Below are 144,179 nucleotides of genomic sequence, written 5' to 3'. Positions count from 1 at the left end.
TCAAACCCGATTAAAATCCCCGTTCCAGCCGGGAATCGAATCCGGGACCCTCTGAACCGAAGAACTCAACGTTGACCATTCAGACAATTGTTGTGATTATTGGGATTTGATTATTTGGACTCGGAAGACGGCGATGAATTATGTATGTAAAGTATTTATTCAATTGTTTGTTTTGGTTTTCCTCAGTATGTGAATTTTGGAATTGTTTGATTGGTTTGAAGTTAATATGATTTTAAGATTATTTGTCATGGTAATTCTGGTGCATCCTGTACCACACGCGCCACATCGGCGTGGGAGATTTCCGGTTTCGTAAAGTTGCACCAATTTCGTAATTTTTGTAGAGGCTTCCTAAATGTTCCTTGTCAGCACTATTTTTTCTGCGCTCCTATTGGAGAAAATAAAAGGAAATGTGATTGGTAGGTGAAGGAAATCATCGTACGCTCATTGGCCGTGGTAATATTTCATAATTTCCGGGGAGAAGCGTTGTCGCTGGAGCCTTGCTCTGCGAGGGCGTCTTTTCTGTTTGACCACTGAAGGGAACGGTCACCTTCCAAGGTACGGGTCTTCTTGGCCCCGCCATCCGGTAAACACTGATTATTATTTTTTAACTTTTCTGGTATTCAGTTTCAGATGTAGTGTTTCATTTAATTTATCTTGCCGGAGCGTACCCGTGTTTCCTTCTGCTTCCAAATGTTATAATTATGACTTAGCCGTTTCGGTAAGTCGCCTCACTTTGTCAAGAGATAGTTCCCGTTTGTTGTTTTGTAAATTAATTGTTATACGCCTTTCGAAGTAATCCTTATCAGTAATATTTTTCTCGGGACTATCTCATTCATTCCGCTTCATCATGGAATATTCATCTTTAGGTCGGGTACCCTTTCTCAGAAGTGTTTTTGAGGGGGCTACCCACTGAAGATGCTCTGCTCCATGATTATACGTAAATTATTTTTCCTCCTTAGATGTATCTCTTCACTTTAGTATTACGTTACCTTCCTTTATTTATTTCGAACTGTTTTGGGTTTTTAAAGGTAACGCCACGACAGTGGAACGTCATGTGTGATGTTCCGGTGTAAAATAAATTTAATTACTAAATGCTACCCTCATGTAAATTGTAATGGTTGTTGAAATTATGCCGTCATTATTTTAATTGTATCTTGGTTATTGCTTTATATATGAAATCGAATCTAACTTGTTAAGTAAAGTTTAGGATTACATTGACTTCGCTTCTTCAGTGTTACCAATACCTTCCACCGCCTGGATATGGTTCCCAGCCGCTTCCCGGTTATCCTTCTTAATAGTCATGTTGGTTGAACTGTTTGTTTATTTCCTGTGATTAATGTGCTTGCAAGTTTAGTTTCGTACATGTTGACATGCCTAGTGTACAGTACTTTTGGTGAAAGCATTATGGTAGCAAACATTTTCTCTTCTTTAAACCTATTAATTGTAACCTTACCCTTTGGAGGGGTTGCAGTATGGTAGCACCCTTAAAAAAAAATTTAACACAAAATAAGAGACATCTTTTGGATTGAGTTCTTGGTTTTTCTGTTTTATTTACACTGTAGCACCACGAGTTCTTGCTGTTGATGTGACTGACGACGCGGCCACTGTCTTCAGCCTCTACATTACAGTTCAAACTGGGCGACTGCGCACAGCCTAGCACGACTGGCGTCATTGGTATATCCGGTTACAGCGCTGTAAATTGACATGTCCAAGTATAGGTGATATCACGTGCCACTAATGGCCACGTCAGAGTATGTCTGGTAATTATTCAGAATCTTGGCATGGGATGATGGTCACCACCATGCAGACGGTTCCCTCTTGGATTAGGGACGTCAAGTTGTCAGGCAAGAACAGTAATAGTCATCTGTACCTCAGATCACTGGAATGCAGTGCAGAACGGCAGGGCCCAAGACATAACGTACCTCTCCACTAGGCACGACAGCAGAAATGGGGATGGTATCCCCCTCCGGCCACTGCAACAGAAATTTACCCGCAGCAGACAGGGGATATAAAGTTAAAGCCACCCTGGTGGACCAAAGCTTGGAGGCACCTAACCGGTGTCTCCTCGACCTTCATTTGGGAGGTTCCCCCACAGGTTTGGGACTATCTTAGCCCCCCCATTCAGGCAAGCACTATGGATACTTTAAGATGAAATTTAGGAAATAGATTGAAGAAACTCAAACTCTACCGGAGTTTACCCTGATTTCACAATTTGACAACAATCCCTAGTTACGAAGATCTTAATTCTACCCCACAATACATACTAAATCATATCTAATATGATCATAAATGACCTTTCCATTACAACTAAAGAGACTTAACTAAATAATAAACAATAATACCCAAAAAATTGCCCGCACTAATTAATTAAAAATTTGCTTACAACTAATTCCTTATCACTACCTCAAAACAAAATAGTTTCTAAAGTATTATCTCATAACTAGGGAATTTTTATCTGAGATAAATGCACACGGCTGATCCTCTTTCTTTCAGGATCACTGACTAACAATGACACAGGGGTTAAAAATTTCAAAATTGTGCAGGGGCCTCGAAATCTGGGGGATAACTTGCTAATTACATGGTCCGCAGCACTACTAATGGGATGAGTCTTTACATAGACCTGGTCACCCACAGACAGATTGTGCGGTCTTCGCCCGTGATTATAGTTACGTTGAACTTTAGCGTAATAAACCTTCAAATTTTTACGCGCACGATGCCAAGCAGCACGGATCGTTTCTGGATTAGCGACATCAGGCAGGAGATCGTTAATGGACCACAGATTAGAAAGTGGAGAATTAGGGGTGAACGCTAGCATCAATGAAGCAGGAGTTTGCTTGTGACTTTCATGAACAGCAGTATTGAAAGCAAATGATAGCCAATTAAGTGAAGAATCCCACTTTGAGTGGTCAGAAGAATGGTATGCAATAAGAGCAGATCTTAGGTTCCGATTAACTCTTTCAGCATAATTAGGCCTGGGATAATAAGGTGTGGTAGTCACATGAGAGATAGATAGATCAAAACAGAAATTACGGAATTGCACAGATGTAAAAGCTCTAGCATTATCACTCACCAAAAATTGACAGGGTCCAAATGAAGCAAAGATCTGTTTTAAGCAAGAAATAGTAGTACTAGCATTAGCCATGCGAGTAGGGAACAGCCATGTAAAACGCGAGAACGCATCAACACACACAAGTATGAAACGATGGCCGGTCCGCGAACGCGGGAATGGTCCAATGTAGTCGATGAATAGTCTCTCCATTGGGCGAGAAGCTTGCTCAGATGACAACAGACCAAGGCGGGTATTAGGAGCGGGTTTACTGATGTTACAGGTTTTGCAAGATTTGACCATTGTGCGAATTTCACCATCCATAGATTTCCAAATAAAATGCTTTCGAATTTTCTCTCTGGTTTTAAGTACACCAAGGTGTCCGCCAACAGGGGATTCATGGAAATATTTGAAAAGAGCAGGGACTAAATTAGAAGGTACAACAATTTTGGGGTCTCTGCGCCCACGAGCAGGACAACATAAAACACCATTTTTGAGGACATACGGTTTGACATGTTCACCAGATTTAATCCTGTCAATAATACCCTTCAATTCAGGATCGTCTTCCTGATGTTTAGAAATATCTTTGAAAAGGACAGGGGAATTGGTCAGAACCACATTAACAAAGGCCGAAATTTGTTCAGGAGAGGGATCAGCGGATTCTAATTGAGGATCAGAACTGCCAGGGTAGAACATTCTACTTAGAGTGTCGGCAATAACATTTTGAGTTCCACGAATGTGACGAGCTTCAAATTGAAAAGCTGAGATGCGTACTGCCCAACGCGCAAGACGACCAGTTCTTCTTGGCTTGGCCAGTACCCAACTCAATGCCTGATTGTCTGTTTCAAGATCAAAAGGTAGATGTTCAAGATGCATTCTAAATTTCTCCAAGGAGAAAACAACAGCTAAGGCTTCCAACTCATATATAGAATAGTTGCGTTCAGCAGGATTTAGACTACGGGAAGCATAAGAGATAGGACGACGTCCATCTTCAAATTCCTGAAGGAGAACACCAGATATACCTGTAGATGAGGCATCGGTTTGAAGAATGAAACGTTTAGAAAAATCTGGCATCGCCAGTACAGGAGCATTACATAAAGCAGATTTCAGATCATAGAAAGCTTCAAGTTGGGCATCACCCCACTCAAATTTAGCATCTTTTCTCCTCAAGGCATTTAATGGGGCTGCTCTTTCAGCGAAATTAGGGATAAATTTACGGAAGAAATTGACCATACCAACGAACCTAGCGACAGCTTTGACATCTTTAGGAGTAGGAAAATTTTGGATAGCTGCAGTACGAGATTGGTCAACCGAAACGCCTTTCTCGGACACGATATGGCCTAGGAAGGACATCTGAGGCTGTGCGAAAGTCACTTTGCTAGCCTTAAGGGTTAGTCCTGCTTTACGGAGCCTTTCAAGGACTTCATTAATATGAGCAAGGTGTTCTTCAAAAGTTTCGCTAAAAATTACCAAATCATCAAGATAATTATAAACGAATTTGAATTTAATGTCTGACAACACGTTATCCAGCAGCCGAGTCAAAACAGCAGCTCCCGTTGCCAGTCCGAACGGCACGCGCTCAAATTCATAGAGGTTCCAGTCAGTAGCAAAAGCTGTAAGATGCTTGGATTCCTCAGCAAGAGGTATCTGATAGTACGCCTGATTCAGATCAAAAGTTGTGATTGGTAGGTGAAGGAAAACATCGTACGCTCATTGGCCGTGGTAAGATTTCATTATTTCCGGGGAGAAGCGTTGTCGCTGGAGCCTTGCTCTGCGAGGGCGTCTTTTCTGTTTGACCACTGAAGGGAGCGGTCACCTTCCAAGGTACGGGTCTTCTTGGCCCCACCATCCGGTAAGCACCGATTATTTTCTTTTTAACTTTTCAGGTATTCAGTTTCAGATGTAGTGTTTCATTTAATTTATCTTGCCGGAGCGTACCCGTGTTTCCTTCTGCTTCCAAATGTTATCATTATGACTTAGCCGTTTCGGTAAGTCACCTCACTTTGTTAAGAGATAGTTCCCGTTTGTTCTTTTGTAAATTAAATGTTATACGCCTTTCGAAGTAATCTTTATAAGTAATTTTTTTTCTCGGGACTATCTCATTTATTCCGCTTCATCGTGGATTATTCATCTTTAGGTCGGGTACCCTTTCTCAGAAGTGTTTTTGAGGGGGCTACCCACCGAAGATGCTCTGCTCGATGATTATACATAAATGTTTTTCTCCTTAGATGTATCTTTTCACTTTAGTATAACGTTACCTTCCTTTTATTTATTTCAAACTGTTTTGGGTTTTTAAAGGTAACGCCACGACAGTGGAACGTCATGTGTGATGTTCCGGCGTAAAATAAATTTAATTACTAAATGCTACCCTCATGTAAATTGTAATGGTTGTTGAAATTATGCCGTCATTATTTTAATTGTATCTTGGTTATTGCTTTATATATGAAATCGAATCTAACTTGTTAAGTATAGTTTAGGATTACATTGACTTCGCTTCTTCAGTGTTACCAATACCTTCCACCGCCTGGATATGGTTCCCAGCCGCTTCCCGGTTATCCTTCTTAAAAGTCATGTTGGTTAAACTGTTTGTTTATTTTCTGTGATTTATGTGCTTGCAAATCTAGTTTCGTACATGTTGACATGCCTAGTGTAGAGTACTTTTGGTGAATGTATTACGATAGCAAACATTTTCTCTTCATTAAACCTATTAATTGTAACCTTACCCTTTGGAGAGGTTGCAGTATGGTAGCAGAATGAATCGAACGCAGGGTGTTTCAACATTATTTCAGTTAAAATAATTTAAATACAAAATGTCTACTAGTTAAACACTAGATTGCGCAGTTCTCTTCAAAGGTCTTCCATATATTTTAAATACTGAGAACATGCAGATTGAGAACATAGTCTTATTTTCCTCATGATAAGTGGCATGAACTATTAAAAAGTAACAAACACAAATTCTGTTTTCTATAATTTTAAAAAATATTCTCATCGTGGTTTTGATAATTGTTTCTACATTCATTTTATTGCACGTTATAAATGTCATATTAGAGCCCGTATTGTCAAAGTATCAACTTGTTAAGATTTAGATTTTATAATTCCACCTTTACAATACTGCAATTGTCTTTATTAAAAAGACTACATTAAATTACACTCGTGAAACATGTTTCGTCCTCTTATAGGACATCTTCAGTCACAAATACAAATACATAGCATTAAAAATAAGGCGAGGACACATTAAAATAAGTAAATGTAAAGTCTTTGTTTCCTGTGACGCAGACTTTACATTTACTTATTTTAATGTGTCCTCGCCTTATTTTTAATGTTATGTATTTGTATTTGTGACTGAAGATGTCCTATAAGAGGACGAAACATGTTTTACGAGTGTAATTTAATGTAGTCTTTTTAATAAAGACAATTGCAGCATTGTAAAGGTGGAATTATAAAATCTAAATTTTCACAAGTTGACATTCATTCTATACAACTATAGCCTATGTACGCAAGACCAAACTAAAAATGAGACCTCCAGTTTCTGAAAAAATTGTATCCAAACTCTAAAATTTTAATATTGTGGAAATATCCCAGGCCCATCATATTTCTGTTCTACTAATTCCTGGGTCTCTTTCATCCTCTTTTAAGTTCATTTTCTTGCTCTTACTTCTCTGGACAGTTGTTGAATAACTTTTTCTTCTTAAATAGGTCGTCTGCATTGAATGGTGTTACAGGTCAGACCTGGTATTCTAGCCAACCTCTATGCACATATTTTCCAGAACTTTGTACAGTTTGCATATTTGCCGGGAGATCTTTAGAAGATAGGTCCAGCAGCCAATGTTGTTGTTTTCTTAGCACCACCCAGGGGTCACGTGTAGGGCTTTTTAAGGTTTAACCTACGGACGTGAAGCAAAAACAGGTGAACATCTCTGGCCTTTCTGCCCACCTAATTCGAGGTCTGATCTCCCAAGAAGAACTTGGACCATCCTTAATAGGATTCGATGTGGTCATGGTGTCTGTGCTGCGTCCCTGTATAAATAGGGAAAGATACAATCCCCCGAGTGTAACTGTGGTGCTCCTTTTCAAACCATCGAACACATTGTAAAGGAGTGTAGCAGAAGAGCCTACCCTGGAGATTGGTTTGATTTTCTAGAGACCAATACAGAGGCTCTAGAATAGATAACATCTTTGGTCATTAAAATATAATGTACTTGCTTTCTTGTTTCTGTATATATTTATATGCCATACGATAAATAAATAAATAAATAAATAAATAAATTCCAGAACTTTGATCTTACTTACAAACTCCTTGTTGAAACACACCAAAGCATCCAGTTCATCTACAATTAGGGTATTTAGTCCTACAAACACATTCTTTGGAATTCAGTCTCATACACAATTTTTCTCTCATTCGGGTTTAGCCAGATTGAGTCGCTTAGACAGTAGACCGCTGGCCTTCTGAGCCAAACTTGGCAGGTTCGATCTTGGCTTAATCCGGTGGTACTTGAACGTGCTCAAATACGCCAGTCCCGTGTCAGTACATTTTTATTTATTTGTCAAGTCGCATTAAGCGAAATTTTTCTTTTATTTAATACTGGGGATTGTGATTTTGTGATTGCAGCAGTAATGCCATCTTTCGGAGATGAGTGATAGCAGAAGAGATACAGCATACCTCAAATAGCACTAATAATCAGTGTAATGTTAAGAACGCAAAGCTATCTAGGTACAGATCATGAAGATCCTCGGAGTGATGGAAACTGAAGGCTTCCACTATCCGCAACCTCGGCACTTGATGGGATAGAGTAGTTACCTCTATGCCCAGCCGCCTTTTCCCGCAGGAATTAACCTGGTGCTCAATTTTGGTGTAGGGAGTGAACCTCAGGGCGATGTGCTCCTCCGAAGTAGAAATCTTGTTTCTTAAATTTTCGACTTACTGACGAGGAATCTAATCCACGTCCTTCAGAGTGAAACGAGCACGCCTTTACCGGCTCGGCCATGCAGCCCGTCTGTTTCATGTCATTGTTGATAAATTTTAGGACAGCCGGGGTGAGTGGCTCAGACTGTTGAAGCGCTGACTTCTGACTCCAACTTGGCAGGCACTTCGTCCGGTAGTATTTGAAGGTGCTCACATACGGTAGATTTACTAGCACGTAAATGAACTCCTAACTAATCCAATGGCACTACAGCCTTGAAGAGCCTTGGCCTACCAAGCGACCGCTGCTCAGCACGAAGGCCTGCAGATTACCAGGTGTCATGTGGTCAGTATGACGAATCCTCTCGGAAGGCTTTCTGAGTACCAGCCCTCAGATTCAGGTAAAATTCCCTGACATAGCCGGGAAACGAACCCGGGGCCTCGGGGTAAGAGGCAGGTACACTACCCCTACACAATGGGTCCGGCTAAAATAACTCTTGCGGGACTGAATTCCGACAGCTCGGCGTCTTCGAAAACCGTAGAAGTAGTTAGAGGGACGTAAAGCAATTATTATTATTATTATTATTATTATTATTATTATTATTATTATTATTATACATTCTGGGACCTTGGAACATTGTAGGTGATTGTATTTTATTTTCTACCGCCTCAGTGATGTTAGGGCAATCGATGCTTAGTCTTTCAACCCCCCTTTTTGTGATCAGACTAACTCTTGTTCTTCGAGTGATCATTCTTTCGTGTTTTATATGCAAATAATTTTTCTGGAGATATTCTGGAGTAAACAATAAATTAAATAATCGTGAATGTCTTCGTTATTACTCCTCGTCCGATAAACATTAATGAAATATAAAAGATCGAAAGTTATATTTTTCACAACTTTTTAACATGTTAAGTTTCAAATAATATTAACGAAGAACTATTTCGGATCATTAATCGAACGGTCAGCGTAGTGCTCTTCGGTTTAGAAGGCTCCAGGTTCGAATCCAGGCCGGGTCGGAGATTTAACCTTAAATGGTTAATACCCTTGCTTCGGGGACTGGGTGTTTTACCTGACCCCAACATCCCTTCAACTCACACACCCCATACAACATTATCTCTACTACAGTAACACGCAGTTCCCTATTCACGCCAGATGCCGCTCACTCCAGTCGGAAGGTCTGTTTTACAAGAGCTGCACCAGGCTAGAAATAGCCACACGAAATTTTTATAACGGAGAAATTTCACATTTCCTGTTTCCATTCCCTTCTGCTACACAATCAAATAATTTATAGCCTAGTGCACAACTAGTCTATTTGTGAAAAAAGAGGTAGTTTAGAAAATTTTCCTTAAGCTATTTTCCCATAATTTGGTAACAAACTAAATCTTCGAACTAGGCCCGGGGTCGAAATCTCATCTCTCCTACTGGAATAACACGCTAGCTGCATCGGTAGAGCAAACGGGTCAGTGAAACGTCCTGAAGGGCAGTAAACTTATACATCATGAGAGGTTTAGATTGTAAATATTTAGATATTTAGAAAATTTTGCATAATTTTAATCTTTTCAACTGACGTGGTCACAAAATTATGGGAGATATAGTGACTGATAGAGATCTACAAGACAAATACAGTGGTACCACTTGCAATGCTCTAGCATCACGGAGTCGTGAGCTATAATAACTTTACTGCGTCGTGACAATCTTGATTTCAACACGAAATGGGGGACGCACCCACCACTCGCCATGTCGTCACCGATTGCTGAAACTTCTTTCAAAGGATCATTTTTCTCTCTTATAACCGTATATTAAACACATATGTCATTTATAATTGCTAAGTGGTAAAGCCAAACTTATTATACATTCACGTGTCACATTCGAAATTCTAGGAGGGGCAGAGTACACGAACGAACCGAAATACATACTTTATGTCAATGAATTGCACTAAAACTGCAGGATATGCTAGTGGTTTTACGTCGCACCGACAAAGATTGGTCTTATAGCGACGATGGGATAGGAAAGGCCTAGGAGTTGGAAGGAAGCGGCCGTGGCCTTAATTAAGCACTTGCCTGGTGTGAAAATGGGAAACCACGGGAAACCATCTTCAGGGCTGCCGACAGTGGGTTTCGAACCCATTATCTCCCGGATGCAAGCTCGCAGCTGCAGGATATGTAAAATTAACGAACTAATATTCTAATCTGCAGAGATTTCATCAATTGAGGACCGAATGCGGAAAAGGGTGCCAAAATTTTTTTTGCTGTAAAAGCCAATAATAGAGTTCCCTTTGCAAATTGGCACTTTCTCCTTTCTCTACCATAGGAGACCTGGAACAATAATTACGTACTGTCTTCGAAGTGCAATTACACTACATCAAATTAATTTTATATCACTAAGTTACATAACAATATTTAGCTTTAAAAAAAGTTCATTTCTTTAATTAAGTTGCTCAGAAATTGGACTGTGGCTCTACCTCTTGAAGTTTCTACCAACTAAAATAGTAAACTTGGGCACACGTACCGTTTACCATTATACACGGCGTGGCTAATACATCCATATATTTAAAAAAAAACACTTTCTCCTTGGTACTTTCACCCTTTTCCATCGTTGGTCCTCAATTTTAGTGTCAGAGTTACATACCTTTCTTGTTTCTACCATTTCGTTCCAACTGAAATGCTCAATCATATATACAAAGTACTTCAGGATACTCGGCAGGTTTCTAGTATCGATGCTTTCTAGACGTTTGGCGTTATACTTGGTTTTCTGCAGATAGCTTTCTTACTGTCACGAGTCCCTTCAGATTAGCTCTTATAAATTCTCCTTTTATTAGTTTAGCTGTCCTTGACTTCTAGTTCATTTCTACTTGTAGTGCAGTTTTAAATCTACAATTTTCACGAGTATTTAAAATGAATCTATTCATCTATCGGAACTCCTTCTCGGCGAGCGTTACAAATTTTAAACAAGTTCGAAGAGAGTGTTCAGTATTCAACCTAACCACAGGTGTCTGACCTCGTCATCGGGTGATAGAATGGCACCACCACATTGAGGTACTAAAATCGCCGTGCTACAAAGGTGACAATTAGTGTATCTCTGGACTCCGGCGTGATAACACGTCGTGGGAAGTGTCGTTTGATTTATCTCAATATAAAGTGAAAATATATCAAGTAGTGGACAATACAGAAAGTTTTAGTTCGAATAATTGTTGATTTTTCCGTAAAATGTCTCGACATATGGGCAATAAATGGCTTCAAAATGACCGAAATATATGAGAGGATAGAGTGGCTTTTCAGAATCCCAAAGGTGAAAAGACTTATAGAAAGTGTCTTTTCTAATATGTTGGCTTTTCGTCGCATCGACTGTCTTGAGGCGAGTTCTGCGCTACTGGACCTCCAGCCGAACACACAAAGGCCTCAGTGGTGAAAAATATTTGGAACTCACGGATGTGGATACTAATCACCGAGATCTGATCAAGTTTGTCAAGAAGTTGTGTAAATTTAAGTAATATTCCGGGCTGAGTAGCAGCTTGGCAGGTTCGATCTTGGCTCAGTCCAGTGGTATTTGACGGTGCTCAAATACGTCAACCTCGTGTCGGTAGATTTACTGGCACGTAAAAGAACTCCTGCCGTACCTCGACGTCTCCGAAAACCGTAAAAGTAGTTAGTGGGACGGAAAGCTATTATTATTATTATTATTATTATTATTATTATTATTATTATTATTATTATTATTATTATTATTATTATTATTATTATTATTGCAAATAAATCACTTTGCCACACGGAACAAACACATCTACAAGTGAATAGGCAGGGAATAACTTTGATAAAGAAAGGAGAATATTTCATAAGCATTACAAAGAACCGGAAAACTGTGTCTGTGGCTGTCAAGAATTTGCTTTTTTTTCCTTTACGTCTCACCGACACACACCGACACATACCGGCACACACCGACGTTGGGGTGGGAAAGTGATAGGAGTGGGAACGAAGCACCCGTGTCCTTAATTAAGGTACAGCCGCAGTTCTTGCCTGGTGTGAAAATGGGAAACCAACGGAAAACCATCTTCAGGGCTGCCGACAGTGGGGTTCAAACACACTTTCTCCCGAATGCAAGCTGATAGCTACGGGACGCAAACCACGCAAAAAACACTTCCTCGGTGAAATTTCCTTTCTTAGGAAATGTGCACTTGACTACATGATCTCGAATAGGAGTAACGATGTGGGTCCATCGAGCGAGTTGGTTACGTGGTTCGAGACGTAGCTATGAACATATTCGGGAGATGGCGGGTTCGAACCGCACCATCGGCAGCTTTGAAGGTGGTTTCTTGTGGCTTACGTTTTCACCCGAGTTAAATGCTGCTGCTGTACCTTAATCAAGGCCATGGCCTCTATTTTTCAAATCATAGCCCTTTTCCATTCTTCTGCCCCAGAAAACCTTCGATGTGATTGTGCAAAGTTAATACCACTAACTGATAGTATGTGTTCACTAAGGGTGTTACCGAACATTTGTCCCTTCATTTAAAGATAGTATTCGTCATCCTTTCTTCTTTTACAGCTATATTTTCTCTCTCTCCCCCTCCCTCTCTCACTCTCACACATACAGACACACAGACACATCAAGCAGACCTACTTCCAGTAATTTCGGGTTTCCAAAAAACGTGGATTTTCGCCCAGTTTTTCGGGATCGGATACACTTCCCGACACCAAGCTTTGTGAAAATGAAGAGGTATGCATTAAGACACACAAACTTCGAGTCAAAGGAACTAATCAGGCCTGGTCAGGAATCGAACTCAGAGCCCACCGACTCTGCCAACACAGAAAGGCCTCAGTGATGAAAATGATTTGGAACTCAATGATGTGGATAATAATCGCCGAGGTCTCATCCAATTTGTCTAGAGGTTATGTAAATTTAAGTAATATGCCGGGCTGAGTAGTTCAAACGGTTGAGTCGCTGGCCTTCTGACCCAACTTGGCAGGTTCGATCCTGGCTCAGTCCAGTGGTATTTGAAGATGCTGAAATACGTCAACCTCGTGTCGGTATGTATAAAACGAGTCGTTATTTATATTAAACTAAACCGGACCAATAATTTACATGAACAACCACGTTCCCTCTCGCGTAAATTGTCGTAAATTTTACTAGCAAAAGACTTTCTGAACAATATAGAAGAGGTTAGTTTTATAAACCATAACTGTGTTTCTCAACCACTGCGTTGATGGAGAAAGAGACACCTGTACTTATATTATCGTACTTCTCATTGTTCAGTTTAATAATTTTATCTTCTCTGGCATAAAACAGCAGAAAGCAGCAGAAGAAGAAGGTGATGATGAAGAAGAATACGTTATGTGAGATTCGTTCACTCTTTACGGGTATCTATTATGCTTAATAAAGCTACATAATAATCATTATTAATGGCAAGGCTTTTGACGTTAATTTAACAGTTCCAGCAGCTTTTTAAAGCTTATACAACGATATTTTTCACCGTGAAACTATTCAGCAATGGAGTCCACAATTACTGATCACTGGTGAGTTCATCTGATCCAGTCGGAGAAATGACAAACTTTTACTACATTTTCGAGAAGGTAACCTGTCTAGCACTATAAAATAGCAGTGTCACCCGCATACAAGCTGGGACTTTCGTTTCCGCGATCTGTTGAGCTGCAGTTGAACTTGGCTGGTCCAAAAGTCCCTGGGGAAATCATCTGCAATTTATTCACATCAAGAGTCCTCTCCATCTAAAGCAGTGGTACGAAAACGTTTTACGCAAGCCCCATACTCAACCCCCACCCTCCTGAAACATAACATTTCACTTTACTACCACAACTAAATACATTTTGAACAAAGAACCGAATCACGAGATCATCTCTACACCTTATCGATCACATCTTGCAATAAATAATAACATACATACATACATTAATCATTATATACCGTTATGCCTTTCAGCGTTCAGTCTGCAAGCCTCTGTGAATTTACTAAACGTCGTCACAATCCTCTATTTGCAACTAGTAATGTAGCCTCATTTAGTTCTATACCTCTTATCTTTATATTGTTAGAAACTGAGTCTAACCATCGCCGTCTTGGTCTCCCTCTACTTCTCTTAACCTCCATAACAGAGTCCATTATTCTCCTAGGTAACCTATCCTCCTCCATCCGCCTCACATGACCCCACCACCGAAGCCGGTTTATGCGTTCAGCTTCAAACATTGAGTTCATTCCTAAATTAGCCTTTATCTCCTAATTCCGAGTACCCTCCTGCCATTGATCCATACTGTTTGTACCAGCAATCATTTTCGCTACTTTTGTGTGTGTTACTTCTAACTTACGAATAAGATATCCTGAGTCGATCCAGCTTTCACTCCCGTAAAGCAAATTTGGTCTGAAAACAGACCGATGTAAAGATAGTTTCGTCTGGGAGCTGACTTCTTCTTATAGAACACTGTTGATCGCAACTGCGAGCTCACTGCATTAGATTTACTACAACTTGATTCAATCTCACTTACTGTATTACCGTCCTTGGAGAACACACAACCTAAATACTTAAAATTATGTACCTGTTCCGACTTTGTATCACCAATTTGACATTACATTCTGTTGACTTTCTTACTGGCATCAATTTAATCTTCTAGGGGCTAAATTTCATACCATACTCATTGCACCTATTTTCAAGTTCCAAGGTGTTAGACTGCAGGCTTTCTACACAAGCTGCCATTAACACCAAGTCGTCAGCATAGGCCAGACTGCTTACTACTGCATATTTTCACCTAACTGAATCCCTCCCTGCCACTTTATACCTTTCAGCAGATGATCAATGTAAACTACGAACACCAAAGGTGAAAGATTAAAGCCTTATCTAACCCTTGATCCAAGAACTCATTCTACCATCAATTCTCGCTGAAGCCCAATTGTCAACATAAATGCCTTTGATTGATTTTCATAATCTACCCTTAATTCCATAGTCCCCGAGTATGGCAAACATCTTTTCCCTCGGTACCCTGTCATATGCTTTCTCTTGATCTACGAAACATAAACACAACTGCCTATTCCTCTAGTAACATTGTTCAATTACCTGACGCATACTGAAAATCTGATCCTGACAGCCCCTCTGTTGTCTGAAACCACACTAGTTTTCATCTAACTTCCTCTCAACCACTGATCGCACCTTCCCTTCCAAGATGCCAGTGAATACTTTGCCTGGTATACTAATCAATGAGATACCTGGATAGTTGTTGCAATCCTTCCTGTTCCCTTGCTTATAGATAGGTGCAATTACTGCTTTTGTCCAATCTGAAGGTACCTTACAACATTCCATGCTATATTTACTACTCTATGAATCCATTTCATCCCTGTTTCCCAATATACTTCACCATTTCAGGTCTAATTTCATCGATTCCTGCTGCTTTATGAGAATGGAGTTTATTTACTATCCTTTCCACTTCCTCAAGCGTAATTTCACCAACATCAATTTCCTCCTCCACATGAGCTTGGTTGTTCGTGACACCTCCAGGAATACTTTCATCATAGTAATGTGCAAGTACTGTACGTTAAAAGAGCGAAAGTGTTTCAGATATTCGTTTTGAAATATGTTAAGTCATACGTAAAACCTTACTTTCAGACTTCGCAAGGTAATAGTTATTTAACGCACAGTATCATACAACAATAAAAGATGGACATGTTGTGGAAGGTGGCCGAAGGCGTAAGCAAAGTGACTAAGTACGGTTTGGCCATGAATTCATCCAGAATTTCCGGGCGTCGGCAGATGGTGTTAGCGGAGCCAACATTTACCGTACCGAGCTCGATAGCTGCAGTCGCTTAAGTGCGGCCAGTATCCAGTATTCGGGAGATAGTAGGTTCGAACCCCGCTGTCGGCAGCCCTGAAAATGGTTTTCCCATTTTCACACCAGGCAAATGCTGGTGCTGTACCTTAATTAAGGGCACGGCCGCTTCCTTCCCATTCCTAGCCCTTTCCTGTCCCATCGTCGCTGTAAGACCTATTTGTGTCGGTGCTACGTAAAGCAACTAGCAAAAAAAAAAAAATATTAAAAAAATACCGTCGTATTAAGGATGTGTCACGCTGTACACTGTTCAGGTGGGATTGGGAATTCCACCATGGACGAGTAGGGGTGTGCGGAGAGAACTGGTCACGTGGTTAGGGTCACGCAACTCTCAGCTTGTATTCGGGAGATGTTCGATTCCAATCCCACCGTTGGTAGGCCCGAAAATGGTTTCCCGTGGTTTCCCACTTTCACTATAGGAAAATGCTGGGGATTTACCTTAATTAAGGCCGCAGCCGCTACTGTACCAATCCTAGCCCTTTCCTATCCTTCCGTCACCGGAAAAATTCGATGTGTTGTTAGTGCGACATTAAGGAAGTAGGAAAAAGCAAGGACGTGCGAAAGCCATGTCACGCACGGGGGGGGGGGGGGGTGGCACCATGGTGAGCACCAAGAGATACCGGTTCGCAAGGAACGGTGACCCCGAGAAGCCGTTTAAGAGTAGTTCTTCCGCCAACCACGACGCTGTTCGTTCGGGGTATCCGTCACCCCATGGACCGCAGGGACACTTGCTTGAACCAAAAAGGCGACAATTTCGTCGGACGTATCACACATACAACAATATCTACTTCCTGAATGTTCACGTATTTCTAAAAATAAATCATCACAGAAACCAACATAATTCTCAATTTCATTTGGAGAACCCTCATAAAATGATGTTACAATAAATTATTTATTTATTTATTTATTTATTTATTTATTTATTTATGTATTTATTTATTTATTTATTTATTTATTTATTTATTTATTTGTGTCTTTATTAAGTGGCGAAGTTAGGGCTCATGGCCCTCTCTTACACTTAACCATATCGCATAACGTTATATCTCTTCAGAAGGAAAATTTTATTTAAACCAAAATCTTCATTTCATATTAGATTTCAGTGTCAGCGATACTATTCGCTACCTATTGGTTGCTTTACATTCATTCATGTTTTTCTTACCCGATAGTTGTTTACATATCTACGGTTTCTTGGTTACGTAAATTAACAGTCCTGTAAACAACATTTTTTGAGTAGTATAGACATTACGACACTAAGAAGTAAACTATAATGGTTTTCAGAGACACCATCTGTAAGGGATACAGCAACTCTGAATCGAATAATAGATACGCAGTGACGATGAGTTTGCATACGTCCTTAAAAAAAAATGTTCGCATGTCAGGAAGTTCTTCCCAACATGATCTGCTGGTTATACGTCAGTAAATATCAAAAGTTTGGCAGGTCCTAGCAACCCGGACGTACGCTCTAAAGACTGTTTAGCTTTCTCTGGATATATATCGGGACGTAAAATGCTGTAGTTTTTAATCCACAACTACGGCAATATTCAATTCCTTCACCCTCGATTTACTCTTTCGTGTGACATTAACTGTTTACATGAAATTGTACGGGACGATCTCACGGATACTTGATGTTGTTTCTCTACTTTCATTGAATTAAAGTAGAATATATCGTATGCTTAACACTGATTTCCAGTAAAAAAAATTGCACATTCTTGGAATGGGAGGATCTCTATAAATGAAACGCAGCTGTACTGTCTTCTATTGAGACAGGTTGCAAGTTGCTGCATGAATGAAGTGAAATGTTTGCCAGAAACTACACATGCAAGATATAAACTGTAATTTCGTTTACTGAAGTGTATACTTATACCTTTTCTAAACTGTAATTTCGTTTACTGAAGTGTATACTTATACCTTTTCTAAACTGTAATTTCGTTTACTGAAGTGTACACTTATCCCTTTTGTGAACTGTAATTTCGTTTACTGAAGTGTACACTTATCCCTTTTGTAAACTGTAATTTCGTTTACTGAAGTGTACACTTATACCTTTTCTAAATTGTAATTTCGTTTACTGAAGTGTACACTTATCCCTTTTGTAAACTGTAATTTCGTTTACTGAAGTGTACACTTATACCTTTTCTAAACTGTAATTTCGTTTACTGAAGTGTACACTTATCCCTTTTCTAAAATGAGCCCATTTATCTATATTCCACTATGCAGAAGAGGTTAGGCACTAGACTGATGAAGCTGCAAATGACCTAAAAGGGCAGAAGCTCTGTAGTAGGAAGTACCTGAGTGCGAAGGGTCGCCTCACTGATGGACGAATAGACCTATCACAGAAATATTATGGACTGGCCATTAGAAGGAAGGAGGGAAACCTAGTTACTATGAGAAAATCCTTATGGGCTAGTCTTATACACCAATCATCAACTGATGAACATCCCTGCATGCCATATTATGTTAAGACATTAAAGCCTGTTTTCAGGGATCAAAGCAATACAAAATTACTGGAGAATTGCCTTCATGGAAGGACTCAAAATCCAAACGAATACCGGCACTTCAATCGTTTCATCTCGGCCAGGGTTCCTAAAACAGTTTTGTGCGTGTATAGACACTAAATATAGGAGATCTGGATGCAGCGATATGTTTTAATGAAGGGATATCGTACATATGTATGGTTCTGGAGGTGCTAGGCACGAATCAGGGTACGCATGAAGCATGCACTCACTGCTACTGACAGAAACAGTGTCTCCGAGGCAGACAGAATGTACAAGGACAGTTACAAGGAGGCAATGACCAGAAAAGGAAAGAAGGAGGATGGAGAACTTCTGAACAAAGATGATAATGGGGATGGAATGCATTAAAACACATCAGGTTGTGGCATAACCTTAGATAAAAGCAATGTCGAACTTCAAGTCCATTTACCCTTAAGTTTATTTTTCAGATAAATTTAATTTAATAGATAAATACCTACTTGAGCTAAATATCTGAAACTTTGCACATACACTCAGTAGGACAATTTAAGGAAAGTAACTACAATCACAGACATGTCCCTAAAACTTAAAAAAAAATATTAATTTGGAGTGGCTATTTCTAGCCGAGTGCAGCCCTTGTAAGGCAGACCCTCCGATGAGGGTGGGCGGCATCTGCCATGTGTACGTAACTGCGTGTTATTTTGGTGGAGGATAGAGTTATGTGTGGTGTGTGAGTTGCAGGGATGTTGGGAACAGCACAAACGCCCAGCCCCCGGGCCACTGGAATTAACCAATGAAAGTTAAAATCCCCGAATTGGCCGCGAATCGAACCCGGGATCCTCTTAACCGAAGGACAGTACGCTGACCATTCAGCCAACGAGTCGGACTCCCTAAAAATAAGGACGTAACTTCAGTTACACCCATCAAAACTTTCGTATACTTTAAATCAAAATGTTTAATTAATGTTGTTAATACATTTATTTCTAGATGTTCTTCACAATAGTCTACTTTATGAACACACAATTCTCTGTACACAAATAAAATTTTGGTGGATTTTATTGATAATTTTCCAAGATATGTGTACCTTCTCAAAAGTAAATTCCTAATGAATGAAAAGTAGGTTAAATATTGAAATACTTGACATACTAAATCCTTTTGTTATTTTATTGTTCTAAAAGGTCCTGTCCAGTGGTAAAGTGAATTTAAAGTGTACATTAAGCGTACCTGTTGAGATATTTAGTGAGGGGTTTTTAGTAAAAATTATGGTCGTTCAGAGGCATTTACCCAATGCACACTGTATCTGAGGCTATACAATTATTTTAATTCCTGGGGTCAAAGACGGCCAGACTTAGACCTAGGACGTAAGATATTGTAACTATTGCTTGATCGATTTATTATATATAAATTAACATATTTATTTCGTCGCTGCACCTGATAAAACCGCTATGTGAAGTATTTCATCTTAAAACATTGCCCGATAAGGTTCTGTTATCTAAGATTCAATATTGTGCGAGTAATTTCAAGGAATTATGACATATCGTTATATTATGATATATCGTCGCTACTGTCTTAAAACCTCGAATCCATATTCTCAAGAATTCTGTCTCACAGCTACATGACACAAACTGCGTAGCTAACTCACTCAGTAATACTAGTTTTAAGGCCAATGATTTCCAATTTATAGAATGCATATTCGGCATCCAAATCCAACTGACTTCGAAGAAAATTATTCATTAAATGATATGCATTATTTCCCTTAAGACTGGTCACGCCTCCCAGCCGCATATTGATAAACACCCTATTAGAACAATGTTCATATTTTCCTATGCGCGTTTGTAAAGGAAAATGAACCTTAAATACATCATCCTCTAGGAGTGGGTAAATAAGTCATACAAACATACATTACTCAGTATGGTACAGTAACATTCCTTTTCCTTTACACACCCGCATAGGAAGGAAAAGTCAACGAAGATTGTTCTGATGGACTGCATATTCATATATGGCTGGGAGGCATGGCCAGCCTTGCGGGAAATAATACATAGGAAGAGCATTGTCAAATTCGGGGTTTGTCATAGGATGACGATATAGCATAGTCTCTTTGGCAAAGTGTTTGATATCGACCACGCTCCGTTCTTTTTTTTACTAGAGTTTCGTTTGTGAAATGTTACTGACATTGTGACAATTTTTACAAAGCTTTTTTCAGTGACAATTATTCATGGCGTTATCTCATGGATTCTTTTTAGTATGTATGCATTTTGCTGACAGCATGTCTCTTGACTGAGGGCGAGAAAAGGAAAAAGTTGAAGTTGAAATCAATTATAAACAATCTCTAACAACGTGAACCAGGATTTGGCTCACTTTCGGAATATTAAATTCTTTTCTTCAGAATGGCCTCATTATTTTTAACATTTTCTCCTAGTCTACAGTATTGAGTTTAATATCTGATATCTATTATGTAAATTATACCGCGGTAGATCTGAGATATTTTAGGGTACTGCGTAGATTGGCTTCGATAGAAATTATAATGGACGTCACATAACCATTCGATAAAGGAAATGTATTATGTCACATTATTGCGTCACTGGCTCTCTCTGCGGATCAGTAGCAGAGTGTAAGCCTACGTATACCATGATCGTAGGTTAAAATCCGGCAGACGTAGTCGGATTTTTGAAGTGCGGAAGGTCCATTCGACACTCTATGTCGTACGATGTCGGCATGTAAAAGAGCTCTTGTGATACAGTGTTTTACCGGCAAAATTAATTAAAACTCAGCCACAGATAGCCCAAGAGAGATCTGGTTTTTCTTCAATCTGGCAGAGTAAGACGAAACGTTAAAACTGACTTGCAGGCATCCTAGACGGCATCACAATAAAATGCCTGCACACGGTAACAGTTAGAAACATTTTCCCCTCTTACCTGCTCTGATGTGGAGAAGATCTGATTCCTCTTGTGCCGAGTAAAAGAATGAGGTGACTTAAAACGGGGTAATTTTGTTGAAATGTAATAGGCCTAATATTGATAAACTAATCATTTTAAAATAATAGACATCTGAATTGAAATAATCTTGAATTTGACATGAAAACTATATTGGTGTATAATATTCATACTCTGAAAATATATGGCAATTCCTGATCTCTAGCAAATGCAAATAATGAATTTTCGACTAGGACTGTTGTAGAACTGAAAAAATATTCATTTTAACAGTAATTCTGAATGCTACATCAAAAAAATGTGAATAATGGACTTGGTCTACTTGTGCTCTGAGCCATCCATATAACATGCGTTCTCCACCCGGTGCTCTTTAAATGACGTTTGGCACTCACGTTACGCAAGGAAAAAAGTGCTAGCGAGCACGAAAGTAGTATAATGGGATGGTTCTGCGGCCTCCTCCTCCTCCCGCGGCGCGGAAAATTTGAATTCTGGGGGGAAATTTGAATTTTTGGCGGGAAATTTGAATTTTGGCGGGAGATTTGAATTTGTAAACAAAGCCACGTGCTTTTTGACAGCTGTCATCGACAACAACGCATCGCTAACCTCACTGCTGCCATCTTGACGGGCCTAAACCTCAGTGGTACCAACTTAACCTAACTAGCGCGAGGTAAACAAAGCCACGTGTTTTTTGACAGCCACGTGCTTTTTGACAGACAACAACGCATCGCTAACCTCAGTACTGCCATCTTGACGGGCCTAAACCTCAGTAGTGCCAACTTAACCTAACTAGCGCGAGATAAACAAATCAACGTGCTTTTTGACAGCCACGTGCTTTTTGACAGCTGTCACTTAACCTAACTAGTGCGAGGTAAACAAAGCCACGTGCTTTTTGACAGACAACAACGCATCGCTAACCTCAGTACTGCTATCTTGACAGGCCTAAACCGTAGTAGTACCAACTTAACCTAACTAGCGCGTGGTAAAAAAAGCCACGTGCTTTTTTTTGACAGCTGTAATCCGCCATCTTTAAACACTGTGCTGCCCTCTTAAATTCGTCACCTGTCATCGGCAGTGCTGCCATCTTGGCGGGCCTAAACCTTAGTGCTACCAACTTAACCTCACTAGCGTGAGATAAACAAATCTACGTGCAGCTGTCATCCGCAATCTTTAATCACAGTGCTGCTCTCTTTAGCTACTTACCTTTGAAATGTGGTGGCGGATAATTTGAAAAATGCTTTTTGACAGCAGCCATATTTGAGCACCGTGCTGCCCTCTTTAGCTACTTACCTTTGAAATGTGGTGGCGGTAAATTCCACGTGCTTTACAAACCCATGCGAGTTTCTGACAATTGTCATCCGCCATCTTTAATCACAGTGCTGCCGGTGGCGGCAAATTCCACGTGCTCTTGTTTGGAAACAAATCAACATGCTTTTTTGACAGCTGTCATCCGCCATCTTTAATCACCGTGCTGCCCTCTTTAGCTACTTACCTTTGAAATGTGGTGGCGGTAAATTCCACGTGCTTTACAATCCCATGCGATTTTCTGACAGCTGTCATCCGCCATCTTTAATCACAGTGCTGCCCGGTGGCGGCAAATTCCACGTGCTCTTGTTTGGAAACAAACTCACGTGCTTTTTTCTGACAGCTGTCATCCGCCATCTTGCATCACAAACCTCAGTGCTGCACTCTTTAGCTAGATGCCTTTGAAATGTGGTGGTGGCAATTTGAAAAATTCTATGTGCTCTTGTTTGGAAACAAAGCCACGTGCTTTTTTGACAGCTGGCATCTGCAATCTTTAATCAATAGAGCACTGTGCTGCTATCATGCGGGCAATTTCGTCAGCTGTCATCCGCCATCTTTAATCCACAGAGCACAGTGCTGCCCTCTTTATGACATGTAGTAGCGGGTAATTTGAAAAGTTCTGTTAGCTATCATCCGCCATCTTTAATCAAGAGAGCACCGTGCTGCCATCTTTAGCTAGATACCTTTGAAATGTGGTGGCGGCAATTTGAAAAATTCTATGTGCTCTTGTTTAGTAAACAAAGCCACGTGCTTTTTTGACAGCTGTCATCCACCATCTTTAATCAATAGAGCACTGTGCTGCTATCATGCGGACAATTTCGTCAGCTGTCATCCGCCATCTTTAATCCACAGTGCACCGTGCTGCCCTCTATGTAGTAGCGGGCAATTTGAAAAGTTCTGTTAGCTGTCATCCGCCATCTTTAATCAAGAGAGCACCGTGCTGCCATCTTTAGCTAGATACCTTTGAAATGTGGTGGCGGCAAATTGAAAAATTCCACGTGCTCTTGTTTAGTAAACAAACTCACGCGCTTTTTTGTCAGCTGTCATCCGCCATCTTACATCGCAAAGCTCAGTGCTACACTCTTTAGGTACATACCTTTGAAATATGGTGGCGGATAATTTAAAAAGAAAAATTCTACAGCAGCCATCTGTCGGCGCTAATTGCACAAGATGGTGGCTATACATGACTCTTTAAAGGTGCTTATGCAAGATGGCCGCTATACATAGACGCCCTTGGGATGCTTACGCAAGATGGCGGTTATACATGGCTCCTTATGAGATGCCCTAGGGATGCTTGCGCAAGATGGCGGTTGCTCTTATGAGGCGGCTTAAGGATCCTTGGCTAGAGACGCCCTAAGGATGCTTGCGCAAGATGGCACACGCAAGATGGCGGCTATACATAGCTCCTTATGAGACAGCCAGTACTCGATACAACATGTGATCAGAACATTGATTGATGTGTTCAGAACACAAAATAAGTAGAATCGAACACTGTACTCGATACAACATGTGATTAAAACATTGTCTGGTGTGTTCAGAACACTACATAAGTAGAATCGAACGCTGTACAACATGTTAGGGGATACCTTTGTTCTAAGAAAATCAGATTGAAACATAACAAGACTAGAATTTGAACACTGCACTCGATGTCGTTACATGTGATCAGAACAATGATTGATGTGTTCAGATCACTAAACAAGTAGAACCGAACACTGTACAACATGTTAGGGGATACCTTTGTTCTAAGAAGATCAGATTGAAACATAACAAGACTAGAATTGAACACAGCACTCGATACAACACGTAATCAGAACATTGATTGATGTGTTCAGATCACTAAACAAGTAGAACCGAACACTGTACAACATGTTAGGGGATACCTTTGTTTAGATTGAAACTAACAAGACTAGAATCGAACACTGCACTCGATGTCGTTACATGTGATCCGATACAACATGTTAGGGGATACCTTTGTCCTAAGAACCGAACACTGTACAACATGTTAGGGGATACCTTTGTTCTAAGAAGATCAGATTGAAACATAACAAGACTAGAATTGAACACTGCACTCGATACAACATGTAATCAGAACATTGATTGATGTGTTCAGATCGCGAAACAAGTAGAACCGAACACTGTACAACATGTTAGGGGATACCTTTGTTTAGATTGAAACTAACAAGACTAGAATCGAACACTGCACTCGATGTCGTTAACCTTAACATGTGATCCGATACAACATGTTAGGGGATACCTTTGTTCTAAGAAAATTAGATTGAAACATAGCAAGCCTAGAATCGAACATTGTTTGATGTGTTCAGTACAACTTCAATGATTAACACACACTGTGCACATATCGCATAGCTATCTCAAATCAAAAAAAACACACTGTGCACATATCGCATAGCTAACACTTCAAATGATTTGCTTAGTACGAAAAAAAATCTATACCGCGTAGCTAACTCGTTCATCGCACTGCTCAGACGCTTAGTAATTGCGAATACACTCATACGAAAATCAAGAAAGCACACTGCGTAGCCAACTCGCTCGGCTCACTCGCTTAGTAATTGCAACACTGATACACACACGGATAAGAATGTTCCGAGATACTACATACTTACATGTTTTTTAAGGGGGGTGAAAGATCATAAATTATATTTACACATGTTGTCTCCAAATTGTAAGATGAAATAGACGCAGTACTGCGAGTTTCCGCTCTAGCTGGCGAACGGAAGTAGCATGATATCTCAGCAAAAAAAAATACGCGTGAGCTTGCAAGTCAGACACAATGATGGATACCGCGATTCAAATCCTGGCAACTTATGCCGTCGGGAAGGGCATCCGGCGAGCATCTAGCTGTAAATCCCCGATTCTCGACAGATTCTTAATCCCAGTTCTTTGACGTCAGGAAGGGTAACCGGTCGAAAACAATGTGTATGATGTAAGAGGCTAGATACTACTAGTTTTGCGTCAGGAAGGGCAACTCAACAAATTCTTGCGATTTAAAATCTTAGTCAGGAAGGGCATCCGGCTGTAGTGATACAGCGATTTAAAATCTAAGAAGAGCATCTAGCTGTACAACCCCCGATTCTCGACAGATTCTTAATCCGAGTTCTTTGACGTCAGAAAGGGCAACCGGTTGAAAACAATAGAATATGATGTAAGAGGCTAGATACTGCTAGTTTTGCGTCAGAAACGGCAACTCAACAAATTCTTGCGATTTAAAAATCTTAGTTTTGCGTCAGGAAGAACATCCGTTGTAAAACAATAGTTCGTGATACAGCGATTTAAAATCTAAGAAGAGCATCTAGCTGTAAAACCCCCGATTCTCGACAGATTCTTAATCCGAGTTCTTTGACGTCAGGAAGGGCAACCGGTTGAAAACAATTATCGAACACGCATCGCGAAGGCAAGAGTGTGCAGCGATATGCATGTTTAGACTTGCAGATTACGAAAGAAACATAACAAGACTTGAGTCTTAAAACAAATTCTTGCGATTTAAAATCTTAGTCAGGAAGGGCATCCGGCAGTAAAACAATAGTTCGTGATACAGCGATTTAAAATCTAAGAAGAGCATCTAGCTGTAAAACCCCCGATTCTCGACAGATTCTTAATCCGAGTTCTTTGACGTCAGGAAGGGCAACCGGTTGAAAACAATAGTGTATGATGTAAGAGGCTAGATACTACTAGTTTTGCGTCAGGAACGGCAACTCAACAAATTCTTGAGATTTAAAAATCGTAGTTTTGCGTCAGGAAGGGCATCCGGCTGTAAAACAATAGTTCATGATACAGCGATTTAAAATCTAAGAAGAGCATCTAGCTGTAAAACCCCGATTCTCGACAGATTCTTAATCCGAGTTCTTTGACGTCAGGAAGGGCAACCGGTTGAAAACAATAGTGTATGATGTAAGAGGCTAGATACTGCTAGTTTTGCGTCAGGAAGGGCGACTCAACAAATTCTTGCGATTTAAAATCTTGATTTTGTGTCAGGAAGGGCATCCGGCAGTAAAACAATAGTTCGTGATACAGCGATTTAAAATCTAAGAAGAGCATCTAGCTCTAAATCCCCGATTCTCAAGTTGTAAAACAGATTCTTAATCCGAGTTCTTTGACGTCAGGAAGGGCAACCGGTTGAAAACAATGGTGTATGATGTAAGAGGCTAGATACTGCTAGTTTTGCGTCAGGAAGGGCAACTCAACAAATTCTTGCGATTTAAAAATCTTATTTTTGCGTCAGGAAGGGCATCCGGCTGTAAAACGATAGTTCGTGATACAGTGATTTAAAATCTAAGAAGGGCATCTAGCTGTAAATCCCCGATTCTCGAGTTGTAAAACAGATTCTTAATCCGAGTTCTTTGACGTCAGGAAGGGTAACCGGTCGAAAACAATTATCGAACACGCATCGCGAAGGCAAGAGTGTGCAGCGATATGCATGTTTAGACTTGCAGATTACGAAAGAAACATAACAAGACTTGAGTCTTAAAACAAATTCTTGCGATTTAAAATCTTAGTCAGGAAGGGCATCCGGCAGTAAAACAATAGTTCGTGATACAGCGATTTAAAATCTAAGAAGAGCATCTAGCTGTAAAACCCCCGATTCTCGACAGATTCTTAATCCGAGTTCTTTGACGTCAGGAAGGGCAACCGGTTGAAAACAATTATCGAACACGCATCGCGAAGGCAAGAGTGTGCAGCGATATGCATGTTTAGACTTGCAGATTACGAAAGAAACATAACAAGACTTGAGTCTTAAAACAAATTCTTGCGATTTAAAATCTTAGTCAGGAAGGGCATCCGGCAGTAAAACAATAGTTCGTGATACAGCGATTTAAAATCTAAGAAGAGCATCTAGCTGTAAAACCCCCGATTCTCGACAGATTCTTAATCCGAGTTCTTTGACGTCAGGAAGGGCAACCGGTTGAAAACAATAGTGTATGATGTAAGAGGCTAGATACTACTAGTTTTGCGTCAGGAACGGCAACTCAACAAATTCTTGAGATTTAAAAATCGTAGTTTTGCGTCAGGAAGGGCATCCGGCTGTAAAACAATAGTTCATGATACAGCGATTTAAAATCTAAGAAGAGCATCTAGCTGTAAAACCCCGATTCTCGACAGATTCTTAATCCGAGTTCTTTGACGTCAGGAAGGGCAACCGGTTGAAAACAATAGTGTATGATGTAAGAGGCTAGATACTGCTAGTTTTGCGTCAGGAAGGGCGACTCAACAAATTCTTGCGATTTAAAATCTTGATTTTGTGTCAGGAAGGGCATCCGGCAGTAAAACAATAGTTCGTGATACAGCGATTTAAAATCTAAGAAGAGCATCTAGCTCTAAATCCCCGATTCTCAAGTTGTAAAACAGATTCTTAATCCGAGTTCTTTGACGTCAGGAAGGGCAACCGGTTGAAAACAATGGTGTATGATGTAAGAGGCTAGATACTGCTAGTTTTGCGTCAGGAAGGGCAACTCAACAAATTCTTGCGATTTAAAAATCTTATTTTTGCGTCAGGAAGGGCATCCGGCTGTAAAACGATAGTTCGTGATACAGTGATTTAAAATCTAAGAAGGGCATCTAGCTGTAAATCCCCGATTCTCGAGTTGTAAAACAGATTCTTAATCCGAGTTCTTTGACGTCAGGAAGGGTAACCGGTCGAAAACAATTATCGAACACGCATCGCGAAGGCAAGAGTGTGCAGCGATATGCATGTTTAGACTTGCAGATTACGAAAGAAACATAACAAGACTTGAGTCTTAAAACAAATTCTTGCGATTTAAAATCTTAGTCAGGAAGGGCATCCGGCAGTAAAACAATAGTTCGTGATACAGCGATTTAAAATCTAAGAAGAGCATCTAGCTGTAAAACCCCCGATTCTCGACAGATTCTTAATCCGAGTTCTTTGACGTCAGGAAGGGCAACCGGTTGAAAACAATTATCGAACACGCATCGCGTAGACAAGAGTGTGCAGCGATATGCATGTTTAGACTTGCAGATTACGAAAGAAACATAACAAGACTTGAGTCTTAAAACAAATTCTTGCGATTTAAAATCTTAGTCAGGAAGGGCATCCGGCAGTAAAACAATAGTTCGTGATACAGCGATTTAAAATCTAAGAAGAGCATCTAGCTGTAAATCCCCCGATTCTCGACATATCCTTAATCCGAGTTCTTTGACGTCAGGAAGGGCAACCGGTTGAAAACAATAGCGTATGATGTAAGAGCTTAGATACTACTAGTTTTGCGTCAGGAAGGACAACTAGTCTTAAAACAAAACAGATTCTTAATCCGAGTTCTTTGACGTCAGGAAGGGCAACCGGTTGAAAACTATAGTGTATGATGTAAGAGGTTAGATACTGCTAGTTTTGCGTCAGGAAGGACAACTCAACAAATTCTTGCGATTTAAAATCTGTAAAACACATTTTTATTCCCAAGAGAATCGAACCCGAGACTACCGGGTGAGAGGCATGCACACTGTAGGCTATGGATTTGTTCTACAGTCTTTGAAGTTGTATCGACGTAGTCATTCTGAGCGAGTTGTGGAATGCATGTGTTAGCTGAAATTGTACACGTATCTCTCGGCTGTAGTAGTAACCTTGAACGAAGACACGGTGTGCTGATAAGCGACTTGTAACTCACGAACGTCTTCTTAGCTGAGTAGCATTCAGCTCTTAACATATTATGATTGTACGGAGAGGTTAAAACACAGTACCAATTAAGGTTGTAAATTATTCTGAAATAGTCCTCCTCTGTGGTGTAGTAGTTAGTGTGATTAGCTGCTACCCCCGGAGGTCCGAGTTCGATTCTAGCCTACTCCTACCGAAGAAGCCTACACAAGGCTTATTACCTCCATCCGACAGATGAATCACCATCAACGTCTTGTACTCAAAAATCATTTTCGAAGGAGCCTGCACAAGGTTTAACGCCCCCTATCAACAGCCCTTACTTAATGCTGGCCTTTTGCACACCCCGCCTCTTAGATCATACACCATAGTTTTACGACCGGTTGCCCTTCCTGACTAGGATTTTAAATCGATAACTAGATATCCCGACATAGCCTACTCCTACCGAAGAAGCCTGCACACAGCTTATTGCCTCCATCCGACAGATGAATCACCCTCAACGTCTTGTATTCAAAATCATTTTCGCTACTTCGGAAGATAGCGGGTTCGAACTGGAAGCTGTAAAAAATAGCAAATGCTAGGCGAGGGACCTGCGCGATCGTGATTACATGATCTAGCCGGATGCCCTTCCCGACGGTATAAGTTGCCAGGATTTGAATCGCGGTATCCATCATTGTGTCTGACTTGCAAGCTCACGCGTATTTTTTTTGCTGAGATATCATGCTACTTCCGTTCGCCAGCTAGAGCGGAAACTCGCAGTACTGCGTCTATTTCATCTTACAACTTGGAGGAGACAACATGTGTACATATAATTTATGATCTTTCACCCCCCTTAAAAAACATGTAAGTATGTAGTATCTCGGAACATTCTTATCCGTGTGTGTATCAGTGTTGCAATTACTAAGCGAGTGAGCCGAGCGAGTTGGCTACGCAGTGTGCTTTCTTGATTTTCGTATGAGTGTATTCGCAATTACTAAGCGTCTGAGCAGTGCGATGAACGAGTTAGCTACGCGGTATAGATTTTTTTCGTACTAAGCAAATCATTTGAAGTGTTAGCTATGCGTTATGTGCACAGTGTGTTTTTTTTGATTTGAGATAGCTATGCGATATGTGCACAGTGTGTGTTAATCATTGAAGTTGTACTGAACACATCAAACAATGTTCGATTCTAGGCTTGCTATGTTTCAATCTAATTTTCTTAGAACAAAGGTATCCCCTAACATGTTGTATCGGATCACATGTTAAGGTTAACGACATCGAGTGCAGTGTTCAATTCTAGTCTTGTTAGTTTCAATCTAAACAAAGGTATCCCCTAACATGTTGTACAGTGTTCGGTTCTACTTGTTTCGTGATCTGAACACATCAATCAATGTTCTGATTACATGGTGTATCGAGTGCAGTGTTCAATTCTAGTCTTGTTATGTTTCAATCTGATCTTCTTAGAACAAAGGTATCCCCTAACATGTTGTACAGTGTTCGGTTCTTAGGACAAAGGTATCCCCTAACATGTTGTATCGGATCACATGTAACGACATCAAGTGCAGTGTTCGATTCTAGTCTTGTTAGTTTCAATCTAAACAAAGGTATCCCCTAACATGTTGTACAGTGTTCGGTTCTACTTGTTTAGTGATCTGAACACATCAATCAATGCTCTGATTACATGTTGTATCGAGTGCTGTGTTCAATTCTAGTCTTGTTATGTTTCAATCTGATCTTCTTAGAACAAAGGTATCCCCTAACATGTTGTACAGTGTTCGGTTCTACTTGTTTAGTGATCTGAACACATCAATCATTGTTCTGATCACATGTAACGACATCGAGTGCAGTGTTCAAATTCTAGTCTTGTTATGTTTCAATCTGATCTTCTTAGAACAAAGGTATCCCCTAACATGTTGTACAGCGTTCGATTCTACTTATGTAGTGTTCTGAACACACCAGACAATGTTTTAATCGCATGTTGTATCGAGTACAGTGTTCGATTCTACTTATTTTGTGTTCTGAACACATCAATCAATGTTCTGATCACATGTAGTATCGAGTACTGGCTGTCTCATAAGGAGCTATGTATAGCCGCCATCTTGCGTGTGCCATCTTGCGCAAGCATCCTTAGGGCGTCTCTAGCCAAGGATCCTTAAGCCGCCTCATAAGAGCAACCGCCATCTTGCGCAAGCATCCCTAGGGCATCTCATAAGGAGCCATGTATAACCGCCATCTTGCGTAAGCATCCCAAGGGCATCTATGTATAGCGGCCATCTTGCATAAGCACCTTTAAAGAGTCATGTATAGCCACCATCTTGTGCAATTAGTGCCGAGAGATGGCTGCTGTAGAATTTTTCATTTAAAATTATCCGCCACCATATTTCAAAGGTATGTACCTAAAGAGTGTAGCACTGAGCTTCGCGATGTAAGATAGCGGATGACAGCTGACAAAAAAGCGCGTGAGTTTGTTTACTAAACAAGAGCACGTGGAATTTTTCAATTTGCCGCCACTACATTTCAAAGGTATCTAGCTAAAGATGGCAGCACGGTGCTCTCTTGATTATAGATGGCGGATGACAGCTAACAGAACTCTTCAAATTGCCCGCTACTACATGTCATAAAGAGGGCAGCACGGTGCACTGTAGATTAAAGATGGCGGATGACAGCTGACGAAATTGTCCGCATGATAGCAGCACAGTGCTCTATTGATTAACGATGGTGGATGACAGCTGTCAAAAAAGCACGTGGCTTTGTTTACTAAACAAGAGCACATAGAATTTTTCAAATTGCCGCCACCACATTTCAAAGGTATCTAGCTAAAGATGGCAGCACGGTGCTCTCTTGATTAAAGATGGCGGATGATACCTAACAGAACTTTTCAAATTACCCGCTACTACATGTCATAAAGAGGGCAGCACGGTGCTCTGTGGATTAAAGATGGCGGATGACAGCTGACGAAATTGCCCGCATGATAGCAGCACAGTGCCCTATTGATTAAAGATGGCAGATGTCAGCTGTCAAAAAAGCACGTGGCTTTGTTTCCAAACAAGAGCACATAGAATTTTTCAAATTGCCACCACCACATTTCTAAGGCATCTAGCTAAAGAGTGCAGCACTGAGGTTTGTGATGCAAGATGGCGGATGACAGCTGTCAGAAAAAAGCACGTGAGTTTGTTTCCAAACAAGAGCACGTGGAATTTGCCGCCACCGGGCAGCACTGTGATTAAAGATGGCGGATGACAGCTGTCAGAAAAGCATATAGGTTTGTAAAGCACGTGGAATTTACCGCCACCACATTTCAAAGGTAAGTAGCTAAAGAGGGCAGCACGGTGATTAAAGATGGCGGTTGACAGCTGTCAAGAAAGCATGTTGATTTGTTTCCAAACAAGAGCACGTGGTATTTGCCTCCACCGGGCAGTACTGTGATTAAAGATGGCGGATGGCAGCTGTCAGAAAGTCGCATGGGTTTGTAAAGCACGTGGAATTTACCGCCACCACATTTCAAAGGTAAGTAGCTAAAGAGGGCAGCACGGTGCTCAAAGATGGCTGCTGTCAAAAAGCATTTTTCAAATTATCCGCCACCACATTTCAAAGGTAAGTAGTTAAGAGAGCAGCACTGTGATTAAATATGGCGGATGACAGCTGCACGTAGATTTGTTTATCTCACGCTAGTGAGGTTAAGTTGGTAGCACTAAGGTTTAGACCCATCAAGATGGTAGCACTGCCGATGACAGGTGACGCAAGAGGGCAGCACAGTGTTTAAAGATGGCGGATGACAGCTGTCAAAAAGCACGTGGCTTTGTTTATCTCGCGCTAGTTATGTTAAGTTGGTACCACTAAAGTTTAGGCCTGTCAAGATGGCAGTACTGAGGTTAGCGATGCGTTGTTGTCTTTCAAAAAGCACGTGGCTGTCAAAAAGCACGTGGCTTTGTTTACCTCATGCTAGTTAGGTTAAGTTGGCACTAGTGATGTTTAGGCCCGTCAAGATGGCAGTACTGAGGTTAGCGATGCGTTGTTGTCCGTCAAAAAGCACGTGGCTGTCAAAAAACACGTGGCTTTGTTTACCTCATGCTAGTTAGGTTAAGTTGGCACTAGTGAGGTTTAGGCCCGTCAAGATGGCAGCAGTGAGGTTAGCGATGCGTTGATGTCGATGACAGCTGTCAAAAAGCACGTGGCTTTGTTTACAAATTCAAATCTCCCGCCAAAATTCAAATTTCCCGCCAAAATTCAAATTTCCCGCGCCGCGGGAGGAGGAGGAGGCCGCAGAACCATTCCATTATACTACTCACGAACCTCTCTGAGGTCCTTTTATAAAAAATTCATTGTAACTGTGAGACCCGGAATAATAGTAATGTTATGAATCCATTATAATATTTTTTTGCATTTAGTGAGTTGATGAGTTGATAGTCTAAACTTATTGGAAAGATTAGGAAAGAAAGAAAGAAAGATACTTTTCTAAAGAAAATTACAATTATATGCAACATTTCCTACGACTCTTGGACAAGCCCAGAGTGACTGTACTAAAATTGTCCAGTTGGCAATTGAAGATCTTTTGAACAAAGTTGATTGGCGTCTACTGTTGATAGCTTTACACAATAACTGTTCCTATTTTTTAAATACTTCCTAAACAGCAGATTTCGCTTAAATATAGCATTTTTCTTGCAAATTTAAACTGAGGGGGTTACAGCTGAGTGAGATCTTACTGGCTTCTCACCAAAGGATCCACGGTACGAACCCTGGTCAATGCACGTGGGATTTTGAGATACGTCATGTCGCTATTTGGTGGTCCATGGCCATATCACTATATCAGGTTGTAAATGTTTGCTTTGAAATTTCAAGGCAGTAACTTACGTGCTTTGCAGATGATGCAGTCACTGTAGTACTTTTTCTGTGATAATGAAGAGAAGTGTTTCATTCTTTCTTTAGTATTTTTGCCTCTCCAGTACCTTAAAACAACTGATACTAACGGTATTATTGCCATTTTCTTGATACTTGTTTAAAATTTAAATACACACTTTTAAGGTTTTAGGCAAAGCAAGCATGCAAAACTGCTAGGATTAGGTAGGTAGTGGTTTGGCCTTCATTTATGTACAGCCACAGAGTTTGCCTAGTGTGAAAGAGGGGAAACCTCAAAAGCCATATTCAGGGTTGCGGATGATGGGGGTTGAATCCATATTCTCAAGAATTCTGTCTCACAGCTACATGACACAAACTGCGTAGCTAACTCACTCAGTAATACTAGTTTTAATGACAATGATTTCCAATTTATAGAATGCATGTTCGGCATCCAAATTCAACCAACTTCGAAGAAAATTATTGGTTAAATTATATGCATTATTTATTAAAATTCATATATTTGACAAATGTTGTGTACATATTGTTATAATTATTATGTTGCATTTATTTTGAATGTATATTGTAAATTAGTTTCTTATAAAATATTTTTTATTTGTCGCAATTTTTCTGTGGCGTCTCTGAAAGCCATAAAAGTAGTTAGTTGGACGTAAAGCCATTATTATTATTATTATGATTATTATTATTATTATTATTATTATTATTTTATTATTATTATTATTATTATTATTATTATTATTATTATTATTATTATTATTATTATTACTATACAGTGATGTGGTTAAGTGTAAGAGAGGACCATTAATCCTAACTCTACTACTAAAGACAAATAAATAAATAAATAAATAAATAAATAAATAAATAAATAAATAAATAAATAAATAAATAAGTAAATATTTTTGAATTCTGTGGTCTACTTTTCGTTTATTACAATTGTCACCTAAATGTGAGGTGGTTTGGTTATAACATAATTGGTACCAGGTCGCCTACAAAGTTGGATCGCTTATTAATTTTGAATATATCGTCGTTGCCGGGACAAAACCTCCTATGTGATAATATTTTTGGAGATATACTGACCCGCAGCACATATATTATGAAGACCGAGAACGCCTTGACAATATTCATACAATATTGCACCTTAGATGACAACCTCACGGGCCAAAGTTCTAAGCTAAAATATTATCACATAGGAGGTTTTGTCCCGGCAACGACGATATATAAACTTGAGTCGTAATATTTGAACTTACTCACTTACAAGATATGCCCAAAAATAAACGTGATTTAATTAATAATGTACTGCCGTTTTACGATGAGTTTCATCCAGTAAAAGGAACATTGTACTAATTAAATACCTTAAGTGAGGAAGTTACAGATACTTGCTATTTTATTAGGTTTCACAGCAGTGATAGAGAACAGCAACTCATCGAACGAGTTTCTGACTGCGGAGAAAGAAGTCTTTAGAGGCCATTAAGAACCCATTAACTCTGCTAAAGTTGTCTTTCACTTGAACCAAAGTTCACATAAAGAACAATGAACTGTTGCGACCAAGAAGGTCGTATTCACTTAATGCATTTTACTTTGTACACTTTGTGCTTCCTTGATCATGGAAACCTCGCGAGCGAGATATAAGAATGTGGCAGAGGGTGTTATATAATTAAAATAAAGATCAGAAGAGATATTATTAGGTCCTTCTCACGAATTTCATCGCGCATCACGTTAGATGCTTGCAAGTGTGGACGCCACACCGGTAACCTTTATAGTCTAAAGCAGGAGCAGTAATTGTGTTTTATTAAATGTAGCGTTTATACACACAAAATAATATATACGGGCATCGGCTGAAAATTAGTCACGAATATATTTGTACTTTCGTTCAGAAAAGTGAATCGCATTTTGATATCGGTTCCTTGTGTGAGAGTGGTGTGTAAACGATTCAATAGTCCGTATTTCTGAAGATCCTGTGAGTGAGCATGTGACAGTAATAAGCCGTAGTTTACGTTGGTAAAATAGTCGGTCCATTCCACTCCTCTATTTACCACATCTGATACATTATTTCTCTTCAGAATCTCATTCAATTTGTCTTTAGTTTTAGTCTCTAAATATCCTATACCATTAGGTGAATAAAGATGATTTTTATTGAATTCCGATATTAGTGCTTTTCTGATGATATTATTGCTAATAACTTACTTATCAATCAATCAATCAATCAATCAATCAATCAATCAATCAATCAATCAATCAATCAATCAATCAATCAATCAATCAATCAATCAATCAATCAATCAATCAATCAATCAATCAATCAATCAATCAATCAATCAATCAATCAATCAATCAATCAATCCTGATCTGCATTTAGAGCTGCCGCAGATTCCCTATCAGTTGTTTACCTAGTCTTTCCTTAAATGACCGAGCGAGTGCCTGCGTGGATTTGGCCACGTAGCTGTCAGCTTGCATTCGGGTTCGAGCCTCATAGTCGGCAGCTCTGAGGATGGTTCACCGTGGATTCCCATTTTCGCACTAGGGAAATTCTGGGGCTGTACCTTAATCAAGGCCACGGTTGTTTCCTTCCCACTTCCACCCTTTTCCTGTCTCATCGTCACCATAAGACATATCTGTGTTGATGCGACGTAATGCAAATAGTAGAAAAAAAACGTTCTTAAAGTAATTTCAAAGAAGTTGCAAATTTATGGAACATTTCCCTTGATGAATTACTGCATCCCCTAATTCTTCTTCCTATGAATTAATATTTGACGTAATTTTTGCTCTGACTGCCAGGTTTATCTTCATACTTGAATCTTTCCTATCTTGAAATGCTTCGCTCAAGCTTATTTTGTCCACTAATGTCATTCCATGCCATTTCTCCACTGACAGCTCGGGACGTCCCGCTTAGTCGACATGCTATTCTCCTTACTCCAAAATCTTCCCAGCACAAAGTCCGGAACATTTTCTAAACACTACTCCTCTTTCTGAAATCACCCCAAAACAAATCGTGCTGCTTTTCTTTGGATCTTTTCCAGTTCTGATATGAAGTAATTCTGGTGAGTGATCCATATACTGGAACCATACTCTAGTTGGAGTCTTATCAGAGGCTTACATATTTCCTTTACGTCCTTACTACAACCCCTAAATACCCTCATAAGCATATGAAGATGTATGTAGCCTTTACTTAAAAAGTAGTCAAATATAAAATGTAAATAGATGATGACTTGAGTTTTTGGCCACCATACTTCAAACCTGTAAAGTTAAGAGTATGCGTAGTGACCACGAGGCCCCTAGATGAATCTGACCGGGCGAGTTGGCCGTGCGCGTAGAGGTGCGCGGCTGTGAGCTTGCATCCGGGAGATAGTAGGTTCGAATCCCACTATCGGCAGCCCTGAAGATGGTTTTCCGTGGTTTCCCATTTTCACACCAGGCAAATGCTGGGGCTGCACCTTAATTAAGGCCACGGCCGCTTCCTTCCTACTCCTAGGCCTTTCCTATCCCATCGTCGCCATAAGACCTATCTGTGTCGGTGCGACGTAAAGCCCCTAACAAAAAAAAGAGATGAATCTGACATTGCTTGCACTTAATCGCGTCAAAAAAGATTCCATGCGGTGACATCTTTCTTGATCAGTTCTTGCTCTCTCCTTACAACGATGTCATTCATCTTGTGAGGCCTACCAATGGTCCTTCCCTTTCTTTTGCCGATACTTTATTCCGAATGGTTAAGAGACTGTTTATCGTTTTCTTATTTATTTATTTATTTATTTATTTATTTATTTATTTATTTATTTATTTATTTATTTATTTATTTTACATGACGTGGCTCAGGCTAAGAAGCCTGCTGTTATGCCAAACCATCTTATATATGGTACATTGTACAAACTGCAGAGTATTAAAATTTCGAATTACATATAATCTATATAAATAAAATTGTTTCTGTTTGTCTGTTTGTCTGTCTGTTTGTCTGTTCCACCATCACGTCGAAACGGCTGGATAGATCTCAACCAAACTTCATATTTAGAGTATACTGACCCCGGGGAAGGTTTCGATATGCATATCATTTTAAAATCTTTGAAAAGACGGGGGTTTTATAGGAAAAACGGTTTTCCTCCATTTTCTCTTATACTATTATAGGCAAAATATCGAATTTGTCGTATAAGGACGAGACAAAGCTCAATTTAATCCTCTTGACGCAAAGAACAAAACTCGGTAAGCCCTACGGGCCCGAAAACCATGTTTTAAGGCCCTAAAACCAACCGTTACGGAGATATTGGCACCACACTACCCCTGCTCTAGGAATCGGATAAAGAAATGAACTGCCGTAACCATGGCAACGTCAGCTCCAGGATTCTAGAGCAGTGAGATTATGCATGTACGTTTGGGCATAGCTGTCAACCAAAATAGGTACAAATAAGACTTAATATCTGGGAAAAAATATACTGTTGTGTAAGGCACTCGTAGGACTCCTTTGGGCGGGGATGGAAAGGGGGTGAAGAACGAGTGTAAAAATCTATATAAATAAAATTGTTTCTGTTTGTCTGTCTGTTTGTCTGTTCCACCATCACGTCGAAACGGCTGGATAGATCTCAACCAAACTTCATATTTAGGGTATACTCATCCCGGAGAAGGTTTTGATATGCATATCATTTTAAAATCCTTGAATAGACAGGGGGTTTATAGGAAAACCAGAATGGTTTTTCCACCATCACGTCGAAACGGCTGGATAGGTCTCAACCAAACTTCATATTTAGAGGATACTCATCGCGGGGAAGTTTTCCATATGCATATCATTTTAAAATATTTGAATATATGGGGGGTTTATAGGAAAATCAGAATGGTTTTTCCACCATCACGTCGAAACGGCTGGATGGATCTCAACCAAACATTGTATTTAGAGTATACTAATCCCGGGGAAGGTTTAGATATGCATATCATTTTAAAATCCTTGAATAGACGGGGGGTTTATAGGAAAACCAGAGTGGTTTTCCCACCATCACGTCGAAACGGCTGGATAGATCTCAGCCAAACTTCATATTTAGAGTATACTCATCCCAGGAAAGGTTCCGATATGCATATAATTTTAAAATCTTTGAATAGACGGGGTGTTTATAGGAAAACCACAGTGGTTTTCCTCTATTTTCTCTTATACTATTGATTTTCTGTAAACTTCGTTTACCGTACGTGAAACGTCTCTTCATTATAAACAACTTTCGTTATGTTCATAATTTACCTTACTCTTCACATGACGGAGAAATTTACAATTTTCTGCTGGTATCATGCTCTGCATTTAGTGACCGACAGACCGAGAACGAACCTACAGGTTACCATGGCAACGTCTCTGACTGCATGCCAGTAGGGAAGTAACGTATTGCCATTTTCCTCATCATGCTTTTAAATTCGTGGTTGTTCCTTGGGTAGATGGCAAGAGAGGCATCAATCGGCTCATCTGCGGGATATTGGCGGAATATCGTTGGAGGTTATAACCGCCCTCGAATAGATTAAGTAATAACACCATTAGTCATCTTCATATTTGTTTACCTAAGAATCACTGAACCTAAATTTCTCCTCTGTTAGCGCTTTATTATATCCATAACTCACGGCATTTATTTATTTGTCGTTATCCGGCTGTCCTCAGTTATAATCCATTTTCTATTAGTTTCAACATTCTTAACTGTATTATTTTCTTCCTTAATTACGCCGTATGTACGTGAATGCTAGAAACTACTGGATGCATTTCCACCAAGATTCGTATTTAGAATACACCTGTCCTTGATAGGTTTCAGGGCAAATATTGTTTCTAAATCCCTGAACTAACTGGGGGTTTATACGAAACCGAAACAGTGATTTTGCACTTCCAAAAAATATACACAACAAAAGTTTATGGAAGTCTACCTACCTTGGTAGAAATTAATGTCTAAACCTTTTTTTCTCATGTGCATCATTTCGATACGAGGATCAATAAGGGAGATATCATTAAAGGACCGTTTTTCTGTACAAGTCCCATCGGACTTAACTCACGAGCGGGTGCGTGTAAAGCGTATTCCTTACAACTTGAAAACTACTGAAGACATTCGAAACAAAATTTATATTTAGCATCCACCTGTCCAAAGGTAGGTTTTAAACGTAAATAACATTTCATGTTCCGGAATGGACTGGCGGTTTATAAGGAACCGAAATGGTGATTTTACTCTTCCACAATATATACAGAACAAGACCAACCTGACTGGAAATCGACCAAACCTGATGGAATTCCACCTCTAAACCTTTTTTTCATGTGCATTTTTTCGTCAGGAGGATTAATAAGGGAGATATCATGAATGGTCACTTTTGCAGGTTAAGTCCAGCGGACATAGCCCAAAAGGTGTTTTACATGGAGCAGATTCCTTATCTATATAAATCAAATCGTAACGACTGTGTACCTCTACACTGACTATTTTGGCGAAATTTTCGTACAGCTTTCCGTTTAAGGGGTAATAATAACAATCTCCATAATTTTTGATTTCCTGAAAGTCCTAATTTTTACCCGCCTCGCCCAAAATCCACATTGTGGCATAATCTGCCAGAAGAATAAGAAGATAATTGAAATTTGACAAAATTATACGGTTTAGCCTGTAACGAATGAAAAATCCTATATCATTAAATTTTTCATTTTTTATCCCCGAAGAATATCGAAATATGCAGGCAATTTTAATGATGGTGCAGACCTTCGGAAATTCCTATCACGTAACGGATTGCACAATCTCCGTTCAATTTGGAATGATCTACAACCTTGGTCTTATGACTTTATGCCGTATCTGTATCCCTTTTACGTTTGATTTTTCTCTATTAATCGATGTTAAGTCAATTTGGAATTTTCACATGCATTATTCATACTTTCAATTACTTATATGAAATACAGAATCATCAAACTCTTCACGAAAATTGGCCCACTCAGTAGCCATATGTGAGCCAAATGCTACGTATGTAGCTGTCACATTATTATCCGAAAAGTAATGTAATGTGAGATGATCTTACAAAACCTTTACCCTGTTCCACGTTTCTAAATCTGACCCAAGAATAGATGACATATCATTGGACCAGCCATTTAGGCCACTAAATCCGGCGTGTCTTATGGTATAATCCTTTGTCGATATGACGTACGTTTAGTAGCAGTTAATCTGTAAATGAAGGTCTTCAATATTGTAAACACGCATATACTTTCGTATGTCGATCTATATATATTCACTGATGTCGATTTAGCGATCGAGATAGGGTCGGTCTGCTATTGTAATCAGTACTCCCCACACCGACTTTGACTGGCAGTAGGAAAGGGTTCCTTCTCCATCTCCTGTGTAACTGTCATTAGTAAGGAAGGCCTACAATTGTAATGAATAGTTCCCTTCTCGATTTGACTTGCAGAAGGTAAGTGAGCCTGCAGTTTTGTTTAAAACTCCCCTACCCGATTGTGTTTGGCAGTAGGCAAGGGTGCCCGCCATTATAAAGAAATGTACTCATCTAAAATGTGACTGGCATTGGGCATAGTGGCCTGCTATTTTGATGGAAACTCACCAACTTGGTGTGACTGGCAGTACGCTGGCTGGCAGTAGGAAAAGGGGCCTGTCATTATAATGATAACTGCACAACTCAATTTCGAGTGATAGTAGGGTAATTGCCTGCCATTATAATAAAAACTGTAATCTGTCTGGAGGTAGGAAAGGGGGGCTGCCATTTTAACGAAAACTCCCCAAATCGATTCTGTCCGCATAGTAGGCAATGGGGCCTGCAATTATAATGTAAACTTCCCAACCTGATTGTGAATGCCAGTAGGCAAGTGAGCCTGCCGTTATATCACAAATCCGTAACAAACACTTTACATTGGAAACGTACGGGGACCTCCCCATGCTCTTTCTCGGATAACGCTAAGAGACATGCAATTTTAAAACTATCTTATTTACTGCATGTACACTATTTACTTCGATATTCGAATACAATGTAGAATACCGTAGCGAAGCACGGGTACATTCGCTAGTTAATTATAAAATTCGACATTTCTACTATGTATGTCTCTAACTATAGCCGGAGGGGAATTCCAAGAGCGTATAGTTACAGGTAGAATGAGCTGCCGTAACCGGTCGTGCGGTAAATTGGGAACCTCAGCAGGGAAGAGATTTCTGACTTTGTAGGTATACTGTTTGGAGATGACAAGTATTTAAGATCCATTCTCAGATAACTTGGTGTGTCTGTACGGAGAATGTTGTGAACAAGCGAAACAGAATGAAGGTTTCTTCTCTCCGCCAAATATAACCACGACAGCTGTTCAAGACAAGGTGATATATGACAATACCTAGGCATATTTAATACAAAATGGATGCATGTATTATAAGCCCGTTGAAGTTTAGCGTTAAGTGTGGTGTTTAGGTTTTTGTATATTAAGTCACCATAATCGAACATGGGTAGAATTAAGCTTTGAACACGTAACTTTCTCGTATTTAGTGGAGGGAGATCCCGTAAACGTTTAAGAGAGTGCAAAGAAAATAATACTCGTTGACATATTTTCGTCGTGTGCTCCGTCCAGTTATATAGTTATCAAAAATGAGGCCGAAGTTTTTTACAGTTTCGTTTATTTGCATTTGTGTTGCGTGGAATAGGATTGGGTGAATTTTAACACTTTTCAGTCTGGTATGATTAGTTTTGGATCCTATTATGATTGCTTGCGATCTGAGTGGATTTACTTTAAGAGAATTATTTTTAGTCCAGTCTTTTACACAGAGTTAAGAGAGGATGATTTTCTAGTTGTAATTCCTCATGAAACAATAATAACAACAACCTTTTCAATTGATATAATACTGTGTATAATATAATGTTGTGCAAGGGCTCTTTATTCGTCAATGTGATAGACTGAAATACGTGTGGTAATAATCGTCTTCTCAACCCCCTCCCTGACGCGCTTTCCCACTGTAAACACAGGAATAAGGCTTTTCATATACACTGAGCAGATTCGAGGAGGATCCACGAACAACTGTTTGTTCGACTCCGTCCATTGCCCACCGTCTCTCACAATGCTACAAATGTTTACGAGAAGACTGAGGGTTTTGTTGTTGCAATACACTTGGAGACAATTGTATGTAACGAACAGAAGCGACAAAACAAAGGAATGTTTTCAATCTGCAAACTGAGCTTAGGGATGTTACAGACAACATTTAGCCTTTTTACGGAATTAATGAGGCAATTATTTAAGGTTCTTCAGCTAAAATAAATATATAAATAAATAAATAAATAAATAAATAAATAAATAAATAAATAAATAAATAAATAAATAAATAAATAAATCAATCAATCAATCAATCAATCAATCAATCAATCAATCAATCAATCAATCAATCAATCAATCAATCAATCAATCAATCAATCAATCAATCAATCAATCAATCAATCAATCAATCAATCAATCAATCAATCAATCAATCAATCAATCAATCAATCAATCAATCAATCAATCAATCAATCAATCAATCAATCAATCAATCAATCAATCAATCAATCAATTATATATTTTTGTATGTTTGTATATAGTATTTATTTATAATATACGAGTGTATTATATCTTCAGTCTGTATTGATATTAGTGGCTCAGCGTCTTGGCCTGCAGGTTTCAGCGTCCTGGGTTTTATTCCCGGCCGGGTCATCAGATGTTTAATTTAATCGTGAGTGCTTAATTCCATTGGCTCGGGAGCTGGGTGTTTACGCTGTCTTCAACATTGCTGCAACTCACATACCACACAAAACAGTTCTCCCCACCACACGAACACTTAGCTTATATGACATGGTTAACTCAATTCACTCCTCATCGGAAGGTATAAACGTATTAGTGGAGGAACAGTATCATTATCAAAGTATACATTCTACATTGATGTACTAAGCTGTATGTCGTCATTGCCGGGACGAAACCTCCTATGCGAAATATTTTAGCTTAGAACTTTGGCCGGTAAGGTTCTGTCATCTAAGGTGCAATATTGTGTGAATATAGTCAAGGCATTCTCGCTCTTCATACCGTATGTGCTGTGGGTCAGTATATCTCCAAAAATATCAACACATAGGAGGTTTTGTCCCGCCAACGGCGATGTGTTCTCTATACGGTTTGCAAACGTTTCGAATATACTGCAGTACTTAATATCAGGACGAAAGCATACCTCTATCAGTCCGAGACAATCACCATTAGAGGTCTGATCTCCTCCTCTCTTATTATTATTATTATTATTATTATTATTATTATTATTATTATTACTAAAATACTAATAGGCCGTCTACTAGGAAAAGACCTGCACCAGGCCTGTCCGGAGGCCATACGCCATTATTATTATTATTATTATTACTAAAATAACAAGAACAAGGGCTTGACCCAAAGACATTAAGACTCGTCAAGGAAACACTCACGGACACAAAGTCAAAAGTTAAATTCATGGGTGAAGTATCGGAGCCCTTTGCCATTAAGACCGGCGTGCGACAGGGTGACGGACTGTCACCACTGCTTTTCAATCTTGTTCTAGACAAAGTCATTCGGGAATGGGAGAAGGAATTAAAAGTTCAGAAGCACTGGAAACCCATTCAACTTGGCCGAAAGAACGATGACATTAAGGTCAGTTGTTTAGCTTTCGCAGACGACCTAGCGATACTAACAGACAGTGAAATTTCAGCGATCAAACAGATTGAAATCCTCAAGGAATGCGCTGAGAAAACTGGACTTAAAATCTCATTCGAAAAGACCAAGTTTATTTGCACTAAATTCGACATTCAGGAATTACAAACAAAATATGGACACATCAAACGAGTTCCATACTTTAAATATCTCGGTGAGATCCTAGAACCAACAGGGTTGGAAAAGGAAGCACAGAAAGTTCGGTTACAAAAACTCAAAAGAGCATATTGGAGAACCCGTGACATCTACAACAAGAAGTGCATGTCCATACATACAAAAATCAAACATTATAATACGGTGATTAAACCTGAAGTGCTGTATGCAAGTGAAATCTTGGTTCTTAATAATAAAGGTGATCTGGAAAACATCTTGAAGGAGGAAAGGAAGATCTTGAGGAAAATTCTGGGTCCAGATAAAAAGGAAGAAGGGTATAGGCTCAAATCACGCAAAGCTACGGAAAGACTGTCTAACCTTGCCGCAGACGTCAGGAAACGAAGACTGAAATTCTATGGACACGTTCACAGACTATCGTCTTCAAGGCTAACCCACAAGATTTTGACATACACCGAAAAACTGAAGAACGTACCATGGATACAAGATGTCAAAAATGATCTGGAAAAGGCCCAGATAGAACCATCAGAAATAGTGGACAGAAACATTTACCGTCACAAGATACATAGATGGGTAGTAAAGCCAGAGAATGAAGTCCCTAAAAGATCGGGGACTAAGTGGTCAGAAGAAAGAAAACAGGCACTCAGCGAAAGAATGAAAGCAATATGGTCTGTTAGAAAGGCGAATCATAAATGTAATGCGTGATCCAACAGGGTCCATACGCAAATAATTAATTAATTAATTAAAATAACAGTCAAGCGCCACATTTAAACTGCGTAGCCCTTAATCAGCCAGAATACATGAAAATGAAAATGAACTGTCAAGCTTATAACTCTGGACATGTCTCCGAAATTACTGAAATATGTACTTGAACTCCTATGTTACTGCTCTATTGCTTCAGAGGGAATGCTCTAAATGTCGTCCATAATTGCCACTAAAAAGAAAATCTTGGTCGCTAAATTCTGGAAGCATTTAATCTGACCTGGATACGAAATGTAAGTAGGTAAGTAAGGAAGTAAGTAAGGAAGTAAGTAAGTAAGTAAGTACACCCCACGATGACGCCTTTCAAGCAGTTTAGAAAAGAGTCCGTAAGATTTTTTTATAAACACAATGTCCTGAAGGATAGTTTACTCATTGGCCTGATTCAAGGGACAGAGGCTAACTCTTATGATTGTAAGACGGCTTTCATAATAGAATCAACTTCCCTAGCTCGCTATACTTCGTCTAACGCTACTAATTCACCAATGTGACATGCATGGAGTTACTTTTCCGGTACTGAGTGAGTTATTATTCCTTAAAGCACTAAATGATTTAAGTGCATCGACGGCCAATAAATGAAGGAAAATGAACCTTGTTGTACCGTACTCTAGGAATGTACATTTTCACGAGTTATTTCCAGTATAATGCATTTAAGGTTCATTTCCTTTTGCAGACTTGCACAGAAAAATGAACATAGCGAACGTTGTTATGATGGACTGCATATACATGCGTGGCTGGGAGACGTCACCAGTCTTAAAGAAAATAATGGATAGGAAGGGCGTTGTGGGATACGAAGTATTTCCCGCACACCGTCCCACCTGATAAAATTCAACAAATATTCCCGTTTACTGTTCTTCAATAAGAGGTACACATTTACAATAATCTGTTTTATAGAATCGTTCACTATATTCTTAACACTTTCCCCGGCACAATATCATTATTTCTACTGATGTATTGTTTTCCAACGGTTTTGAAACTCTTGATTCCACTTACTTCTTGCCTGAAATCAAAATGACCAGTTAGAGGAGGACTGACTGTAAGAACTAGAGACCTCAGTGGTATGGGTCTCCTTTCCATTGAGCTTATGACAGTATTGTCAACGAGAGATGTTATTATGTTCTGTTTCAAAGATTGGGTGCATGCTAGTCAGGAACATTTCTTAAGAATAATACTGGATGGCAGTGATTACTTGATTTTACGACAACTTAAAATCAGTTGACAAGTTACATGTGACTCTTTTCGAATGAAACATTCAATTATGAACTTTAATAGTATCAATAGTATAAGTTCAGTATATACCGAAAAGCCATTTTTAGTGCGTCGTCTAGTTCGTCTCTTATTTACTACTTGTTCGCTGACATCAAGATGGCAGTTCCACTTTCATTTACTTTTTGGAACCAACTGTGCAATTCTGAAGCCTACGACCGTGAATCAGTTCATCCCTGCAATTTATCTACACCAGCGTACACCACACATGTACGATACTTGCTCTGCTTCGTGCTTCATGAATTGTGGCAGGTGGAATACCGTCTCTCTCATTTGGATTTGTAACAGTTAGCATGTATTTTGTCGCACATGTCCAACACTACCACAGCACATAAAACACACATTTCCTGAACGCTTGTAAGAGCCACTACAATTACCCCAAAAGCACCATGAAGTAAAAGTAAACTCATGTTCTCGTCCCGAGATGGTGCAACTCTTTTCAAGAACATCTCCAATGGATACAAGTTGCATGTAAAATTTGAACGACATACACCCTTATCATTCTTAAAGCTCTGGCAGTACCGGCAATCGAACTCGGACCTCCGAGAATAGCAACTAATATTGCTAACCATTACAGAGGCGGACCGTTTTGAAGGGAATACATCCTACAAATCGAGATAACAGTTTGAAAATTTAAAATTGTTACGCTATATTAACTGCAAAATAATGAAATGAAATGTATGGCTTTTAGTGCCGGGATATCCCAGGACGGGTTCGGCTCGCCAGGTGCAGGTCTTTCCATTTGACGCCTGTAGGCGACCTGTGCGTCGTGATGAGGATGAAATGATGATGAAGACAACACATACACCCAGCCCCCGTGCCAATGGAATTAATCAATTAAGGTTAAAATCCCCAACCCGGCCGGGAATCGAACCTGGGACCCTCTGAACCGAAGACCAGTACACTGACCGTTCAGCCAACGAGTCGGACATATGTTAACTGCGGGACAGAATTACAAAAAAATGTACAAAAATTTTGACAATGCCTAGACATATAGCAAATTTATACAAGTGAAATTTCAGGAAATGGAAATGAGAAAAGCAGCTTCTAAAATGATGTTTCCCGTGGAAAATAGTTCCCCTGTGAAAGAAAAGTTTGAAAAGTTGGACTTTTTTTAATGTTTTAAAAGCGTCAAGTTATGTAATCGCATACGTTTATGCATCCTTCAATAAGAACTGTTCTTGAAAATATTCAAGATCACGATGAACCCCGTCCACTTATTTTCCCCCTGAATTGTCTGGCTCCATGGCTAAATGGTTAGCATGCTGGCCTTTGGTCACAGGGGTTCCGGGTTCGATTCCCGGCAGGGTCGGGAATTTTAATCATAATTGGTTACTTTCCCTGGCACGGGGACTGGGTGTATGTGCCGCATTCATCATCATTTCATCCTCATCACGACACGCAGGTCGCCTACGGGAGTCAAATCAAAAGACCTGCATCTGGCGAGCCAAACTTATCCTCGGACACTCCCGGCACTAAAAGCCATACGCCATTTCATTTCATTCCCCTGAATTAAAGCCATGTGGTTACCTGAATGTGGATGTGCGTCACAAGGCGGATATTACAGTGGGAGCGGTGGCTTATTGCACTTCGATCTTCCTATGTTTGAGACTCATGAAAGAGAAATTGATTCTGGAATGGAACTCAAATAGCGCTTCTGTCGAGAGTGGTTCGCTTCTCATTATGCACAACGAGTAAGAAGAGTGGTACGGCAAGCGATCGATGGGCCTTCGAGAACATTTGTAATGACGAGCTGATGGAGCGCAGATGGAAATACGTGAATAAGGCACGTTGTAGATCAAAATGACTCTCTTTCAGTTAATGGATAATTGGCATGTTTTGTTCAGCTGTTCAGCTTTCTTAAGGAGGAATGTACACATTAGTATGAAAGTTAAGGGGAGTCGCTGTTATGGAAGAGGTAGGACCGATTTTCAAAAACTTGTTTGATCCTGCTCTCTTGGAGAAGTGGAAGCAGGGAAAAATGCAAAACTCCAATGAAAGCGTGAATAATGTAGCGTGGAGCAGTATTCCAATAAATGTATTTGTCGGTACTAACTCTTCACTTTGGTTCCTATGTCGCTATAGATTTCTACAATAAAGGAATGTAGAATGTAAAACTCTGAGGAAACTGAACATCGAACCTTGAAGAAATGTGACTGCCTTTCACAAGACTGACATGGAGAGGCTTCGAGGTGAAAAAAGCGCTGAAATGGAATTAGAAAAGACTGCTAAGAATAAAAAGAGAAAGATGAGGAGTACCAGAAGAACCTAACTGACGACATGGAGGAGAATCCAGATAATCCATCAAATGGACCAGGAATGCACTAAAAATGTAACTGTTTTCATTGAACTTAGTTTCCCGAAAGTTTGTTTTCTTAAATCCAGTTCAACTTTTCTCAGTGACTATTAGTGATAGAGGCATGATAAAGGTATTTGTTATTATGATAGCTAGCTACGTTTTTACATGGGCTTTTATAACTTTTCATGATTAGTTTATAACTAGGTGTAACAATTTGTACAATTTCGGCTGTTGAAAAAAATAAAAGAATACTGTAGTAAGCGAACGATATAACCCAAAAACGCTGTGTTAATACATTCATACCTAGCGAGTTGGCCATGCGGTCAGGGTAGCGCAGCTGTGAGCACGCATTTGGGAGATGGTGAGTTCGAATCCCACTGACGGCAGCCTCGAAAAACCTTTTCCGTGGTTTACAATTTTCACATCATGCAAATGTACCTTAATTAAAACAAAGGCCGCTTCCTTGCCTATCCTAGCTCTTCCCCAACCATGCATCTCCTAAAATCTTCGATGTGTTAGTACGACGTTAAACCAGTAGGAAAAAACATTCATTGATATCCACAATCCAAACTAAAAAATACAGTTGTAGGACCTATAGTTCCTTACAAAAGTTGCACCAAATACGCTGAATTTTAATTCATTATGTATGCGAAAATACTATTTGTTGTCAGGCGCCACTTCTTTAAAGCGTGGAAATAAGCAATTATTCAATTGCATAATAATAATAATAATAATAATAATAATAATAATAATAATAATAATAATAATAATAATAATGTTAAGAGCAATATCTTACAAGACGAAAAATAGACCCTACAGCACAGTGGTAAAGCCAGAGAGTCTCTACGATTCAGAGAACCTGACAATGAATAAAAAGGGTGAACGTCAAGATCTCGAAAAGGAGAGGAAAATCATAAGAAAAATTTTAGGTACAGAAAAATGCAATGGGGAGTGGAGGAATAGAAAAAAAATGATGATCTCTACAAATACACCGACAAAATTACTGTCACCATGAGAAAGCGAAGGCTAAAATTGTATGGGCATCTAGAAAGAATGTAAAGTGAGAAACGGCTAAGAAAATATCCAAGTACATCACTGGACTAAAAGCTTCGATGAAGTGGGTAGAAGAGGTAAAAAGGGATGCAATAGAAAGTGGACTTAAAATGAATATGATTCACAACAGAAAAAATTTAGAAGCCGAGTGGAGAGCATCTAAACATTCCAGGAGAAACCACCAAAATGTAGACCCAAATTGGCCATGAAAGAGAGAGAAAGAGAAAGAAAGGAAGATCAGAAGTGAAAGGCTGAAGGGGTTCTGGAATAATAATAATAATAATAATAATAATAATAATAATAATAATAATAATAATAATAATAATAATAATAAGAAGAAGCAGAATAAGAATAAGAATAAGAATAAGAATAAGAGAAAGCTTAATGTTCAGTGCGGTCCATAAGCGGCCAAATTCGGAAATAATAATAATAATAATAATAATAATAATAATAATAATAATAATAATAATAGTGTTAATAATAATATAATGTTTCTGGCTTTACGTCCCACTAACTACTTTTACTGTTTTTGAAGACGCCGAAATACCGAAATTTATTCCCGCAGGAGTTCTTTAACGTACCGATAAGTCTACCGACACGAGGCTGACGTATTTGAGTATCTTTAAATACCACCGGACTGAGCCAGAATCGAACGTGCTATGTTGGGATCAGAAGGCCAGCGACTCAACTGCCTGAGCCACTCAGCCCGGCGATCGCATTAAAGAAGCCCTTTCCAGGTCTGTTTGTTCGTTCATTAGCACAATTGCCTGGCATGTGTTTCTACATTGCTCAGACCTCTGGAATAAGGAAATGCGCATTACAAAACTAACAATTTAGTTAATAATCCTTCGTTTTTAACAATTTTAGTATCACCAAATTAGGTAGTCTAATTTTATTGCAATCACATAAAAAGGGATCATACCATGTGAAGAATATATCTTCGCTGCCGGGACAAAATCTCCTATGTGAAACATTTTAGCTTAGAACTTTGGCGGGTAAGGTTCCGTCATCTAAGGTGCAATATTGTGTGAATGTTGCCAAGGCATTCTCGCTCTTAATAATGTATGTGCTGCGGGTCAGTATTGTGCCCTACAGGACTCTAAAGTTCCGGCCAGGCGAAAGCCGGTCTCGAACCCAGAGTACAGTAGTGAAAGAACTCTCACAAACGTGAGCTGGTGCACATAGTCTTACCTGAACACATATCCTCGCTCAGCCGGATAATAGCGCTCTTCTCAGGGATAACATGGGGATCAATGGGCAACATAAGATAAAACACTAGGATATGTGACTAATCAGGTAAGAATCAGCTAAATTAAAAAAAATATCTAACAGAAAACATCGCTGCATTCAAAGTTTAACAATCAGGGATTTATTACATTAAATTAAATTATTTACAAATGAAAGAGCTTTCAAAATACTTGGGTAAAGATAATGTTGAGCCGATGACAACCAGTTCACTGCCTTCACGAATCAGCTGTGCTGTAACAAGCATGTTACAATTGTGTAAGTAACGAAATCTAGGAAAACGGATATCTGCTGAAATACACATCTAACAGTAATTCCCATACAATTTACTATGCCTCGTACCATCGAACCCCGGTGCCAACAAATATCACCACATAATGTACAGTGTCCTGACTCGGTCACGAACCCTAGTCCCATGAAGAGTAAGGCGTATAATATTCATATACAAACAATATAAAAAGAACACAACCAACATATCCAAGGGTGTCAATATCAAACGGGCCAGTGTAAAATTAACGTAGAACAAATAGAACATTAAAAAAATCTCTCCCGGCTTTCAAAACATCAAGGTCGTCTCCTCCCCTTAACACACTCGACAAGCTGCAGACGGCAATATAATCAGGTTTCAAGACTGTGACGTCAGGCACAACAACCCTCACCCTCCGACCACTTCACAAGCGACAGTCCACATAATTTACGAGCTCAGCTGGCTACAGGCTAAGGAATCTCGCCTTTCAAAAACACCTCACGTAATCTGGCTGCTAAAAGCACTCTTTTAAATACACCTGGGCTGTCCGCCCTCATCTCAATATCACCAGCACTATAACAAATCTTATTTCCGCCTCCCATGGGCTCAACCTTGATAATACAAAAACACAAATCACTAAGTGATAGTCACATGGCCATAATAAGGCATCTCCAATACATCCAATATACTCTCAACTGTGCTAGGCTTTCTCATATCAATCCATACAGTCAGCTACATGCATAATGCTCAGATCTCTCAAATATTCGGACTCGCTCGCCCTGTCAGTGAAGCTAGGTGAATTACGGGTTACATCCTGGTCACAACTATACAGTCTACGTCTGCAGAAACAAATGCCTGAACGCGACACAATAAAAAATGCTTGCCTGTTAGACTAACCTACTATGACCAAGGGAGTTCGACCTGACCCTTGAAGATAACACGTATGCTAATATAATACTATCAAAGGAAATATAAACATACCAACAACGAATCTACAAACAATCATCTACCCTAATGTACGGGGTTCGAGCTTGAGGCCTAGCTCTTTATTACCAAGAAATTTTCCTACCATAACTAATCTGTTGACTGACGGCCCCCCTATTCCTGTCTAAATTTAAATGACATGCTTGAAACAGAATTGGAAAGATCTGACCTTAAGTGATTGATGACATGACGGAGCGGCCCTCCCTGTGGACCACTGAATTTACCACATCATGACAGACTGCGAAGGTTGTAGCAGATACTGGTGACCCCTTGGAGACATTCTTTCTTGCGTGACTCCTTCGTACAGCTCCTTAGATGGTTGGAAGATGTCCCCTTCGACGTCGCGCTGATCAGGTACACCCAACGTCCCTGGATCGATTCCCGTTGTCGTGTTGGCTTCAGCTCCGGTTGCGGCTTCCTCGAAATGATGATGTAAAAGCTCGTTCTGGCTTGATGCAGGGGTAACTGAAAACAAATTCATTCATTACAGACTGTCCAAACTCGATGCCTGTTTCCACTGCTATCGTGTCTCACATGTTACATTGACCAAGTCTTGTTCAGAATTTTAAACCTGGTACACTATAGTTTCTTCACTACTCTTATTAACACTGTTATTCCGTCCTTTCACTCGGACAACATGTAGTGCTTGAAGAACTACCCTGAGCCTATATTTATTCTAGCATTACGTCAGTTACAACTTGACCTCACAGAAATATGAAGCTACTAGTTCATCAGTCTCTTACAGGCAGTACCTCATCTCACCATAGCATATCAACACAGGTAAAATCAAGAATTCAGCTGAATATTCAAGTTGATTACTTACTTCCTCGCAGATACAGTAGTACTAGTAGTATGTGCAGCTCGAAGACACAATGTTGTTCGCAGTTCCGACTTGTAGCATGACGACTTCGTCCAAGCAGCCTTACGGTCAAAGAATGAGCTGATATGCCAGGCGGCCTTGCTTTTATAATCCAGTTAGCGTAACCACGTCACTTGATCGCGTGCAGGACACGCGCGCCCGCGACTCGAAGTTTTCCCGCACAACGCACGTCAAGTACCTTATTTAACGAATGCATTTATGATTGCAGCCCTAATGCATATCAAAATAAAGCAGAAATTATGTAGGTTGCAATTCTTGCATCAGATCCAATGCAACTCTTCCGTAACCAAAGATATTAATTTAATTCTTTCTTCCCTCCTAAGGTAAGTTTTGCCGGGATCCGGGAAGCGTCCCCAATCTTCATTAAGAGGCTTGGCTTGGGACATAACTCCCTTTAATGAGGTTCTGGAGATTTCTCATAATGATGCTGTAGCTCTCTTCACACAAGAACGCTTCTTCTGGACTCTTTTATGAAATATACTATAAGACAATGACTTCGTGGGTGGTCTTATGTAATCCCAATATCCAATACTAAAATCTATACTATTAGTCCATGAACAGTATGGTTCATTATATCTCCAAAAATATTATCACATAGGAGGTTTTGTCCCGGCAACGACGATATATTGAAATCTCCGAATGAACGTTTGGCTAAAAAATGCCGAAGCCTATCAGAATGAAGCACTTGTTGGCCTCGCTGTAATTATAGAGACACCTCCCTTTGTCCGGCTCCATGGCTAAATGGTTAGTGTACTGGCCTTTGGCCACAGAGTTCCCGGGCTCAATTCCCGGCAGGGTCGGGAATTTTAACCATAAGTGGTTAATTCCGCTGGCACGGGGGCTCGGTGTATGCGTCGTCTTCATCATCATTTCATCCTTATCATGACGCGCAAGACGCCTACGGGGGTCAAATCAAAAGACATGCATCTAGCGAGTCTAACTTGTCCTCGGACACTCCCGGTACTAATAGCCATACACCATTTCATTTTCAGCGAAACAGAGAGTTTTCAAACTGACAGAAGTACGCAAACCGAATTTCCAACCGAACCTTATTTTTATACAGCAAAATAATCTGTAAAGAGGCTGTTTCGGCAACTAAAACAACTACAATGATATGCAATGGTGGTTAACAAACACGGTAAGCCAGTCATATCCAATTTTCAAAGTTTCGGTGATGACCACTTCCACAGCGAGGCGACTAAATTATGAGGTCTACTTTTCTTTAATATCATAAAAAGTCAATCATAATAAAGTCCCCAGTTTTAAGGTTTTAAGAGGAGGGATGGCCTCGGCTCTGCCGTGGCTCTACACCTCTGCATTCGGGAGACGGAACAGGGATGAACCTCACGGCTGGCCCCAACCGTCGGCTGTCCTGAGAATGGTTTTCCGTTGTTTTCCATTCTCCTGCACTAAGGTGAATGCCGGGACAGTTCGACATTTGTGAAGGAATTTCACTCTGCAAGATCCGTAACCTCAATATTTGTAATGGTCATGCCATTATGTTATAACCTCTAGTTCAGAAAGGCCACTTTTTCTCCTTTTATAGATCGAACGTCCTGAGTTTAGGAGACATAGGTATCTTCCATTTTATGCAATTTTGTTGAATCCGTTCTGATTTTAAAGGGCTGTGAGTTGTCTTTTATCATAGTCTTATCTACTTGATCATCTGGGTTTCTTCCATCCTTTTTCAGAGTTAATGGTTCGAAATTAAGACTGTTCAGAAGATGTTAAAAGTTCTGCAATGGTACAAAATGTGACATTGCTGCAGATAATGTAGAAATTAATACTGAAAAATACCGTTGTAGATCTAGGTAAACTTAATGCATTTACTGAACTTGAGATCTTTGTATCCAGAGAGCATAACATGGATGTCTCTTGGGTTGTAAGGATTGGGTAAGTAAGAGAAATTGCGGGATCAAGTTTCGGTGGTGTCATTTTGAATCTAACAGTACTCAGATGTGAACTGGGTTAACTTCGTATGAAGTGCTGACCCCAGGTTATTAGGAAAGCGTCAAGAAGAGAAGAGGGAGAAGAAGAATAATAAGAACAAGAATATTGGGTATGTTTTTACTTGTGTAAAGCCATGCCCGCAATGTAGGGGTGGTGTGCCCGCCCTTTACCCGGAGGCCCAGAGTTTCATTTCCTGGAATTCAATGCATTTGATTCTGAACTAAGGGCTGGAACGAGGTTCACTTAGCCTCTTGAGGCCAATAAACGAAATGTCTCATTTAACAGAAGTGGTTTTGGTCACGGCAGAGGATATCGTAACGCTGACTATGTGAAATTCCAATAACTGCAAGTCATCTGGCTGGGCAACAGTACTTTGTTGACGATATTTAGATATTGCAGAGATGAGGTGTAACTAAGTAGAATCGAGAGAGAAGAGGCTGATTGTATAATTATTTCGTACTTTCTACCTGTTTGACCAATGTTAACTAGTATGGGGTACAGTGACTCTATGCGTACAGTGAGGCCAAGTCCAGTCCAGCTGCCATGTTTTAGCCAAGTAGTCAATCACCTGTTAGATAAAGGAGAGTGATATTATTATTATTATTTCAATAAAGAATAGACTAGGCCAACGTTTGAAGATGTTATTTATTTTGATTATGCAGTGTGTATATAGGCCTATCAGTATTGTTATATTCAGAGTCTGACTGCCTGACGGAAGACTATAAAATATAAATTTATACGTGGTATATGCCTGCAAGTTACAATTACTGAAGAGTTTAGAAATTCTGTGCTGGTAGCTAGGCCTATGGTAACATTTATATTATAATAAATGTGGCATAAATAGTATATTCATTGTCTTGGATAATGTATGTGATGATTGTAAAGTTAGCCTACATTTAAATTTAAAAAATTAACATTACCATATTCCAGGTTACATGATTTTACATATCAGAACTATCAAACTATACATAGAAATGAACTTTTTATATGACTTCACAGTATGTATATAATCTTAACACACGTAGAAGATAGAAAATAATATTATTAGTTAACCGATTGGTAGACAAAATTGTGTTACCTAGCTCCATATTTATGTTAAGATAATGTAAGTTAACGTAATATACTGTATCATTTTACTCGTGGTACTAATATAAATAATAACGGAAAACTGCTACTCTTTAGTGGCGAAAAAGTAACTACCATCGTCCCCGGGTAGTATAGTGGTGCTTTAATGATGGCTACTGTTTGATCCCCACATGAGGAATTAAATATTAGTATCACTATACAACAGGCCTATAGTTTGAGAAAATATTACTTGTTGCTTGGCCAAAACAAGCAGCTATCCTGGTCCCAGATTACTTGTATTAAGGACTTAATTACCGACCACCCGCGGTTTGATCCCCGTAATGTGCGACTAATTCTGTGCCCCGGATCTGTTAGTACGGGTAGATATCCGCTATATTTTAAACATTCTATTTGCTACTATCGATTTTGCCAATAAGCTACATTGTTAATACTGTTACCATTCATTACATTCTTATTTTCCTACCACACTTCCCACAACTGTGGGGTCACACATGCGCATTTGGTCCTGTTTAACGTCCGGATGCTCTTCCTGACGCAAACCCTATGTGGAGGAAAGTAATCACTACTGCGTGTTTCTGTGGTGATTTGTAGTGTGTTATGTTGTCGGAATATAAAGAGGTGAGTGTTGGGACAAACACTAGCATCCAGTCCGCAAGCCCGAACTATTAAAATATCCCACCCGGCCGGGAATCGAACTCGGGACACTCTGAACCGAAGGGTAGTACGCTGACCATTCAACCACGGCGTCGGACTATTATTGTTATCATAATAATGTATGGGAAATGAAATGGCGTATACCGGGAGATCCCAAATGTATGGGAAAACTCAGCATGATGCTAGGTGGCACTTATAACCACGTCCTTTAAAGAGATGAATAGCCATAGAAGTTTTAATTCGAAAATATATCAGTCATAATATCTCGTCCGGTTCTATTGTTAAATGGTTAGTGTGCTGACCTTTGCTCACAGGGGTCACAGGGATTCCGGGTTCGATTCCCGGCAGTCGGAAATTTTGACCATAATTGGTTAATTCCGCTGGCAAGGGTGCTGGGTGTATGTATCATCTTCATCATCATTTGAGCCTCATCACGACGCTCAGGTCGCCTAAGGGAGTCAATTCCAAAGACCTGCACCTGGGAGCAGAACTTTTCCTCGAACACTCCCGGCGCTAAAAGCCATACGCCATTTCATTTTCATATCTCATACGGTGAAAATGAATGAGATTTGCTGTAAAAGATCGGGATTGATTGTTCAAGTAACTTGTGTTATGTACAGGTTTTAGATAAAACAGGTATTTTCGGGGATATTTGGAAATTTGTGAGAAGTAACGTGGAAATCTCTGTTATTTTTCCTTACACGGTAAAATTGCACAAAACGTAAAAGATCGGAAACTATATCATCGCTGCCGGGACAAAACCTCCTATGTGAAATATTTTAGCTTAGAACTTTGGCCGGTAAGGTGCTGTCACCTAAGGTGCAATGTTGTGTGAATACTGTCAAGGCATTCGCGCTCTTCATAATGTGTGTTGCGGGTCAGTGTATCTCCAAAAATATTATCACATAGGAGGTTTTGTCCCGGCAACGACAATGTTCTAAACAACTTTCGTTATGTACAGGTTTTCGATACGGCGTATATTAACGGAGAAATCTGACATTTACTGTCTTGACTTCCATAAAATTACTAACCTCTTTTGTTATTATTGTTACCATTATAATGCATTAGACAACTCTACTCGTTGCTGGGAGCGTCTTATAACGTGCTACTTTCTGAGCTGAAACATGCAATTGTCCGATTTTATTTAAAAACCCTTCCCAGATCTGGTTCCGCATCCATAAGCATAACAGCCTGGTTTAATTTTCTTCCAAACTCAGACCTCAGAAATATGTAAATTCACACACATTTCAAAACTAATAATACTAAATAATTATTTGTGTTTAATAAAAAAATATTTTCGGTTGTATTAAGGTTAAAACAGGTAGCCTGTACTTCACTGAAATTGCATAAAGTGTGATCTTACCATGTGCGAAATATATTCGTTTAAATCAGCTTTCGGGATATTTGGCTAAAACATGGCGGAGCCAATCAGTTTGAAGCACTCGTTGGCCACACTGTACATATAGAGTCACTGTAGTGTGGGGTACCTCATATTATGTGGACGTAGCAGTATATTCATGACACTGGAATGGCCATTGAAGGGAACATTTATTGCACGGTAGAAACAGTTCTTTTTTTCTTTTCTGAACTTCATTTCTGCACAATGCAGCACAAATCATCAGCACATTCACTCTCGACCGTCACCATCTGTTGAGAGATTTATAGCCTGGAAGGGAGGTCGAGCCGTCAGAGCTTCATAGGGTGCATCGGCTAAAATAAACCTCAATTGCTACACCCCTTATATCTGTGGCAGTATAAAATCTGAACCAACCGAATGTAATACACAATTAAAAAACAAACCCGCCAAAATGCTTGTAAATATTCTCAATAATCCAACCGAGTTCCTATTTTCGAATATGTAAGGGATATTTTAGAATAATGTAAATATGCATAATGTTTCTAAAGCCGTTTGTGTGTACCTTAATATTGAACGGAAGTTTTTTAAGTGTGGCGTTATAGCATATCGTCGTTGCCGGGACAAAACCTCCTATGTGATAATATTTTTGGAGATATACTGACCCGCAGCACATACATTATGAAGAGCGAGAATGCCTTGACGATATGTATACAATATTGCACCTTAGATAACAGAACCTTATTGGCCAGAGTTCTAAGCTAAAATATTTCACATAGAAGGTTTCGTCCCGGCAGCGACGATATGTTGAAGATGTGACTGGAAGAACACAAGTTTAGAGATACCGAATAAGGTTTGTGAGGGGAGAAAGATTGGGAAAATATTGAATTGATAGATCAAACCTTACGACATTCAAGTATTCTTCAGATAGTTTTACAAGGAAGGGTAGGACCGGACGAGTTGGCCGTGCGGTTAGGAGCGTCCAGCTGTGAACTTGCATGCGGGAGACAGTGGGTACGAGCCCCACTGTTGGCAGCCCTGAAGATGGTTTTGCGTGGTTTCCCGTTTTCACACCAGGCAAATGCTGGGGCTTTACCTTATTTAAGGCCACGACCGATTCCTCCCCACTCCTGGGCCTTTCCTATCTCATCATTGCCATAAGACCTATCTGGTCGGTGCGAGGTAAAGCAAGTTGTAAAAAACAGGAAGGGTAGGCTATACGAATTGCAGGAGAAGACCGAGATATGAATATAACCAGCAAGTTCGAGTGGATATAGGATACAATAGTTATATGAAGATGAGGATTTTGCTCAAGACACAGTGTTATTTAGGGATGTATTGTCTCAGTCTAGGATCTGATAACTTAAACTATAATGACATAAAATATACGTATAAGGTCATTATAGGTGATGTCTATAAAATTTCGCGAATATTTAAAGCGAAGGTAAGTATTGTGAGTACTGAGACTGATGGCTTGCGTCAGCAACTGTGCAAATTCTCAGTTTCATTGCGTATTGGTTGTATATGTGCTATATTATGATACTCTCCTAATTAACTGAACACCTGCCGGCAAAAACGTTGTAACCCTCACTTTCCTAGAATGTTAGGTTTTCGTTCATAAACGATGTATGCGGTCAGAGTGAGGCATGTAGGAAGTTATGTTGGCAAACATGTACGTTAAGCGCCTTTTTTCCTTTGTTTAAATTTCGCCACGGGTCGTGCGGGTGCAGACACTTTGTATCAATGGAGGAGGAAAGTAGTATGTCGCTAAGTCCGAGTTTGTGCAACGATATACATAGGGGACGAAAACGCAAAATTAAATATAGTAAATAAAAGAGGAATGAAAAGAAATACAAGCGGAATTCGGGGCAACCATATTTGGCCCACAATAACAAATCGGTGCCTGGGAAACTCCTTGCTGAACAGGCGGGTGCCAAAACGTTTAAGCCAATGTAAGAAAGTAAACGTGTTTAGTGGAAGATTCATATGTCTTGTATTTTAATGCGTAATCAGAGTTTTTATTCTCGACTGTATTATATACGTATATAATGTATTATATATACTGTATATGCATATAAATATGTCTTGCTCTCTTTACAGATTGCTCATTGTATTCATTAAACGAGGTATTGCCTGTATCTGCGGACAGAATGCTAATCTGCTAGACATGTATCGATACATTTGTGAACAATATCGACGTTTTTATGAGAACGTAAAAACAAAGTGAAGTGACAATGTAATGTTTATTCATCATTGCCAAAGATTCTCGCAACAATATTGCTGGTGTTCAGTGAATTCTGTTAAACAATCGTAATCTCCCACAATGGGTAGTGCAAATTAGAAGCGTGGTTTATGTTTCATTATTTCATACAGAAAAAAAACAATAAATAATATTAAAAGCTATAAATATTTTCAAGAGAATAAACGTTGTAACCCGCAAAAATGTGCTACTTCCGTTACAGTTAAAACTTTTTTTGCACGGACGTCCAACGATCACCTCTTATATCTTGACTTTAAGGTCGCACATTGTCAAAATTATTATGCATTAACAACTAGTGAACTCATTTAAACTAACTGACAATGGCAGAATAAGCATTCACAAACAATTCGCTTGTTTATTTGTTTTTCTTCTCTCCTGAAAAAATTGCATTTTGAGGGTTACAACGTTTTTGCCGGCAAGTATTCGATTACGTACATACTTTCATTATAAAGAGAATCGCACCTACGAACAAACGTAATGGATTACCGGTCCACAAGAACAACTGTTACGAAAACTATTATACCTAATATTAGGAGAATTAACACATTCATTAGAGTAAAATATTCAGAGGGCCGAAGACCTTCGATGTTAGGCCCCTTTAAACAACAAGCATCATCAGCAAAATATTCAGAGTTGAGTACAAGGCCATATCAGTTCTAGCATGAAGATAAGTGGCAGATGTGGTACATTATATAAAAGTATCTTCCCGTATTTTAATTATTTCCAGCAAAACAACTTGTCATATCCTCTTCACCTAGTTTTCAGGATCACTCGTACTTGACGGTGACAGAAGCTTCCGTTTTAATCAGTTCCATTGATGCTTACAATGCGACAGGTCTAAAAGCCAAGAAGTTGAAGTTACGAGCCCACAGAATGATTCAAGAAGACTCGTACTGTGTACAGGCAGATATTTTCTAGTTCATACCATGATTGCATGATTGTAGGCCTCCGTGTTTACCTGGGTACTGCGCCGTTTTCTGAGCTATGTCAGCTATTTTATGACGAGGTAAGATGTCCCTGAATGCACTGTTATGCAGCGAGTATAGTGACCATTCGTTTTCAGGCAACAAGGAATCCTCGCTTATTCATATGAAAACCTACAACCTGTTTTCCAGTCTTTGACCGGGTCAGCGATTTAAAGAATGAATCATATATAGGCTATTACGATGGGGTCGCCACTCCCAAAGTGATTTATTAATGACTGACAGATCCTATGAAATGAGAATGGAGAGTATTTCTAGAATGAAATATGACAGGGAAAACAAGAATACCCGGAGAAAAACGTGTCCCGCCTCCGCTTTGTCCAGCACAGATCTCACATAATGTACCCGTAAAAATGTGTTCATATCTTTAAGGCGCTTGATATTAAATAAACGAGCATGATTCTTAATCTCGGTTGTGGCTTTATCATTGGAGCTGGTACAGAGAGAGGTATAGTTATCAAATTGAGAGATTATTTTGATAAATTGAGTTTATTGATCATCAAAAGCAAGTTCATATCACCTTCATACAGCAGCGTGGAAATGTCGTGGCTGGTTGGTACCTCCAAGTCCTGGGATGGTGCTGGACATCGACTGGGCAGGGACCACACCTGCTCGGATGAGGAGTTCTGGAACGTCTGGAGGTTCTGGAAGTGTCTCGACGTTCTGGAAGTCTCGAAGATTGGTACGCGTTCCTGGGTTCGATTCGAGACGTAATTCACACCTGAATTTCCTGTACGGCACTCCACACATTCAGGGCACTGTCTGAACAGATATGACCTTTTAATTATGATTACTGCAAAAACGTTCTAGAATAATCACTCGAAGAACAAGTACTGGTAGAAATGCAAGTTCATAAGGCAAGCTCACTGTAAATCAGAATGTTCTAGGGGATTACTGTTACTGCAGTCCCAAATGCATAGTTCTGAAGGTTTAAAACATATTGGCAATGAACTGAATAAGTAGCACTCGGAAACTGTCCTGTTGCATTAATAAGCGAAGTGAATAGCCATTAAAGAAAATAATATTTGAAAGAAAAAGTCTGACTTCATAAATTATGCATCACTCAAAATACTGGAAAGTTTTAGGCTTTCGGGAAATGCGATATGCGTATTCCGAATTGTCACAGTCTTTAGGAATCAAAACATAAGTCCCTGTGCAGCACTTGGAAAGCATTGCATATTTCACAATTAAACGTAATGTTTAATGTCCCCTAAGTTCAATGTTCCAGAAATTGATTCAAAAATATAAGTTCGCGTAAGTTCAGTGCGATACACAACACACGTGAAAAGTCAATTGTCGTCGAATAAGTAAGTCCTTATGTGGCACTTAAGAAAAAAACAAAGTTCCAATGTGTAGAAATAACAAAGTTCCAATGTGCAAAAATGTTAAAGTCCCAACACGACACTCGAAGAAAATAAAGTTCCGTGACAATGTTCCAGTATGTCACCTTAAGAAAATAATAAAGTCTTATCGCGACACTCGGCGAAAATAACTAAGTTCCAATGAGACGCTTCAGAAATAAAAACAAAGTTCTTATATGGCACTTTAAGAAAAAAACAAAGTCCAATCACGACACACGACAAAAAAACAAAGTCCCAATGTGTCAATATGACAAAGTTCCAATACGATGCTCGCAGAAAACAAAGTCCCATTCAGGCACTTCAAGAATATGGCAAAGTCCTGATACAAAACTTAGAGAAATACCGAACTTTGATATCGCAGACTGTCGACTAGAAGTTCGACACACACAAGACTTCTCTTGTTACCCGTGTCACAGAGACGGCGGAGTGACAGACACTGAATTCGTAGGTCGGGTGGTCTTCCTTTTATACACGTTCGCATGGAAGTGTCTAGAACTCGGGTACTATCTACCCTTATAACTTCTATAATACTCGGCGGATTTTCTAGAAATCTTAAGATATGATGTCCATTGTAAGGGCTTTCAAGTTGGCAGTGTCAAAATAGCGATGAATTAGCTCAAAAATGTACTTTTGAGGACGAGCTGGATCATTACCATATATGGTAGCGGAGAGCTGGCTTACGGCGGCCACGTCACTCGCTGGGTACGTCACTGCGTTCGGCGGGCTGCCTACCTTCCATCTCGCGCGAAGTTCAACAAACATACTTCGGACTTCTGTCGTAGCAGTGTTCCCGGTACAATAGAGCGACCAGGATTTGAACCACGGTATCCTCGCTTATTTATATATCAGGTATTTATTTATATCTGTATTCATCCACTCATTAGAGTACTAAAATGAATTCACATTGGTGAAGTAAAATGAAATGGCATATGGCTTCTGGTGCTGGGAGTGTCCGAGGACATGTTTGGCTCGCCAGGTGCAGGTCTTTTGATTTAACGCGCGTACGCGACCTGCGCGTCGTGATGAGGATGCAATGATGATGAAGACGACATATACACCCAGTCCCCGTGGCAGTGAAATTAACCAATCATAGTTAAAATTCCCGAGCCTGCCGGGAATCGAACCCGGGACACCTCTGACCAAAGGCCAGCACGCTAAGCATATAGCAATTGAGCCGGATATTGGTGAAATCGTAGCGTTGGACGAAATACAGCGAGCTAGAAAAGTTTAATCTATAATGAAAAACGTCTTACAATCGTAAGAGAAGATACAGTTACTAGCGTCTGTCCCTTGAATCTGGCCAATGTGTAAAACTATTGTTCAGGATATTGTGTTTATAAAAGATCTTACGGACTTTTTTTTTCTAAACTGTCTAAGGGCATCATCGTGGGATGTACTTACTTACTTTTCGTATCCAAGTCAAATGAAATGTTTCCAGAATTTAGCGACTAAGATTTTCTTTTTCGTGCGATGTTAAATGTTTACTAACACCCTTTTTATATACTTACGTTTATATGCTATGCAAGAAATTTACACCATCACTGTTGTAGAAAATTAAGTGTCCCTCGGGTTGATTTGAAGTAACTAATCAAAACCCGACCAATTACTTACTCAGTTATTCATGAGGGTGCTGTACCGTCCTTGTGTTATTCACTCTGTGTCCACCATCCATGTTTTGAGTTTACAAAATTTTGACTCTTCGTTAATGTCAGTACTGGCGAATGTAAACCACGTTATTTATAGTGTTTTCAACTGACATCCCTTTAACATCAGGACGGATTCAACAAAATTGCATAAAATGGAAGGTACAAATGTCTCCTAATGTCAGGACGTCATGTCTCCTTATCAACATAGGCCTATGTGCTTGTAAAGGACCTTTCGTGTGACACGATATATACGTATATATATATATATATATTATATCGATGGCTTACTTCTAAAACCTCGTATCTCCCAATGCACTTCCTATCCATTTTCTTCCTTAAGACCGGTCACACCTCCCAGCCACGTATGGATGTACAGTCCATCAGAACAATTAAATGGATGAAAACCATAACGGTATAAGTGACATTTTAGAAAAAAATGAGTTATGTGCTGGATCTAACTCTGTAAGGATGTATCCTCTCACCAGCAAAGAGATACAAGTGATAGCGGTAATTTGTGCTCTAGTGATGGGTGGTATAACTACAAATAGCATGCTTTATATGAGTGTTAAGATGTTTAAATGCCTTTTTCTCTGAATGAACAAAATGATACTTATACCGTTATGGTTTACATCAATTCAATTTTCGTTGTGTTCATTTTCCTATGCCGAAGTGTAAAGGAAAATGAACCTAAAATATATTAAACTGTAGGAGTGCTGAAATTCGCCATGAAACCAACATCCCTACAATACGGTATGGTAAGGTCCATTTTCCTTTACACGTCTGCACAGGAAAATAAGCACTACGAAAAAGGTTCTGATGGACTGCATATAAATACGTGGCTGGGAGGCGTGACCAGTCTTACGGAATATAATGGGTAGGACGAACATTGTATCATACGAGGTTTTAGAAGTAAGCCGACGATATTTGAAATCTTACCATTCGTTAGATATGTCCTCTTATCGGTTTGCTTTGGTGACGATCATCGTCTCCAGTTTCCGGCACCATGCATAAATGGTTAACGTGCTGGCCTTTGACTTAAGGGGTCCCGGATTCGATTTCTGCTGGGTCGGGGATTCTAACTTTAATTGTTTAATTCTAATGACTTGGCGGATGGATGTGTGTCTACCGCCTTCTGCACTGGAATTCATTCCGGCCTCAGAGGTGCGTAGGTCGCTTATAATTTCAAAGAAGTGCACCGTGCCTCTCTAGAGGAGACGCAAAGAAGGAGAGCCTCTAGCTGTATTCTGAATAGAAAGTGAAATGGAAACTACAACACACTGACTAGTAAAAGAGCGAGTATCCGAGTGTAGAACAGAATTTGGAGCTTGAATATTATTGAGAAATATCCGGATCCTTGGCTGAATAGTTAGTGTACTAGCAGCGGTATTAGAGGGCCCCTGAGTTCAATTCCAGGCAAAATCGAGGGTATTAACCACGTATTGTTAAATTCTTTGGCTCGGGGACTGCGTATTTGTGTACGTCTGAATGTACTTCATTGAACATTATAACTCTAGATATTTCCATGTAAACATCTATGTCATTTGCACACAACACATCACACTGTCAATTACCTCAAACATAATACTGAATACATCCCTCAACATAGAAGTGGTGTCAGGTCGAACATCTGCTCGTAAAAATGGGCGAAATCCACATTAAATTCAACCCTAATAAAATGGGAGAAAGTAAAAAATGTATTAAGAGAAAGAAGGGGAAAATAAATAAAAAAGAAGGAAGGAAGTAAGGAAGGAAGAGGAATAAATGAAGGGGAATAAAGAACAAAATAAAAGAGAAAATAATGAAATAAAGATTGAAATGAAAGATTATCATCTGGCAGTGAAAAGATTCGTCAATAAATGCATCCAGTGTTTTGCTATCAGTAAGCGTCTGTGTGAGGTAACGGTGTCTAATATATCGTGTGAAGTACACCATCTGAAACAGAGCTACGGCCGTTTGGCTGCGTGCCATTCTAACTTCGCTGTGGGGTGATTTTATCTCTTGATCTGTTTCCTGTACAGGCCTACATTAGAAGTCATGCCTGTGGTATAAATAACATTGACTGCATTGTAACCATCTTATCTCGACTCCGTTCAATATTAAACTCCCGATATTTCCACATGCTCATCAAGCACCCGTTATTTTGTGAACAATGTTCACATTACCACCCGCCGGTGAATACTTTTCAATGCGAGATTTTTTGAGAACTGATAGTCTATAATGAACGTTTGGCGGAATGAAAAATCAACATGTAAATCAGAGGAAGTTTTGGACCTGATCTTAAATATGTGAAGTTTCAGGGTGGGATCAGGAACAATTTCCTTAGCAAGGTTAAAGCCTGGAAAACCATTTCTTAAATCAATCGGGCACGGCTTGACACGTGAAAGTGACTGTCACACAGTAACATCCTATTTCGATGTTTTTATTACTTTCAGTTCGGTATACAGTCATAGACACGTGAAGTAATATTCATAAATAATTCACAAATCAATGTGTTTAAAGCAAGTATTTGACAAATTACTCATTTTTCATATTATACACAAATGAATTCGATGTTTCTATTACTATCAGTTCGGTATACAGTCATAAAAACGCGAAAGAATATTCATAAGTAATTCACAAGTCAATATTTATAAAGCTAGAATTTGACAATTTATTCATTATTCAAATTATGTATTAACGAATATGTGAGCCGACCTAAATTTTAATTATTATTCTTCTGCTTCTAATTATACCCTTTTCTGATAACCCTGTGGAGTCGTAGGTGTGAATTATGTCGCACATGTGAACTTGGTATTGTTTTACGGCCGGATGCCCTTCCGGATCCCAATATTATGTGGATGAATGTATTCATTGTTGCATACTTCTACGTTTGTTGTTAGTGTGTGTATTGAGTATATATGAAGATATGTGTATTAAGGCGAACATAAACACCCTGTCTCCAAACGAATAAAGCAGACGTGGCTTAAATCACCGCTCAGGCTGGATCGTCTGAACCGAAGGTCGCGACGCTGACCATTCAGCTAATGGGCCAGACCTAAACCTTAATTGTTATGAACTTTCAACCAATTTAATTACTAAAATAATGAATACGGTGAAAGTTCAATAAATTAACTATTAATGGGCAGCAACAAGCTTGCATATGGCAGGAGTCAACCCCGTGGTGTAGCCTGCCGGATTCGGCCACTCCTGAGATTTTGATTCTGGACTGAGGGCTGGAACAGAGTTCACTCAGACTCGTGAGGCCAAATGAGGAACTGTCTGATGCGACTCAACCAGAAGGTCAAACAATACAGCCGAGGATGCCGTCAAGCTCACCACGTGGAACTACGGTACGTGAAGACCAAGTTGGTGGCCAGCATTCGTTTTGGCTGGCCGAGGCTCTAATGAGCTTTTGTATTTCGTACATACGAGCTGTCGCACTCAATGGGGCCCGTCTGTTTCCAATATACAGGATGCGATCTCAGTTGACCGTGGTGGCATTTGAGGGTGTTTGAATATACAACACTACGCCGTTGGCGACTGGCAAGTTGAAGTATTCCTGTGGGATAAAATACGGGCATATATTGCGTTAAAATCTACAGCAAACATTATCTATGTCACGTTTGCTGAGTACTATATAATTAGGTTTCATAATAACTTCCGTTTCTAGCAATTAGGAAACGTTAATTCAGTAACGTAGACAGATGTAGCCTACACTAGTCCTTAAAACCGTTTAGAGTGTACGGTGAACTGTCAAAACGGCAAAAATATGCTGGTATGTACCAATTGTGAATATATTGTTAAGATATCGTCGCTGCCGGGACAAAACCTCCTATGTGAAATTTTTTTTTTTTTTGCTATGGGCTTTACGTCGCACCGACACAGAAAGGTCTTATGGCGACGATGGGATAGGAAAGGCCTAAGAGTTGGAAGGAAGCGGCCGTGGCCTTAATTAAGGTACAGCCCCAGCATTTGCCTGGTGTGAAAATGGGAAACTACTTAAAACCATTTTCAGGGCTGCCGATAGTGGGATTCGAACCTACCATCTCCCGTATGCAAGCTCACAGCCGCGCGCCTCTACGCGCACGTCCAACTCGCCCGGTGTGAAATATTTTAGCTTAGAACTTTGGCCGGTAAGGTTCTGTAATCTAAGGTGCAATATTGTGTGAATATTATCAAGACATTCTCGCTCTTCATAATGTATGTGCTGCGGGTCAGTATATCTCCAAAAATATTATAACATAGGAGGTTTTGTCCCGGCAACGACGATAAAATGTATTGCTCAAATAAACACGCCTAATTCAAAGGCCATTGATCACATCTCGGTGAAGATTGATTCTTTGGTGGTACAAGCTAGATTTTTTTTTCCTTTTCTTCATCTTCTCAGTCCCATTCTTGACTTTGACAATATGAAAGAAATTGAGCTGTGCTAGTAATGTTATTCCTTATGCAGCCAGTCCATGTTATTTATTGCTGAAAGTGTAACACATAGGGTCGGTTGGTGAGTGGATTTCAGTGGTCTTGGCAGAATATTAACTAATAGCGGCTTCCGGCTCTGTGAGAAAGGCAACAGTAAATTATCTCAATTCTCATTTCTAAGTTACGACACAACAGTGACCTCAAGGCTATCTCTAACACGTTATGGTGGAGCTTTATAAGTTCCCAATAGCTTTTAGAATGAAGACTCAACATAGATAGAATTATCACTACTTCCTTATCATCATCCTCCTCATCTTCATCATCATATTAATAATCATAATCATTATCATCGTTTCTATCGTCGTTATGACGGTCAGTGTTTTACTCTACGTCATGTACGCATTCGTCATTTACTTCAGTGGATGAAGACTGCCTTCTGAAGAGCAATACTGTTATTTATTCTATAAAAATTACTAGGTCTGTGTGTATGTATGCAAGGATAATGTTTCCTTTGGCAGAAATATCAAGTAACTTACTTCAACCAGTTAACTTAAGATCATTAGAATCCGCTTCTTTGTGTGGTCTGTCGTAAACTTAAATAAATGCTTGGTCTTTTATCGATGACCTAGATTGAATACCTCGTATCTCAAAAAGTTCTTCCTATCCATTATTTCCCTTAAGACTGGTGACACCTCCCAGCCACATTTTGATATGCAGCCCATCAGAACAACGTTCGTTGGGTTTATTTTCCTATTCGGATGGCTAAAGAAAAATGAATCTTATAAAAATTACACTCTAGGAGTTAGTAAATAAGTCACGCAGACATATTTTCCTATAGTACGGTACGGTAAGGTTCACTTTCCTTCACACGTCGGCAGAGGAAAAAAGAACACAACGAAAATTTTTCTGATGGACTGCATATACTATTCATGTGTGGCTGGGAGGCGTAACCAGCCTTAAGGGAAGTAATGGATAGGAAGAACTTTGTGAGATACGAGGTTTTCATTCTAGGCCATCGCTATGTATTTCTGATTGTGGACAAAAAGTCTGGTAATGATTGGGTCTCAAAAGTAACATTGCTGTTCCAGTAGGGACGTACTCCATTTTACCGTCAAAAGCCTTTCTTATGTTCATCTTTTGGACTTGTATCGGTATTATCGGCCTAGTACATAAGCCTGTTTTCGACAGTCGAAATTACTATCTTTCTAAATGATATATTAATATACTTTCCAGGTTTTATACGACAATCGAATGGAATCAGAACACGAATTGTAGTATTTCCTTAGAAGCCATATTGAGTGCAATTGTAGCTCCGAGTTGTACTTTGACGTCTATGGATCTGCGTAATCTCTAGAAAGCTACATACAACTGTCCAAACCGAATCACCATAACAGCGTCATATACCCTTACTCCATATGAGCAATGCGGAGACGTTTGAAATTTAATCCAGGCTTTCGGCACGCATTAGTGATTAAAATTTGTATAACACCACCTCCTCTACCCAGACGGCCAAAATTCTGATGGTAAGCGTACGAAAAGCGTACTGTTTTGTTTTACACTTTATTTCTTCTAAATGAAGTATATTACACATCAGTTTTTACGCCCACATTCTCAACTTAATCTTGTAACTGTATGCACTGTTGTCATCGATGTGTCCGTCTCTCCAGACTTTCCTGAAACCATTCTTTCGGAATGCTGCGTACCCATGTCTTGACAGCTGTGTCCAGTTCTGCAAAATCTGCAAAACGGTGACTGCGCAGTGGTTTCTTCATGTTACCGAACAGGTGATAATCACTTGGTGTTAAGTCGGGATAGTATGGTGGGTGTGGCAGCACCGTGAATCCCATTTAATCAATGGCAGCGGTGGCAGCCATGTCTCATCACCAGTCATAAGCCTGGCCATGAAATCGGCTGAGACTTGATCATGGCGTTGCAAAAGTTCTCTGCCCACGTCCACAGGCCTCTGCTTTTCGTCTGCAGACAAGACTCTAGGCACACACGTGGATGACACCTTCCCAACTGTAAATGGCCGTGTACGATTCGCTGCAGGTTTTCGACTAATTCCCGTGGCTGCCTTCATTTACGGAAATGTGATACATTTGTTTCCTTGGATGGCCCGTTCGACCACGGCAATGTTGGCTGGAGTACAAGGCTGGTTTCCTTGTCCACTGATATGCGCCTTATTTTTCAATCTTACACCCAGTTGTAAACTGTTTTCCGTGACGGTGCATGCTCTCCACAGACTGTCACCAAGCACCGATGAATTTCTGCAGTAGTCGCGCCTTCTTTCCATAGGAACCAAGTCGTATAACGCTGTCCCTGACGATTGCTTTCCATGTTGTCTGCTCCTACGTTGACAGTGTTGTTATGAAATGGCTATGACGAGGGCATTCGTTGGCCCCTGTGCGTGTGCTGCTACCAAGCGGTGAAACAAGACACTAGTTACACGTCACCACCTTCAAAAGTGAAATGTGGATCATACCCGGACGTACAAAAAATAAAGTGTAAAACAATATAGTACGCCCCTCGTATTTGCAACGAACGGGACTCGAACCGGTTAACCACGTAGACTTGACGCGTTAACGACAATTGCCACCAGGTAAGCTGCTCTACTACGTGCTTATCGACAGAGATAAAACCTAGAATGGAAAAGAAATGATTAATTCACTTCAATGCAAGGTAGTATTTTTCACTGGAACAGTTCACCATTGCATTGTTCTTGCAATCCATAACTGTACCTGTTTAAGTCTCTTAAATATACTTTGTACCTTCGTCATCACGGCGAATATGCGACAAAGAATTCGCTGATAGAAGTGTACTTTCTTTAAAAAGTACAAATCGTCGCTGTTCGGACAAGAGGTCGTATCTCCCAATGCTCTTCGTATCCATTATTTCCGTTAAGACTTGTCTGACCTCCCACCCACATATGGATATTTAGCCCATCTGAACAATATTCGTTGTAATCATTTTCCTATGCAAACGTGTAAAGGAAAATTAACCTTACCGTACCCCACTCTAGGAATGTTTGTTTGCATGACTTATTTACGCACTCCTACAGTGTAATGTGCTAAAGGTTCATTTTCCTTTACACGGTGGCATACGAAAATGAACACAACGAAAATTGTTCCGATGGACTGCATTTCCATATATATCTGGGAGGCGTAACCAGTTTAAATGACAATAATGTATAGGAAGAGCGTTTTGAGATATGAACTTTTGTCCGAACAGCGATGAAATGTAGTCATGAGAGGTTCATTGTATTTTTATTGTAAAGAAGGCATAACAGTCTATAACTGGTACCAATTTCAGTTGTTGAAACCTTGCCTTTTTTCTCAATATCGCTGTGAAAATGACAGACAGAATGAGGGATTTTATGTATTTTATATATATATATATATTGTGCCCTGACAGCAGTCCCTGTGACCATTTTGTAAATTTTAATTCAGTATCTCAGTGTTGGGTTAAGCCGCGGCGAAGCAATGCAGTCGGAGATCCATGAAGGCTCCACTCTAGGGACGTGCAAGTCCGACGAGTTGGGACACAGGTTAATTAAGTGGACTGTTATCATCGTGGCTTTTAACGTGGAATGTAATCATCATTTCTGCCTAAATTACGTGAATATTCCACCATAGAGTATTAAGAGATCGAGGATATTGGCATATTCGACGAGATACATTGACCAACATTTAATCATATCTTAAATTAAATAACTAACCTAGTGTTCCTACGCTACTTTAAATGATAACTCCGTAAAATGTTTTAATTATGGAAGGATCTCCCGTTTAATGACTTAAAAATAACTTTAAATGCATCAACTACATTAAAAACAAATTATTGGCAACACAAACGGATATAAAGGGAAAATATTATGTTAAATTGAAAATAAATACCTAACTTCAAGCTCTTGTTATAAATAAATATAACATTGTCAATCGAAACAAAAGAGACAAAGTGCCCCTCTGCTGAAGGCTTACATAGAAGATCAGTCATCAATCTCGCATTTTTCAAAAATAAATCACTGGGAATTATAGAATCTTCCACTTCAGAATGTTATTTCCTACCCAAACATCTTATAATATTCCGTCATTTCTCCTTTAAAAAATCATCGCACTATATGTCAGTATCTGTCTATCTAGCAACTTGAAAATTACCGTTATTCTAACCATATAAAATCACCATAAATGCAATAGAAATGTTTGAAAACACAGGATCGTAACATAATATGACATCCATCAAAATCATGCTTTACAAGACAGACTCGATCCTCCCGTACATTCATCGGTGACTGCACCTAGATAAAAAAAAAAAACATCAAGAGACATTGCAACGTCTACGATAACCTTGACTAACTACGTTGATTCTGCGCCTCCGGATACCACTGCGACGTTTGACCTGGAATACTACATTAGCACTAGGCGTCAACTCAAATGATCTACAAAATCCAACTAGCAAAGAAATGGTTTACTTACCATAGAAGATTATATTTTCTTTACGACATGACCTCAATATCTTTATGTTTCCGATTATCTTGCAAAGATCCTAAACATCCCTTTAATATCGTGCGCTCTGGTCAATCTTGTATTTAAATGGGATAAATGTGACGACCATCTACTAGTGTTCGTGAGTGCAACATCCTATAATATTATTCCAAAATACGGCCTCGTACCTAAATAAATTATTCATCACGACAATATCAAAATTCACGCATGACCAACATAATTCCTACCGTCAATACCATCATCAGGACCTTCACATAACATCATCATAAAATTCGCAATCCTAATGACACGTCTATAATCATCACATCACTCTATCCACGTAAATATTTTCAAAGATCCTACCGTAACTAACACCTTATTACATCGCACAACTCGTCATGCACAGCGAATTCACAATACTAAAGAACAATCTATTCAGGCAATTACGTAAAATTACTAAATACGTTGCCGCATTAATTCCATATCACCACAATAGTATCACACTTCTATTATCAAAACACTGTATTTCCACACAAGCACATAACATTTTGAAGACCACAGAATCGCACGTCGCAAAATACCGAGCTCCTCCGAGGTATTCTGAGCTACATGTTAAAATTAACGTTCATTACCATAACACCATTACGGTACCAATAACATCCATGTCGAAGAAACTTTCGTAAAACCTTGCTAGCAAACATTAAAGAAATCTTACACAACCATCGCATATTATCACAACGTAGTCTGGCTCACCACACTAGACGTAACGATCATAAATATTACAACGCAATGTCCAACAAATAACGGTCGCTTTCAAGTTAAAATTGTTCATGTCAAAATTGACAACAAAATAAATACTACTCTACAACTACAATAAGCAATTACGTGGCGGAATATGTATAAGATATTCAAGTACTCATCCTGGGTTGTTGCTCCACGACGGTGTCACCTTCCGAGTTCAGCTCTCACTCAATAACATTATCAAGTATTGTCCTTCACATTTCAGATCAGATCCTTTGAGGTCCCTCTATTTTAGTTGTTCATGTTGATACGTGCACACATTGCATCTGAATAAGCATCTGATGACATTTCCATATTACCTGAAACTTAGAGATATCAATTAGAACAAGGTCATACACCTTAATACAATTTTAACAGTTCAAGCGATACACTTGCCTTTTCATTCAATAACAAGATATCTTGTTTTACAATATTGTATGTTTATAATATGCCAATATCTCTTTAGTAACTCCTTTCAATACAATCTTTTCCCTATGAATTCTTGCTTCCGATCTTTATGAGATACAGATTGAGAGTGTATCAACTTCTTCAGAGACAAAACAGATTCTACTACAACATAATAATTGCAGACGGTTTGCTTTTCAGAATTCTTCTCAGCTTCTAGCTCCCATATGTTTCTGACAATTGGAAACATTTGACACATAATGTAAGACGATCTCGTACAAATCAGCTGTACTAGTAAAGGAACTTATTTAATAATTGCCGCCTCGTATTTAGGTTAGTAATCGATAGTTTCCTTTCTTCATCTCGATCGTTGGATCGTGCGAGACTAGATGTACAAGGTATGGCCCTCTCATATAAATTTATTGTTTACATATTTCATGGCCCTCAGTAACATTCTGTCGCAGATATACTGCCGTTCATGCATTTCGGAAACTTTACTTGAAGAATACGTATTATTCATATAATCCTGCCCTATGTTTCACGATGTTTAACTTTCTGCTAATATTTCCGAGATACCACGGGGTTTAGAGCTGATTATCAATCTGCTGATATCTTCAATTCGGCGATGCCGTTGACGTAATTAGACAAATCAACTGCCTTTTAATTCATCTGGAGGTGTGATAACCGGATATAAGATTTCATTGACATCATTTCTCGACATAAGCTTCCAATGTGTCCACCAATCTCATCCTGACATACATTGGAAGGTTATATTCCTCCTCTACTCAAAAATGAAATTTCGTATGAAAGGAGAAATTTCATGTTCATGCCAGATCTTATCATAATTCTCTTCTTCAATGAAATCTTCTTTTATCATGTCTGAAATGAACGAAACTAACTCTGGTCTTGAGATACTGTTATTCCATATCCTGTCTTCTAATCCTGTCTGGACTTTATCATTCGTCATCTGATCCGTCGGTCAGCGAATAAACATCCCAAGCATCTCCGTTTCTTTCGTCTTCCACGATGATATTGACTTCCTCCTCTTCAACGATCGGGAAATTGTACTGTTTAAGACTTGAAGCATTGAAAATAGCAATGTTGTTGGACTCTAAACTCTGTATTTTATAGGCGTTATTGCCCAGTACTTCAATAACTTTGAACGGCCCGATGTACAAATGTGCAAACTTGGAATAGAATTTTTCCGTGGGACAAGATACGGCTGGTTTTCTTACAAGAACATAGGTTCCAACCTCCAAAGGTTCACGAAATCTCTTATGCCTTAACTTCTTGAGACGTTTTTCGGCCTGCCTTTTCATACATGCCTGAGCTTGCTTTATGTTCTCTTCGACGCTAGGACTTTCTTCGACTGGTCTAGCAATGATCTCGTTCCAGGGACGTCTTGGTTGCTCGTTCATGTGAAGAACGCTTGGAATATTGCCGATAGACTCGTGCCATGTAAAATTTATACAATCGGCTATTGTCGGTAAACAAGAAGTCCATGTCCAATGACGTTCATGGCAGAAAATCCTACAATATTTTGCAATTTCCTTCATGACCCTTTCAGCTGCATTGGATTCAGGGTGCCTTATGGAACTAAATCGGTGTTGAATGTTCATTTTCCTTAAAGCTTCCGCAAATTCGTTTGACGTAAACTGTGTTCCATGGTCCGTTAGTATGCATTTTGGTTTACCCATCTTTGGTATCGTTACTCTTTCTAAACTCCTAATTATGGATTTAGAGTTGGCCTTCCTAATGGGTTGAAGTGTTACAAATTTTGACATCACATCGAGGACTACCAATACAAAACGGTTTCCACGTTTACCTACGGGTAAACTCCCATACAAATCCATGGCATATACTTCCCTAGGTCGGTCTGGTATTACAGCTATCGGTGGTTGATACAATAATATGGAGTTGTATTTCACCCTCTGGCATATATCACAGGTTTTTACTATTCTTCCTATGGTTCTCCGGAATCCAGTCCATGTGAAAGTCTCTCCTATTGTAGCCGCTAATTTATGTAGACCACCATGACCAATCATTCTATGGATGTACCATATGAGTTTACATCTTAATTTGCGTGGCACCACCACTCTTAATTTCTTCCGATCTTTGTCTATGTACTTATACAAGATGTTATTCGTCAGCACATAATCATTTATTTGATCTTCGGGTCCATCATCAGCTGACCTTCTTAGGCAACACTCAATAATCTCTTTCAGAGATGAATCTTCAAGTTGCAGCTCTGGCAATCGTTTTAGGCTTTCCAAACATTCTTCATCCTCTTGAGTTATTTCAATAACATTGACCTCCAGAGGCTCTTCTGTTGGATTTCGGCTTAGACTGTCTGCCAACACATTACTTTTACCTGGGCAGAACTCAATTCTTAAATTAAATTGTTGCGCATAAAGTGCCCATCGTGATACTCTCTCGCTGGATAATGTGGTTTTTAACACAAACGTTAGTGCTTTATGGTCCGTCCTAACAACTACCGGATACCCATACACCATTTTCCTCCACTGTTGTAATGCGTAAACAATGGCCAGCATCTCAAGTTCAGTGGTCGTATACCTAAGCTCATGGTTTCTTAATTTTCTACTAACGAAGGCCAAATAGTTTATATTATTCTCCCCACTACTCTCCTGATACAATACAGCTCCAACTCCAACTACTGAGGCATCAGATTGAATGATAAACTCACGATCGAAGTCCGGATATCCAAGTTTTATACTGTTAGCTAGTAATTCCTTCGCGTTAACAAAAGCTCGTTCATGACTCTCATTCCACCGCCAACGATTATTGGTCTTCAATAAATCTTGCAGGGGAGCTAATATCTCTGTATACCTTGGACAGTGGCTAGCGAAAAATCTTGTCATTCCCAAGAATTGTCGGATATGCTTAATCCTTCTGGGCTTCGGAAAGTTACATATGGCCTGTATCTTAACTGGGTTTGGTCTTATTCCAGTTCCATCAATTACATGTCCAACAAACAAGATTTCAGATTGGCAGAACTTTGACTTGGATCGATTGATTTTGAATCCAGCCTCATCTAAATTTCTTAGCAGCTGTTCCAACTTGACTACATGCTCCTCGAAAGTTGCTGTCGCCAGTACGATGTCATCAACATAAATGGTTATAAATTCTTTTACTTCCGGTTTCAAGTTCCTGTCTAAAGCTCGTACCAATGCAGCCGCAGAGTTAGAAATGCCGAATGGGAGTCTTTCAAAGATATACGTTTGATTATCAAACATGAAACCAGTAAATAGCTTGGATTTACTCTCCAAAACTATGTGGAAGTATGAGGAAGTCAAATCTAAAATCGTGAAAAATCTCTTGTTCCGAAATCCTCTTATTATCTCCTTTATTACTGGGGCTTTATCATACTCAGGAATTAATTTGGAGTTGACCTGTCTCGCATCAATGCACACGCGAATCGATCCATTGCTTTTTCTTACCACTACCAGAGGGCTAACGAATGGTGTATGTGCTTTAGATATTATACCATTATCCATCATCTCCTGTATTACCTTCCTAGCCTCGGGCATGAATTTATCTGGTATAGGGTACGGTTTAATCTTAAATGGCCTCCAATCTTTCACTAATAACTTGTACTCAAAGTTCTTTATTGCTCCAGGCTGGCTCTTAAAAGCATTGCTATACCTTTTCAACAGATTCTCAATTATCCCTTGCTGTTCAGAATTTCCTCCTATTCCACTGTCGATTGCCTGTCCACATACAGCATCTTCTGTGTCGTATCTTTCCATTATCTTCTCGGCAACATGTGCAGCTTCATTTATTGAAATGTTCATGGTTTTCTGTAACTCGCTCGTTTCCTTGTTTTCTATTCTAGCTGTAATGTCCTGTCCTCTTTCACCGTCACATCTGATCCTTATTTCTTCTTTCTTTAAATCAATTACTATGTTGTTTTCCCTGATAAAATCCGATCCAATGATTAAGTTATATTGGATTTTGTCCATGACTACAAATGGATGTTCCATTAAATTTCCTCCAATCTCTATTGGCAAATAAGTTTGTATCTTGCATTTCGTGACCTTGTCTGGAATTATGCCCTTGATTTTCATGTTAGCAATCGGAATTACAGGCAAGTGTGCTTTGTCTTGTAGCTCTGAGAATAGTAGTTTGGAGATGATACTTATACTTGCTCCAGTATCCAATAATGACAATACTCGAATACCCAATATTGTGACGTAAATAACGGGCAGTCCTCTCTTTAATTTTATTCCTTCTGGTCGACCGTCTTCGTGTAGCAATTCCTCGGGTTCAAATTCCCACGATTCGATTCCTGCTATGACCCATTCGTGCTGCCTATAATTTGGGTTTAATTTATTAATTCTATTATTTGTCATTGATTCCAAAACGAAGTTTTTTTTTTCACCCCGTCATTGCCTTGATTATTCTTGTCAAATGGTGTGGCTGCGGGATTTAACGTTTTATCAGCGCTTTCTTTTCTTTGTTCTTGCTGATACAATAGACTAGTCGCACCCACGCAATCAGCGTTCATATCTTGATTCAATATCGCTCGTTCCCATTGCTTGCACTCCTGCTGCTTTCTTAATTCACCAAGGTACCTTTCTCTTTCCTTGTTTATCTCCTCGTCCTGTCGAATATCTGATTGTCTTGAATTTTCTCGATACCTATCTCTGCGGTACGGCCATTTATCTCTATTTCGACTCCACCTTGTATTTCTGTAATACCTAGGATATCTCCGCTCTTCGTTTCGAGACGGTGCCCACTTCTGGCGCGTCTTGTCATTCTTCTCGTCCCTATGTTCCACTCTTCTGTAGCCTTCATTCGTCCTAGGTCTGTCTCCTTGACCGTGACTATTGTATCCCTGGTTTCTTTCTACACCTTCATCTCCTGCTGGTGTTACCACGTTTACCGTCGGATCGACGTGTCTTACTATGCGGCTACTAGTATGTGTTGACGTGCTGTCAATTTGCCGGAGTATCGACTCCGCTTGCACGGCTGATTGAATATTTGCCGCCGTCAATAATCTCTGTATATCCGCAGGGAACTGTTTGATTATTGCTCGTACCATTTCTGTTTCTGTAGGTGGAGAATCAAGCTCCTTCAGTCGATGAAATTGCATCGTGAAGTATTCGGCAAACCTACTCGGTCCCGTTAAAGAATATTTCTTCGAGTATAGATCGAGTCTGATTCCTTGCTGTACGTCGATTCCCCAGAATTTATCCAAGAAAGCTTGTTTAAAGCCTGCATAATCCTCAAAAACGTAGCGAAAAGCTTTAAACCAAATGAGTGGTGCACCCTCTAGGTGTTTCTCCACTGTCTTTAACTGGCGCTCTGTAGATACCTTTGTTTCCCTAAAGTATTCCTCAATCTCTCTTAGAAAACCACGAGGAGTCATACTGGATCCTATATTTCCGTTAAATTTCTTAGGCCTATCCTCATAAGTGCGTATAATGTTAACAATCTGGGTTCCACTTCCTGTATGAATTGTTCCGTTGTCATTAATATCAACGCAAAACTGAGGTATCTCAAATTGACTGTTTACTTCAGTCTTCCTTCCATCCTCAATTATCGTCTGTCGGTCGTTCAACGATGATACCAAATTCCTATTTGTTTCGTTTTCAATTCTCAGGTTCTGTACGTCCTTTTGAATAGCATTTAAGTCGTCTTTTAATCCTTTTATTTGCTGGTTCATCAAAGTTTTATTCTCTTCAGTTTCTTCCGTTATCAAATTGAACCTGTCATTGATCTGCTCTCTTGCTTGGGTTATCTCTTTCCGTATATTCTCATTGGTGATAATGACTTCATCCGATACCTTCTTGAGTTTTTCATCCCAACCATTATCAGTCTCTTTTATCTTCTCCTGCATCACATCCACTTCTTCCTTGAGCTCTTTAAGGTCGTGGTCGACTTGAACTCGCAACTCTTGGATGCTCGACTTAAAATCATCCTTCAATTCTTCGAATTTTTCTTGAAAATTCCTCTTATTCTCAATCATCGCCGCATTCACTTCTTCTTTTAAATTTAATACTTCTCCTTGTACCTCAGCGACTTTCGATCCTAATGATACAATCTCTTCTTGCATCACCTTCATATTTTCTTGCACCATATCGGTGATTCTGTCAAAAGTTCCTTGCATTTTCTCGTGAGATTCGTGAATTTCTGCTCTAGTAGTCTTCTGTGATTCCTGGATCCTCTTCTCAGTATTTTCTTGTGATTCTCGTACTTCCTGAATCCTCTTCTCGGTACTTTCTTGTGCCTCCTGAATTTTCTTTTCTGTATTTTCTTGTGCTTCCTGAATTCTCTTTTCTGTACTTTCTTGCGATTCTCGTACCTCTTGAATTCTCTTTTCTGTACTCTCTTGCGATTCCTGCATTTTATTCATTTTTCCAGCGAGCTCCTCCAATAACAGTTTTACTTGAGCAAGAGACGCCATCGTAATTTCCTATATCGTACCTTATTGATAATATATCACTCTCAATCTCACTCTACAGTCTTTGTCTAGTGTTTCCACAACACCTATACCTGCCTAGCACCTCACGAATTAGATTCAATAAATGAACGTATGGGTCTCTCCGGATCTGACCCGAAATATGACGGACATCCTACAATAAGTGACACGGAACAACCTATCGCTCTATCAAAGTCAAATGACTCATTATCCCGATTAACAAGAGCTGAAACTTTACGGAAAATCCTTCCACAATGTCATAAAATGAAACTAAGTAAAATCGTAGTACTAATTAACGGTCAAATCCTTCCAATATTACTCATAACATATATGATTAAATAAATATTTCAAACATTCTTCACCAACAATGTTGTAGATTCAATGTTCTCTGATTACCAATGTCTTTTCGAGTTTTCCTTTCTTTAAGTCCACTGCCACGCGATAAGTAATTCGAGTCTAGTCGTTCGGTAATAAAATAATTCAACTCTGGCCCCACAGTTGGGTGTCAAGTAAAATTATATAACCTATATGTGCCCTGACAGCAGTCCCTGTGACCATTTTGTAAATTTTAATTCAGTATCTCAGTGTTGGGTTAAGCCGCGGCGAAGCAATGCAGTCGGAGATCCATGAAGGCTCCACTCTAGGGACGTGCAAGTCCGACGAGTTGGGACACAGGTTAATTAAGTGGACTGTTATCATCGTGGCTTTTAACGTGGAATGTAATCATCATTTCTGCCTAAATTACGTGAATATTCCACCATAGAGTATTAAGAGATCGAGGATATTGGCATATTCGACGAGATACATTGACCAACATTTAATCATATCTTAAATTAAATAACTAACCTAGTGTTCCTACGCTACTTTAAATGATAACTCCGTAAAATGTTTTAATTATGGAAGGATCTCCCGTTTAATGACTTAAAAATAACTTTAAATGCATCAACTACATTAAAAACAAATTATTGGCAACACAAACGGATATAAAGGGAAAATATTATGTTAAATTGAAAATAAATACCTAACTTCAAGCTCTTGTTATAAATAAATATAACATTGTCAATCGAAACAAAAGAGACAAAGTGCCCCTCTGCTGAAGGCTTACATAGAAGATCAGTCATCAATCTCGCATTTTTCAAAAATAAATCACTGGGAATTATAGAATCTTCCACTTCAGAATGTTATTTCCTACCCAAACATCTTATAATATTCCGTCATTTCTCCTTTAAAAAATCATCGCACTATATGTCAGTATCTGTCTATCTAGCAACTTGAAAATTACCGTTATTCTAACCATATAAAATCACCATAAATGCAATAGAAATGTTTGAAAACACAGGATCGTAACATAATATGACATCCATCAAAATCATGCTTTACAAGACAGACTCGATCCTCCCGTACATTCATCGGTGACTGCACCTAGATAAAAAAAAAAAAACATCAAGAGACATTGCAACGTCTACGATAACCTTGACTAACTACGTTGATTCTGCGCCTCCGGATACCACTGCGACGTTTGACCTGGAATACTACATTAGCACTAGGCGTCAACTCAAATGATCTACAAAATCCAACTAGCAAAGAAATGGTTTACTTACCATAGAAGATTATATTTTCTTTACGACATGACCTCAATATCTTTATGTTTCCGATTATCTTGCAAAGATCCTAAACATCCCTTTAATATCGTGCGCTCTGGTCAATCTTGTATTTAAATGGGATAAATGTGACGACCATCTACTAGTGTTCGTGAGTGCAACATCCTATAATATTATTCCAAAATACGGCCTCGTACCTAAATAAATTATTCATCACGACAATATCAAAATTCACGCATGACCAACATAATTCCTACCGTCAATACCATCATCAGGACCTTCACATAACATCATCATAAAATTCGCAATCCTAATGACACGTCTATAATCATCACATCACTCTATCCACGTAGATATTTTCAAAGATCCTACCGTAACTAACACCTTATTACATCGCACAACTCGTCATGCACAGCGAATTCACAATACTAAAGAACAATCTATTCAGGCAATTACGTAAAATTACTAAATACGTTGCCGCATTAATTCCATATCACCACAATAGTATCACACTTCTATTATCAAAACACTGTATTTCCACACAAGCACATAACATTTTGAAGACCACAGAATCGCACGTCGCAAAATACCGAGCTCCTCCGAGGTATTCTGAGCTACATGTTAAAATTAACGTTCATTACCGTAACACCATTACGGTACCAATAACATCCATGTCGAAGAAACTTTCGTAAAACCTTGCTAGCAAACATTAAAGAAATCTTACACAACCATCGCATATTATCACAACGTAGTCTGGCTCACCACACTAGACGTAACGATCATAAATATTACAACGCAATGTCCAACAAATAACGGTCGCTTTCAAGTTAAAATTGTTCATGTCAAAATTGACAACAAAATAAATACTACTCTACAACTACAATAAGCAATTACGTGGCGGAATATGTATAAGATATTCAAGTACTCATCCTGGGTTGTTGCTCCACGACGGTGTCACCTTCCGAGTTCAGCTCTCACTCAATAACATTATCAAGTATTGTCCTTCACATTTCAGATCAGATCCTTTGAGGTCCCTCTATTTTAGTTGTTCATGTTGATACGTGCACACATTGCATCTGAATAAGCATCTGATGACATTTCCATATTACCTGAAACTTAGAGATATCAATTAGAACAAGGTCATACACCTTAATACAATTTTAACAGTTCAAGCGATACACTTGCCTTTTCATTCAATAACAAGATATCTTGTTTTACAATATTGTATGTTTATAATATGCCAATATCTCTTTAGTAACTCCTTTCAATACAATCTTTTCCCTATGAATTCTTGCTTCCGATCTTTATGAGATACAGATTGAGAGTGTATCAACTTCTTCAGAGACAAAACAGATTCTACTACAACATAATAATTGCAGACGGTTTGCTTTTCAGAATTCTTCTCAGCTTCTAGCTCCCATATGTTTCTGACAATTGGAAACATTTGACACATAATGTAAGACGATCTCGTACAAATCAGCTGTACTAGTAAAGGAACTTATTTAATAATTGCCGCCTCGTATTTAGGTTAGTAATCGATAGTTTCCTTTCTTCATCTCGATCGTTGGATCGTGCGAGACTAGATGTACAAGGTATGGCCCTCTCATATAAATTTATTGTTTACATATTTCATGGCCCTCAGTAACATTCTGTCGCAGATATACTGCCGTTCATGCATTTCGGAAACTTTACTTGAAGAATACGTATTATTCATATAATCCTGCCCTATGTTTCACGATGTTTAACTTTCTGCTAATATTTCCGAGATACCACGGGGTTTAGAGCTGATTATCAATCTGCTGATATCTTCAATTCGGCGATGCCGTTGACGTAATTAGACAAATCAACTGCCTTTTAATTCATCTGGAGGTGTGATAACCGGATATAAGATTTCATTGACATCATTTCTCGACATAAGCTTCCAATGTGTCCACCAATCTCATCCTGACATACATTGGAAGGTTATAATATATATATATAAAACATATATAGACACGATGACTGAATGTACGTCTTAACTTCTTCTTTCGATAGATCTATATCATACCACCTTGCAGCACCTATACGATGAATATAAGATGAAAGAATAATGCTTGGAGACCTTTCTTCTCCAGAATATTATGTTTCCCTTTGGGAAAATCTAATTATACGTATGTCATTCAATTAAACATCTGACGCGATGTTAGCTAACAACCATGCAGGCCGTGATGTGATGTATTAATGCATGGCCATGACGCACAGATCCATGGCCGGTGCAGCTCTCAAGGTACTGTGACTAGGTAACGTCGCGTCACACTGTTTGTTACATGGCAGTATTTCGTTGTACAAATTTTCGGATGATCCGCCGTTCTAAGACATATTTATGTTAGAATAACCCCAGCCAATCACCCTTTTAAAATATTCAAGCTCTTTAGGCTTTGACATTCGTGAAATTACCTGCTATATGGTCCTGGAAATTACCAGCACGTTGATCGAGTGTAGCAGTGGTATCTTCAGTTGGATCACCTCACTTTTCCAAGACGCGGACGGCTAGTACGCCGTTGAGACACCACTGCAAGCCTACTATGTAGGACAATGCAGTGAAGAGGCACTAGGGGAAATACGTACCTTCACATATGAATGGCTGCGTTTGGTTTTTATAAAAAAAATATTTCCAGAAGGATACCATCATTTAATTTCATCAACTGCAAATGTTTAAACATTCAGGCTTGTAATATTTGTATTCGATTAAATTAAATTATGGTTTCTCTTACGGGAAAATAATTTTTTATTCTATGTTAAATTGTTTGGATTTCACTTCCCATTTCGTGCCCCGGGGCATATTTCTAGATTTTAACACTAATAAATTACAATTACTTGCACATTTATGAAGACTAAAACAAATAATCATTTCCGCCGACCAATCACATAAAATCTAGTATCATGATATCGTCGTTGCCGGGACGAAACCTCCTATGTGATAATATTTTTGGAGATATACTGACCCGCAGCACGTACATTATGAAGAGCGAGAATGCCTTGACAACTGTCACACAATATTGCACCTTAGATGACAGAACCTTACCGGCCAATGTTCTAAGCTAAAATTTTTCACATAGGAGGTTTTGTCCCGGCAACGACGATATGCTTCGGTTATGGAAGTGCATAGTTAGCTGATCGAGATAGAATTATTCGTGCTGTGTGTGTGATGAAAGACGACAGGAGGTAATAACCAAGAGTCCTTCATGAAAACAATCAACCAAACTCATCAGCGGATCTCGACTAACATATATACGTCATGCTCCACATGATAAAAAAATCGTGGATTAAGAAACAGTACTGCATATCTGACACTGTTCTTCCTATCTATTATTTTCCTTAAGACTGGTCAGGCCTTCCAGCCACATATGGGTATCCAGTCCATCAGAACACTTTTCGTTGTGTTCATTTTCCTATGCCGATGTATGAAGAAAAATTATCCCGAAATATATTATACTGTCGGATTGAAATACGTCATACAAATATACATTCCTACAGTGCGGTATGGTAAGGTTAATTTTTCTTTACACCTTAGCACAGGAAAATTAATACAACGAAAATTGTTCTGCTGGACTGCATATCCATACGTAGCTGAGAGGCGTGACCAGTCTTAAGGAAAATAATGGATAGGAAGAGCGTTGTCAGACACGTATTATTGTGTCTTAACCAGTGAAACATTCCTTATCTCAGGGACACGTGTATTCGTATTTTCCTTTATTGTTCAATCTTGGTATGATTTTTTTGCAGACAGAATCTAGTTCACTTTCTTATTTTTGAGTTTGGAATTCTGATAATACAAATCCCTTAAGATATGAAAATAACATTAAAAATGTAATCTAGCGATCCAAATTAAAAACTTTAGCGGGCTGTATAGTTGGACAATAAGTAAATTAAATAAAAGATAAATTGTTTAAATCAGAATGAACATGTAGCACTAACAAATATTCAATAATAAGCATTACAGTGTGATTGATAACATCGAATCTATCTATGGATTATCTCTGGAAATGAATTATGATTTATTCGATAAGTTGCATACGGTATGATGGCAGCTACTCTAATACCTACGCTACCGATTTAAAAATTTATGTTAGGTAAAGATGACGTAACGCGTTTTCCGACAATAGGGTCTTTTATTATCTTCTGTAACGAGGTCTAATACAAATATATGTAGCAGGCACTAGATATTTAGCGTTACAGCAGTATCTTCTTGACGTGTTTATCCTGAAGCTCGCTGTTAAAGGGGATGTAATAGTGTACTAGCAGCTTGCACGTTCAGAGTCAGGTTCATTGAGTTGTTTCTGAGCGTTCAGGACTTTGATTGTTGTGCTCATGGTAAGATACAATGAACTATTCAAGGTTCTTCTAAGAATGACATTGTCTTGGAGTATTGTCAACCAACTTGGCTATTCTCTGTGAAATCACATCCTGATGCGTATTATTCTCCATATATCTAAGTCACTGCTGTTGAAATCGAGTAAATCGAGCAATATGATGTCATGAACTACGTATACCACCATATATACAGTATGTAAACGTATCTGTACATAGTCATTCATATAAAAGGGGTGGTACTCTTTCATTTCTATTTGGTTATTGCTACAAATATGTAACGTTTCTGCAATGTTCCTAAATATACAATACCTGTGGGAGATTTTCCTGACAGTAGATGCTGAAAATGACCTTGTTTTGCCTGTAGACTAATCCTTATCCTTCATTACATGTTTCTGGCAGTTCGCTGCAATACATCTGGGCCAATTTTTCTGATTTCGATGAAGATATACTGATTCAAATTAACTGTAACAGTAACGTAGTTGTTTCTAAGTCCCACTAACTACTTTGACAATTTTAGGAAACAAATTGTTATTGACCGATTGTGATAAACTCTGCCTTTGAGGTAACTCCACAAGAAATAATCTGGTGGCATGAGATCGGATGATCAGACAGGCCATGATGTGTGTGCTTAGTGAAAGGCTGCTGGATATAACTCCAACACCGCTACACAAAGGACATTCCGAAGAGAATGTGGTGCTTGCATTCCTCCGAAGAGGGATAAAATCCTTGCATTAGGAATTTGAAAACGACAGGTTCATTGGTAACTGACAATGGAAAGCATTACACATAAACTTATTGGTTGCAAAACGCAGCGGAAGATGCCTGGGACTTTCTAGAGCATTCCTCTCGAAAATCATTACGTCGTTTGTCTCAGGAGACAAGTTTTTCCTGCATCACACGTCAAATGAGTCTCTTGTCCTAATCTGTGTGTGAAATTGATCAGTCATCAAATAAACTATTATTAATATTGAGGTGGGTTGGCTACCATGCTGATTCCAAGGTGGGAGAAGCAAGACGATCTGGTCCCACCTTGGAACGATCAACGTCACGGACGAGCATTGGCCCGTCGTCGCACGCTCACTGCAGTAAAGGGGGATTGTAGGGGGATGTGCTGGTCTCTCTCTTCGGCCCAGATTACTAGCCAAGAATATTTGCCATCCAGAGAACTCTGGATAACTCCCACTTTCCAGAAACATCTAGGCTGCTAGAGTCGGCCCATATAATACAGAGAGACAGCCACTCATATTCAGTGTTGTGGAGTTCACTGCTGTCGGTTACTGAGTGGAGTGCAGAGTGTGTGTACTGCATGGTGTACTGCCGTGAAGTATTGACTACTGCGTTTGCACTGCCATGAAATATTGAGCATTGTGAGTATACACAGGAGCGGAGTACTCTGGTTTTTTTGCTGTTTAGTTCAGTTGAGTGAGCGCAGTACGGATTTGTGGTTGAGAAATGTGGCAGAGTGCAATTCAGGAACTGTGTTGTGCTCAGCTCCGGAGCTGTCTGTCTGCCGTGAAATGAGTTCTGACGCGGAGCTGAAGTTCGACTCTGTCTGCAGTCTGCGAGTTCCCCGAGGATCACGTGTCAGCGTGGAAATCGACGAAGATCGACGGAGAACATCAAATGGAGGCTGTTGGAGTGTTCAGTCAAGAACGAGCGTCAGTGACTTACTAGTGTAAATGTGTTAGTTTGTAAATGATAGGTGATCTTAGTCATAGATATAACGCTACCAACTGTGTGTTTACATAATTATTAATAATAAATAAAAATAATAAGGATAATTACTGAAAATTAATATTTTTCAACAATCAAATAGAACTTGTAAAATGATTCGCTGTTAGACAGTTTCTACACGCAGAGCTACACGGCGCTCATGACCATAGATGTACCATGTCCATTATGTAAACACCAACATTAACAGTGGTAGCAAGAAGAGAAGAACAACACATTTATATAAACCGAAATAGTTGGGGATGTGATTTCTTTCTGGAGTCGAATGGACAGGTCAGTTGACGGTTTCCGATAGGACGATAGGCACATGAGTGAATCACATTCTGTTCTTTTTCATATTTGGCTTTCTCCGGAGTCATTTACAGGACATCTACTGAATTTCAATAATATATACTAACAAGCAAATATCCTACTCCTTGGCTGAATAGTCAGCGTTGGAGCCTTCGGTTCCCGGCCGGGTAGAGGATTTTAATCGCATCTTATTAATTATTTTGGCTCGGGGACTGGGTGTTTGTGTTTTTATCATCTCCTCTTTTCATATTCAGACAAGATACCACATTACCAACCGGAATAAAAACGCGCAATATTGATTACTTCCCTCCACATAGGGTTGGCGTCAGGAAGAGCATCCGGCCATGAAATAGGGTTAAATCCACACGTACGACCAGTCGCACCCGCGACCCACAAGTCGTGGGAATGCGGCAGAAGTATAAGAAGGCAAAGAAGAGATACTGACAACCCAACGAGCATCAAGGTGTTCAAGGTAGTATTTTCGCAGTCATATTTTCACCAACTTTGTTTTGATAACGATCACCTTCTTCTTCTTCTGCTCCTACTTTCTGGTCTTTCATCTACTACCTGGGATCAACACACTGTATGGATTTAGCACACTTTTACACAAGGCGCCAACCCCATTTGCAGAGATGTATTTAGTATTGCCATTTTGTGTGGAGATATGTGGTGTGATGTGATGTATGTAATTGAAGATGTGCATTAAGACGAACACTAACACTCAGTTCTCGAGCTATAAAAAGTAACCAGACAAAGTTTAAATCCCCGACCCGGTCCTGAATTAAACCCGGTGTTCCCTGAACTGAAGGACACTATGCTGCACATTCAGCTAAGGAGCCAGACGAGAACGGCCTGTCTAACAGAAGTTATCCCAAACAGCCAATTGTTAAGTTATGTTATCTGAATATTAATACTGAGTTTCCGTTGATGATGACGTTGTCCATTGAAGGACCGTAACTGAGGCTGTCATTATTCCGACAATTACTGGTGACAAGCTCCTCACTTTCATATTTCCTGTCCAACCACTTTTGGTTCACTGTTGTTGTCTTCCACCACTATACATTATCAGATTTGTGAGGCCTGAGCAGTCTCTCTTTATCAAAATATTCGTGGACCCTCCCTCCCTTTTCTCTATAGGCTACCGTCATCAATGAAGCATTGGGACACTTCTGGTTAAAGCAGAAACATACATACATACATTATCATTATAGACTGTTATGCAGAAAGAGTAGTCATATTTTTTATTTCCTCTTGAAAAGAAAGAGTAGTCATATTTTTTATTTCCTCTTGAAACGATATAATCTATAAGCCCGTTGCAGCCTTCATTATACGTATAATGGAAATTCCCAAATTTGTATATACAGTGTGATTCAGAAGCCCCTTCCAATATCGCTTGCTGCAGCCCAACTAACGTGAACGTGGTTGTATGGGTGCTGTTCCCATGCGGGCGTAATATATGGTACTAATGTTCAGTGAGCACATTATTACACGATTCTGAACCCTAGTGAAATGTTATATCATCCGCTCGCAAAACATGGCGCGTTGAAATAATATAGCAACGTCCTTTTACCGCGAAACTATGTTGATGTGTCGTGCCTCGTGACCTGGTGTAGCGAAGAGGGAATCAATGCATAAAACTAGGTAACAGTGCTGTGAAATGAAGTGAAATGGTGTATGGCTTTTAGTGCCGGGAGTGTTCGAGGACATGTTCGGTTCACCAAATGCAGGTCTTTCGATTTCGCGTCGTGATGAGGATGAAATGATGATGAAGACAACAAATATACCCAGCCCCCCGTGGCAGAGAAATTAACCAATTACGTTTAAAATTTCCGACTCTGGCGGGAATCGAACTCGGGACCCCTGTGGCTAAAGGCCAGCACGCTAACCTTTTATCTATGGAGCCGGGCAACAGTGCAGTAATTGATGTATTAAACACAGAAACCGATAGCGTATGTACTTTGCTCGCGTCATACGACCAGAATGTTTCCAGCAGTGTAGCGTAGCGGATGTGGTTAGGCGTTCGCCTAGCAATTGACGGAATGTGCCAGCGGCGGTTGGAATCCTGCATCGGTATGATGTTTCAATACGTAAAAACAGGCCAACGTTTGTCACATTGAAATAGTAGAATGATGCTGTTATTCGTCTTGTGCCCTGCGCATACTCCACTGGTTAGGACCTGAATGTACTGTAATCTCAGCTGCCATTCGGCATGTTTTCCACAGAGGAATATGTTGACATGCTCCTCATTTATGGGGAGCAAGACAAAACGCGTGAGAGGTACTACGTCTGTACCAGGAACGGTATACCGACAGGCGAAATCCGGCTGCTACAATATTCCGCTGTGTTGAAAGACGCCTAAGGACAACAGGCGTGATTTCCAACACAACCCCCAGTCCGCGATAGGCCCGTTATATCGGATGAAACAGAAGAGGCCGTTCTGGAGGCAGCTAGTAATAATCCATACATCAGTACAATCGCAATCAGAAGAATTCCGGTCGGAAAATAAAACAGGTAACGTCTGGGCGAAGATTTTCGCCAACGCTGAGGATGAAGGAGAAGTAAACAATGCAGCGTCACATGTGTTCGTCCTCTAGGAGCTGTGGCTTGCGACGTTGTGCACTCAGAGGTCACTCCCAACTCCATTTTTTTCGTGAACTGATTAAGGTGTTTCTACGGTTAAACATTCTGGCTATACTAGCTTTTCCTAATAAAGAAAAACATTTAATTGCGATGAAGTGTGCACGATGTAATCCCACTCCAACATGTGGCATTTAATTGTTTAAACAACGCTGACAATAGGAACGGTTTTCCAAACGCTCTTGCGTCTCTGATAATCATAATTATTTAATGCCAGGTTATTTTAACTTTGGTTTTTGAGGATAATAATAATAATAATAATAATATTAATAATAATAATAATAATAATATTAAAACTACTACTCTTACTACTACTACTACTACTATTATTATTATTATTATTATTATTATATATTGTACCCTATAGGGCACATTAATACTGCAGGATGATACCTACCTGTTCTTCTGTTCTTGCATACGTGCTCCAGCTCAGCTACAATCGGCAGAAAGGGTCGTTAATTTTGGGTTCTATGACGAGAGGATCATGGGTGACTCAATACTACATTAAACTACGAAATGAGGAACACAAACGCACCTACTGACGTTTTGAGCACAAGTTGTGTATTCTTAACTCAACATTTCCTTTCCTTTATATTACAATTTATTGCACCAATCGTGCTAAAATGGATGCCCAACAGGCTCATATCATGAATAAGATAAACATCAAACAAAGAAAATTATTCGCTATCTGGTTGGTTTGTCGTGTGGAGACTATATAAGTGAACTCAAGAAACAAATGTGCTCTTATACGGAACAGCCACGCTGTACCTGCACATGAAGTATATGATGCTAGGGTGAGAACTTGTCATGCAGAAATAACGCCACTAAAAGATCCCCACATATATTTGGGAAAATGCCCACACAAGATAATAAGTTTGAACCTACGACTACAGACATAATCTTTCTAATCTCGCATGAAATATCACTCCTTTGTGGATATGAACCAAGGTCCATTCAAACAAACATTATATTTACAAAATTTACGGCTTAAACAAGTTTTCTTAGTGCCTCATTTCCATCTACCGCCCTACCATTATAAACAAAGTTAAATAAAGTATGAGAGAAAGAGGGGATGAATGAATGTACCCTCGCACATGCTTGTCTCGCCTGCGGGAAGGAATTCCAGCCCTCGTCTTGTATTTTAAAAAATGGCTGCGAGCCTCCCCACTGTGCAGGCAAGGTAAACGACCTCGAAGGCCTGGTCCGTGAAGCACCCTCACACAAACAAAACAAAAACATAACCCAGTTTCAAACATGCAGAGCTCCACTCCACCTTAACCTTGTCTCAACACATGACGAAAATCGCCACAATAAATGAGTGAGGAAATCAACATACGTGTCTGCACTATCCAACGTCCGTGACAGACCGCCCTGGGTCTCGATTCGACCACCTGGAGTATTACACATGTTATACATATCCATCTCGCCGTCCGCCTAATGCGACGTGTTCCAGTTAACCCTCAAGTCATGGGTTCAAGCCCTAATTTGACATATTACAAAGGGTCGCAAATATATGTGACATCGTCTACGGGTTATACCCATTACCCTCACATTCAATCCAACACCATATAAACATGGAGTAAACAATTAAATCCAGGCCGCATACGTGCTCTACATTGTGCATACGTATTCCCCTCCCAGCATATGGGTACTCTATCATGATTAACCTATAAATACAAGCAGATATCGACAGATGCCGGGCACTAAGAAACATTGATCTAAGCTCATGCCTAAGCTTCCCTACGACTACTATCATATGCTACCTTATTCCTTGCTTACCTATAGACAATAAAAAATACAATTGTGTATACCTAGCCTAAATTATATAAAGGAAATATCTTAATAAATGGCCTAATGGGCCGTAATCCTACTCCTTACTATTTTTACAAACTAATCACCGTATTTCTGCATAACAACCCCCCAACCCTACACATATATATTAATTATTGTTCACTTATCTATCATCTTGGAGACCTCTTTCCTCCCTCCGTCGGGGTTAAGCAGCCCTGCTCAGCCCATCATGGTAGCAATGTGGTCCTGGGTCGATCCTCTGCGTCCAGTCTCCATGGGTTGCTCGTTCATGAAGCCGTCTTCATGAGGGATGACTCGTTCATGAGGCCTTCTTCTTGAGGTTGTGGTCGGCAGGTCTCGTATCACACGTCTCTTGAAACACAGCACGCGTCTTCACTGGAATGAAATGCCTAATTTATTAACAGCACAGCATTCCCGGTACTTTTATTTAATTTTCGATGCAAAAATCAGTACTGGCGATCTGCGACGTTTCAGTCATCGTTCCCCTTCAACTACTTAACCGCGCACGAAGGTATATAGGCAATATCTATTATCTGAAATCAGCAGCCTACTCAGTCGAACAAATTGTCCCTATCTCATGGTTGACTGATTCATACCCATACGTATATCAGGAATAGCACAAATGACTTTAGTTTATATTTGCACTTCTTCCACACCTCACAATATATTTACGTGGTTACCCGTACCTCTTCATGATGAAGTCTACACGTACTGCATTGTCTACAGTCGGTTAATTAGGCACTTGCGACCTCACTTGTAAAGCGTCTAAATACAATCATGCGATTGAATAGTTACTGGAAAGTTTATGAATCACCGATTCACTGAATAAACCTTAGCACAACCGTATTAAAGTAATCACCATCTTTGTCATAAACAAAGGTTTCTGGCGCGAGCATCAGCAGAACGCGACACACACGGACAGCGGCCTTATCATGGACTGATCACCTCCTTCCACCTTCCTTGCTCTTATAGAATCCAGGAACCCACGCGACTCGCTGGGAAGTCCCGGGTAACAACTTGAGATTGGCATGTGGCCTCGAAACATTTTCTCACGGCAGTCGGCCTCCCACGTAGTTCTTTATTCAACTATATATTGATAGACTTTGAGGTGTCTCTGGCTTCAGAAAATTCTGTCACCGATTCCCAACCTATTATTTTCTTGTAAAACCTTCAAATATAGGAGTTATGACTCAATTTCCATAGCGTGGTGAGCCTGTCAGTTCCCGCTGAAATTCTCTGCTAAGGTGGCACGTCTCTTCCCCCAGACAGCACCCATCTCTCTTTCTTTCTTCCTCCTATATTCTTTCTTTATCGCACACGACCACGCCTTGCCTCGGGAATCCCCTTCTCGATTCCCGCTCTCCATATAGCATCACGCCCTCACAGTTAGCGTCCTGTTGCGCATTCTTTTATCAGCGTTAAATATCCATTCTTATAACCAACAGAATGGTACATTTGCTTCCCCACACACTAAAGAAAAATATGAAAAAATCATATTTTTTTGTATTTTTCTTTGCGTCAGATATTTAACGCTCGCGTGGGTATTTCTTTCATTCAGAGCCATCCTGTGGCATTTTCCGAACTTGTTCCAGTAGCTCCTCACGCTCCTTTCGAATTCTATAGTATGTATCCAACAAAGCCAAGAATTTTCTATTATTTCCCGAACATTCAGTGCACTCCACTGCAGCCATTTCTAATATTGCGCTGCTCTGCGGCGAGACTTCGTCTACCCTTCCTACGTTTAGGGATACTTCATTCGAATTGTGATCAAGGTTTTCACTTTCATCGTCTTGCATCTCCGGTACTTCGTCTGCACCTCCCACGTCTTCTTCCTCTTCTTCTTCTTCTTCGTCCTCTTCTCCCTCCATCTCTTCATTCTCGATGTTGTCCTCTATTGGCATTTGTCCTCTGGGAATATAAATTTTAATATTGGCTGCATTGAATACCTTCTCAGTCCTACCGTCCAAGCTTCGTACCCTGTATGCATTGTTATCGTAACACTGAATTATACGATAAGGTCCCACATATAGTTCGGCAAACTTGTGATAAAATCTAGCTGACGGTTGACTGGGAGCAGGGCGACGAATGAGCACTAATTCATTCACTCGCAATGGGCGGTGGAAACGCCTCTTTCTGGTTCGCCTCAATCTACGTTCCGCCTGCGCCCTCAGCTGTTCGGCCGCCCTCCTCACACACATCTCTTGTGACATTCTTGTGTCGGTGGGGCACGGTATAACACTTTGCCACGGGCGACAAGGGAAGATGTTGTGATGCAAAACTGAAGGAATTTGTGCCGTGGATTCGTGTCGTGTCGAATTGATGGACTCGGTTATGATAGGTATCACACTTAACCATTTATAGTGTTCTCGCGGACAGTAGATACGACAGTACTTAGCAATCTCTCGCATTATTCTTTCACTTGGGTTTGCTTCAGGATGCCGTATGCTGGATAGCACGTGTTTGATTCCCAGGCGTTCCAATTCTCTTTTAAAAATCTCAGAAGTGAACTGCGCACCGTGGTCCGATAACAAACTCTCAGGTTTCCCCATGGAAGGAATTATCTTGTTTTTCAACTGATTTAGCGCCGTCCGGGTATTCGCCTTCCGTACTGGACATAGTGTTACGTACTTACTGAAAACATCCATGCATACTAATATGTATTTCAAGCCTCTACTCGCTGCAGGAATTGGCCCATACCAATCTATTGCGAAAAGTTTTCTTGGCTCCGTAGGGAGTAACGGTTTCGGTTTTTGCTTTAATAGGTAGGGGTTTGGTTTCACCCGCTGGCATATATCGCAGGTCTTAAGTAGCTGCTGAACTGTAGTTCTCAACTTAGGCCAAACGAAGGTCTCTTGTAGCGTCGCAGTAACCTTATCTATACCGGCATGTCCTGTGGCATGATGTGTAAGCCAAATTAATCCTGTCTGTAAATTGGAAGGTACCACTATCCGTAGCCGGGTGTGCTCTTCGTCCACAAATTTGTGCAACATGCCATTAAGGAAATGGTAGGATGCAGCCTTCTTCTCTGCTTCAATGTATTCTGGGGTTCCTTGTTGCAGTTCTTTCTTAAAATACTTCACCATGAGACTAGTGGCAGGGTCTTCTAATTGCTCATGCCCTATGTTTCGCAGCTGGTCTAAGACTTCCTGATCTTCCTGTCCCAGTGTTGTCAAGTTTATTGAGACTTCTGCCGGATTCGGATTACGGCTCAACGCATCTGCCAGTACATTCATTTTCCCCGGGCAGTGCTCAAAGGTTAAGTCAAATTGCTGGACATAAAGCGCCCATCTAGTAACGCGCCCACTCGCTAAATTTGTCTTTAATACAAAAGTAAGAGCCTTATGGTCTGTTCGGATTATGACAGGAAAACCATAAATATATTTCCTCCAATGGTTTAGAGCAGTGACTATTGACAGCATCTCTAGCTCTGTCGTGGTGTACTTTATTTCATGAGACCGTAATTTTCGGCTCATGAAGGAGAGATATGTTATTGAGTTTTCTTTCTCGGGGGTTTCTTGATATAGTACAGCACCTATTCCCACTTCTGATGCATCTGTCTGTATTACGAATTTGCGAGTGTAATCGGGATATCCTAGTTTCACAGACTTTGCCAGCAGTCGTTTAGTATTCTGAAATGCTTGTTCATGCATCTTATCCCATTTCCAACGATTATTTACTTTCAATAGGTCTTGTAGTGGAGCGACCGTTTCCGTGTAACCTGGACAATGATTTGCGAAAAAGAGACATATACCCAAGAACTGTCTAATATGCTTCACACGAGTAGGTGTGGGAAAATTCTGTATCGCGGCTATCTTCGTGGGGTTAGGCCTTACACCTGTTCCATCCACTACATGGCCCAAAAATAAAACACTTCTCTGACAGAAATGAGACTTCTCGAAGTTTATCTTAAAGTTGCTCTTATTGAGGTCTTCCAATAGCATGTCTATCTTCTTTAAGTGTTCATCCAGGGTCTTTGAACCTATTATTAAATCATCCACATATTTGAGAGTAAACGCCTTTACTTCCGGGCTTAGGTTCGCTTCCAGAGCACGGATAAGAGCGGAATTTGAGGTTTTTAACCCGAATGGGAGACAATTAAAGCGATACGTCTGGTTATCGAACATGAAGCCCGTCAGCATGCTTGTTGCAGGGTCTAAGACAATATGGAAGAACGACGAGGTCAAATCGAACGTACTAAAGTACTCCATATCACCGAATTTTGTCAATAAGTCTTTTATGGCCGGGGCACACTCATATTCGGGCACTAAGCGGCCATTTAATATACGCGCATCCAAACACAGGCGTATCGAACCGTTGGCCTTAGGAACCGTACAGATGGGGTTCAGGAACGGCGTGGCCGCCTTTGATATTATGCCGTTTCTCTCCATGTCCTCTATTATAACTTTGACTTGGGAAAAGAATTTTTCCGGTATGGGATATGGTTTCTGCTTATATGGTTCCCAATTTGTTACATTCAAACGGTATTGAAAGTTAGGAATTCTTCCTGGCTTCGAACCAAAAACTGTCGCATGCCGCTCCAAGATATCTTGTAATCTCTTCTTGTCTTCCTCCCCAATTTTAGCTTCCGCGATTTTCTGTGGCTTTATCGCCTCGAAATTTTCTCTCTCTGTTTCGTCCTCTAAGTGGGCTACCATAATCTCACATTTCTGAAAAATCCCTTTATAATCCTCGCATTCGAACGCTGGCCTGTCCTCATATTCACTCATGTTCCCGTCCTCTGCTGCAGTTAGCCAGATTCTTTCCTCCTGGTGGTAATCCTCATTCTGATTCATCTTAACTTCTTCGGGTATCGGACTTAAGTGTAATCTAATAACATTGTTACCCATGTCAATATTTGCCTGATGTTCACGAAGAAAATCTGCTCCTAATATCAGGTTATATTCCATTTTCATGAGCACTACACACGGGTGAGATATGACTGATCTGCCTATTTCAATGTCCACTAAGACTTGTTCCTTGCATACAGTTGTCTTATCTGGTACGATCCCTCTGACTTTCAGCTTAGCGATAGGAATGGAAGGAACTCGTGTTCTAGTCTTTATTTCTGACAGCAATGCTTGAGAAATAACACTGATTGATGCGCCTGTGTCTACGAGGATACGTGTCTTTAAACCATGTATACGTGCATATATTATTGGTAATTCTTTAACTGTCTTGACGTCAATTTTAATGTGGTCGTCTAATAAGTCCTCAGGTTTTATTACCCAACTGTCTACTGTCACCGTCATCCATCCTTCTTCACTATTCTCTCCTTCATGGTTTAGGCTATCTCCATTTGTGGACCTTGTAGTTTTTTTTTAGCTCCCGCGCTCCCCCTGCTATATTCAGGCGCGTGAGGGTTCAAGTTACACCCTCGGTTTTCGTTAATGTGTTGTTGCATTTCCAGACTCTGGGCACCGCACTGTATCGGACTCGCCTGCTGAATGGCATTCCTCCATTTCTCTGAATTGTCACGTTCTTGCTCTAGCTTGTTCACATACTGCCTATGTTCTCTCTCACGTTCCGACTCACAAGGTCTGTAATCATTTCTGTGCTGTTGATAGTCCCGCCTTCGATTCTGGTTCCAGTCAGAGTAAGGTTTTCTCGCCACGTTCCTTCCCTCGTACCGTGGACGATATTGTCTCTCTGGCAGTCCAGGGTTATGACCTGCTGGCGAAACGTCTCTCCTTTCTTTGTAGTTTCTGTATCTTTGCTGATTATTCCTATACCAGTGTCTTCCATTCGATCCCCTTTGCTGCCGGTCTTGTCCTTCCTCTCTCATCCATCTTGATGTCTGGGTACCCGAGTCCTGAATTTCTTGCCGGCTATTTCTTCCGTGTGTGTGTTCTTCAGGCATCACCTCCAGCGTGTTTATCGCTTCAGTATGCCGAATACGAGGCTGATTCTGTACCGAGGTTTGATCTAATTGCCTTAAAATCGTTTCAGCCTCACTGGCTGTATCGACGTTGGCGGCGATCAAGATTCTTTGCACCTCGACCGGTAGCTGTTTCATGATGGTTGTAATAACTTCTTTCTCTGGAGGTGGGTGGTCTAGTTCCCGCATTTTAATTAGCTGTGAAATAAAAAAATCATTAAAGCGCGTGGGCAGCGTGCTGGCATATCGTCTAGCGTATAGCTCCAGTCTTAAATTCTGTTGGACCGAGAGGCTCCAGTATCTCCTGAGAAAGGCTTCCTTAAAGTCCTCATAAGACTGGAAGGTGTTCTTGAAAGCAGTCATCCACTGAGATACAGTCCCTCCTAAAAACCTCTCTACTGTTCTAAGTCTTTTCTCTTTAGGTATCCGACAATCTTCCATATACTCTTCAATCTCCCTGAGAAATGAACGGGGAGTGCATTCGCCATTAGCTAAGAACTTCTTAGGTTTGTCCTCGTTTGATCTCACTATATTATACACGGGAATGATATTGCCATTCTCCGGCATTGAACTCGGTCTCATTGGCTTCTGTATATTCAAGGATTCGTTAACCGCCGCTGGCTCACTTAGGGGATTGCCCTCTATCTTAATTTCTACCGGCACCTTTATTTCGTTTGATGACATCAGCACCCCTTCTCCTTTTCCTCCTTGATACTCATAAGAATTTTTCTGTTCTAGTTGCTGCTTCATTTGTCCTACTTGAAGTTCTAACCCTGACATTCGGGCAATCACTTTCGTCTCGGTTTGTTCTACTCGATCTTCAAGACTAATCATTTTTGCCTTCGTCTTTTCTTCAATTCGTTCCATCCTGTCAGCTACCTTCTCATTTACTGCTCCTATCCTAGAATCCATCTTCTTTTCCAACAATACCAGGCCAGAGCTAGTTTCATCTATCTCCCTCTTTATTTCATCTATGTCCACAGTGTATGCTTTTAACTTCTTCTCTACCAGAACTTCATTATTAAGGGTCCTTTCCTCTAGCGTCCCCACTACTTTTTTTAATGTAGCAATTTGTTCCCCTGTTACGTTTTCCATGTTTGACACCTGCCTCCTCAATTCCTCTGTGGTTTCCAGGCAGCACATGCGCACGCTTTCTATTTTCTCATCTAATTCCCCGAGCCGTGTCTGCGTCTGCTGATTGTCCGCCATTAACCGGTCTAACTTAGCATTCGTGTGCTCTTCTAAAGCCGTTAATTGTTCTTTCGTACGGGCTTCTAGTCCTATTAACTGCTCCTCAGTTTTATTTATCTGTTTTTCACTTACGTCAGTAACCTGTGATTTTATCGCAGCTACCTGAGTCTCTAACTCGACTTTCTGCTCCTCAATTTTACTCATCTGTTTTTCACTTACGTCGATAACCTGCGATTTTACAGCGGCTATCTGTGTTTCTACCTCGGCCATCTGAGCCTTTAGCTCCACTTTCTGCTCTTCCCTGACTTCAGCGATCTGCGCTTTGACTTGTCCTAACTCCTCCATCAATAACTCCCGAAAACTTTCTAACGTCAGAGACATTTCTATTACACTGAGAATACGCCAACCCTTCCGGAGAGAAATCTGAGGTCTTTCTCCGCACGACACCATAGCTCCAAATTTCATTATATTTCTATCCATCAACTTATGCTCTGTCACTATACATATGAACCACAAATTGACAAATTTTGAATAAATGCAAATAATATGTTGTTTAATTTGACCGAAATAAAGGTGTAATCTGGTAAAAATGGTTTATCTGAAAGAAATCATCCTCACAAAGATCAATAAAACCTATCATTATTTTTGACAACCATCACCTGTACCTATATTCGCCATTACTAAATATGCGCTAAGATTCGGACAGACTCAATGCCAAACTCTAGCTTCTCTGTCCTGGTTCCTCATTTATCAAAGAAAACTCATAATTAATGATCCACACTCATTCAGCCGCGTTTTGTATCCTAACTTGGATATTCGTAGCGTCTGCATCTTATACTCTCGTCACACACAACAAATCAAATTAGTACGTTACCAGCGATATTGTTAACCTCCCTCATGATACTCTCGCCACACGCCTTTGGGGGCCATTTTATATGTACCCTATAGGGCACATTAATACTGCAGGATGATACCTACCTGTTCTTCTGTTCTTGCATACGTGCTCCAGCTCAGCTACAATCGGCAGAAAGGGTCGTTAATTTTGGGTTCTATGACGAGAGGATCATGGGTGACTCAATACTACATTAAACTACGAAATGAGGAACACAAACGCACCTACTGACGTTTTGAGCACAAGTTGTGTATTCTTAACTCAACATTTCCTTTCCTTTATATTACAATTTATTGCACCAATCGTGCTAAAATGGATGCCCAACAGGCTCATATCATGAATAAGATAAACATCAAACAAAGAAAATTATTCGCTATCTGGTTGGTTTGTCGTGTGGAGACTATATAAGTGAACTCAAGAAACAAATGTGCTCTTATACGGAACAGCCACGCTGTACCTGCACATGAAGTATATGATGCTAGGGTGAGAACTTGTCATGCAGAAATAACGCCACTAAAAGATCCCCACATATATTTGGGAAAATGCCCACACAAGATAATAAGTTTGAACCTACGACTACAGACATAATCTTTCTAATCTCGCATGAAATATCACTCCTTTGTGGATATGAACCAAGGTCCATTCAAACAAACATTATATTTACAAAATTTACGGCTTAAACAAGTTTTCTTAGTGCCTCATTTCCATCTACCGCCCTACCATTATAAACAAAGTTAAATAAAGTATGAGAGAAAGAGGGGATGAATGAATGTACCCTCGCACATGCTTGTCTCGCCTGCGGGAAGGAATTCCAGCCCTCGTCTTGTATTTTAAAAAATGGCTGCGAGCCTCCCCACTGTGCAGGCAAGGTAAACGACCTCGAAGGCCTGGTCCGTGAAGCACCCTCACACAAACAAAACAAAAACATAACCCAGTTTCAAACATGCAGAGCTCCACTCCACCTTAACCTTGTCTCAACACATGACGAAAATCGCCACAATAAATGAGTGAGGAAATCAACATACGTGTCTGCACTATCCAACGTCCGTGACAGACCGCCCTGGGTCTCGATTCGACCACCTGGAGTATTACACATGTTATACATATCCATCTCGCCGTCCGCCTAATGCGACGTGTTCCAGTTAACCCTCAAGTCATGGGTTCAAGCCCTAATTTGACATATTACAAAGGGTCGCAAATATATGTGACATCGTCTACGGGTTATACCCATTACCCTCACATTCAATCCAACACCATATAAACATGGAGTAAACAATTAAATCCAGGCCGCATACGTGCTCTACATTGTGCATACGTATTCCCCTCCCAGCATATGGGTACTCTATCATGATTAACCTATAAATACAAGCAGATATCGACAGATGCCGGGCACTAAGAAACATTGATCTAAGCTCATGCCTAAGCTTCCCTACGACTACTATCATATGCTACCTTATTCCTTGCTTACCTATAGACAATAAAAAATACAATTGTGTATACCTAGCCTAAATTATATAAAGGAAATATCTTAATAAATGGCCTAATGGGCCGTAATCCTACTCCTTACTATTTTTACAAACTAATCACCGTATTTCTGCATAACAACCCCCCAACCCTACACATATATATTAATTATTGTTCACTTATCTATCATCTTGGAGACCTCTTTCCTCCCTCCGTCGGGGTTAAGCAGCCCTGCTCAGCCCATCATGGTAGCAATGTGGTCCTGGGTCGATCCTCTGCGTCCAGTCTCCATGGGTTGCTCGTTCATGAAGCCGTCTTCATGAGGGATGACTCGTTCATGAGGCCTTCTTCTTGAGGTTGTGGTCGGCAGGTCTCGTATCACACGTCTCTTGAAACACAGCACGCGTCTTCACTGGAATGAAATGCCTAATTTATTAACAGCACAGCATTCCCGGTACTTTTATTTAATTTTCGATGCAAAAATCAGTACTGGCGATCTGCGACGTTTCAGTCATCGTTCCCCTTCAACTACTTAACCGCGCACGAAGGTATATAGGCAATATCTATTATCTGAAATCAGCAGCCTACTCAGTCGAACAAATTGTCCCTATCTCATGGTTGACTGATTCATACCCATACGTATATCAGGAATAGCACAAATGACTTTAGTTTATATTTGCACTTCTTCCACACCTCACAATATATTTACGTGGTTACCCGTACCTCTTCATGATGAAGTCTACACGTACTGCATTGTCTACAGTCGGTTAATTAGGCACTTGCGACCTCACTTGTAAAGCGTCTAAATACAATCATGCGATTGAATAGTTACTGGAAAGTTTATGAATCACCGATTCACTGAATAAACCTTAGCACAACCGTATTAAAGTAATCACCATCTTTGTCATAAACAAAGGTTTCTGGCGCGAGCATCAGCAGAACGCGACACACACGGACAGCGGCCTTATCATGGACTGATCACCTCCTTCCACCTTCCTTGCTCTTATAGAATCCAGGAACCCACGCGACTCGCTGGGAAGTCCCGGGTAACAACTTGAGATTGGCATGTGGCCTCGAAACATTTTCTCACGGCAGTCGGCCTCCCACGTAGTTCTTTATTCAACTATATATTGATAGACTTTGAGGTGTCTCTGGCTTCAGAAAATTCTGTCACCGATTCCCAACCTATTATTTTCTTGTAAAACCTTCAAATATAGGAGTTATGACTCAATTTCCATAGCGTGGTGAGCCTGTCAGTTCCCGCTGAAATTCTCTGCTAAGGTGGCACGTCTCTTCCCCCAGACAGCACCCATCTCTCTTTCTTTCTTCCTCCTATATTCTTTCTTTATCGCACACGACCACGCCTTGCCTCGGGAATCCCCTTCTCGATTCCCGCTCTCCATATAGCATCACGCCCTCACAGTTAGCGTCCTGTTGCGCATTCTTTTATCAGCGTTAAATATCCATTCTTATAACCAACAGAATGGTACAATATTATATATTATATCATAAATAATATATCATATTATTATTATTATTATTAGTAGTAGTAGTAGTAGTAAGAGTAGTAGTTTTTAACAGGGCCTATATTGACGAAAATAAGGGTCTTTCCTTCTTACAGTGGTTGAGTGCGATGCCATTTGATAACGAAGACCGCTAACATTTCAGCCAGACCTCGCATACAAGAATTACAAAGAAACGGGAGAGATTTGACTCTCAATGAATTGACATACACATTACGTCTGTCGCCTTGAAGGAGGCGTGTGGTTCCTCCCTTAATTCTCCTCTCCCTTTATTGTCGAGCCAGTGGGACGTGTGGGCAGGCGGAGAAGCAAGTATCTTCCCCTCCGCGTGTGTTTCGTTCATGAAAAGTATTCTCGTACTTCCGCTTTCTCCACCTTCCTCACTCTTCAGATGTGTGTATGTGTTAACGCGTCTGATGGGTGTGATCAATGAGAGAGTGTGTAAGCAGATATTGAGGGGTTCTGAGGGATGTACTGATTTCTTGCCTGAAATAAATATTTCTGGCCAGGAGATACTAAACATTTCGAGTGTACATGGGCGATTGCACGACAGGTGAACACCAGCCAGCCGTCCGTCTGCCGAATTCTGCATAAACATACATTACACCCATACCATCTTCAGCTACACCAAGAGCTCCATGGGTGGGATTTCGAAGCTCGAATGGAGTTCTGGTCCGCTCTGTGTGGTGTAGTGGTTAGCGTGATTAGCTGCCACCCTCGAAGGCCCCGGTTCGATTCCCAGCTCTGCCACGAAATCTGAAAAGTGGTACGAGGGCTGGAACGGGGTCCCCTCAGCCTCGGGAGGTCAACTGAGTAGAGGTGGGTTCGATTCCCACCTCAGCCATCTTCGAAGTGGTTTTCCGTGGTTTCCCACTTCTCTTCCAGGTAAATGCCGGGATGGTACCTTACCTAAGGCCATGGCCGCTTCCCTCCCTCTTCCTTGCCTGCCCCCTCCAATCATTCCATTCCTCCACAAGGCTCCGCGTTCAGCGTAGCAAGTGAGGCTGCCTGGGCGAGGTACTGGTCCTCCTCCCCAGTTTTATTCCCAACCCAAAGGCTCGCGCTCCAGGACACTGCACTTGAGGCGGTAGAGGTGGGATCACTTGCTGAGTCCGAGGGAAAAACAGACCCTGGAGGGTAAAAATATTAAGAAAGAAAAAATAAAGAAATAATTGAGTTCTGTCGGTGGCTATTAGGCAGGCTGTCAATAAGGCAATATGCGTATAGCTTATATTGTTCTCGGACGAATCGCGCTTCCATCATAATGGGAACGTCACTCGCCGGACAATCCTCACTGGGTGCGACAGGCGGCCCATCAAGTACGATGGGTTGTGAATGTATGGCGTGGAATCTTCGGGGATCGCTTGACTGGACCTTATTTCTTTGAAGGCCATTGGACGGGCCCACGCTACCTGCACTTTCTGCGTCAGGAACTCCCACTGTTGCTGGAGGATGTACCCTTGAACGATCGTTTGTCGATGTGTTTGCAATGGGATGGAGCTTCACCACATTCTACTTTACCAGTTTGTAACCATCTAAACGAGGTACTGACAGGGAAATGCATAGGACGCGGAGGCCCTGTTTCTTGGCCCGCCAGATCACCGGATTTAACGCCGTTAGACTTCTTGTGGGAACATTTGAAGAACTTCGTTTACACTCCAGCGCCGGAAAACCCCGACCAGCTCTGGCAACTCATCACGGACGTATGCCGAGCAATTACACCTGGAATGCTTCAGGGCGCAAGGCGATCTATTGGACACCGGGCCCGAATATGGATAAACCAAAAAGGTGGACACATCGAGCATTTGCTGCGATAAAACTTTGTCAGGGCAGTTGTGTTCCTATTATTTCCGGTCTGTATGTGTCCGGGCTGCTAACTAATCAGCTCTTATTACGGCCACAAAGACATTCATTCACACACAATTTATATGGAAGCGGGTATTGAACTTACATTGTGTGCGGCACATATTAAACAAATATTTCAAAAATGTGTAATCTTCGCCCCGGACTCGAACCTTCCACCTGATATGCAAGCTCGCTCCTGCACGCCTTTACCAACTACACAACGGTTCCGCACGGTACACTGGGCAGCTTATAGCAAGTATTAGGTTTACTGCGGTCACAAATTTAGTATTTCGCCGGCGTGTCAGGTTCATATGATCTAGAAGGCACACGCATATCTTCCAGTGTTAATACGAGTATAACATTATGGCGTCCTATCATGGTGAGGCGATAAATACCAAGATATCAGGTTGTGTTGTCTGAGCATACCTGCAGGGAAGATGTTTTCACGACAGAATGAATATTGTGGGTTGCATAAAACTACATTGAAAGGGGCGGCTGAAACACGCTGTATAGTACGCATACAATATTCATGTGCGATTGATATCCGGTAATGTGGAGGAGGGAATATTTGAGAGAAAGTAAATTTTACGCTCATTCTTTTGCGTTTATCCTTTCAATTAAATCTTTTGTTTCTTTCTGTGTGTTGTTCAAAAGAGAAAAGACACCTCCTTTAAATTTTTATTTCGTTCTCTGTTGTCTGCCGTACAAACACAGTCAGGGGGCGAGGCTCTGCACTGTATGAACAGCTCTCGGACTCGTTGTACAGCGACAAAAACGGAGTTTATACATAACTGATAGCCAGAAACTATGCTGGCATACCAACCAGTAATGGAGACGGGTGCATTTTAGTCTAGAACTTACCAGATCGAGTTCTATCGTGCGCGATGATTTAGTGCAATGAAAATATTTTTTTTCATGCCGTATAGATATGATTATGGCCAGCCCCGTGGTGTAGTGGTAGCATGCCTGCCTCTTACCCGGAGACTCCGGGTTCGATTCCCGGCCAGGTCAGGAATTTTTACCTGGACCTGAGGGCTGGTTCGAGGTCCACTCAGCCTACGTGATTAGAATTGAGGAGCTATCTGACGGTGAGATAGCGACCCCGGTCTAGAAAGTCAAGAATAACGGCCGAGAGGATTCGTCGTGCTGACCACACGACACCTCGTAATCTGCAGGCCTTCGGGCTGAGCAGCGGTCGCTTGGTAGGCCAAGGCCCTTCAAGGGCTGTAGTGCCATGGGGATTTGGTTTGGTTTTTTATAGATATGGTTATGGGAGACATAACCTTTTGAAAGTTTGCTACCTGCCCCACTATCAGACTGGAAAAACAGAAGCGTGGAACTGCTCTTTATTGTTTTCCATACATCAATATTTTACTAATTGAAATAGGTACCCGTGTATATTTTCATTAATAAATGGGTATTGATAGAACTTTAGAACATGTGTTTTATATTGATCAATAGACCGTATTCTTTCATTTGAATGAAAAATAATAGCGATAACTGCAGAAATTAACTTTTCGTTCATGTGGAATTCTGTTCGAAAATGGGAAACAAATATGACCTGTTTATGATTAGCTAATGTAGGTGATCACTGCCGAAATGCATGTTTCCCTCGTATGAAATTCTGTTAAATGAAGTAACTTTTAGACAAAATTGTTGAAGTATGGCCTCACTACTTCTTCTCGGGTGGTGGGGGACAATTTAAGTCCTCATCTCCCACGTAGCGGTGAACACAGTCTACATTGACTCCGACATGCTGTTATTTCTAAAAAGAAGAGAAAGGGACAGCAGTGAGGATTGGAAGGAAGTGTTGCTTGTGGAAGCGTTGAGCCTGTCCCCGTGCTGAGTATGCTACCAGGCAGATTTGGTGATAAGGTATAATATGGTTTTCGAAATAGGTAGTAAGGTCTAGAGAAAATCCGCATAGGCCGGAAGCATAACACTGCTTACATGTAATTGAAGGTAGCGCAAGGAAGGATGTGGGCTGATGTTCCAAAGGTTATGTTTGTGAGGAATATGTACCATGCACTAGTCGCATTCATTTACCAAGGAATATTTTTGGTATGGGGATTACTCTATCCCTGCACCGCTGTGACTAGCGCGGGCCTTGGCTGCTACCAAGCCATGCTACGAGAGATCTTGTGATCTGCGACACTACCTGGTTTGTATAGGGTTCCAACTACCGAGTGTCCGACCTCGGAGAGAGTGGCCAAGTTTGTTGAGGTGATGGCATGACGGTGGTAGCGGGCACATGGCGATGAGCCTCTTTCCTCCTTGACCAAGGTCGATAGCTGCCGTCGCTTGAGTGCGGCCAGTATCCAGTATTCGGGAGATAGTAGGTTCGAATCCAACTGTCGGCAGCCCTGAAGATGGTTTTCAGTGGTTTCCCATTTTCACACAAGGAAAATGCTGGGGCTGTACCTTAATTAAGGCCTCGGCCGCTTCCTTCCCAATTCCAGCTCTTTCCCCTCCCATCGTCGCCATAAGACTAACGGTATCTGTGTCGGTGCGACGTAAAACAACTTGCAAAAAAGACCTTTCCTCTCTGCTCGCACCACGGCCTGACGAATAGGGCAACTCCAATGAGAAGCCCGGTGTCTTACCGCACTCTGACGCCTCCCTGGTGCTGAACAAGCTGTGTAGTGGAGGGCACCAGGATAGTGATTGCATCGGACAGGGAGCGCACAGGAAACTTGACGATGAGCCCACTTCAAACAGCGGAAATACTGCGAGAGCTGTTGAGGGGAATGGTTAAAACTCATCTGGTTACGGCTCCTTGCTGGGTTCCTCTCCTGGTTGGCCCCTCGTTCGTCAGCCTCCTTTGGTGCCTGTTTTTAGTCCTCTCCTGATGGGTGGGCTCCCTCTCCCTCATTGTGTGGGGATAACTTCCGGGCGATGCTCTCTGCTGTTCAACGGGAGCTAGTTTTCTCACAAGCATCTCGTGCTGGTGGCGCCCCACGTATCGGCGCAAGGGCCGTGAGGACATGAAATGCCCCGCCGTAGGTCCTTCCTGTTTGATGGCAGTCACCGATGCCTTGGTGTGGTCCCGGTACCTACGCGCACGCTGACAGGCCTCAAAACCTGGGTTGCGGCCTCGGAATTCTAGGGGGCGTCACTCCACCATCTACATGCAATCAGCGCAATCTTCGATGCGTCGTTCTGGTAGTGGGTACGATCTAGCATCTACCTAATTGAAGTGGCGCTGGAGGGCCGTGATACCTTACTCCTAATGGTGCGTTTTTGACACTGGGCGAGTGCTCGTCGAGGCAGGTTGGGGAGGGACAGGAAGTTGATATTAAATGACAAAAAATCCCTGTACTACAGAGAAGTGAGTAGTTTTGTTCGTCTGCTCTGGTTCATAGTTTCCGGTGAATTGTCTGTAATAACATGATTGCACTGGCTGTACTCGTTTAAGTGTTTGCAATTTTTTGCGGTTATTCCTTTTACTCTCTTAAATAACAATGCTCGTTTCTTAGCATTAGTTAAATTGCTATAGAATTTGGGAGACGCTGTGCGTCGGAAATTTGTACTGCAAAAGTATTTAACGTGTCAGAACATAAAAGACTGTGGTGGTCGGATTTAAACCCGCCCTGATGCACCGACCTCAAACAACATCGAACTTGCTATCTTTGGAACAGAAGGACAAGGAGTAACCGACTGAGCTGTTGAGGCAGCTTTACCTAATAGAGAATATATAAGAACTGTTTATCTCTTTAGAGAATTTCACGTTTGTGACATGTATCAGGGAATCACGTGGCCCTATCAGATGCCATTTCGTAAGTATCCCCTTGGGAATTCGCACAAACTTCAAAGATCTTAGAGTAGCAAAGTACTACGAATCTTCCGTTTCCTTCCATTGATTCCAGAAAAACACTACGTGTGATGCACGTGTGATAACTGAATCTGACATTGTTTTCTATTACTTGCAGGCAGTGGCGAAGCGTAATGCTTTTTGTAGGGTAGGCTGAGGATTAATGAATCTCGAAAGTAACACACACGCTCAATTCCTCAAAACTCACTGCCACATTCTACTCGAGGTTGGAACCTCTTTCTTCCCTTCAAGAGGCATACCCGGTTACTCATACCAGACATGAAAGAATTAAAAGAGAATGATTATATTTTGTGAATTTCAATTACACATTAATAAAACAGCTGCCAGGCTGAGCGGCTCGGACAGTTAAGGCGGGTTAAGGCAGGGTTTGATCCTGGCTCATTTCCGTGGTGTTTAAAGGTGTCCAAATACGTCAGCTCGTGTCAGTAGATTTACTGGCACATGAAAGAATTCCTGTGGGACTAAATTCCGGCACCTTGGCGTCTCCGAAAACCGTAAAAGTATTTAGTGGGTCGTAAAACAAATAACATTATTATATATATATATATATATATATATATATTCGTTTACGGCCATTAGAGACCACGTTAGATAACAATTACATGTTTCTGGAAGCCTTCCTCACAGCCCAGAACTTCAGCATCCTCTCTCTGGCAGCCTGTCTTCTTTCGTCCGTCCACCCACGGTTAAGTTTTGGTTCGTCATGGAATCCCTGAAATCTGTCGATCACTGACCTAAACTATGTTCGGTTTGAGATGTCTTCCGAATTTAGTCCCACCTGTCTGAGATCCTTTCTCACCTCCCTGAACCATTTATCCGACACTTTAGGTCTGCTGTCTAGTATTGTGAAAATCCTTTTCGTTAGTCTCTTCTCATCCATTCTAAATAAATGCCCATAGAATTTAAGTCTCCGTTTTCTCATGGACTCAGTTAGCCTTTCATTGTCTCGGTAAAGTTCTTCCCTTCCTCGCAGCCTATACTGTCCATCCACAATCTTTGGACCAATTATTTTGCGAAGGATCTTTCTTTCAAATTTCTCAGCTTCTCTCAGTCCCGCTTTTCCTGTCATTTGGAGGCATTGACTAGCATACAGACATTCCGTTTTAATCACTGTATTGTAGTGCCTTAGTTTAGCTCGTCTGGAGATGGTTTTCTTTTTGTATATAGGATATGTCCTACGAAAGGCCGCAGCCATTTTCTCCCGTCTGGTGTTGTTTGCTTCTCTTTCATTTCTTTTCAATTGCACTATTTCACCCAAATACTTAAAGCTATCAACTCTTTCTATTTTACCGTGTTCTGTCTTCAGGTACCGAGGGGCTGTTTTGATGTTTGTTATATATTTAGTTTTTTCGAAAGAAATCTGTAGTCCTGCTTTTTCTGCTTGTAGTTTTAGTACATTCAGCTGTTCTATTGCTGTGTCAGTATTCCTAGATAGCAGCGCAACGTCATCAGCAAAGGCAAGGCAATTAATCATGACACCACTTTTTGACCCTCCAATGTATTATTACTATTATTATTATTATTATTATTATTATTATTATTATTATTATTATTTTCAGAAATGTTTTTTCATTCTTAATCTGCTTACCCTCCAGGGTTGGTCTTTCCCTCGGAATCAGCGAGGGATCCCACCTCAACCGCCTAAAGGGGTGTGTCCTAGAGCGTGAGACTTTGGGTCGGGGGATACAACTGGGGAAATGACCTGTACCCCGCCCAGGCGTCCTCACCTGCTATGCTGAACAGGGGCCTTGGTGGAGGATGAGAAGATTGGAAGGGACAGACAAGGGTGAGGGAAGGAAGCGACTCTGGCCTTAAGTTAGGTTTTATCCTGATATTTGCCTGGATGAGAAGTGGGAAACCACGGAAAACCACTTTCTGGATGGCTGAGGTGGGAATCAAAACCACCTTTACTCAGTTGACCTCCCTAGGGTGTGTGGACCCCGTTCAAACCCACGTACCACTTTTCAAATTTCGTGGCAGAGCCGGGAATCGAACCCGGGCCTCCGGGGGTGGCAGCTATTCACACTCACCACTACACCAGAGAGGTGGACAGAAATGATGTTTCAAAATATACTGACTGACAGAGCAAATGCAACACCAAGGAGGAGTGGTTCGAAAGGGATGAAAGTTGGGGAAAAAACAGAGTCGGCACGGAAGAATAATTGTTTATTTCAAACCGATATGCAGGTTACACAATGCGCACGGCGTCGACTCAGTAGGATGTAGGACCACCGCGAGCGGCGATGCACGCAGAAACACGTCGAGGTACAGAGTCAATAAGAGTGCGGATGGTGTCCTGAGGGATGGTTCTCCATTCTCTGTCAACCATTTGCCACAGTTGGTCGTCCGTACGAGGCTGGGGCAGAGTTTGCAAACGGCGTCCAATGAGATCCCACACGTGTTCGATTGGTGAGAGATCCGGAGAGTATGCTGGCCACGGAAGCATCTGTACACCTCGTAGAGCCTGTTGGGAGATGCGAGTAGTGTGTGGGCGGGCATTATCCTGCTGAAACAGAGCATTGGGCAGCCCCTGAAGGTACGGGAGTGCCACCGGCCGCAGCACATGCTGCACGTAGCGGTGGGCATTTAACGTGCCTTGAATACGCACTAGAGGTGACGTGGAATCATACGCAATAGCGCCCCAAACCATGATGCCGCGTTGTCTAGCGGTAGGGCGCTCCACAGTTACTGCCGGATTTGACCTTTCTCCACGCCGACGCCACACTCGTCTGCGGTGACTATCACTGACAGAACAGAAGCGTGACTCATCGGAGAACACGACGTTCCGCCATTCCCTCATCCAAGTCGCTCTAGCCCGGCACCATGCCAGGCGTGCACGTCTATGCTGTGGAGTGAATGGTAGTCTTCTGAGCGGACGCCGGGAGTGCAGGCCTCCTTCAACCAATCGACGGGACGGGAAATTGTTCTGGTCGATATTGGAACAGCCAGGGTATCTTGCACATGCTGAAGAATGGCGGTTGACGTGGCGTGCGGGGCTGCCACCGCTTGGCGGCGGATGCGCCGATCCTCGCGTGCTGACGTCACTCGGGCTGCGCCTGGACCCCTCGCACGTGCCACATGTCCCTGCGACAACCATCTTCGCCACAGGCGCTGCACCGTGGACACATCCCTATGGGTATCGGCTGCGATTTGACGAAGCGACCAACCTGCCCTTCTCAGCCCGATCACCATACCCCCCGTAAAGTCGTCTGTCTGCTGGAAATGCCTCCGTTGACGGCGGCCTGGCATTCTTAGCTATACACGTGTCCTGTGGCACACGACAACACGTTCTACAATGACTGTCGGCTGAGAAATCACGGTACGAAGTGGGCCATTCGCCAACGCCGTGTCCCATTTATCGTTCGCTACGTGCGCAGCACAGCGGCGCATTTCACATCATGAGCATACCTCAGTGACGTCAGTCTACCCTGCAATTGGCATAAAGTTCTGACCACTCCTTCTTGGTGTTGCATTTGCTCTGTCAGTCAGTGTAATAAAAAGAAATGCAAATGCGTATATAAATACCTTAATGAGTCTTTAAAGAGTATTATATATTTTATTAGGAAATACATGAATTATTAAAAAATACTGAATTGTGGCCTCTGGACTGGCCTGGTGCAGGTCCTCGAATCTGACCCCCGGAGGCGACCTGCGCGTCATGATGAGGATGAAATGATGATGAAGACGTCCAGGAGAATTAACCAGTTATGTTTAAAATTCTCGACCCTGCCGGAAATCGAACCCAGGACCCCTGTGATCAAGGCTAGTACGCTAACCATTTAGCCATGGAGTCGGAGGACAATTATTAAATAAAAGCAATCAGTACAAGCCCTCTTGTCTTATCAGCTAATTCTTTCCTTTATTTTCTTTCATTATTAACAAAATTCGCTCCTCGCCACGGAATTCTCAGAAACAGTGTCTTCGTGGTTTTCCCAACTGAAGTCAACGTAGGTCATTACAATGACGTCAGTAGGAATGTAGCGGTTGAAAGCAATTTTATCATACGAAATATTCGATCAAATGGAAACCCGCACATTTTCTTACGTTTAACGAACAGTACTACTGTGCAGATCTAACGGTCCAAAGTTCCAGTGCTGAAATGACCAGGCCGCAGACAGCCGTGCCATTATTCCGTTCAATGTGCACACTGATCATTCCAATCAGTGCCTCGGAGTAGGGATTGAATAGCTGGAATGCAGTACTATAATGAACCAGTGGGTTACATACCAGTAGTATCAGAAACTTTTTGAACCATAGGAATGGCATGCTAAAGAAGAGAGACGTGTAACTTCCCAGCTATTTCCCCACAATATTCAGGCAGGCTGTTATACTCGGTACGCAGCAGTAATCCCATTTGTCGGAGGTGAGTGGCAGCAGACGACACGAAGCACATCACAACAAACAATGGTCAATGGATTGTTATTGTTGATCAATTTTATGATATTGCTATATTGTTGGCTTCACATTTAGTTTCCTTACGACTCCATGATATTAGGGCATCTTACAAAATTATTTTATAGTGTAGACTGTAGTTCCTTATTCCCCAATTTTACATATCAATTTTCATTAAATTCTGTTCCTCCATTTTCTCGTGACTCGGCGCTGATATGGACTACGCTACAAAAATCCAAATTCATTAATGTTTCCGTTATCATAGCTGGTACGGGAAATATGTACTGTATAAGACATAAATGCTCGGAAATTTAATAATACTATATAATATTAGTTGTGTTTTATTTATCTATAGGACCATTAATAACGTCAATATTTGAGAATTCAATTTTAGGCCCTCCTCTCAACTACCGTTTCACTCAGCATGAATAAAATTATTTATGGCCTAGATTGTAGCGACTTATTTTCTGACTTTACATACCGATTTTTATTAAATTCTTTTCAGCCGTTTTCTCGTGATGCGCGCACAGACAGACAGACAGACAGACAGACAGACAGACAGACAGACAGACAGACAGACAGACAGACAGACAGACAGACAGACAGACAGACAGACAGACAGACAGACAGACAGACAGACAGACAGACAGACAGACAGACAGACAGACATTACGGAAAATATAAAAAATGCATTTCCTTGTTACTGTGGACACGACCGTTACAGAATTACCATTTTAAAATTCTGAGCAATGTACAAACAAAACTCATTTTATATATATATATAGAGAGAGAGAGATAGAGAGAGAGTTCACTCGGCCTATTATATTTGGCAATTGTTTGAAGTTGAAAAAGCCGTATTTTAAGACCAGTAAACGCGTATATAAGTATATTTGTGAGTCCGTGAATTGTGTTTTATGTTATATTAATACTATGCCTGATATTCTGGTAATTGTTTGATGTTGAAAAGGCCGTATTTTAACATCAGTAAATACGCGCACATGATCGAAGGAGTCCTCATTTGACGTTGTGAACACTACGAAACTTTTTACAATGTAAGCCCTACATTGAGTTATGTGCTGTATTATTATTATTATTATTATTATTATTATTATTATTATTATTATTATTATTATTATTATTATTATTATTTCTTTCTTTATCCGTTTACCCTCCAGGGTTGATTTTCCATCAGACTCAGCGAGGAATCCCACCTCTACCACCTCTAGGATAGTGTCTTGGGGCCCAAAACTTCGGGTCGGGTGATGAAACTGGGGAGGAAGACTAGTACCTCGCCCGGGCGGATTCCCTCCTGATATGCTGGATTGGGGCCTTGTAGGGGATGGGAAGTTCGGAAGGGATAGACAAGGAACAGGGAAGGAAACGGCCGTGACCTTAAGTTAGGTACCATCCCGGCATTTTCTTGGAGGAGAAGTGGGAAACCACGGAAAACCACTTTGAGAATGGATAAGGAAGAAATCGAAACCCCCTCTACTCAGTTGACCAACCGAGCCTGAGTGGACCCCGATCCAGCCCTCGTACCACTTTTCAAATTTCGTGACAGGGCCAGGAATCGAACCCGTGCCTCGGAGAGTGGCAGCTAATCATGATAACCACATAACCACAGAGGCGAAATTGTTATTATTCTTCTTCTTCTTCTTGCGTTCCGGCCTTCTAAGGACCACGTTACAATTTCAATTGTTCCTCCTTAGTTGTTCTTTCCTTTTCTTCCAGTATTCTTTCGTTGTTTCACTGTGTTTCTTTTTCCTGTCTTCAGTCCACTTTGTGCCTGTTTTCTTTTCCTTCCTCCCTTGGAATCCTTCCATTTGTAGGACTTTTTTCCTAAAAATCTTTCTTTCCAATAATTCTTCTTCTCGTATGTTGTTCTTTTCCAGGTCTTTCTTGACTTCTTGAATCCAGGTGGTAGTTGATTTCTTTTCCCAAAGGTACTTGAAGATTCGTTTAGTTAGTCTATTGTCATCCATTCTGTAAATGTGTCCAAGAAATAGCAATCTCCTTTTTCTTATTGTTTCTGATATGTTTTCTACGTTCTGGTAAATTTCATTGTTACTTTTTAATTTCCAAAACTCTGCAATTCTTGGAGGACCTAATATTTTCCTTATAATTCTTCTTTCTAATATTTCTAATTTATCAAGCTTGTAGTTCAGTGCTAGACATTCGCTGGCATAAAGGCATTCTGGTTTCACTACTGTGTTGTAGTGCTTTATTTTAAGTTTCCTTGATAAGCACTTTTTGTTGTAAGTATTCTTAGTTATACCGTATGCTCTTTCCATCTTTTGTATCCTCTCCTCTATAGCAGATTTTTCTAAACCATTTTCTTGAATTGTCTCACCCAAATATTTGAATTTCTTAACCTTTTCTATTCGACCAATATCCGTTGCTAAAAACTTTGGGGCACTTTTTACATTCGTCAAAAATTTTGTTTTCTCGGCAGAGATTCTCAAGCCTGTCATGTTGGCTGTCTTTTCAAGGAGATTGACTTGCATTGCTGCATCTGTAAGGCTTTCTGAAAGTATGGCAAAGTCATCTGCAAATGCTAGGCAATTTATTGCAACACCTTTGTTCTTCTTCCCCAGCATGAGTGGCAATATTTTAGATTATTTCAGTTTTTCATTCCAAATTCTTACAATTTTCTCCATGACACAATTGAAAAGGAGTGGAGATAGACCATCGCCCTGCCTGACACCTGTATTTATTTTGAAAGGTCGAGATACTTCACCCATAAATTTTACTTTCGAGATAGTGTCTGTAAGTGTTTCACGAATTAGGTTTGCCAATTTAGTTTTAACTCCAAATTCACGGATTACTTTATCTAGGGTTTCCCTATCAACAGAGTCAAAGGCTTTTTTAAAGTCAATAAATGTTACAACTATGTCTTTGGAGTTTATTAATCTGTGTCGAATTATAGATTTCAGGTTGAAAATCTGTTCGGAGCAAGATCTTCCTTCTCTAAATCCACCTTGATATTCACCCAATTGACTGTCCAGTGTTATTATTATTATTATTATTATTGGCAAGGTGAAAAGTAAGCCCGTGTCTTCATCACACTCTTTTGAGGCACACCTCCAACACAGGCGAGCTGTATATTCGTTAGGCAAAATGCATAAACATAAACGATCCGAAATTATATTTTACGGAACTTTTAAAATTTACAGTTTTTCCCTACAGCTGCCATTATGAAAGAAATTGTACGCTTTCTGTTTTGGTCCCCTCAATATTGCTACGCCACTGTATACTAATCAGATGTTTAGTACACTCTCTGAAGATGTGTGGATTTAAATACCGAATTTTAAGGAATTCTTTCAAGCCAGTTTCCCGCGATGTTCACACAAACATCCAAACAGGAAGATAGACAAAACTTCAACTGAATCACCTTTGCCTTTTGTAAAGAAACGAAGTTTGAGGGAAAATTTCGAGTGTATACAAAAAAATGTAATTTTATTTATGTTGAGCAGAAATTTATTTAGGGTTCTCAAAATGCAGATCTCTTCGCTTTACTGTTATAATGTCTTGAATATTCTTTGTACTGGTCGATTCTTCTCTTGAAAAATCTAATTTTGAGATCATAGATCCTGAGCCGTTCGTTCTGTAGGTACTTCCACGTTTGATAACTGCAACAAGAGGTGACATGAAGATAATATATTCTAATACAATCAATCAATCAATCAATCAATCAATCAATCAATCAATCAATCAATCAATCAATCAATCAATCAATCAATCAATCAATCAATCAATCAATCAATCAATCAATCAATCAATCAATCAATCAATCAATCAATCAATCAATCAATCAATCAATCAATCAATCAATCAATCAATCAATCAATCAATCAATCAATCAATCAATCAATCAATCAATCAATCATTCAATCAATCAATCAATCAATCAATCAATCAATGCATCCATTGTACTATTGGGGAAAGAAACAAAGATCGAACTAATTATCCACTCTAGGAGGATTTTCTCTAGTTTATAGATGTTCAGCCGTATGATATTGTGAATTATTCATCGGGAACGATTTATTTTGAGCAAATGCCAGGAGATTAGGGCCTACCAGTTGGTAGCATAGTTAGCATAAATTGGTTTCTTCCCCTTTCATTTCCTGCCTTTTCTTTTGGTATGCAAAGTAGGCGCTGTTGGTGTGCGCTGTCACCGTGGGTTTGTGTTACGGTAAGAGTATTTCCCCCTCACAATGAATTGTTTATTCAAGTCAAGTCTACGTTTGAGGAGAAACATAGTACCGTTCCTGAAGCTTCCGCTGGGCTTTTTGGAAAGATAATGTGCTTTTAGTATTCCGCTATTTTAATATACAAATCACACATATACGGTAAGATTATCATCTCTGAGTCACCTTCACATGTATTACTCAGACTCAGTTTGAATTTTGACAGGAGGTATATGATCGGAAGTCTTCCTTCCGTCTCACGCTGATCCTAGTGAAATTCTCACCGAAAGTCGGTGGGTTTGGATCCTGTGGCACTTAGCTCGGTATTCGAGTGGCTAGACTACTATGCCAATGAGTTACCCCCTTCTTCCGAATTCGCAGACCAATGTTGTAAATTGGTATTTCTTAGCGTCACTGTTAAATGACCTCACGCAGTATTCAGTTGTACAAGATGTTTAATCAAAAATTAAAATGCATCGACTGAGAGCCATTACTGTCACCCAGAACGTGATCACAATACGGATCAATGCTCTTAAGTAACGCCTTCTAATGAAGGTTGGCCACAATCTCTGTGAAGAAACCTCACTTTTCGGCTGGTGTCATGAGCATGTGAAAGTTCATCCCTGACCAGTTACACAACTTTCTCATTTACGAATGTCTCTTTCGATGACGACCATAATTTTCTTCCTTGCAATATAAATTTGAAATATGGTGTTCCTAATTTCTCATTGCAAGTTAGGCCAAATTTTTTTCTTGATTATGTTTCATTGTTCTTGGTTTTATTTAACTCACTTCAGTACTTCTGCCTTGTAGCCCAGCTTATAAGTTTGTCAACTGTTACGTGTATTCATTACTCATCTAAGGTGAAACACTGAAGATCAACATCATGAAGAATGGAAGCCTTCGAGGTGTTGACCTTATTGTACCGCACTCTAGGAATGTATTGTTTGCACGGATTATTTACGCTCTCTTACAGTCTAATGTACTTAAGGTTTATTTTCCTTTACACGTCAGCAAAGGAAAGTGAACACAACGGAAATTTTTCTGATATACTGCATATCCATATGTGGCTAGGAGGTGTGACCAGTCTTAAGGAGAATTAATGGAAGGAAGAGCATTGTGAGATATGATCTTTTGACCGAATAGGCGTATGTGACGTATGGCCTTATGAGGGAGTTTATATAGAGGGTCTTTGACTAAAATAAACTGTCCAAAGAAAAGTAAGCTTTGTTAACCGTGATCAGTATTTGAGTACAAAACCGTTAATGCCTACAAAAATTCAAAATTTCTTATGATAATTTTGTATTTTTAACGAAAATATAGAGTCACACAAAAACAAAAAACAATACATCGATGGCTTACTTCTAAAACCCCGTATGTCCCAATGCCCTTCCTATCCATTATATTCCTTAAGACTGGTCACGCCTACCTGCCACGTGCGTATATGCAGCCAATCATAACTATTTTCGTTGCGTTTATTTTCCTTCCGTGATGTGTAAAGGAAAATGAACCTTTAACGCATTACACCGTAGGAGTGCGTAAATTTGCTTGCAGACAACGTCCCTATAATACGGTATGGTAAGGTCTATTTTCCTTTACACATTAGCACTGGAAGATGAACACAACGAAAATTATTCTGATGGACTGCATATAAATATGTGGCTGGGAGGCGTGACCTGTCTTAAGGAATATAATGGGTAGGAAGAGCATTGGGACATACGAGGTTTTAAAAGTAAGCCATTGATATTTTGTTTTTCTACAATAATTACGATTCATGCGATCATGATCAAGATATTTACTGGTGCTAAAACTGCATGATAGCTATAATGTAAAAAAACAGTATTGTCATATCTGCCAAGAAATTGTATGGATATTCGACATGTCTTTTCCCTGTCAAATGAAAACATTCTACAACTTACATATTTTAACAAATATATTCACAGGCATTTTAATGGTACATTAAACGATACCATACTTCTTGTCTAGTAAAATCGCTAATACTTCCTGTATTTCTGTAACCTTCTTGAAGTAATTTCGTACATCTAACCAATATTAAAACACAAAAGAATGTGATTTATTTTCTACAATAATTACGATTTACGTGGCCGTCACCTAGATATGTACTGCAGCTGGAACAGGTAATATGATGTTTGATGTGAGCTCTGTATGGTGAGCTAATGCTGAATCCGCTTGTACGAAATGGGGTTTACATTATTTATAAAACAACGTACACTGATATTCAACTCTATGTTTACAACATCATCTATCCACTTTGTCAGTCTGACAATAAGTTAATCTTTGCTTCTGCAGCTGATGGCTTTACATAACCGGTCTGACAGATAGGCAGTATAGCCTGCACTAGCGCACAAAACTAGCCATTAATTTGTAAAGGACTGCATTACTAACATTAATCCATTGCAATGAAAAGTTAGTAAACACGAATTGTACTTTATATTAATTAATGTTTGCGATTTAATTTCCTTACCATAAATGTATTCTTTTTTTTCAGATCAAGAAGACGCTGATAGAATATTTGCATGTTGAATATGTGATATACATATTGAACAGAGCGGCTCCTGTAATGTGATAAGGTAGGACTTATACAACTTAAAGAATAACTATCAACTCCTAGGAGCTGTAATCCAGATGTTGTACCCCATGAAACATCATTTGAACATCAAATACGAATAAAAGTACTATTACAGGTTCACCATCTGAAATAGACAGATGTGTACTTCCTCATGGTGATGGTAAAATTAGTGAAGTATAATCCAAGTGTACCAGAATTATGTCAGTGAGTTCTCACACAAAACTATCCTTACATAATTCTGAATCCAGAAAATCTTTTCTACACGGGAGTACAATCCGGGTGGACTAGAATCTCTTCATATGCTGCAGGCAACCGACATGTGAAACTGATTGCTGGTCCGTTAAGGTGCTTTTTAATATTCATCACTACAGGATTTGATTTTGTGCATCATGCTTCGGTAAAAATTAAGGCTACAACTGTCGCGTTGTTACTGGACGCTCAGAGTTGATAGCTGCTGTTATTATTTCTGAGTCAGGTTTAGGGCCTCTTGGTGTAGTGAGGTTTCCCTAGAAGGTGGTCGGTTATATTCAAGAAACGAACTTTCAAAAATGATTTTAAGATCATACTGATTAAGACGTTCAAACAGAGTTGTTAGATGCTGGATGTGCCCATCTTCCGTACTGGGTACCATTAATCTCGTCATTTCTAAGTGGACAAAGCAGAAATCTCATCGTCGTAGGACTTCTTAAGCGTACTGGATGCATTCCTCAATTAAAATAAAATGAAGCTGAATAAAAAGACTAGTTCAGGTTGACCACCTGAAATAGAGAGCTGTGTACTTCCTTATGGTGATAGTATAATTATCGAAATATAATCTAAGTATACCAGAATTATGTCAGTGGGTTCTCACACAAACTATCCTTACATCATTCTGAATCCAGAAAAAGAATTTCTACAAGGAGTACAATCCGGGTGGACTCAGAATCTCTTCATATCCTGCAGGTAACCGACATATGAAACTGATTGTTGGTCCGTTAAGGTGCTTTTTAATATTCATCACTACATCCCGAATGGGGTCATGATTGGTGATTTGTATCTATGTTCCTCGGAGTCGGTTTGTACGCTTCCAAAAAATCTCTTGGAGAAAATGTTCTTGGCATGATAGCTGCTGTTACTATTTCTGAGTCAGGTTTAGGGTGCAGTTACGGAGGTTGTGATCATCAAGCATGCGCCATTGGTTATTGTGCAGAGGAATGGCTCAATAAAATTTAGGAGGAAGCTCAGATGATATGGTAGTAGCCTGATGCTGTGGTGTAATGGCGTACGCTACGTTTAACGTCTTTTGGTGTGACAAGGGGGAAATGGCTGCACATGAAGTTTAACATAACATTTAACTTGATGTTTTATGATCAGTCAACCTTGTATTATTTATTTGGAAAGGAAGTTGAAAATAGTGTAGAAAGTTCACGCCTAACAAGTTTTTCGATTTTGTGTTTGCTACAATAAATAGTAATTTACAGCAATGTTTTAACTTTAGGTTAATATTCAGTATTCTTGATCCATTGGATGAAATTTCTCTTCCATGCGTGGCATTAAAAGTTTGAATTAACTACTTGTTTCTCATCACTTAGTGTTACTGCTAGGAGGGACACATCTGCACTGTAATCTACTGGAAACGGTAGCCCTACATTGCAACTTTTAAGAGGCAATACTGACAGCGTATTACAGCATATCGTCGTTGCCGGGACAAAACATCTTATGTGATAATATTTTTGGAGATATACTGACCCGCAGCACATACATTATTAAGGGCGAGAATGCCTTGACAACGTTCACACAATATTGCACCTTCTATGACAGAACCTTACCGGCCAACATTCTAAGCTAAAACATTTCACATAGCAGGTTTTGTCCCGGAAACTACGATATATGGCAGACTTTTCAGCCACTAATACGTCGTCCCCTTCAGGTTTACGTGATTCTACTAAATAAAACGTGGGGCACGCTTTGCTGGTGCATAGTTTATACCAAAACGAAAATGTTAATAACAATGTTTGTCACTTTTCTTATACCTTGCACTAGTGCGTGTTCGCCATTGGCCATGACTCCTGTACTGATTCTAATTCCTCAATTCATGAAGGTAATTCATTATGTATGGTAAAAACGGGCAGAGTTGATGTTGATGCTTGTGAGGACGTTGAAGATCCTCATTAATTGAGCACATTCCCATCCATAAAAATGATTTAAATACTCTGAATAGGACTGATAAGTTTATCTAACCACATAATCTACAGAATTTTTGTCCTGCGTTCGTCCAGCACTAAGGTGTCATTAGAGAAAGCCGACAGGCATATTTTCAGACGCGTTTTATCACGAATAGAATTTCGATATATTCCAATGAAATGAAGTACTGAATGACGATAGAAAGATGCTGGATCAGCGTATCCAGCGTTATCTTGAGTTAGATCAGGCGTCTTAATCTAAAGATACGGGAGAGGGGGTGTGGGGGTGGAATTTGAGACACTGATTGAACGGTCGCGTGGCAGCCGACACAATGTAACTCAAGAATATATCGTCGTTGCCGGGACGAAACCTCCTATGTGAAATATTTTAGCTTAGAACTTTGGCCGGTAAGGTTCTGTCATCTAAGGTGCAGTATTGTGTGAATATCGTCAAGGCATTCTCGCTTTTCATAATGTATGTGCTGCGGGTCAGTATATCTCCAAAAATATATCACATAGGAGGTTTTGTACCGGCAACGGCGATATAAAGGTGGGACGTTCGCAACGGTGTTAAACGATTAATGAGCAAGGCTACAATCTCAACTGATCCATGGTTATCAGTCGACAAGAATTCGAAACCTTTGCGAGTGAGTTTGAGTGAATTTGAGTAAAGAGGGAAAATTCACAATGTAGAGGCATATGCAGTGCATATGGGCGTGGCTATATAAACAACGATAGGAGCACGATGATTACTGTAGCTACAGACACGTTTACTCCCAATAAATACAAGATGCAGTGCAGTGAAGACCAACGATACCTTGAATTAAAAGATAAAAATCGCGAGTGAATTCGCTTGAAACTGCATAAGATGGGCGTGGTGGAGACCGGTAGCTTGCTCTGTTAGGTCGAACTCACCACGGGCTGCGCCTTGCATAATCACTACCAATCTAGACGTCGACAATGAACTAATAAACGATGCAATCGCCTTTCTGAAATTCAATGAGATGCTGAGTGAGGACGAACACTGCGAACCAAATAGAGGCCAACAACGATTGGTCATAGGGAGTAGCTCGAAGAAGATTGGTAACGAAGGCAGAGTTCGATAGTGCCTGCTGATTCTGGAAAAGGCCATAGTTCAACGGTATATAATGAAGACTAAATGGTACATTTTGTGGAAAAGGGACGTGATAAATTAATCGTGGATGCTGTTGACTAAACGGTTGGTGAACATTACTCTCGGTGGCTTGCTCAAGTGTGGACAGGTACAGTTTCCCCTTGTGCCCACTCGTTCGATCACAATCTACAAGTCACTACGGAACCAACTCGTGTATGTGGCTCTGAGCTCTGTGTAGTATTTATTTGACCAATATCAAGGACGGCTTCAAGCTCACCCACGGTTACGACTGATCGGTTCGAAGTGTGAATGAATTTCGGGATGACTACGTAAGAATGAGTCAACATCCACTGCCGACGCTCGTGAAGGATTCGAGCATTTCCGCTAACGCAAAGCTAATGAAGGTATCGTTTGTGGGGAACATACTTAAAACAACAGAACAACAACAACAGCAACAACAAAAACAATTACAACAGTAAACTAGTTAAACTTGTGACATCAGATAATGTGCAGGGTCTCATTGATTATGCGATAAACATTGAAAAATATTACATATTGTACAATTCCCATTACAGAGCGCTGGGTGAGACTTGGATGGATAACTCTCAGCCAGTGCAGTGCAACTATATGCGTTCGAAATGTAAGTTTGCGAAAATAACGTCACATACATACGACTTTGCAGTCCATGGTCTGCCAACAGCACTGTGTCGGTGGAATTGCGGTATATAAAAATCTCATCAGCCCTAACGACTACCAGCCATTGATCAATATCAATTATATATTGACATGAAATGGCGTATGGCTTTTAGTGCCAGGAGTGTCCGAGAACATGTTCGGCTCTCCAGGTGCAGGGTTTTTGTTAAAAATTCCCGATCCTGCCAGGAATCGAACCTGAGACCTCTGTGACCAAAGGCTAGCACGCTAACCATTCAGCCAAGGAGCCGGACAATCCTATGTTGAGAGTTGAAGTTGGCTACGTTGGAGACGTTTGCCCAGTTGAGGTGGCAGTGAATGACTAACCATACTTTTTGCTGGGTGTTGCCTACATGTGTCGGCAAGTGTCATTCGATTTGATCGAAGTCTTCCCGAATAGGATGCTATTCGACAACTCGGAGAATTTAAAGATTTATCAAGCCTGTTACGAGCATACCCATCATTCTAACTGGTGACTGCAACGTTGACATCACACAGGACAGATTCTCTCATGTGCTATTTGCAACAAGAGTTCAATCACATTTCGGCTAATTTAGGCAATAATTGCATTAATCTGTTCTTTGCAGTAATATTGCTATGTACTATATGTAATTTGTATCGTACTGATAATTTCCATAATACAGACATATTTATATAAATAAAATCGTAACATCCGTGTGTCTGTACATCGATTATTTGTGCGAAATTTTCGTATAGATATCCGTTTCAAGTGTAATATTGACAAATCTGAATTTTTTAAAACTTTGCGACTGCTTGTCTGTTTGTTTCAGTTCTTACAACTGAAAACCTGCGGCAGATATTTGAACCAAATTTCGTATTCAAAATCCATTTATCCAGAGGTAGGTTTCATGGTTCATAATATTTCGAAATTACTGAATAAACTCGGGCTTCTAGGAAGACCAAAAGAATGATTTTACTCTCCCGCAAAATACCCATGACCAAATTTAGTGGAAATCAACCAACTTAAATGACACTGACTGACAGAGCAAATGCAACACCAAGAAGGAGTGGTCAGAACTTTATGCTAATTGCAGGGTAGACTGACGTCACTGAGGTATGCTCATGATGTGAAATGCGCCGCTGTGCTGCGCACGTAGCGAACGATAAATGGGACACGGCGTTGGCGAATGGCCCACTTCGTACCGTGATTTCTCAGCCGACAATCATTGTAGAACGTGTTGTCGTGTGCCACAGGACACGTGTATAGCTAAGAATGCCAGGCCGCCGTCAACGGAGGCATTTCCAGCAGACAGACGACTTTACGAGGGGTATGGTGATCGGGCTGAGAAGGGCAGGTTGGTCGCTTCGTCAAATCGCAGCCGATGCCCATAGGGATGTGTCCACGGTGCAGCGCCTGTGGCGAAGATGGTTGGCGCAGGGACATGTGGCACGTGCGAGGGGTCCAGGCGCAGCCCGAGCGACGTCAGCACGCGAGGATCGACGCATCCGCCGCCAAGCGGTGGCAGCCCCGCACGCCACGTCAACCGCCATTCTTCAGCATGTGCAAGACACCCTGGCTGTTCCAATATCGACCAGAACAATTTCCCGTCCCGTCGATTGGTTGAAGGAGGCCTGCACTCCCGGCGTCCGCTCAGAAGACTACCATTGACTCCACAGCATAGACGTGCACGCCTGGCATGGTGCCGGGCTAGAGCGACTTGGATGAGGGAATGGCGGAACGTCGTGTTCTCCGATGAGTCACGCTTCTGTTCTGTCAGTGATAGTCACCGCAGATGAGTGTGGCGTCGGCGTGGAGAAAGGTCAAATCCGGCAGTAACTGTGGAGCGCCCTACCGCTAGACAACGCGGCATCATGGTTTGGGGCGCTATTGCGTATGATTCCACGTCACCTCTAGTGCGTATTCGAGGCACGTTAAATGCCCACCGCTACGCGCAGCATGTGCTGCGGCCGGTGGCACTCCCGTACCTTCAGGGGCTGCCCAATGCTCTGTTTCAGCAGGATAATGCCCGCCCACACACTGCTCGCATCTCCCAACAGGCTCTACGAGGTGTACAGATGCTTCCGTGGCCAGCGTACTCTCCGGATCTCTCACCAATCGAACACGTGTGGGATCTCATTGGACGCCGTTTGCAAACTCTGCCCCAGCCTCGTACGGACGACCAACTGTGGCAAATGGTTGACAGAGAATGGAGAACCATCCCTCAGGACACCGTCCGCACTCTTATTGACTCTGTACTTCGACGTGTTTCTGCGTGCATCGCCGCTCGCGGTGGTCCTACATCCTACTGAGTCGATGCCGTGCGCATTGTTTAACCTGCATATCGGTTTGAAATAAACATCAATTATTCGTCCGTGCCGTCTCTGTTTTTTCCCCAACTTTCATCCCTTTCGAATCACTCCTTCTTGGTGTTGCATTTGCTCTGTCAGTCAGTGTATTTCTAATTTTTTTAAATCATGTACGATTTTCCGACAGAAGAACTAATACGGGAGACATTAATAACGGAATACTTTACAGTCTAAGTAGTAGTAGACATAGCCAAAAAGCGGGTGCTCAGTAGAGCTGATATCGTATAATTGGCAAAACTACTGGACATATTTTAACCAAAGTTCTTAATCACAACACACCATCTTATGGTAGGTTTTATAGTCCATAACATTTCAAAATCCCTGAACTGACTGGGTGTTTATAGGAATACCGAAACAGTGATTTTCATCTCCAGTTAAATATCCATGATCAACCTTAATGGAAATATAAACATTTCCTCATGTACACTTTGTCGATAGGAAGACTAATAAGGGAGATACACCACAGTCGTCGTTCATTGAGTCGGGTGGATACAACGAGTTGTAAATAAAATGACACTTAATTAATAAATGAATATTTCTTCATTATTTTACTTTACATCTAACATCTCATTCCGAGAGACATATTCATACATAAAACTTGCGGCTATCTCTCCCATACAGCTTATCTTGCCTTATATCAATTTATTCCCTATACAACCTTTCAATTTTGCTTTGAATATTACTGGGACCCATTTCAAGTTTATTGATTAATTTATATGGCGTGCCTCACTTTCTTTAAATGGCATTAAAAGCGTTTCTGTGCCTAAGGCAACTTATTTAACAGTGTACTATTCAACAAAATCCATTTTATCGGAAACTGTCGCCAAGTAAGCTACTAAACCAAAACCAAACCCCATGGTGCAACAGCCGCGAAGGGCCTTGGCCTACCAAGTGACCGCTGCTCAGCCCGAAGGCCTGCAGATTACGAGATGCCGTGTGGTCAGCACTACGAATCCTCTCGGCTGTTATTCTTGGCTTTCTAGACCGGAACCGCCATCTCACCGTCAGATAGCTCCTCAATTGTAATCACGTAGGCTGAGTGGACCTCGAAGCAGCCCTCAGATCCAGGTAAAATTCCCTGACCTGTCCGGGAATCGACACGGGGCGTCCGGATAAGAGGCAGGCACGCTACCCCTAGACTGCGAGGCCAGCCAAGTAAGCTACTAGTTAGTTTAATTTTGTGGTTTCCTATCTAATAGGCCTACCACCATGGACGGATTGTACTTCCACATGACAAGACCAGATATCCTGCTTTCAAGTTATCTAAAAAGGTGTAAATTTACACTGATCTCTTCAGCCTTGTGCTTAATTACACAGTTTTCTTTTCATCGCAAGGTGCTTTTGTAGATCAGTGGTAGAGTGGTAGAGCCAAAACTAAAGAGGACAAATATGGGCAAATATTCATTTATAGGACGAGGAGTAACGGATTGGAATAAATTATCAGGGGAAATGTTCGATAAATTTCCAAACTTTTGAAAACGATTAAGAAAAGCCTAGGTAAGCAATTGATAGGGAATCTGCCACCTGGGTGACATCCCTATATGCAGATCATTGATTGATTGTTTGATTGATTGATTGATTGATTGATTGATTGATTGATTGATTCAAGTCCCAGGATCTTTGGTTCAAAACCCGATGACGTAAAATATTTTGGCACTCAGTCTCATTGTTATTGGCATGTTACAGATCTTAAACTAAATTCTTCTTCTTTTTCTGCCACTTTTTCCACATCTGTGGGGTCGCGGGTGCGAACTGTGTCGCACATGTGGATTTGGCCTTTGGGCCGGATGCCCTCTCTGACTCCAAAACCTATTTGGAGGGATGTAATCACTATTGCGTGTTTCTGTGGTGGTTGGTAGTGTGGTGTGTTGTCTGAATATGAAGAGGGAAGTGTTAGGATAAACACAAACACCCAGTCCCCGAGCCAGAAGAATTAATCAGAGGCTATTAAAATCCCTGACCCAGCCGGGGGTCGACCGCGGGACCCTATGAACCGAAGGCCTCACCGCTGACCATTCAGCCAATAATGAGTCGGACAGATCTTAAACTAAATTAACCCAGCCAAAAGAACGGTTCAATATAATTTTTCCTTTCTTAGCCAGACAGCAACACAATCGCCATATCAAAATTGGTCGGCAGGGGCTCCTGCTGGATTATACCACTTCAGAAGGTCTTCAGCTTGGCAGCAGAGCCCAAACGAGTATTATTATTATTGCTAATGGTTTAACGTCACACTGATACATCGAAAGTTTTCGACATAGAATGGATGGAAAAGGGCTAGAATTTGAAAAGTAGCTGATGTGGCCTTAATTAAGTTACAACCGCATCATTTGCCTAGTGTGAGAATGGGAAACCACGGAAAACAATATTCAAGGCTGTCGACGGTGGGATTCGAACCTCCCATCTCCCGAATGCAAGTTCACAACTACGCGACCCTAATCGCACGAACAGCTCGCTCGGTCATTATTATTATTATTATTATTATTATTATTATTATTATTATTATTATTATTATTATTATTATTATTATTATTATCATCTGTGTCTAAGACTTCTGCGAAGATTTTACGTCATTACCCGAGCCACTACCCCAGACATGTTTGAACCCCGATCATGAAGCTGTGTCTATCACTGTACCTAACTAGGAATTATTAAGAACATTTTTATCAATATATTATTAGTACTGTAATCATTTAAATTAACAGACGATACACAATATCCCCACAACCTTTCCTTTTTGATGCGTGATGCATTATCTAGATTTCTTTTTGCAGTAGTGATGTTTACGGTCAGAGTCTCTCTCACAGTAAAATTTGTTGGGATTCCAATTAGTAAATGAAATTTTAACGCTGTCGACCAAAACGCTGTGAATATGAAATTAAATATTATATTAAATATTAGCCCAATAAGCTGAAAGTATCTCAAATTATTTGCATTTGACATGCAGGTGAGGAGTCACTCCAACGTCATGCTTTCATTGTTGTTAGATTTACATTCTGTTTTCATTCAGTAGATTGGATATTCACACAGCTACAATTTAATGTGAATTTCAAACTTGTTTGATGCACTAGTGCCTGAATGAATAGTACATAGCTTCAAATAAATAAATAAATAAATAAATAAATAAATCAATCAATCAATCAATCAATCAATCAATCAATCAATCAATCAATCAATCAATCAATCAATCAATCAATCAATCAATCAATCAATCAATCAATCAATCAATCAATCAATCAATCAATCAATCAATCAATCAATCAATCAATCAATCAATCAATCAATCAATCAATCAATCAATCAATCAATCAATCAATCAATCAATCAATCAATCAATCAATCGCGTTTAGGGTTGTATTTCAGATGACAGATTTGCTATCAGTTCTTTACCTTGTATTATCATAAATGCATTGGGGAGATGATGGGTTCGAATCACACAGTCGGCAGTCCTGAAGATACTTTATGCTGTAGGAGTGCCTAAATACGTCATTGAAACGTATATTTCTACAGTACGGTAAGGTTAATTTTCCTTTACACATACGAATAGGAAAATGAACACGACAATGTTGTTCCAATAGACTGCATATCCATAAGTGGCTGGGAGATGTAACTAGTCTGTGTTCCAAGCACGGCGGGGAACTACCTGGCGTCAGATCTGTTTGTAAGATGATAGGATTATCCCTCCTTTATAAGCTAAAATTTCTTCTGCGTAATTTATATAAATCGGTAATATCTAGTAGATGTATTCCGGTCAATTCTTCCTGAAAGTCATGTAGATACATAGTATGACTTTTCTCCTCTAATGTATAAGTAGATCTATGTGCAAATTTAATATTTTTGTTAAAAATCGAGCTGGCAGGCCTGGAACTATTTTCTCGGTATGCTGGTTCATTGTAGTACCACCCCTCGTGACGAAGTCATGTGGTCCATCTACGAATTTCACATCCCATCGCTCTCACACACTCACCCTAGCTCACTCATTGAGTGACTTGCTTCTCGCTTTGCACATCTCTCTTGCGTCATGGCCCGCACCCAACACTGAGACGTAATATTAAAATATAAAGTTTGCGTACATGAATCACTGGTTCGAAACTTCGGTAGGGCATCAAATATATAGCAATTGGCTTCATAATGATCGACAGCGAATTCAAGAGATTTCGGCGACTTATGACAATTCCAATAAGACAAAAATCACTAATGTCGAGCGTCGAGATGTTCATCTAGAGCGTCTCGAAATCAAGGCGGTCGAGCTTCGTAAGGTAACTTCCATGCTACTGGAGCCCCAATTGTAGAAAATAATTTGCAACTCGAGATTTGTACTTATCTAAAGTAGTCGCTGCGAAGTTGCGATACGTGAGCAAATACGGTAGTAACTTGAATATTTAGTACTGGTTTAAAAGCAAATAAAAAGCCTGTTATTATCATGGATGTTCTAAACGATTGTCTTTGGCGATGTAACCTGCGATCCGGAGAACTCTCCACAATGTCCTTATCACAATTAAAATTCGTAAAAGGTATGTTATCAAGAGATTTCGGCGATTTATGACAATTCCAATAAGACAAAAATCAATCGAACAGTAAAGAAAATACAGCTTTTTGAAACCGGAAACATCCGAGGGAAAGGGGATATTTATTAGAACTGAACTCGTTGCCGATAAAGTACTAAAAACAACACTACAAGCACTAAGAGTTCGAGGCTGTATCGCAAAATACAAAACACTGTATGCTCACTGAGTACAATTTTGCTAATTAATATCCCATTGCTAATTAAAGTGATTAGTCCTATCAGTGACAAGTTTGACATCGCAAATGTCTAGCTCATTAGAGGGATAGGTCCTATTCATTAATTAATGTTACGTACATTTCCATTATGCTGAAACAGTAATCCCTTTGAAGTAAGCGATATAAACACGTTGAATGACGGACAGGTATATGAGAACTGACTGACGGAAATCAGATATTCATGGATTAAAACAATTTCACTAAATAGACACTAAGTTTTACATCCTTCTGTTAATATAAATTTTATGAACCTTGTCGGATATTCCAGGTTGGTGGGATAAAATCTAACGAAATTCTCCTAGTATTCAATGCATCATCCTACTATTCCTTGGCTAACAGCAAAATGTGGCACGTCCATAATAAATCGTTAATTTGTTCGGATATCGGGTGAGGTGAACTGTGGATAAACAATGAATGTTCCATTACGATTTCTTATCATGTCCTAGAAATGAAATTACTTCCTTCCACCAACAAATTGCCATTCGTTATACTGCATGTCGTCGATGAGTGCGCCAAACTTCGTATCTCAGAATGCTCCTCCTATCAATTATTTTCCTTAACACTGGTCACGCCTCCCAGCTACATATTGATATGCAGTCCACCAGAAAACTTTTTGTTTTGTTCATTTTCCTATGTGATGCTTAAAGGAAAATGAACTTTAAATACATTATGTTACGGGGATACCCGTGGAATGCAGAGGTGAAAGAAGGTGCCGGGGTGAAAGGGTCTAACTACAATGTCAAGAAAGAATTTAAAACTGAAATGGAAGGTGATATGTGTGAAAAGCAACAAGACAACAAATTCTCACTTAGTTAGATAACAATGACAAAAATAGAAAAATCAAAGATTACAGTACTTGAACTCTTTTGGGCTACAAGCCCCTAGTTTTACAATTTTTCGAGCTCCTAGCTCAAATTCACAAAGACCACAAATTTATACAAGGGCAGAAATCCCTCAAAACATGGAGCGCTTGCTCCCAACACACAATATCAAGCCTCCCAGGGGCACTTTTACAACACCAGAAAAGAGCGAACGTGCTCCCAGTTCTCCTAAGCCTACTCAAGGCAACATTACATGAAAATCTACTAATCACAGGACTTACAAGGCACTATTTACCAATTTGAAACCGGAGTATTTTGTACCCAACCCATTGGGCCGTTGCGGAAAGAAACAGATTAAGTATATGGCCCGAAACACAAATTGAATGGAGGCGAGTACTTGCACTCCTAGATATGAATACTTAAAACCTAAAAGGCACCAGGCCGATGAAACAGGGGCTATTCCCAAACTATGGAGGTGACTCGTATAAGAAAGTAATTTACCACATTACAGAATGAAAAATAGCAATAAACGTAGTCACCTCAAACCAAGATGAAGGGGAGCTCGAGAGGGTATATCACTCTCTATCCCCGATTTACAGTTAAAGATTTATGAAATTTTTACATGAGCCGAAAGGAGATTTACATTTTAAAGAAGTTGGATACATAGTTAAAGTTTCGAAACTTTCCCTCGGGTTAAAGTGCGGAGCTAGCAAAAAGGTAAGATGTTAGATGGCCATTACATTGCTGAAGAACTGCTGCCTGATGAAAGAGGCGCCTCCCGCCTCCTGCTTGACACACACACACTTAGTTAGCTGACGATAAATTGGCCGAGAGCCGAGAAAATTTGCAGTTTATAAATCCTCGGGGAAAGTTAGAGACCTTTAATGAATAAACCAGCCACACCCTCTCAATTTATTGGTGGATTTCAAAGTTACACACAAAATCAAAGAAGAAGGCAGTGATACGTGGAAAGTTAATTACAGAAATTATTGATTGGTTGGATTCAAAACTGGCAGAAAGAAAAGATAAATATTGCCAACCCAAAAATAAATGGACATCATTTAGTAAAAAAAAAGTTACGAATACAAAACTTCTTTAAAGCAAAAGTTCATTCACTTCGCACCAGGGTGCATGATCATAGTTTTTAGCAGTGACATCTATTGAAGAAAGTGAAGGGCAAACAAAACAAATAGATATTCACATAGTACAGGAAACTTCACGATAACAAAACTTCATCAGATTTCTGTAGTGATATCTTCTGAGTAAATGTTTATGTAGCACTAGTTTCAAGTTCACGGTTCTCCCATTAGTGGAGTTCTTTTAGGCGCAAGATTGAAATGTGCGGCGTAGAGGTGTACCTTCCGGTACACATTATACTGTAGGAGTGATTCAATACGTCATTCAAACATTCAGTCTTACAGTGCGCTGTGGTAAGGTTCATTTTCCTTTACACCTTTCCATAGGAAAATGAACAGAACGAAAGTTGTTCTGATGGGAAGCGTGACCAAGCTTAAGGAAAATAATGGATATGAAGATCATTTTCAGTTACGAGGCTTTGCTCGCGCAGCGATTATATTCACTTTCTTACCACTTACGAACAAATCACTATCACTATCAGCCATATTCAATCATTTTTACGATGTGGCCTCTTTAAGTCCGAAGCAAGGTAGGTTTTCATGAGGTCTCTCCATCTGGGACGGTCTTGAGCGATGTTCTGCCAATTGATCCCAGTAACCTTACGGATATCTTTATCCCATCTGTCCGGTGGTCTTCCCGTAGGTCTCAGATGATCTTTTGGACTCCACTCAAGCACAAGATTTGTCCACCTACCATCAGTTCTCCGAGCAACATGGCCTGCCCACTGCTCTTTTAGGGTAAACACCCTTTCCAAAATCTCACTGACCTTTGTGACTGACCTGATGTAATCTGCTCTCTTCCTGTCTTTCTTCGTGAAGCCCAGCATGAACCGTTCCAAAGCTCTTTGGGTTGTTCTGAGTTTTTGCTTAACAATCTCGCTCAATGTCCAGGTTTCACAATCGTAAGTCAGTACAGGGAGAACACTCTTCTTCAGGTGGGTTGGCATGTTGCATTTGAGGATTGAAGAATATCTTCCGTAAGCTTGCCATCCTAGTTTGATACGTCGGAAGATTTCCGGTCTTAAGTCCCCTTTCTTGTTTATAAGTTGCCCAAGGTAGGCAAACTCACTGACCTTTGTAATGTGGAGTTTCCCACATGCAGCTTTCCTGCTGGGGCCCATTTGTTGAGCATTACTTTGGTTTTAGAAAGGTTCGTGGATAGTCCCACTTTTTGACAGGCTGAGACAAGATCTTGTATTAGACTTTGTAGTTCATCGATGTCGTTGGCCAAAAGTGTAATGTCGTCTGCAAACCTTAAATTATTCAGTCTTTTTCCATTGATTTTGATTCCTGTACTTTGCCAGTTGATTTTTGACATGGTCATTTCTAACACTGCTGAGAACAGCTTGGGAGATATAGGGTCACCTTGCTTTACACTTCTTTGAATGGGAAAATCCGTGGTTGGCACATTGACGTTCACGAAGGCTGAAGAGGTTTCGTAGATATTCTGGAGTACTCTTATGTAGGCAGCATCGACGCCGTGTTCGACTAAGGCTTGCATAACAGCAGCGTGGCTCACCGAGTCAAAAGCCTTTTCCAAAGTCCACAAAGGCCAGACAGAGCGGCATTTGATATTCATTACTTCTGCTGATAACTTCACGAAGGGTTGTGATGTTTGGGACATCACTGAATGTTTTTAAATATTGAACTATATATTTAATTGATAAGATGTATATATTTAATCACTGATAGGTCATTTTAAATTAATATGTATATACACTGACTGACAGAGCAAATGCAACACCAAGAAGGAGTGGTCAGAACTTTATGCCAATTGCAGGGTAGACTGACGTCAATGAGGTATGCTCATGATGTGAAATGCGCCGCTGTGCTGTGCACGTAGCGAACGATAACTGGGACACGGCGTTGGCGAATGGCCCACTTCGTACCGTGATTTCTCAGCCGACAATCATTGTAGAACGTGTTGTCGTGTGCCACAGGACACGTGTATAGCTAAGAATGCCAGGCCGCCGTCAACGGAGGCATTTCCAGCAGACAGACGACTTTACGAGGGGTATGGTGATCGGGCTGAGAAGGGCAGGTTGGTCGCTTCGTCAAATCGCAGCCGATACCCATAGGGTTGTGTCCACGGTGCAGCGCCTGTGGCGAAGATGGTTGGCGCAAGGACATGTGGCACGTGCGAGGGGTCCAGGCGCAGCCCGAGTGACGTCAGCACGCGAGGATCGGCGCATCCGCCGCCAAGCGGTGGCAGCCCCGCACGCCACGTCAACCGCCATTCTTCAGCATGTGGAAGACACCCTGGCTGTTCCAATATCGACCAGAACAATTTCCCGTCGATTGGTTGAAGGAGGCCTGCACTCCCGGCGTCCGCTCAGAAGACTACCATTGACTCCACAGCATAGACGTGCACGCCTGGCATGGTGCCGGGCTAGAGCGACTTGGATGAGGGAATGGCGGAACGTCGTGTTCTCCGATGAGTCACGATTCTGTTCTGTCAGTGATAGTCACCGCAGACGAGTGTGGCGTCGGCGTGGAGAAAGGTCAAATCCGGCAGTAACTGTGGAGCGCCCTACCGCTAGACAACGCGGCATCATGGTTTGGGGCGCTATTGCGTATGATTCCACGTCACCTCTAGTGCGCATTCAAGGCACGTTAAATGCCCACCGCTACGTGCAGCATGTGCTGCGGCCGGTGGCACTCCCGTACCTTCAGGGGCTGCCCAATGCTCTGTTTCAGCAGGATAATGCCCGCCCACACACTGCTCGCATCTCCAAACAGGCTCTACGAGGTGTACAGATGCTTCCGTGGCCAGCGTACTCTCCGGATCTCTCACCAATCGAACACGTGTGGGATCTCATTGGACGCCGTTTGCAAACTCTGCCCCAGCCTCGTACGGAAGACCAACTGTGGCAAATGGTTGACAGAGAATGGAGAATCATCCCACAGGACACCATCCGCACTCTTATTGACTCTGTACCTCGACGTGTTTCTGCGTGCATCGCCACTCGCGGTGGTCCTACATCCTACTGAGTCGATGCCGTGCGCATTGTGTAACCTGCATATCGGTTTGAAATAAACATAAATTTTCGTCCGTGCCGTCTCTGTTTTTTCCTAAACTTTCATCCCTTTCGAACCACTCCTTATTGGTGTTGCATTTGCTCTGTCAGTCAGTGTATATATATATATATATATATATATATATATATATATATATACAGGGTGTTAGGTGTATACGTGCAGATATTTCTTGTAACAATCGAGAATGATGTGTAGAACCAATATATATCAATTTTTTAATAATCGTCGGAAGTTACTTTCGTGAGCAGAGGGATATGATGTTTTTAGAATAGTTAATACACCTCTCTGTTGTGAAAGGATAGCTTTGCTCTGTTTATGTATATGGGTAGCCTGTCCACAATAACAGCTGAAGGCTGGTGCTACTGGATCATGACAAGTTACGTACCACTCTTGTTAAACCGGTTTTGTTCATGTGTTTGGGCAGCCTGTCCACGATAACAGCTGAAGGCTGGTGCTACTTGTTCATGACAAGTTACGCACCATTCTTGTCAAACCGGTTTTGTTCATGTGTTTGGGCAGCCTGTCCACGATAACAGCTGAAGGCTGGTGCTACTTGTTCATGACAAGTTACGCACCATTCTTGTCAAACCGGTTTTGTTTACGAGTATGTGCATCCTGTCCAAGATAACAGCTGAAGGCTGGTGCTACTGGTTCATAATATGTCGCATAACATTCTTCCCAAAACAGTTTTGTTTATTTACGATCAGCCTGTCCACGATAAATTTTTAGCATTTTGTTTCTATTTCAAGATCTTCAGGAAGCCTCCGTGGCTCAGGCGGCAACGCGTCGGCCTCTCTCCGCTGGATACCGCGGTTCAAATCCCGGTCACTCCATGTGAGATTTGTGCTGGAAAAGCGGAGGCGGTACAGCTTCCTCCGGGTACTCCGGTTTTCCCTGTCATCTTTCATTTCAGCAACACTCTTCATTAACATTTAATTTCATCTGTCGGTCATTAATGAAATTAAATGGCGTACGACGTTCAGTGGCGGGAGTGCCCAAGGACAATTTCGAATCGCCGGGTGCAGGTCATTGCCCCAGAGGAGTGCGACAGGCTTCGGCAGCCGGCACATTTCCTATCCTCGCAGCTAGATGTGGCTTCAATCATTCCATTTCTGACCAGGTCGAATGTCTGGAAAGAGGCTGTGGATTTCCATTTTCAAGATCTTCAAACTCCCTTGGTCATCGATCTCGGTTAATGGAGATGTATCGAATAGCCGGTGTTAATGTGGGCTCTGTTGCTGTTAGGTCCTTTAGGGGATTGGGATATTTGTGGTTATCAGTCCCATGCTCTAGTGAGTGTGAAAATGGCCTGATCATCTGTGTCGGTACGGGGTCTGTAAGATTGTGTGGTATTATAATTATTCGAGAGTGGAGTTAGGATAAGTACTCCAGGACATGAATATGCTACTATCCCGCTTTGTATTGCATAAATGGAGAATGAACAAGGCAAAATCATGCTGGCGTATACGTAAAGAACTTCCGTTGCGTCAAAAAAAGAATACTTGAGATAGGATATAAAAATAGGTAGTATTGAAAGTGAACTATTAAAGCACATCGAACGTTTTGTTTCAACCGGATAATGTACACGTTATTAAACTACATAAATTAACGTACCTACAGTTCATCCTTCCTAACGAAAAGATCATGTATAATGGTAGAATAAAAAATCATTAACTGATTGCTGCTTTTGCAGGGCTTATTTACCGCATCAAAATTCAAGTTTAGGGTCTGAGTGGCTCAGACGGTTCAAGCATTGGCATCCTGGCCCTTACTTGGCAGGCTTAATCCTAGCTCAGTCTGGCGGTATTTTAACCTTCTCAAATACGTCAGATAAGGATGTAAGGGAGAGAGCATATTTGTCTCTGGTGAGACCCCAACTAGAGTATGGTTCCAGTGGATGGGACCTTTATCAGGATAACTTGATTCAGGAACTGGAAAATATCGAAAGAAAAGCAGCTCGATTTGTTCTGGGCGATTTCCGACAAAAGAGTAGCGTTACAAAAATGTTACAAAGTTTGGGCTGGGAAGACTTGGGAGAAAGGAGACGAGCTGCTCGACTAAGTGGTATGTTCCGAGCTGTCAGTGGAGAGCTGCTATTTGCTTTACGTCGCACCGACACAGATATGCCTTATGGCGACGATGGGAAAGGAAGGGCGCAGGAAGTGGAAGGAAGCGACCGTGGCCTTAATTAAGGTACAGCTCCGGCATTTGCCTGGTGTGAAAATGGGAAACCATGGAAAATCATCTTCAGTGCTGCCGACAGTGGGGCTCGAACCCACTATCTCCCGATTACTGGATACTGGCCGCACTTAAGCGACTGCAGCTAACGAGCTCGGTAGTGGAGAGATGGCTTGGGAGGACAGCAGTAGACGAATAAGTTTGGATGGTGTCTTTAAAAGTAGGAAAGATCACAATATGATGATAAAGTTGGAATTCAAGAGGACAAATTAGGGCAAATATTCGTTTATAGGAAGGGGAGTTAGGGATTGGAATAACTTAGCAAGGGAGATGTTCAAAAAATTTCCAATTTACTTGCAATCATTTAAGAAAAAGGCTAGGAAAACAACAGATAGGGAATCTACCACCAGGGCGACTGCCATAAATACAGATCAGTAGTGATTGAGTGATTCCTATCAATAGACTTACTGGCACGTTGAAGAATACATGTGGGGCAAGATTCCGGCACCTCGGAGTCTCCGAGAACCGTAAAAAGTAGCGGGACGTAAGCAAATATCGTTATTATTATTATTATTATTATTATTATTATTATTATTACTATTATTATTATTATTATTAAAATAAAAGGTATCCGTCACACTCAAACTTTGTAGCTCTTAATTTGTCACAATACATGAAAAAGAAAATAGTGAACTGTCAAGAACTCCGAATTTTTATCCGAATTGTTAATCATAACTCTACCGGGCGATTTGGCCGTGAGGTTAGCAGCGCGTAGCTGTGAGCTCGCATCCGGGAGATAGTGGGTTCGAACCCTACTATCGGCAGGCCTGAAGATGGTTTTCCGTGGTTTCCCATTTTCACACCAGGCAAATGCTGGCCACGCCCACTTCCTTCCCCTTCCTAGGCATTTTCTATCCCGTCGTCGCCATAAGACCTATTTGTCTCGGTGCAACGTAAAACAAATAGCGAAAAAAAAATTAACTCTGAACACGGCTCCGAAATTACTAGAACATGTACCTCAAAGTCACCATTCCGTTCCCTTATAGGAGGTGCTCGAAATGTCGTCCGTTAACTGGACGACAGACGTCCATGTGGTGACAGCATAAATCCCTCACCCACCTCCATGTCAGCTCTCACAGTTACGATGGCATCCCCAATACGTCGTCTTACAGTAAATTCATCGGCATTTCCACTTGGTACACCAAGTCTTTGAGGTGCGCCCAGAAATAAAAAATCTAGTGGATCGAACTCGGGTGATCTCGGTTGGCAGCTGACGAGACTATACCGACAAACCCACCGATTGGGGAAACGGCGTTCTAGTGATCGACGAGCGTACCTACTGAGGTGAGGAGGTACCCCGTCGTGCATGAGCGACATCCGCTTTCGTATCTGTAGTGGAACGTCGTCCAGAGGCTCTGGCAGAGACAACTGCATAAATTGGAGATAACTAGAGCCAGTCAGTTGCGCAGGCAGCTCCAATGGTCCAAGAAGCAGATCTCCCGAATTTACAGCCTTAATATTTTTAGAAAACCTATGCTGGAAATAACCTTGGTGAATGGCATGAGGGTCTTCTTGCGCTCATGTAGGGGCATTGTGAAAAATAATTATACCCCACCCCACTGGTAAAGGATGCCTCATCTGTAACCAACTCACTGTGCGGAACGTCTGCATTACGTTCACATTGTAACAAGAATCAGGTACAGAATTCAGCTCTTGGTAGGTAATCCGCTTCTTGGAGATACTCTTTTTTTTTTACAATTGCCTATCCCATCGTCTTACTGCGACGATGGGATAGGAAAGGAATGCGAAAGAAGTAACCTTGGCCTTAATTAAGATAGTGCCCCACTATTTGTCTGGTGTGAAAATGGTAAACCACGGAAAACCATGTTCAGGGCTGCTGGCAGTGGGGTTCGAATCCCCTGTTTCCCGAATGCAAGCTGATAACTACGTGACCCAAACCATGCAGCTAATTGCCCAGTGAGATGCTGAACTTCGTGGTAGTGCTGTGGGTACAACAGCTGTTCACGGAATGTACGATGAGCAGTCTAGTTAGATGTAACTACTTGTCTTGCCAAGCTCCTTTGGCTATAGTCGGTCCCGCTTGGACAAGTTTTCTTCTTCCCGCCGAAGATCCAAGGGATCGCGTTGCAGTCCACGACACTCGATCTGAGAATGAAGCGAGCCTGATTCTCGGAGCCTTCGGTACACATCGGCGAACGTTCGGCTATTGGAAATACGGCAGTTTGGAAATCTTCGTCTGTACAGCTTCCTCGCCGCATGTGCAGTTTCTCCAGCTGTCTGTAAACGAGGTGAATATCAGCTAATTCGGCATACTGTATGTAAATGTTTCCGTTATGTAATCAATTGGCTGCAGTGATGTTAACCCAAGACTGCGGGACAGGCAGCTACAACTTGCGAACAGTGACAGTGGGGCAGGTAGCGTGGAGCCTACATCCAGTGTCGCATTCACTTGTTTACTCACTACTGCTGAATATAACGTCACTCGGATTGCTTACATAAGAGCTGCGTAAAATCATTTCCTCATCTGATTGGTATACGTAGATTTAACAATGTCTTGACATTCAAACGTATTAGGTTCGATACGGCTCAGCCCGGTGATATTTGAAGGTGCTCAAGTACGTCAGCCTCGCATCAGTAGATTTGTTGCAACTTGCTTTACATCGCGCCGACGCAGATAGGTCTTATGGCGACGATGGGACATGGATGGGCTAGGAGTGGGAAGGAAGCGGTCGTGGCCTTAATTAAGGTACAGCCCCAGCATTTGCCTGGTGTGAAAATGGGAAACCACGGAAAACCATCTTCAGGGCTGCCGACAGTGGGGTTCGAACCCACTATCTCGCGAATAGTGGATACTGGCCGCACTTAAGCGACTGCAGTTATCGAAATCGGTATCAGTAGATTTAGTAGGAGCCTTCCAACTCCTAGGCCTTTCCTATCCCATCGTCGCATTAAGACCTATCTGTGTCGGTGCGACGTAAAGTCCCTAGCAAAAAAAATTAGTAGCATGTAAAAGACGTCATGTGAGGCAATATTCTGGCACCTCGGTGTCTCCGAAAATCGTAAAAGTAGTTAGTGGGACGCAAAACCTATTATTATTATTATTATTATTATTATTATTATTATTATTATTATTATTATTATTATTATTCTAGTTGCTTTACGTCGCACCGACACAGATAGGTCTTATGGCGACGATAGGATAGGAAAGGGCTAGGATTGGGAAGGAAGCGGCCGTGGCCTTAATTAAGGTAGAGCGCCAGCATTTGCCTGGTGTGACAATGGGAAACCATGGAAAACCATTTTCAGGGCTGCCGACTGTGGGGTTCGAAACTACTATCTCTCGAATACTGGATACTGGCCGCATTTAAGCGACTGCAGCTATCGAGCTCGGTATTTATTATTATTATTATTATTATTATTATTATTATTACGAAAGCTAGACCGGTTTACGAGTACAGCATGGCCCGCACGTGGGCCATCACCCCTCTTCCCCAGCGACAAGGGGAGGAGTACACCAACATGCGTTTGCCTGCGATAGCAAACAGGTTCAACAACTCCCTTACTCTGCAACTGTAGTTGAGCACGTGACTCAACGACACGAGGACAGTATGACATAACCAGCGTTTCCTACTACGGCAATTCAAAACACATTAGCTCCTAAAATATTTGGCTCATTTATAGGGAAACTAATAGGACAAGGTAAAACGTGCATAGTATGTGTTGTGAGATGTACTTTTCTCTACCGACTAGCGAAATATCTGTACGTATACACCTAACACCCTGTATATATATAGGGTTTTTATCATCCCAATCATTTCATTTCTTTGTATCGCGGCTATAACGTATTCTGAACGAACAAATTATTGGGTAAAGTATTTCAACATCATGCATATTAATAACTTGCAGTAAATTTTCCAATAGCCGTTGTGAGGTGACCAGAGTCAGCAGGCTAATTTCAGCCCAATTCCAGGAAAAGTACGTCATCTAGGTAACGAGAGACCTTACCCTCTCTACCTCATGAAGAGACAGTTGATACATTATTAACACCCACTTTTCAAACTCCGCTTCGGGACGCCTTATTTCAGCGGGAAAGTTCAGCCTATGTGAATGAACGTAATGAAGCAACGTGATGGATTCACAGCTATACATCGGAGAAGGGATGAGACCTCGAATCTTACTGGACCATGTGATATGGCTGATGGAAGGAGACTTTTGAACCGATATATACCACCGACAAGGGCTGGAGAGGAGATTCAGATTCTTATTAGCATTAGCAGTCGTTTTCACATTCATACTCGTATTCTTACACGTGGGCAGATTGTCACTTGTATTCGGACATTCTGTTTCTGACTCTCATGCTTGGAAGATACTCTTACTACGATTCTACGTCTATACATCGGAGAAGATTTTAACTTAGTTCACTTCGCATCTGAGTATATTCTACTCAAGAGTTACTCTCATTGGGACTTGTTATCTCA

Source organism: Anabrus simplex, chromosome 1 (assembly GCF_040414725.1).
Source record: "Anabrus simplex isolate iqAnaSimp1 chromosome 1, ASM4041472v1, whole genome shotgun sequence".
Classification (NCBI taxonomy): Eukaryota; Metazoa; Arthropoda; class Insecta; order Orthoptera; family Tettigoniidae; genus Anabrus; species Anabrus simplex.
The sequence above is the reverse complement of the archived record's forward strand: the minus strand, read 5'-3'. Positions refer to the sequence as shown.